The sequence below is a fragment of the Vigna angularis genome, chromosome 6 (genome assembly GCF_016808095.1).
Source record: "Vigna angularis cultivar LongXiaoDou No.4 chromosome 6, ASM1680809v1, whole genome shotgun sequence".
NCBI lineage: Eukaryota > Viridiplantae > Streptophyta > Magnoliopsida > Fabales > Fabaceae > Vigna > Vigna angularis.
In genome coordinates, this window is record NC_068975.1 from 19828448 (window position 1) to 19965931 (window position 137484).

General features: G+C 33.4%; 4 protein-coding genes and 1 long non-coding RNA gene across 5 annotated transcripts; 3 read left to right on the forward strand and 2 right to left on the reverse strand.

Annotated features, from left to right (window-relative positions):
- The first annotated feature begins 25461 nt into the window (after nt 1-25461).
- On the forward strand, nt 25462-27258 carry LOC108341913 (fasciclin-like arabinogalactan protein 1). The gene has a single exon (XM_017579593.2). It carries the CDS (start codon nt 25553-25555, stop codon nt 26807-26809), a length of 1257 nt encoding a protein of 418 aa, XP_017435082.2. The 5' UTR covers nt 25462-25552; the 3' UTR covers nt 26810-27258.
- A 20193-nt stretch (nt 27259-47451) lies between these two features.
- LOC128197345 (uncharacterized) lies at nt 47452-49605 on the forward strand. Its single transcript, XR_008249800.1, has 3 exons — nt 47452-47647; nt 47895-48720; nt 48860-49605. It is a non-coding gene; the product is annotated as an uncharacterized LOC128197345 (long non-coding RNA).
- A 3822-nt stretch (nt 49606-53427) lies between these two features.
- Nucleotides 53428-53841, reverse strand: LOC108341429 (extensin-3). The gene has a single exon (XM_017579115.1). It carries the CDS (start codon nt 53839-53841, stop codon nt 53428-53430), a length of 414 nt encoding a protein of 137 aa, XP_017434604.1.
- A 9876-nt stretch (nt 53842-63717) lies between these two features.
- On the reverse strand, nt 63718-67169 carry LOC108342360 (nudix hydrolase 2). Its single transcript, XM_052878789.1, has 9 exons — nt 67038-67169; nt 66043-66239; nt 65591-65656; nt 65110-65247; nt 64902-64979; nt 64760-64810; nt 64622-64656; nt 64430-64538; nt 63718-64083 (listed from the first exon to the last, which is right to left on the reverse strand). Exons 2-9 carry the CDS (start codon nt 66229-66231, stop codon nt 63889-63891), a joined length of 861 nt encoding a protein of 286 aa, XP_052734749.1. The 5' UTR covers nt 66232-66239; nt 67038-67169; the 3' UTR covers nt 63718-63888.
- A 13390-nt stretch (nt 67170-80559) lies between these two features.
- Nucleotides 80560-103572, forward strand: LOC108343079 (NAD-dependent protein deacetylase SRT1). Its single transcript, XM_017581129.2, has 14 exons — nt 80560-80827; nt 82204-82233; nt 82342-82434; nt 83371-83490; nt 83614-83714; nt 96982-97090; nt 98177-98256; nt 98897-98975; nt 99952-100005; nt 100664-100760; nt 101667-101749; nt 102225-102292; nt 102524-102626; nt 102892-103572. Exons 1-14 carry the CDS (start codon nt 80729-80731, stop codon nt 103213-103215), a joined length of 1440 nt encoding a protein of 479 aa, XP_017436618.1. The 5' UTR covers nt 80560-80728; the 3' UTR covers nt 103216-103572.
- Nucleotides 103573-137484: the final 33912 nt, after the last annotated feature.

The window sequence follows — 137484 nt, forward strand, 5'->3', positions numbered from 1 at the left end:
CAGAGGAAGAGAAAGTCACCCATGAGACATGTTTTAAATACTCAATCTTCTACTTTTGCCCAAATCTGCATGTCAACATCACATACAATAGACTAATAACTAGTAACAATTTTATAATATTATATTGCATTTGCCAAACATGCATTATGTTTGCAAAAGAAAACAAAAACTTTATTCGGAAAATAGCGATATGCAATATTTATAAAATGCGTAAAGAAGGAATAAAGTTTAATATGTTTTTAATGGATATAAATTTGAAATATATTTTTATTTTAAACATTAATATATTTTGATTCTAACATTTAAAGATAAATATATATAATTTTTTTAATCTGACAATTATAAGAACCTAAAAAAAATAAAGTATTATAATTTATAAGTGTTTTAAATTAAATGGATCATATTATTTTAATGTTAAAATAATTTGATTATATAAATAGAATTTTATAAGCATGTCTTGTAAAACACTTACTATCATTCTAGAATATTTTCTCTAGATTTTTTTTTAAGTTTTTTAACTCTTGATTTATCTCTTTGACAATTAAAATGTATCTAGACGATCACCACAGTGAGGTCTACAACTTCATTCAATCAGTTTCCCTAAAATAGTAAGTTAGTTTCTACTATTTTCTTTGGTCGGTTTTACCACTAGTGCAAAATAGGGATAAGAACACGGGTCATACGTCTCGGTTTTTAGAAAACCGAAGCATATGTAAAGGCGGTGGCATTTTCGCAATTTCGACGAACTTATACGTCTCGGTTGTAAAAAAACCGAAGCATAAAAATCGTTAATTTTTTAAAATTGCCCTACTACCTTGGTCCTCTAACCGAATCGAGGCATAAACGTTCTGAATACCTCGTGTAAGACCCTAGAACCTCAATAATTTACCAAGTTGTGAAAAGTTCAAGTTATAATGTAAAATGGAATGCTGTCAGGTTTGATATGGTTTACTATTTTAATTATAACTTTTTGTAGAAAATATCAATTGAGTTGATTCTTGTTTTATTGGAAACTAGACTCAAAGAGCTTCAATTTGACCACTCATACGCATATTTTGGACTTCGGGAAGGGGTCTAACCGAGCTGAGGAAAAGATGACAGTTTTGCTGTCCAGGGGCTAGCGTCCAACCTTAATTTTAGGTGTATTTTTACAAGTTGCGACTTTTTGGAGTGGGTAGGTTGTGTTCTGCACTAGGAGAACATTTTGGGACCCTTTGGAGACTTTCCTACCATGTTTTAGGGCTGGAAAATGGTTTAGGAAGGTCCATTGGTTGTTTATTATTGCTAAGTGCCAAGTGCATGGGTCTTTAGTTGTCTAAGGCATCTTCTTTTAATTCCAAATCAGATTTGGAGTTTTGGGGGAGAGTAGAGAGGTCCTTGGTGAGAGGTGAACTAAATCCTAAGTGTCCTAAGTGTGGAGGCTGACTTGGTCTAGCAAGGAGGAGAGGAGTTGCTCTCTTTGAAGAAGAGTTTAAGGTGTTTTAGTCTTCATGAGGTAAGGGGAGCTAACTCAACTTAATTTCTAGAATTTTGTGGTTAGAAATATGGTTCCAATTGCTTGATTTTGATGAAGGGGAGCTAATCCTTTCTTGTTATGATCATGAATATGAATATGAATATGTTAAAAATTTGGTAATGGTAGTTATCTATTGACTTGTGTAAAATTTGGTTTTCATGATTATAATTTCTTATTTTCGAGTTATTGTGGTGATAAATTTCTATTAATTGTTTTCACCGTTGGATTTAGCTAACATTTTAATCTGTGAATCCTAAGACATATTACTAAACTTTGACCGTTCGGATTTGAAACTAGAAGTCTATACTTGGAGAAATAAATCCTGTAAGTTTGAGTAAATTAGTTACCCCTGTAGTTCTGTTACTAAGTTGTCTCGGTAAAATATAGATTCTGATCTATTTGACCGTTAGATCAACCTAAAAATTTGATATATTATCCCTAAGACATATTAATACACTGTGACCGATCGGATTTGTAATTGAAGGTCTATGCTTAGAGAAAGAAATTTCGAAAGTTTGAAATATTTGATGAACACTGTAATTCTGTTCTTAAGTTATAATGGTAAAAATTTCATATATATTCCATTTACCGTTAGATTGAGCCCAAACTTTAGTATGGAGTTCATAAGACATATTAGGTTATCTTGGCCGTTCAGATTTGGAATTAGATGTCTGTGCTTAGAGGAATTCATTCCGTATTTTGAGTTTAACCGAGAACCACTTAAATTTCTGTCTCTGAGTTACCTCGGTAAAACCTTCATATCTACTTAGTTAACCCTTAGATTAACCTGAAACTTTAGTATGAAGTTCCTAACAGATAGGGACATACTTAGACCATTCGGATTTTAGATACCGATTTAGAGATATTAATTTCGTAACTTCTCAGGGATCTCAATATTGCTTAATTTATGTTTTTGGATCATTTATACAAAATTGATGATTTCTGCCTCATTAACCGTTGGATTGGACTGAAAAGCTTACCATATGATCTAAACATGTTGTTGATTAGTTTGATTGGTTCAGATCGTCGATAAATAATATGTTGAAAAAGGTAATTTGGTTAATTTGTGCTACTTTGGTAAGTAGGCAGAATTGAAACTGAGATATGTTGATTGGTTATTATGTGCTTGTTGAGCATGATTGGTTTGGGATTAGTGGTTGAGATGGCATGTGATTGGTTATGAATGATATGTTAGGAAAATTTAATTTGGTTAATTTATGCTACATTGGTAAGTAGATAGAAGGGAATTAAGAAAAGTTCACCGGTTCTCTTATGCTTGTTGAATATGATTAGTTTTGGATGAGTTGTGGTTGATTATGAATAATTTGTTGAAATAATGTAAATGATGTTGGTTTGCGCTACTTTGGTAAGTAGGCGAGTAGATGTTGGGTCTGCGTTACTTTGGTAAGTAAGCAGGGTGATTTGCGCTACTTTGATAAGTAGGCAGGATGAGATGATGAATGAAGAGATAAAGAGAATGATATAAATCGGGCTACTTTGATAAGTAGGCAGATTAACTATATTGTGCTACTTTGGTAAGTAGACAATATTATCTTGCTGCGCTACTTTGGTAAGTAGGCAGAAGATCTTGTTTTATGCTACTTTGGTAAGTAGGCGAATTAATTATACTGTACTGCTTTGGTAAGTAGACAATAATGTCTTGCGTGCTGCTTTGATAAGTAGACAGTATTGTCTTGCGGTGCTACTTTGATAAGTAGAGAGAATAACTTGGTTTGTACTACTTTGGTAAGTAGGTCGGATGAGGTGAAGTTGTAACACTTTGATAAGTGGAATAGTAAAATTGTTGAGCAATGATATTGTGATAATATGTTGAGTGGGTGTGCTTAACTGTATTGAATACTGTGGATGTATTATTAACAGATTGTGAATGGATTGTATGCTTGTTTCAGTTAGCTCACCCTATTGTTTGTGTTTGTGTATGTGAATGCAATGATCGTATAACGTGTGATATTATACGGGAGCAGAAACTATTTCAGATGAATTAGCAGATGGTTCTGGACTTGCTTAGAAGATGAGAGATCTGTGGGAAAAAAAAGAGACATGGGGAATTTCTAAATAAATATGTTTTGAAATTTCAAACTGTGTGAAATTTTAAATTTCAGAAGTTTATGAATTGTGTGAAATTTTATTTTAGAAGACTTGTGTTATAATAAAGCACTTAATATTTTGTTGGTGTTGAAAATTGTTAAAGAAAAGTTATATATGTATTTTTGTGGAAAAATAAATTGTAACGCCTAAATCGGGGTGTTACACCTCGGTCCTCTAACCCGAGGCATAAACGTTCCGAAATCCAAAAGGGGTCATTTACCCTAATTTCACTTTGAAGACTTGGGTATCCTCTGCTACTCCCGTCACTTGCAACATCCAGAGCACGCAGTGAAATCCTCTGCTACCCTAATTCCAAATTCACTTTCCCCTTGCCTATCCATCCATGCGAAATCCAGAAGCAGCTTAACGTTGGCGGCGAGTGCGGCGAGGCATGGCGAGGTGGCGGCGAGGCATGGTGAGGTCGCAGCAAGGTGGCGGCGAGATCTCTTCTTCCCTTCTTTCTTTTCAGGTTCAGACGCGATTTCGCGTAGGTAGGGGCGGCCGCTGCGACTTTGTCTCCGCCGCGTGACGGTCCTTGTTCGTGGAGGTGGTAGTAAGGGAGGTGCGATTCGATTTAGGGTTTCGATTTAGGGCTTGGCGACACTGTGGGAGGCACGACTCAGGCTTCGTTGGTGGCGGCTGACGGTTGACGGTGGATCTCGCCTTCGTAGGGGATGGACCGACAAGGGCAAGGTGATGGAAAACCAAAGGCGCGACGATGGACCGACAAGGGCGAGCTGATGGTGCAGCGGCGGTGGCGCGGCGAGGGTTTCGTTTTTGGCAGCGAGGGCTTATGCGTTTTTGGGTTCTCTGCCTTCAGTTTCAAAACTCATCATTCAATTTTATTTTTGTAGATTTTGCCTGCAATATGGAATGCATGCTGGAGTGATGAGAAGGGGCAAGAGAAGGCACCACGGAGGAAGCCATGGAAGCTTTGGAGATCCTACAGGAAGCACTGAAGGAGAAGAGGCTCTTTGAAGGAGAGAGCATAGGATTGGCAGATATTGCTGCCAATTTCATTGGATATTGGGTTGAAATATTGCAGGAAATTGTTTGCCAAGTTATTGCTGCCAGGAAATTGGGTTGAGATATTGCTGCCAAGTTGAGCCAAGAGATTGTGAATCGTCTGTCATCAAAGAGGGCCTGCCTCTAAGAGATGAATTGTTTGTTGTCTTCAAAGCTTGTGTAACCACTCTCTGGACGCACTTCTGCTTCCCCATGCTCCACAAGGTGTGGCAAAAAAATAAATAAATAAAAACCACTTTACTGCCTCGGTTCAGGTTTCAACTGAGACAATATAAGACAAGATACTAACTCGGTTTACAATCGAGGCATAAAAGGAAGACTTTTTACCTTGTCCGTATATGCCTCGGTTGAGAAACTGTTGCCTATGACCAAAAACAACCGATGTCATTTCCTTCCACTGTCTTTCGCTCATGTGAAGTCTGAGTCTTCTATAAGACTCTTTGTTAATCAGTGGTTCTAACGGTAGTGCCATCAAAATGGGTTGAAACCCGTGAGTCAACCCGACTCACCACGGGTTTGAGTCGGGTTGGGTTGGAAAAAAATGCAAAATATTTTATGCGAGCCAATTTTGACCCGGCTCACTAAGAACCCGACTCACACGGGTTGAACCCGTGGTGGGTTGGGTCGGCTCACCAATCCACTTATTTTTTTAATTAAATTAAATTAATTATTCAAATCCTATTTTTTTTATTGAAATCAAATTAATTATTCAAAATGCACAACCTTTACTTAACAATAGAGTCTTTCGCGCTTTTGTCTTTCCAAAAGTTCCCCTCTGCAAATAAAACCCTAAGATTATAGATTGGATAATATTATAGATGGAGATAAAGAAGAAGATGCTTCAAGAGAGCATAATACTGTGAATTTATCCATTCATGACTCCAATTTAATAGATGGATAAGATTGGATAATTCAGGAATATATCATTTGTTTTATCTTATTTTTAGACTTATCTACAAGCAAGCATGATAGTTTTATCTTGTGCTATATATTTTTGTTAACAACTATATGTAGTTTCTTGGTCAAACGGTTGTGTATATCTCATTAAACCAAATTGGCAAAATTTTATGCTTGATAGCTTATAATATATATATATATATATATAACAATATATTTCTTTTGTTTCATTTTCTTTTATATCAATTGGTCCAATTATTACTGTTTCAATTTGATTGATCAAAGTAACATGTTATAAGAAACTGAGAAGAAGAGGATGAAAAAAGGTTAATTAAGTCAGCCAATGAGCCAACCCATTTAACCCACCAATCCGTGGTGGGTCGGGTTCAAATTTTTTCAGCTCGCTAATAAATGAGTCGAGTTGAGTTGACTCACTAAGTGGCCAACCCATTATGAGTCGGGTCGGGTCGGGCCGGGTTACCCGTTTTGACAGCTTTATCTAACAGTATACCGTGATCATGTTTCTATGGATTGTAGGTGCATATAAAGTTCTTTGAGCCGATGGTCGTCTAAGCTCTTGTAGAGCAGTTTGGTCCTCTATAAGGTAAGGAAAGTTAATATTTGTTTTATTTTGTGCTAATAAGTATGTCTTTATGTTTGATCATGTTGTGAGACTGATGTTTGAGATAATAGGTGATTGTTTGAGATGATTATTTAGTAATAGTCTTGGTTTGATGTGTAAAATTGGGATTATTGTTGAATGGTTTATGTGAATGATTGTGAATTGGTACTTGTATGATCATTTGAATGTTGTTGTTTTAGAGTGTAAATTGTATAAAATTGATTTAATATTGGGAAGTAGAGAGTAGGCTAAGTTATAGGTTGGTTTTTTGGTTTAAAAAAAGGGTTTTGATAGGCGAAAAGTTGAGTTAATGGTCAAATTAGAGAAACTAAGTATTTGGGTTTGTTTTATAATCATTTGAAACTTGTTTAAGCTTTGAGTTAAGTGAAATATGATGTAGAATTGGTTGGTAGTTGATAGGTTAAGTTTTTTATGATTTTTAATTCATTTTGGGGTTTTGACTAGTGAAATTCTATGGTCGAGGGTTTATGTTAAAGTAGAGGCTTTGGGATCCGTTGTTGGGTTAATTCTGACTTGTTTAGATCCTTAGGTTTCCAAGTTCTGTGTTAGAAAGTGTGAAATTGAGTTTAGAAACTTTTGAGTTATTGAGTTGGTTTAGTGCACCTAGTTGTTGGTCTAATGAGTAAAGTGGTATTTCATTTTAACCATAAATATGTTTCAGCATCAATTCTAGTGATTAAGGAACCTATTTGATATGTTGGATGAGTCATAGGTGCAACCAAACTAGAAAAATCATGTTAAATGTCAAAACTGACAAGGATATTATCTTACTTGATAATCAATTATTTCAGTCAGAATATCATCTTTTGTTCAAAACTCTCTGGAATAATTGGTTATCACACATGATAATCAATTATTTCATTTAAAAGGTTGCCTTTGCATGATTTTTCTCTTTGAATGATTTAGAAGGTTGTCTTTGCTTTGGATTCCTTATTTGGTGAGTTAATTTATAAATTTGATATACTTAATTTATTTGATTAGATAAATATTTAAGGTTTGTGAACATGTTTATGTGTATGCTTATGGTTGATAGATATGATGTATGATATATGATGATGATGAGTATGTCTTGACCATGTCCATGGTAGATGGACGTAATTCATGACTCTTGTGGAAAGATTCAATGATGGTGCCCTGTAGTGTATGTATTATTGTAGGAGCTCAGTTTTGATTGTTATCATAACACTCTAATGGTCATCCATTCTCAAGTAGAGAGGGGGTCATGTGGTGAGAGTAGCAAGAGGTCCTAATATGGGGTCTTACCTTAAGCAAAGGGTTTTTTAACAGAATAATCTTGTGTGGTAGCTTGGGATGAGCTAGCTATTCCACCATTGCATGTGTACAAGTGTCATAGCTCGACAATAACACATGTATTCAGATTTTGAGTCTAGATGTCTTACTTGTTTAGGTGTTGTGTTTAGTTTGAACTGAAAATATAATATGTTACTTTGTGAATGTTAAGTATTAGTTTTTTGATATTAACTTACCCTTTCATTTTTGTTTGTTTGTGTATATTTGTTTTCTCTTTTGTAATGATCACCTTAAATAGTGTGAGCTTATAGAGACTTCTTCTAGTTGTTCCAAAGCAGAGAGTAGGCAAAACATCATTCTTAAGTTTTAATTCTCCATGTGTAAGTTTTTAACTTTAAAAATCTCAAATTTCTTGTCCATTATCATATTTGTAACACTTATTTTAATAGTTTTATATAAGTAAAAATGAGATGTTACAATAATTTTAATGTTTTTTTTATATATTGAACAACAATTCTAATTTAACATTTAAACTTAATCATGTATGATGAATAACGGTTTTAAATGTTATTTGACATATGTTAATATAATTTAATGTAATAGAATTAAAAAATTATATTTATTTAATTGTTAAGTTTGAGAAACAAACAATATCTTAAAAAATTAAGAAATTTTAATTTTGTATAAAAGTTTAAGATTAAAATCATATTTAATATTTTATAACAAATATGATTTTTGTAAAGAAAATTTATATAAATAATATGTATTAAATAAAATTTGAGTAAAATAATAAAAAAATTATATGAAACAAAATATATATTCCAAATACATCCTAATAGTAATAATATTAGTTTAGGTGAATGAAAAGAGATTCTTTTATGTGATGAAAAGAGAAAAGGACTAATTACCAACTAGATCTGAAATGCAATACGCAATGATTCCACAGTCATGCAATATTTTAGTTACATTATCATATTATTTTTAACACATGTGTAGCATCCACACACAATTGGATCGTATTATTTTTTTTATTAATAATAAAAAATATTTAAAATTAAAAAGTATTTGAAATATTCCGATCCTTTACACAGTTAAAAAAACAAGACAAAAACATAGCAGCAAATTTCTGCCTCAAAAGTTATTGCAGGACACAAGAGTCTAAAACATTCCAAATGTATTGAGTAACCAAAATTATCATGCTTAAGTACAACAATAAATATTATATATATATATATATATTATCTAGTTTTCTTAATACTTAGCCTCCTAAATTTAAGGTAAACATAGAAAGAAAACTTTATAGAAAAAATATTAGGGTAATAATATTATAATCAAAATTGTATTAATAAAAGAAACTTTTTTATTTCTGGAAACTTTACTTAATAAGCTCAAAAGTAAAAGCTCTACCTAATACTAGTAATATATAAAGTGTTGAATTTATTTTACATTTACTATAAACGAAGTTGAAATAGTACATATAAGTAAAACCTTTTTTTTTTAATTTTCAGATTTTGGAATTGAGTATGACTTAAAATATGTATATTGTATTATACAAGTTGTTGGATTTATGGAATAATTATGAGATAATTTAAAGACTTGAAAGTATATAAATTTGTTTCAAACTTGTAATCTTTAAAGTGGATATTTGTGAACTAAATGTAATTTTAGTGAATATCTAAATGAGAAATTATTCTTACTTTTATGGTTTTTTATTTTGTGTATCATTAGTATATAAAATAGGGTTTTACTTACATCAATGACTAAATTACGTCATACATGAACTAACATAAATATAACTCACATAAAATAAAACACCTTCTATGTGAATTTTTTACATGATTTAATTAATATAAAAATTTGTGTGTTTTTTAAGTTTGGTTTTTTTTAGCAATAAATTAAAAAATATACCCAAACAAAATTTCAATAAAATATTTATAACTTAAATAAAATATTTATACAGTGTAAAATAAAATATTTATAACTACAATTTCAATAAACTATATATATAATGTAACTTAAACTACTTAATATTACGAATAAGAACAAAATATTAAGTATTTAAATAATATTTAATAAAACTTAACTCTTATTTATATTAGAGAAGATAAGTTATTTATTGTTTTTTTTTATCGAGATGATATTCACTTGACATTGAAAAACTGAAACATTTGACTAGTCTTCACATTTTATTTTATAAATCTTAAATCCTAGCCTTAAATGCTAAATCGGGAATATACACTTAAATTATGACCTTTATATGCTGCATTCAGTGACCATATTAAAATCAATCCTATTGTCTATTACACAAATCTAACCGATGTATATAATAAAAGGTTCAGTTTTTGCTTCTTCTACTAAAGATATTTATACCAATCACAATTTTAATCAAATAAAATATACATATAAAGTAAAAATTATACTTTAAAATGTGTCTTGAGAAAATGTTAAACTTACTTTATAATCAACTTTACTTTTTTATTTTATTAATAAGTTTGTTGTACAATGAAGGGAATCTATTTTTATTAAAAAATAATTAATTAGGAATTTTTTTAAGTGGAATCGAGATTACGTGACTTTAACATCAAACTCTAAAAAATCTTTAAACTATTATAACAATTTAAAGTTACGAATTACTTACAAAAAATACTCAAATATTTTAAACCATTTATATATATTTGACCACCCAATCAATTTAAAGTTATGAAAAATTGACCACCCAATCAATTACTACACGACCATCATATATTTGATACCATTTAAACCATTTATTGAGTCTAAATTATAATTTTAGACAATTTATAACATTTACTCCTATGAACTAAATTAATTAAAATCATATAATTTTAAACCTTCGAACATAAATGAAACATTCTGCTTAATGACTAAACGTCAAATCAAAAGAGACATTTATCCATCGTTATCACAAAAATCCTGAAATCAACCATGAATTTAATTTAAACAACAAATAGGGGTATGAAAACATAAGCTTGAATAACATAATTAAACCATTTATATTTTTTAATAGAGCTAATTTTATTTATGCTATCCCATCACACGTTGAATTTCTTTTTCTTGACACAGAAGCCATGGTCCTTCTTTCCTCTGAACAAAAACAACACTTTGGAATTATTAAGAAGAAAGAACACATCCATGAATGAAACTACCAACACACAATAAGAAAAGGAGATTGTCGGTGGTGCATGTTTTTGCAACATCACATGCTCCACTCAATCCACCCTACACGTGGCATCTCCTGCACCGTTCGGCCAGCTATGTTTAGTACCACTTTCACCCCTCACTTTGATTTTCCAATATTGCCCTCCTCATTCGCTTTATCTACAGTCTCTGCCATTCCTTTTTCAACGACTGATATTCATCTATGCATGGTCGGGTTTTTGTTGGTCAAATATCAACGTGGCCTATGGTCATGATTATGCCATAAGCTAAGTACTAGTAGCCAATCATATTCACTTTACAAAATACTCCCAAAAAAAGTAAGAACTTTCAGCTTTACAGTGATTGATTTGTTGTCCTTTTCATTCAAATTTATATTCATTTTCACTTAATTATTTTCATTTTAAGTTTTAAATGCCAATTAAATCTATCAAATATTGTAAATATATATATTAGTTTCTCAATTTTAATGACAATAATTGATTAAAAATATCACAAATTCATAATTTTTTATTATTCATAAGTTAAAATTTATTCACATAATATTACATTATTTATATTAGTTTCACATAGTCTAAAAATCGAATAAGTAAATTAATTTAGATATTTTTTTCTTCTTTCACTATTTTATATAAATTTTAAAGAAAAAAATGATACAGAGTTTCAATATCTAAAATAAATAATATCTTAAAAATGTTCAAATCTTACAATAATTTAAATATTTTTATAATAAAATACTTTATAATAAAATGTTGAGTTTATAGCTATACCTTTGTAATAAAATGTTGGAATAATGCATGTTTTACATCAAAGTATTACTACTAATGGATATTTGCATTTCCATTTAAGTTGAGTGATTATAATGTTTTAATTATGATATCAATATGATGTGTAAGTTTAGTTGTATTTTATTTGAAAGTTATATTTTTATGTGATATAATTTAAGTAATTTTCTTAGCTAGTGAATTACAAATATAAATCACTCATTATTGTTTGAATAAATATAAAAGTAATTTATATTTTTATAATTACTACAATATAATATGTATAAGTGATATCAAATTTATTAAATAAAATCATCAAGAAATCATCGTATTCAAAGTATTATTTATTTTAGAATTGGAAATTTCATCATAAGTTTATTTCTTAAAAATATCTCAAAAGATTAATGAAGAAAAGTATATAATTAAATTAAATTATCTTTCTTAACTCTAAAATAATATGAGACTCTTAAACATGAAAAAGATAAAAACACACATAATAAATATATATATATATATATATATATATATATATATATATATATATATTTTAATATTAATGAGATTAATTCTTTATAAAGTGTGTACAAAGATAAACATGATCATTTATATATGACGTGACGAAAAATATTTATACATTTTGTATGAATTATCTAAGAAATAAGAAGACAAGGACAAATTTTTAAAGAAACTTTCTATGAAACATATATTACTTTTATTATGGGACATATTTAAAATAAATATTTAAAAAAATGTCATATATGATAAAATAAATAATTTTTTAAAATATAGTTCATATTTTTGCATTTTAATAACAATTATTCGATTATATTTTAAAATATATGATACGCTAAATGTAACATTCCAACTTAGTAGTATAAAACCACTAAAATAAGATATATAAAGATGGTAATTTACCAAAGAAACTTGAGATTTCTTAAAGAAGAAATATCTACACCTGAAGAATTACAGAAGCTATCTATACCGCTGCAACTCCCTCACTAAAGACATACAACACAAAAAGCAAGGGTAAGTTAGATTATAACAATTAATGATGTATTAATACAAGTTAACATTCACACAATAACTTATAGAACAACAAATCAAACAAACACTTTATGCATGACAACCCTTTGACTTGACCATCTAGATTAGTATGAATATCGAACTATGACAGTTCGTGCACTTGTTGTGGTGAAACAACTGGGCCACTCCAAGCTATCACACAAGATTAGTCCGTTACACTCGCCTTAGGCCAAGGCAAAGTCCCTAGACTAGGACCTCTTGCTATTCCTACGACATGCCTCATCCTTCTCTACTTGAGAATGAGTGACCATTAAAATGTCAAGATGAAATCCAAGATTGAGCTTCTCATATTCATACTTACAATACTTGAAACCATCATCGAGAAGTTTCTCATTGGAACTCTCTTCCATACCTTGAAACCATTGAGATCACTTCACATTCACATAGTACACCAATACATGAGACTATCAATCATACATTAAAGAAATAGAAACACCCATACAAGTCAATAAAAATCACACAATAACACAATTTCTTCATGGGATCTAAGTACTCATATTTAGGTAAGGAAAACATCTCTGAAACCCTCACCAACAGCTTTAAAAGCATCCAAAACCCCAAAAACGACCTAAAAAAACCAAATTCTGCTAAGTTACGCCCAACACTCCAAAAAGGGTGCCTGGGCACCAAATCCCTGGAACAAGGGCGCTTAGGGGGCGTCCAAGCGAATACTTCTCGCAAAAACGTCAAGAGGCCCCTTAGAAGGTGCCTAACGCTGCACTAGGTTCTAAAATTCACCTATTTTGACTTTGATTGTCGGAACAATCGGTACCGTTATAGAGTCGCGCAGCGGAATAAAATATTCGGAAAGCGTGTTACGGTCACAAATCAAGTTATGAAGGTCCGTTCTAGAAAAAACAATTTTCTTAGAGAAAATTTAACAAACACTTAATGTGCATAAAACAGTAACAAGTGTAAGGAATAGAAAAGTTGACACACTGGATTTTTATCCTGGTTCGATTCAAAAGAATCTACGTCCAGTTGTTAATCACTATAAAAAGTGATTAACGATTTCACTAAAATCAGTTTCAACAAAATACAATTAAGAGTGAATAACAAAAGCAGAAATATAAAACCTTCCTTCGACCAATGAAATGGAAGCAAGCAATCTACACTTTCCTTCGACTCCGGAACAGTACAGAACAGTTCTTCCTTCGACCAACGAACCGGAAGAACAGTAACGTTGCCAACTCGAAGAGAATCGCTCCGACCTTTGACCCACAAAGCGAGAGCTTCTCCTTTTCACGAGACTAGGTAGTGTAATGAACTAACTTATGGAACTTCCTCAGATCACACTGTATTCTCAAAAGCTCAGATTCTTTTCTAAGAGTTTTGGAACTCACCTATATAGCCCACTAGTCTAAGTTCGCAAAGATGAATTATAACTGCCGTAGATAATCGATTATTGTTAGTGATAATCGATTATTCGAGTCCGTTACAGGGTTTTCAAAAAGTGATAATCGATTATCCTGAGGAATAATCGATTATTCCAGAGACTTTGGCAGTTCTCATCAGAACTGGGATAATCGATTATTTGGAGTAATAATCGATTATTCCAGAGCAACGAGGTTTTTCAGAAGGGCTCAGGATAATCGATTATAGCTTCTAATAATCAATTAAATGCGTAGCAGTTCTAAAAATACGAATTTTTCTAAGTATTACATGTTTAAGGCTTTTCCTAATACATTTATAATCTACAAATTGCTTTTAAAACAACTATAACAATGTATCATCTTTCAGCATCATCAAAATTATTTATCTTCAAATTTACCAATGCTCTTCACTGGTAACAATCTCCCCCTTTTTGATGATGATCAAAAATCACTTTTTTTAAAAGCAACTTTGGGTTATCTGCAAAAGATACAAAGTGACAGACAACAGTAGGAGTTAGTAGTGTAAGTGCACATATTTCTCCCCCTTTTTGATCATAAGCAAAAAGAGTGATAATGCTCCCCCTTAATATGAGCTCCCCCTCAATTAAACAGTGTAAGTACTAAAACAAGAGATCATTTTATTCAGGAAAACATTAAAGATTACAAGGGCACATAAAGCAAGACATGAATATGATAAAACATTCTAGGAATTTAAAGCAAACAAACATGAAAGCACACTAATCATAAAATCTTAAATCTAAAATTCAGGACTTGGTGGTCTCTCTAGAGGTTGGAGATTAAAATGATTTTCAATGTTTCCAATGCGAGTATCAATGTCATTGAATTGGTCGATCACAAATTCTTCATGATTTTGTTGTCACTTATATATTTGTTCAAAGTGAGTTTGTTGAAATAGACGCATATCCTCCAGTTGTTTGGACAGGTTTGCAAAATGCTCCTCCATAGTTAGGGATGAATTTGAAGGCATGTGAGAAGGACCAGCATCAGCAGAGGTAGCAGCTGGGACGAGATCAACCATATGGGCGTCCATATCGTCATTGACATTTTCGTGGTGATCATCATCCTTGTGAAGGATCACACGGCCACGAGCAACAAAACCCATTTGGCGAAATGTTGTCTCACCAATTTCAGTGCCAATTGCTTGAATGGAGGTAGTGAGTTCGCCGTCCACACTTACACCTTTGTATTCTAAAATGCGAGAGATGAGAAGTGCATATGGAAAATGATAAGAAGAATATTTCTTGGCCTTTACCATTGTGTCGGAGATAAGGGCTGGCCAATCAATGTGGATGTGATTTAAAAGCCCATATAGTAGTAGAAGATCTTGCTCCGAGCATTGAGCATGGTTAGTGGCACGAGGACATAGAATCCATACAATTAAGTAATGAATCATCCTTTCTTCAACCTTGAATCCACCCACAAGCAATTGTCGACGATTGATTTGTTGTTCAGGATGGCGCAAAAAAGATTGAAAGGCTAGGAGACGATTGAAGTCCGGAACACCAAGATGGACTTTGACAGCATCATCCCATAGTGTGAGTTGTGCGACATTCGTCCATATGTCATCATCCAGAATTATAGGGACACCTTTCACTTTTGTTGTGATGATGCCGTCACGATAACGCATATTGAAGTAGAAGACACGGATAAGATCAGGGTAGATGCACCCCGTTTGCTCCACTAGATGAGTAAGACCTTGAGCATGAAACAAATCTGGAAATTGAAAGCCATAAAAACGATAAAATTCGAGACGGATGAACTTTACCGCCATGATTCGGTGTTCTTGCCAGAAATGGACATAGTCACCATGTTGCGCCTCATCTGAAATCCAACCTTCGATGGAAGCAGGACGAACATTGTGGGAGCGAGAGGAAGAAGCACCAGCAGTCCTCCTTCGGGTTCTTCTTGAATCAGCCATGAGAGAAGTGGGCAAAAAGAAATTTTGGAAGGAAAGAAGAAAAAAGGAAGAGATTTGGTTCAGATTTGGGTGCAGCAGGTTTCTGGGTGCAAAGAAGTGAGTAATAATCGATTATAGGGGGCTATTTATATGAAAAATGGAAAAATTAGCCGTTTATGACCGTTTCCAGCCATTAGGATTCACTGTAACGACTATATTTTTGAAACAAATCGCGTAATAATCGATTATTGTAAGTGATAATCGATTATCTGCTCATAAGTCACTTTCCAGAAATTGTGTAATAATCGATTATGTATGTAGATAATCGATTATCTTCGCATAAAAGTCCAGTTTTGGGTTTGAATATGAATAATCGATTATCGTAATTGATAATCGATTATCTGCGAATAGGGGTTTTTGCCAAAGCTAAAAATAATCGATTATTGTAAGTGATAATCGATTATCTGCGAATAAAGGTTTTTGCCAAAGCTAAAAATAATCGATTATTATCCTATGATAATCGATTAAAAGCGCTGATCTTACTAGAATTGAGAAAATTTTATAAATTTTGAATTTAGGACATATCTAACACCCCTAACTCTCTTCTAAGCTCATAGAATCTATCTTTAGGTAGTGCTTTAGTGAAGATATCAGCCAATTGATGTAAAGTGTCAATGTATTCAATTTGGCAATCTCCCTTTTGAATGTGGTCTCTCAAGAAATGATGTCTAATTTCAATGTACTTAGTTCTTGAGTGCATTATGAGGTTCTTAGTTAGGTTGATAGCACTAGTATTATCACATTTCAGAGGAATGTGATCAAGGAAGATATCAAAATCCTCCAGTTGTTGTTTCATCCATAAAATTTGGGCACAACAATTTCCAGCAGCAATGTATTCAGCTTCAGTGGTAGACAGGGCTACACAAGCTTGTTTCTTTGAATGCCAAGACACTAAAGAACAGCCCAGAAAATGACACGTTCCATTAGTACTTTTCCTATCAATTTTACAGCCACCATAATCTGCATCAGAATAACCTATCAAACTAGGGAAAGCATCAGAAGGATACCAAAGTCCAAAAGATGGGGTTCCTTTAAGGTATTTCAAAATCCGTTTGACAGCAATTAGATGAGATTCTTTAGGATTAGCTTGGTACCTAGCACACACACACTTACTTTGCATAATGTCTAGTCTACTAGTAGTTAGATAAAGTAAGGATCCTATCATTCCTCGAAACATGGTTTCATTTACTCCTTCACCAGATTCATCCTTATCTAAATAGCAAGACGTTGCCATAGCTGTGTTGGCTTCTTTACAAGTATCCATACCAAACTTCTTAAGCACTTCTCTACAATATTTAGTTTGGGAGACAAAAGTTCCCCCATCTATTTGCTTTATTTGCAGCCCTAAGAAGAAGGTAAGCTCACCCATCATAGACATCTCAAATTCACCTTGCATTATTTGTGCAAATCCCTCACATAATGAATCATTTGTAGACCCAAAAATAATATCATCTACGTATACTTGAATAATCAAGATATGTTTTCCTACTTTCTTAATAAACAAGGTGGAATCAACCTTTCCTCTAGAGAAATCATTTTCAATCAAGAATGTACTAAGTCTTTCATACCAAGACCTAGGTGCCTATTTAAGACCATACAAGGCCTTTTTCAACTTATAAACATGATTAGGATATTTAAAATCCTCAAAACCAGGAGGTTGACTAACATATACCTCTTCTTTAATAAAATCATTCAAAAATGCACTTTTCACATCCATTTGGTATAATTTAAACTTCATCAAAGAGGCATAAGCAAGTAACAATCTAATTGCTTCTAACCTGGCTACTGGAGCGTAAGTTTCATCATAGTCGATACCTTCCTCTTGACAGTAGCCCTTTGCAACTAACCTGGCTTTGTTCTTTGTGATGTTTCCATCTTCATCAAGCTTGTTTCTAAACACCCACTTTGTTCCAATGATTTGATAATCATCTTGTCTAGGAATGAGTTCCCAAACATCATTCCTTTCAAATTGATTAAGTTCTTCTTGCATAGCAACACACCATTTATCATCTTGAAGAGCTTCCTTTATGTTCTTAGGTTCTACCTGAGACACAAAAGCTACTGTTAAGTAGAAATTATTAAGATTGTGTCTAGTAGTTACCCCTTTTAATATATCTCCGATGATGTTTTCCAGAGAAAGTCCTCTTGGTTGTTGATAGCTTTTAGGATCAACTACTTGATGTTCATTTTGAGTTTCTGGAGGATAGTTTTCATTTAGATACATCTCTTCAAGAGCTTCCCTCAAATAATCCTCATCACCTGCAATTGGTTTATTTGACTCAAGAGGGTTCACCTCAAGGTCCACAATTTCATCAAAGACAACATGCATTGATTCTTCAATTTTCAAGGTTCTTCTATTAAACACCCTATATGCTTTGCTAGTTAAAGAATATCATAAGAAGATTGCCTCATCAGATTTAGCATCAAATTTGCCTAGATTATCTTTACCATTATTCAAAACAAAACATTTACATCCAAAGATTTTCAAATGAGATACATTTGGTTTTCTACCGTTAAACAGTTCATAGGGAGTTAGCTTAAGAATAAGCCTAATTAGCATTCTGTTCAACACGTAACAAGCAGTACTAACTGCATCAGCCCAAAAGTATTTTGGTACATTAGATTCATTTAAAAGAGTCCTAGCTAGTTCTTCTAATGACCTATTTTTCCTTTCAACAACACCATTTTGTTGGGTAGTTCTTGGAGCAGAAAAATTATGAGCAATTCCATGTTCTTCACAAAACTTTTCAAAAGATTCATTTTCAAACTCACCACCGTGATCACTTCTCAAGGTTTTGATTTTCAATTCCTTTTCATTTTGAACACGTTTTGCAAATGATTTGAATGCTTTAAAAGCTTCACTTTTCAAGGTTAAGAAAAATGTCCAAGTAAATCTAGTGTAGTCATCAACAATCACAAGAGCATAATAGTTTCCACCAAAACTTTTAATTCTAGATGGACCAAAAAAGTCCATATGCAAAAGTTCTAAAGGTTTTGATGTTGAAATCATGTTTTTAGACGAAAAAGAGGATTTGGTTTGCTTTCCCTTTTGACATGCAGAACATATTTTGTCTTTCTCAAATTTTAAATTAGGCAAACCAATTACAAGATCTTTTGAAATCAATTTATTTAAATGCTGCATATGAATATGCACAGCTCTTTTATGCCATAACCAAGGATTTTCCTCTTTAGCAACTAAACATGTTATACTATGACTAGATGCATTTTCAATATCAATCAAGTAAATGTTATTATGCCTAACACCTTGCAAAGCAATTTCAGTAGAATTTTTAAAATATATGGTACATCTATCACTTTCAAAGGTTACCTTGAGACCCTTGTCACATAATTGACTTATGCTTAGGAGATTGTGTTTGAGACCTTCAACACATAATACGTCCTTTATAGTCAATGTGTTTCCTCCTGCAATGTCTCCACTTCCAATGATTCTACCTTTGTTATTATCTCCATAGGTCACAAATCCTTGCTTCTTCTTCTCAAAAGAAATAAACCTTTTCTTGTCACCGGTCATGTGTCTTGAACAACCACTATCAAGATACGACAGTGACTTCTTTGACTTAGTAAGTTCCTACAAAACAAATTTGAGCAAGACTTTAGGTCCCCAATCTTATTATGGGTCCTTGGGGTTAGTTTATGCAAACATACATCATTTTACAGTTTTAACCCATGCATATTTACCATTTGGAACACCAAAATGTTTGATGCTGCATTTGTTTGAGGTGTGACCAAGTTTCATGCAGTAAAAACAACAAGCCTCATACACTTTATTTTTCACAAAGGTTCCTTTTTCTACCCAAACTCTACGAGTTCTTATCACTTTATATTTTTTGTGTAGATGTGTGTTTCCACTTCTAGCATTGCTTCTCTCAAAGTTTGTTTTGGCATGTGACTTAGACTTATTTGCCTTTGTAAGTAAATTCTCAAGAATGTCAATATCAAACATATGACTTTTACACGATAGACATTCAATAGGTTGTACAACAGTATCAAATTCAGATAATTTAGTTTCCAAATTACTAACTTTGTTTCTCAAAACAACTTCATCATCTAGTACTTTTTCATACCTCAAGTTTAATTCATTATGCTCTTTCTTTAGCTTTTTATGAGCAACATCAAGTTTTTTAGATTCATTTAACAAATCAAGAAATGCCTTTTGTAAGTCAAACTCATCACTTGACTCTAAGCTAGAATCACTTACTTGGCTTCCTGCATCTTCTAAGTCTGCCATTAAGCACAAATTTGCTTCTTCATCTGAATTGCTTGAACTTGAAGAACTAGAAGCATTCTCTTCCCAAGCTATGTAAGCTTTCTTCTTCTTTGAAAACTTTCTTTCTTTCTTTTCTTCACTTTTCCTATTCTTAGGACAGTCAGTCTTCACATGACCTCTTTCTCCATATCCATAACATTTAATGCTTGATGGAGATCCTCGATTTTCTTTCCTTTCTCCATGGTATTTGTCTTTTCCCTTTGCTTTCATAAATTTAGCAAACTTCTTAATCATAAGACTCATGTTTTCCTCATCGTTATCGGAATCATCATCCTCAATTCTCTTAGAACTTTTTCCTTTTGAGATTTCAGATTTGAAGGCAAGCGTCTTTCTTTTGCCTTGATCCTCTTCTGTAGTTAATCTTCTCAGCTCAAGCTCATGCTCACGAAGCTTTCCAAAGAGAATCACCGTTGACATCTGAGTGAGGTTTTGAGACTCCGAGATGGCAGTCACCTTTGGTTGCCAAGACCTGTCTAATGATTTCAAAATTTTCACATTCAATTCGTCAGTGTCAAAAGTCTTACCCAAACTTGTCAAGTGGTTCACAATGTGAGTGAAACGCTTCTGAACATCAGATATTGTTTCTCCAGATTGCATTCTGAACATCTCATATTCTTGAATGAGTGTATTCTTCCTTGCACGTTTCACGTCGTCTGTACCCTCATGTGTGACTTTGAGGACCTCCCACATTTCCTGTGCTGTCTTACACACTGGAATTCTATAAAATTCATCAAGTACTACAGCAGATGAAATAATATTACGAGCCTTAATGTCAAATTGGGCTCTTCTATTTTCCTCAGGGGTCCAGTTAAAGTACAGTTTTTCTTCTTCTACACCATCAACAGTTCTTTTAGGAATATAGGGACCATTTAGCACAACTTCCCAAATGCCTCTGTCAACAGACCCCATAAAAATTTCCATTCTGACTTTCCAGAATGCATAATTATCACCAGTAAAAAGAGGTGGTCTGTTGATGGATGCACCCTCAGCATATACTTGATTTTGATGACCGGCCATTTTCGCAAAAGTTTGAAGGAATATCAAAGCAAGCTCTGATACCAATTGTCGGAACAATCGGTACCGTTATAGAGTCACGCAGTGGAATAAAATATTCGGAAAGCGTGTTACAATCACAAATCAAGTTATGAAGGTCCGTTTTAGAAAAACAATTTTCTTAGAGAAAATTTAACAAACACTTAATGTGCATAAAACAGTAACAAGTGTAAGGAATAGAAAAGTTGACACACTGGATTTTTATCCTGGTTCGATTCAAAAGAATCTACGTCCAGTTGTTAATCACTATAAAAAGTGATTAACGATTTCACTAAAATCAGTTTCAACAAAATACAATTAAGAGTGAATAATAAAAACAGAAATATAAAACCTTCCTTCGACCAACGAAATGGAAGCAAGCAATCTACACTTTCCTTCGACTCCGGAACAGTGCAGAACAATTCTTCCTTCGACCAACGAACCGGAAGAACAGTAGCGTTGCCAACTCGAAGAGAATCGCTCCGATCTTTGACCCACAAAGCGAGAGCTTCTCCTTTTCATGAGACTAGGCAGTGTAATGAACTAGCTTATGGAACTTCCTCAGATCACACTGTATTCTCAAAAGCTCAGATTCTTTTCTAAGAGTTTTGGAACTCACCTATATAGCCCACTAGTCTAAGTTCGCAAAGATGAATTATAACTACCGTAGATAATCGATTATTGTTAGTGATAATCGATTATTCGAGTCCGTTACAGGGTTTTCAAAAAGTGATAATCGATTATCCTGAGGAATAATCGATTATTCCAGAGACTTTGGCAGTTCTCATCAGAACTGGGATAATCGATTATTTGGAGTAATAATCGATTATTCCAGAGCAACGAGGTTTTTCAGAAGGGCTCAGGATAATCGATTATAGCTTCTAATAATCAATTAAATGCGTAGCAGTTCTAAAAATACGAATTTTTCTAAGTATTACATGTTTAAGGCTTTTCCTAATACATTTATAATCTACAAATTGCTTTTAAAACAACTATAACAATGTATCATCTTTCAGCATCATCAAAATTATTTATCTTCAAATTTACCAATGCTCTTCATTGGTAACATTGATGACCCTACATACAAGTTTAAATGATTCCTAACTACTCTTAGACTTTGAGAAACATATAAAATCAGACCTCTAACTTGAATTGACCACTCCAAACCCAAATTGACTTATGAAAACCCAAATTCACTCCTATAAGCTACCGAAACTCAAATCTACTACTTTGAACACCTATTTTCTACAACTAACAACTGGAACAAGTTCTAATGGATTCAATAACTTACCATAAACCATCAAATTCAACACATACTCACTCCTTTAGAAATTCACTACTCAAAATCCCTTTAATTGTACTCAAAATCATGCAACACAACCTCACTAACTCTCTAATGCATTATACACAAGATTTTACTGGATTAGCCACTCTTACAAGTCCTAATAGAATTTAAACCAGTTTGTAAATCATCACTTATAGCACAAAACTTCTAATTTAGAATCTCACTTTTGTAAATCATCACTTATAGCCCAAAACTTCTAATTTAGAATCTCACTTTTGTAAATCATCACTTATAGCCCAAAACTTCTAATTTAGAATCTCACTTTTGTAAATCATCACTTATAGCCCAAAACTTCTAATTTAGAATCTTACTTGTAAAACTTCAATTTAGACCAAAAACACCTAAGAACTCACCCCAAGATGACACCAACTGTTACACACCAGATTTTTATCATTTCAATGCTTAAACAAGTCACAATACAACTAATACCAAACCCCAATGCCCCAAACCAGTTTACAACCCTTACCTCACAATTCCACTACTCAAAATCTCACTTTTACACTAAAAACACTACAAACTCACCGAAGAATTACCATTTTGTTTCCTAACGGATTTTAATCAAATAACACCTCTAACAAGACTTCAATTATATCATGACAACACCTAGACATTTACTTTCTTATCTCAGCCTCTCTTTCTCAAACTCACTCATCCAACCCCCTCCTCCCCTTTAGACTTAAAACTCAAGAATTTGATCAACCTTCACTTCAAACCACTTAAATTTAGTTTTAAACCATCAAACCACTTCACCATACACAATTATAACATCAAAAACATTATAATTACACAATGTCTATCATTCAAACTAGTCATATAATACTTTATCATCACCTATAGACCAAACATATTAGTACAAACATACAATTTTACTTAATTCATGTTATCATACACAAAAAAGTTTACTTTTGAAAATACAAATAGAATTCTAAGCATATGTGTAGCTTTCCTTACCTTTTTTTACATGCAAAGATAGATTTACATGTAAGACCAAAGAATGAGAAAAAAGGGTAAAAACTTACTTGCTCTATTACTGAAATTGATCGGTGGATAATGAAGACAATTTAGCGGTGATCATGTAGGAACTTCCTGATCGTCAAAGAAATAATTAGAGAGTAAGAAAGTGTAGAGAGAAGGTAGAGAGAGTTTAGAGATCTAGTTCTAGAGAGATGAAGCGTTTTTAAGTAATGAGACGACCATATAAAATTCTATTTATTTTATCGACTTATTTTAAAATAAAATAATCGGTCTCATTATAAAACATCTATCTACTCTAATACTTTAATTTTTAAGTTCTTACACTAAAATTATAATATATATATATATATATATATATATATATATATATATTTTGAAAATATTATATATTAAGTTAAAACAAAATAATTTAATTATATTTTTTAAAGTTGAATTTCAAAACAAATAATTGTCTTAATAATAATGTTATCTTTGAGGTTATATATATATATATATATATATATATATATATATATATATATATATATATATATATATATATATATATATATATATATATATAATATGAGATGTATGATAAATCTGATCACCTAAATTAATTTTAGGTATGATGTCACAAACTAAAAAATATTTACATTTGTTATTTAAGAAAACAAGGACAAAATTTTAAGAGATTATTTTGGATCATGTGTTACTTTTATAGGGGGACATAGTTATAATAAATTATAATATTTTGATAGAATTTCATACTCTTGTTTCTTAATGAACAATAATTCAATTCTAATTTAAGATATATGATATCCTAAAATCATTATAAGATTGATATGTATGTATATAGTATATATATATATTTTTAAAAAGTAAGACATCTATCTATATCTATATCTATATCTATATATATATATATATATCACTAGAAATATTAGTCTTTTTTTATGATATTAAGTATAATCTTTACATATTAGTGAACAATGATGTAATTTTAATTTATGATATATAATATACTAAAAATATTATTAGTTTGATACATTATTAAAGATGATTAATTTAAATTAAGTGGTAGGAGAGGAACTTAGAAGATGTGTATAATTTTATTTGAAACATTATTTATATATATATATATATATACACATATATATATATATATATATATATATATATATATATATTTGATATAAAAAAATGGTTAATTTTATATTATCACTATATATCGAAAAAATGGTTAATTCTTGTGCAATATGTTCCTATTTTAACCTTGTACATGCTTTTACGGTAATTAGATACAAAATATTAATAAACTTTGTGGAAGTAAATAATTTATTTTTAACTTTAATTACAATATGTTTATATATTAAAATATTAATTAAGATAAATAGAAATATAAATGACATAGCTAAAATGTTTTGTCTTTATAACAACACTGTTAAAATTATTAATTATGAAGAATAATAATTAAAATAAAACACAAAAAGTAAGAAATAGTTAATTTATTCTTTCTCCAGTGAATAAAGAACTGCTGAAGTCGCGTGACATGCTGCCACGGTTTGCTTTACTCCAATCCAACAGAATCTTCTAGAACCTCCCCACGCACACATACAAATACACCTTTTCTGCATATTAATTTAAAATTAAAATAAATAAAATTTAAAAAACTTTTAGAATATAACAATAAACACAAACAAATTGTGTAATATATATATTTTTTATTTCTCTTCAAATAAAAAATAGATCCTTCCCTATCTTTACTCCAGGCTTTCTCTTAATGAAAAAAATCAGAACCGTTTATTATGTTCCCCCTTCTTCATTTCCACTGTATATTAGACAATACAGGGATCAGATCTCACAGTGTTTTGACTGGAGAAAATACTTGCTGTAGAGAATCGTTATATTTATATTTTCTGAAAAAAAAAACATTGGTAAAATTAGACAGAGTTTATTATTACTGTGTCAAAGAATGGCACAAACCGTAATAATCTGACACTCCATGCCCTATTTTCTCCACTCTTCTTATTAGTACCTCTGTAACTCTCTTCTTCACACTTCACTCTTCACTCTGTTCTCTGACGCCGCCAGATCTCAGATTCTCACACTCTTCACAATGCACCATCACCTCCGTCCGGCCATGCTGCCGGTTCTCGCGGCGGCGTTCCTCCTCCTCGCCACCCTTTCCCAAGCGCACAACATCACGCGCATTCTCGCCCAGCACCCGGAGTTCTCCACCTTCAACCACTACCTCACCCTCACGCACCTCGCCCCCGAAATCAACGGAAGAACCACCATCACCGTCTGCGCCGTCGACAACTCCGCCATGGACGACCTCCTCTCCAAGCACCCCTCCATCTACACCGTCAAAAACATCCTCTCCCTCCACGTCCTCCTCGACTACTTCGGCGCCAAGAAGCTCCACCAGATCACGAACGGCACAGCGCTAGCTGCCACAATGTACCAGGCCACCGGCACCGCCCCGGGCTCAGCCGGCTTCGTCAACATCACCGACCTCCACGGCGGTAAGGTCGCATTCGGCGCCGAAAACAACGACGGAACCCTGACCTCCACCTTCGTGAAATCCGTGGAAGAAATCCCTTACAACATCTCCGTTATCCAGATCAGCAAAATTCTACCCTCGGCTGCAGCGGAAGCCCCTGCACCTGCGCCGGCGCAGCAAAACCTCACCAGCATTATGTCCAAACACGGTTGCAAAGTCTTTGCCGACACTCTTTCTAACTTTAGCGACGCACTTTCCACCTTCAACGACAACCTCGACGGTGGATTAACTGTTTTCTGCCCCCTCGACGACGCCTTCAAAGCGTTCCTCCCCAAATTCAAAAACCTAACCGCTTCTGGCAAACTCGCGCTTCTCGAATTCCATGGCGTGCCGGTGTACCAATCCCTTGCTACGCTGAAATCGAACAATGGACTTCAGAACACCTTGGCCACCGACGGAGCTAACAAATTCGATTTCACAGTACAAAACGACGGCGAAGATGTCACTCTCAAGACGAGGCTCACCACGGCGAAGATCACCGACACCATAATCGATGAACAGCCTCTCGCGGTTTTCGCCATCAGTAAGGTGCTTCTCCCTAAGGAGTTATTCAAGGGTGAGGCGCTTGCTCCGGCGCCTGCGCCGGAGCCTTCTGCTGCCGACGCTCCTGCGCCAGCGAAGAAGGGGAAGAAGAAGAAGAAGGCTGCTGATGCACCTGCTGCGGATGCGAATTCCGACGCGCCGGCGGATTCACCCGGGGACGCCGCCGATGACACCGCTGACGACAGTAACGGCGCCGTTAGCGGCGGGAGTTATGGTAATGTTGTTGTTGCCTTGGGTTTGGTTTTGGGGTTATCGTTAGTGCTGTGATGGGACCTTGTTTTAAAAAAAAAGGGGTTTTTAGGATTTTCTTTTTCTCTTTTGTTTTTGAAGGTAGGAAATAAGGGGATTCGAAGTGGTACCCCTTTTTTTCTATCCTTTTTTTTGTGTGTTTTAATATTTTTATTTGATTATTATTGTATTTCATATTGTTGTAATTTTGGTGATGAGAGAATGGAAAATTGATAGATTGTTATGAATGTTACAACATAAACATTCATTTACTTTTGTCCAAGGAGCATGATATATGGTGGCGTTATTCACGATAATGTAGATGTTCAATGTTCATCCTTATAGATTTAGGATGATAACGGAGGCTTTTTCTCATGATAAGTCAATGTTTGAACTGTTAACTTCTGTTTGTTCAAATAACATTTGGGATGTCGGTGTAAGTTAGTGTTTTCTTAATGAACGTTTCGGCTATTGATTCAGTTTTTTAATGTAAAGTAATTGAATTGTTGTTTAATTTGACCTTAAATTCTATTTTTTTAAACTAATTTGCTACCGTTGAGTGCTTTTTGGGTTTTTTTAATAAGATTAGATGAAATCATGTGATTGAGTGAACCAAAGAGTGAAACCGACACCAAACGTTGTATAGGTTTTTAATTGTAGTTGGATAGTGAGTAGAATTGAAGTGGTGTGGAGAAGGACAAAGGGTGGATCATTTGGCCATGCATATTTTTTTGTCTTTATTGTGTTTGGTGCGACATTTAAATTGGTTGTAGCAGTGGCTTGTGGTTATTGTATTTGAAATTTAAATTGGTTGTAAGAATAAGCCTCTCTACTATAGGAGTAGTAGTTTTCAGAAGTCACACTTTAAAATTCACGAGTTGTAGTTGAATTGGTAAGAAATTTCAGTGAATTTACTAGGACGTAGTACTGTGCAGAAAGTCGAATCTACGTGGTGCAATGCAATTTCTCTACCGAAAGTTGACACAGTGAAGTGATTGATAAATTGAATGGTAGATGTGTTTACTCGTGACTATTTATGGATTTAGACAATCTGCAACGCTAATTTGAAACACAGAAGTCATTCATAAAGTTGATGCTAAATTAAACATAGAGTTAGTGAATGTTTGGGTTCTGAAGCTTGTGTTGAAGAAACAAACAGAGCTTAATGTGAGTTAATAAAGTTGCTTTGTTTGGTAAGGAAGCACATGAGAGAGTGAGTGTGTGTTGGCCTGAAATGGGAAGTTAGAAGTGTACTTTACTCCTTTTGCAAGTTCTCCTTAAACATTCTGACTGGTCCTCACACATGAGAGCTACTATATATAAAAGAGAAGGGCTTTTCCAGTGCAAATGACGCGGCCACTCACTGACAGTAAGACCACAACGTGAATTGTTCCTTCGCTTCTTTTTTTTTTCTTTCCAATGAGTACAATGTGCAGTGTGCAGTAGCTTTTGAGGGCTTGTCTCTCAAGTGGCTCTTATTTCTTCATTTCTGAAGTTATTGTCTAATGATTAAAAAACATTGTATATTATAACCATCGATACACTTAACCTAAAATATTATACATTAATATTTACAATTTAAATTATTAATTCATGCTATAAGTGTAATAGAAAGCAGTAAAACAAGAAGAATTATAAAAGAGACAGCCATAGGGATGATGATGAGGGGTGCACTACACAATCCGACATCTATGTCCTTAAGAATTTTTTTACGAAACTGAATATTTTGGTTTATTGACTCGTCGGCATAATCTGCACATCAACAATTATGGGATAAGGCAAATGGACTCATATTTGATATTGTGTGAATTTGTCATTATTAATTAATGTATAATATTGGTGAGATAAATAAAATGGCACAGTCTTATAAAAAGAATAAGATTAGTTGCTTATTGGATGTACACTTAGATATGCATATATTACCACAAATAAGTATGGTAATAGGACTAGAGTTTGATCGAGTCATAAATAGATTAGTTGTAAGTAAAAATTCATTATAATTTGTATTAATAGGAGGTCCAACTAAGGTGACAGAGGACATTGATTGGTGTATTTAATATCGAATGATCAAATTCTTTTTGACTTAAGTATCATAGTACATTTTGTAAGTATCATCCAAGCTCACAGAACATAAAATTTAAGAACTGAGGAAAGAGAGAAGAAAGTTGGGAACCGAATCACTTTGGCAATGATCATGGTGTAGAAATGATTATGTTAATAAGGATAGCGCTGTAAATGACTGATTATTAAGTTGTGTCTACTTGCTATGTATATATTATATTGTTATTGGTTATGCTATGTTAGCTTATCCATATTTGTTTGTTTTGTGATTGTGTGTGTCTTGCGATGATCGTATGATCTTTGGTTATACAAGAGCAGGGGATGTTGCAGATGCATGATAGCGACACGAGAGTGGGGAATAATGTTGTTTATCTAAAGTTGTGTGCTTTAAATTTTAGAACCATTTTAACTAAGTTTATTTTATTAATTTCGGGATTTTGTAATTGGATAATTTATTTGGTAAAGTTAGAACCTTGTTTTAATTTTGCACGTTCTATATGTCAAATTTTTTAATTAATACTGTTTTTTGCATTCAAAAGGATTTTGAAACATTTTACTTTAAATACGATTCGTGATACCCTGAATTGTAGCGTTACATCCTTCGCCGACACATCAATTTTGACCCCAATGGTCGCACTCTAGGTAGACCTCTTCAACATTTGTTCCTTATTGTCGACATTCACTAGTGCAGAACGGGCTATAGACGTCCGTTCTGTGGGCCTTTTGACGTCCGACCTCCAACGGACGTCTATGCGGGTGATGTCTATGTAGACGTCCATTGTGCCAGGCCGGACGTTTATATAAACTTCTGTTGTGTCAGGTCGGACGTCTATATAAACGTCCGCTATGTCAGGCCGGACGTTTATATAGACGTCCGTTGTGTCAGGCCGGACGTCTATATAGACGTCCATATAGACGTCCGGCGCCTCGACCCTTGACGTCTACTTGGCTGTATTGTTAGTGGTAGGGGCTGGGGGGTTGGACGTCCGTTTGTGCACTGCCGGAACGACCTAAGAATGTAGCCCAAAAACAGTTAAAGGGAGGGAAATCGAGGAGGGAACGGCGTAAAACGTAGCCCAAAAATAGTCAAAGAATCCGCCCAAGAACAGGCAAGAGACTGCAAAAAAACGTACCGAAAACGATTTTTAATCGGTTCAAATCAAAGGTATTTCATCACAGAGCAATGTAATCAGATTGAAAGTCAATTTAAACGGTCCAAAAGAGAGAAAACGCACCTGGAAAATCAATGGCGCAGACAGCGTTCGCGGGGGGAAGACGAGCGTAACTGCTCGCAAGTTCGCGTTTACAATATTAATACTGTTATAGACGTCCGCGCCCTCCCAGGACGGACGTTCAAGTGGCTGACATGGGGAGTTGAAACGTTCAGTGTTCAGCCTAGTGAACGTCTGCGCCCCCTCCAACGGACGTCTATAATATTATAGACGTCCGCGCCCTCCCAGGATGGACGTTCAAGTGGCTGACATGGGGAAGTTGAAATGAGCCAATTCTGCACTAGTGAACGTCCGCCCCTATCCCACGGACGTCTATAATATTATAAACGTCCGCGCCCTCCCAGGACGGACGTTCAAGTGGCTGACATGGGGAGTTGAACCTGTCAGCCTCTTGAACGTCCGTCCTGGAGGGGTCCGGACGTTTACTATATATAGACGTCCGGCCCCCTCCAGGACGGACGTTCAAAAGGTTGACAGGTTCAACTCTTCAACTCCACCAGTCAGCCTCTTGAACGTCCGTCCTGGAGGGGGACGGACGTCTGCTATATATAGACATATGTCCCCCTCCAGGATGGACGTTCAAGTGGCTGACATGGGGAGTTGAACCTGTCAGCCTCTTGAACGTCCGTCCTGGAGGAGGCCGGACGTTTACTATATATAGACGTCCGTCCCCCTCCAGGACGGACGTTCAAGAGGCTGAATCAATCAACTCTTCAACTCCACCAGTCAGCCTCTTGAACGTCCGTCCTGGAGGGGGACGAACGTCTATATATAGTAAACGTCCGGCCCCCTCCAGGACGGACGTTCAAGAGGCTGACAAGTTCAACTCCCCATGTCAGCCACTTGAACGTCCGTCCTGGAGGGGGCCGGACGTTTACTATATATAGACGTCCGTCCGGACGTTCAAGAGGCTGACTGGTGGAGTTGAAGAGTTGATTGATTCAGCCTCTTGAACGTCCGTCCTGGCGGGGGACGGAGGTCTATATATAGTAAACGTCCGGCCCCCTCCAGGACGGACGTTCAAGTGGCTGACATGGGGAGTTGAACCTGTCAGCCTCTTGAACGTCCGTCCTGGAGGGGGTCGGACGTTTACTATATATAGACGTCCGTCCCCCTCTAGGACGGACGTTCAAAAGGCTGAATCTTCAACCCTCCCGTCAGCCTTTTGAACGTCCGTTAGAGGGGCCGGACGTCTACTATATTATAGACGTCCGGCCCCCTCCAGGACGGATGTCTCCACACTGAATTATTTACATTTATGCCACCGGTCAATTATTTACGTTGGGGTTTTGATGGACGGACGTCTATGGGGTGACGTTAAAGAGCAATTCTACAATAGTGATTATTTACATCTGTGGTGTTGATGTTAATTATGCATAGTTTGTCCCGTTGATCCTTGGCTCCTTAAAGATGACCCGAGTGGTTGACCCGACTAGAGGACTCTTCTGAAGAAGAAATACTCACAATAGACATTATTACCTTTTAAGATAAAAAGAACGTGAAGATCAATCAATATATGCAGATCCTCACGAGAAGCAGTGTGAAAATGACAGGTTGGGAGCCCTCTTATTTATAGAGGACGAAGGCCAATTGTCGCGTCATCTAGATTGTCATATATCTACACACCTAACGGCTGAGAACGTGTGACACTTCACATCTCATGTTAAAGTTGACAACACATGACACGAGGTGTCATAACTCTTCATGCCAACGATAAATTTTTCAAATGCATTCAATCAGAGGCTAATACCAAGCAATGATACCAAATTACTTCAATAAAGAATTCATCCCATCATAGCCATCATCGATCGCTCAGGCTTATGGGGTTTATGTATAGTACGACCCTGACCAATTCAATGTAGATCGGTCAAGTTAACCCAACATAGGGTTATCAAACCGATCAATAGAACAATTGGTGAGACAAATAAAATCGCATGTCTTCTTATAAAAAAATCTTACTAGTTGCTTGATTAACTGATCAAACATGTGCTTAGCATGATTAAGAGTATCTACAAATATTAGCATAAATATGCTTGGTAATTAAGATTAGGGTGTGATTCGGCCATAATTAGGCCAATGGTAAGTAAAAAGTCTATTACAATTTGAATAAATAAGAGATCCAACTAAGATAGTAGAGAACATTGATTTATGCATTTAATACCAATGTAATCAAACCCTTTTTGACTTAAGCATCAAAATACTTTTTGCAAGTTCCATCTGAGCAATTGTGGAGCGAATGGAAACTATATCAAACCGAAAGAAGCAAATAATTTAATAGGTGAAGAGAAAGAGAAAGAAGTTGAAAACCAAATCACTTTGAAATTATTAATACTCAATCGATTTAGCAGAAAGAATTAAATTTATTTTGAGGATGATCTTTTGTTAGTTCTATTGGACAACGTTAATTACTTGAAGTTTAATTTTCATTTTTATTTTAGTTAAATAAATATGTTGTGAAAAGAAACCCTATATGTTGTAAAAGAAGAGATGGTCGAAAAATTTTAAATGTAAAATTATAAAATTATAAAATTAAAATATTGTAAAATTATAAAATTGGGAAATTACAAAATTACCAAACTACAAAATTAAAAAAATACAAAATTATAAAATTACATGGACTAAAATTAAAAAAACGAAATATATATAATTCACCGATTAATAGTCACATGAAAAATCTAACATAAAAATTCAATTTAAAAATTTTAAAATTTTGAAGATTTGATATATAAAAAAATTTAAGAGTTAAATATGATTTTGGTCCTTAAACTATTATGCGATTTTGATTTTTGTCTCTCCTCAAAACTTTGATCCATTTTCATCCTTCAACTTTTAAAAAGTCTCGGATTTAGTCCTCCATGACCAATTACGTTAATATTTTTCTTAGGAGGTTAACAGTGTGCCACATCACTTTTTCTTTTTCTGAAACGTGTAAACCCTCTCTCCCTGCTATCTTCACGTGGGAGGCTCTCTCCTCATGATCCCCAACATCTTGCCATGCTCTGGCACGTGGCTAGGTGTTGTTTGCTTCAACATAGTCATCATGGGCCTACACCTCTCTGACTTGGACCTCTCAAGACCAATCGACATCGACGCCCTGACGAAGATTCACCCCTATTGAACTCCCTCATGAAACTTTGACTCTACGAAAACAGCTTCACCAGCCCCATCCCACAATCCTTAACCCAACTTGACCTCCTCAAAGAACCCCGCCTTAGGTACAATTCTTTCACGGGCTTAATACCTAACTTCATCCAATAGCTAAATTCACTGGTCGATGGTTTTTGATAACTAAAGCATCAAGGCTATCAGGAGAAAGACCACTGGAATTGTAAGGATGAGGTACATACGCCACATGCCTTGTAGATTCTAGAGCGATTTCAGGGAGGGTATAATTGATTGATTATTTGAGTGTTTAAATTTGGGCATTGGTTTAGGGTTTTGGCTAATGATGTGATTTTGAATCAAGTACCGAGGCTGCACCAAGGAAGAAAGGAATGACTACCACTGCCTAAGCTTTCGAAAATAGCATTTTTTCTGGATCATTGAATTGTAGGAGTTAAGGGTTCTATATTGTGCGAAACCTTGTGGGATATTTTTTCTTTCTATCGATTTGATCTCATATGATTTATATTGAATTTGTATTTTTTCTTTAAGCTTTAAAGTTTTTTAAAGTGGAGAATTTTGTTTTGGTTGGCAGTGATAATATATGTGGTTTAATGCAGTTTCAATAGTTATCATAATGTCTAAGTGTAACACCCCAAATTCTTACACGCTAGGCATTTCATAAATGATATAAATATCATACAATTTTACAATCATCCATTAAGTATAATAAAAGAGTTCACGCTAAAATACATTTTTCTTCCAAACCTCACATAAAACACTCAATTTTTTTTATAAAACTATTCTCTATTGATATGCTGCCTCTTGCTTCACTTGTATTGGTTCAGACGTCATTCCTTCATGTATTCCCGTATAACATATACGTTATACGATCATCACAAAATATGATTTTTCCGGTACAAACAAACAAGTAAGGGTGAGCTACCATGCAAAATTCTAAATGGAGGCATAACAATATTATTATACATAATGCATTCACTATAAATTCATGTAAGATGCAACTATTATAGTAAACTCTAATTTCCGGATATAACGTTGATGAAAATCTCGGGTGGTCATGCACTTGTGGTGACCTCTACTCCTCTCACAACATAATCTTGGCTAAATACAATCTACATATCACCCACAAGGTTAGTCCGTTAACATCTATCATCATAATTGAACATAGACTAGGACCTCCTACCACTCTCACCACATAACACATCCTTCTCTATTTGAGATTGGATAATTATTAGAGAATTAGGATAACCACCACCAATAGGACCCTCAACATCAACATATACACTAATACCATGCCATTATAGAGTCTCTCCACGAGACTCATACTATATTCAAATGCATACTTTCATATCCAACATCATAAAATGCATTCATCAGAGAAATCATATAAAATGAATATTTCACAAAATAAATTTACAATAATAAAATATCATTGTACCGTACGGTCTCCTAGCACCTTGTGTACCGTACGGTTTCCCGGCACCACCAGACTAGGCCGTCCTCAGTCTAGGCTAACCATCCAGGCCGATCAACCACCACGCCGACCATCTAGGCCAGCCGATGATAACGGTTGAATTTATTGTTATATGTGATGCAATTTTGATACTAAATTAACCCTTTTTGACTTTGAAGCTTGCTTAAACTCTTGTTTTAGTTGAATTTGGTGAATAAGTGAATAAAGGTTATACTTAATGATTTTTACACTAATTCCCTCAATTTTGTAGGATATTGGTATATTTTGGAAGAAGAGCAAAAGTATTATGGAAGTGGAACTCAAGAGGGACAACAAAAGCACTAGAGAAGAAGGATGAAGAAGGCGTAAGGCACCTGGTTGCCCATTTCTGGGGCCCTCAGCGCTACATGCAGGAAGCCTGCTTTCCCTCTTTAGGGGCCCTCAGCGCCAGGTAGCTCGCATCAGCGCCTGCTTGCCCTTTGAGGGGCGATGAGTGCCAGTTTCATACATTGTAGAACGCCTGGTTGCCCCTTCCAAGGCCCTGAGTGCCAGTCTCCTTGGAAGCTTGCCTATTTGCCCCTAGTCAGGGGGCTAAGCGCCAGCGACGTGGGCTTATGGGCCACTTTTGATCTATTTAAGGTTTTGCACGCATTAGGGTTCACATCTTTGGACGACTGAAGCACAGAAACACAATTTTTGACCCTTTGGAGGGAGATTGGGCATGCGGGAGCTTTTCTTCTCACTTTGTAGGGTTTCCATTCATTCTTTCTTTCATTGTACACCAACTTTCTCCATGACAATGGAGAACTAAACTCATTTGTTGTTGGGGATGATGTAACCTCTAAACTTTCATGTATTTGAACATGTTTTAAATATTTTATGCTTCTTTCATTGAATGTTAGTGATTTTCTCCTATTCTTAATGCTTGTCTTGTTTTTTCCATTCATGACTTGATGTTTGATTTGTTTGAGTATTGGGAAATATCTTATGAATCATGATATGGAGGATTTCACCCAAATGGAATATTGCCTAGGGATAAGAATAGGACGTTTGATTGTGTTAAGCTTATTTTCTTAATGTGGAATTGGTTATTAGGGATTCAAGGGATTGAGGTCTACTAATTGAGACTAGGCTTTTTACGCAGAGGGATCGAGTTCTAAGTAATTTTGAAGTGACATTAACATTCCAATGAAGAAGATGAGTTCTAATATGCATGAAAGTGAAGTAGGTGAAATCTAACCCCAACAACATCATAATCTCATATCATCAATATCACTCATTCATTCATTCTTGCTTTTAGTTCCAAAAGATCAAAATTTTACATTCAAGTTTAGGTTTTCTTTTATTGCATTTTACCCTTTATCATTGGAATCATTCTTAAGTCTTAATTGGTTAAGGTATTACACAAATGTTTAGTAACACGAGTCTCTTGAGAATAGATACTTGGTCTTACCATTTTATATTACTTAATACGATTTGGTACACTTGCCAATGAGTTAACAACCGACCATCCAGGACTATCAACCACTAGGCAGACCATCCAGGCGGACCACTCAGGCCGACCACAAGGTTAGATTATAAACGATAATAAGTCATTAAAACCCTAATGCAGATTAAGGTGTGATTAGGCCGTCATTAGGCCAGCGAAAGGTAAAGGCCCATCTAACTAGTATAAATAAAGGTCTTAGGTATGACTTTAAGATCACGATGCACAATATATGCATTACTTTTTGTGCCAACCACTCGGTTGCATTACTAGCTTGAGCATTGAAGTGCCTTTGACAGGTACCCGCCCACCTGGCTTGGACAAGGAGAAGAGAGAACAGACAACGTAACTTTAAGGACGAAAGACAACCAAGATTACTGAGCAACGAACTTCTGGTCTTCAAGACAACCTAGAGTGCTAACCAGCGAACATCTGGTCTTCATGACAACCAGTAGTGCTAAGCAGCGAAAGTTCGGTCTTCAAGACAACCTGGAGTGCTAAGTAGTGAACGTCCGGTCTTCAAGACAACCTAAAGTGCTAAGCAGCGAACATCCGGTCTTCAAAACAACTAGGGGTGCTTTGAGTAAGGGACTTTAACCCTATACCTGAAACAATCACTATAAATGGCACCGGAGAATAATCGAATGTTTGACAAATCAAACTCACCATAAACGCTATTACATATGACTAGTGACAACTTACTAGATCAGACCAGGGTTGCTCTATGATCAGGGATGTACCAACTCTGGTTTTTAAGATTCCTCTATCCTACCATCGGAAATAACCTTAACATAAATGTTCTGGGGAACTAAGAAGTTGAATATGGCATAGCCGGTTAGATATCTTCTTATTCTTCCAGAAATATGCAATAAAAAAAAGAAAAACAATAAATGTTCTGGGAAACTAAGAAGTTGAATCTGGCATAGCCGGTTAAACATCTTCTTATCCTGCCAGAAAGATGCAATAGAAAAAGACACACTAACACATAGACACAAACAATAATTCAATACATGAATAGTAATTAGATAATTAACACAAAATCTTAGGAAAGTTAGCTCCCCTTACCTCTATTCCAGAGGTTGTTTTCCGAAAACCTTCAAGAATTTCTACCCTCTTTGCAACCAGAATTTTCTCCTAACTCTCATAAAAATTCTCACTTCTTGGTGCAATTTCAGTCCTCCCCTTGCTTGCTATTTATAGACTAAGATTTGTCACTATTTAGTTTTTTTTATAATATTTATAAAAATAGTATTTTATTAAAAATAATATTTTAATTTCCATCACCACTGAAAGTGAATTTCTCCTCGTTCTACTTTCTGAAAGTTGTTTTGTTCTTCTTGTGAAATCATTTTTATTTTATTTTATTTTATATTATTTTATTTTATTTTATAATTTTTTTACAAAACCTTCTAAAATAAAATTTTCAAAATTTTGAATTCCTCCTTCTCAAATTACTATAATCATAAATTTTAAGTTTTTTCTTATCATAATTTTCTCATTAATTATATTTTCTACCTTTAAAATTATTACTACTACAAGGAAAAAATACTATGATTTATTAAAATGGTTAATTTTAATAGACTTTACATTCTCCCCAACAACAAAAATTTTTTACCTCGAAAATTCGACACTTCACAAAAACAAATGAGGGTAGGAACTCTTCACATCATCTTGTAGTTTCCAAGTAGAGTCACCTGTTTTCCTATCCCAAACCACTTTGACAAAGTTGATCGTTTTTCCTCTAAGTTGTTTTGTCTAACGATCTTCTATACTAACTGATTATACTTCTACTGAGAGATCCTCTTTGATTTTAATCTCATCTACTTTTAGAATGGGAGAAGGATCAGGTACATACTTTCTTAGTTGAGAAACGTGAAAAACTGAATGGAGATTGGCCAACTGAGGGGGCAAGGCAATCTCGTAAGTGACTGGCCCAAATCTTCCCAAAATTTTATATGGACCAATGAACTTAGGAGAAAGTTTCTTCGAATGAAGAGCCCTTCCCACGCTAGTGGTTGAAGTCACCCACAAGAAGACATGATCTCCGATTGCAAACTCCAACGGTCTTCTCCTTTTATCAGCATATGACTTTTGTCTACTTTGCGAAGCCTTCATTCTTTCTTGTATCAACTTTACTTTGTGTGTGGCTTGTTGTAGTAATTCAGATCCTACAAAAGCCCTTTCACCGTCCTGTTACTAACATAAAGGAGTTCGACATCGTCTTCCATATAGAGCCTCGTAAGGTGTCATTCCAATAATAGCATGAAAGTTGTTATTGTAGGTGAATTCCACTAGAGGAAGTATTTCATCCCAACTACTTAGATTATCCAATTCACATGTTCTCAGTAGATCTTCTAACGATTGGATGGTTCTTTCAGATTGTCCATCGGTTTAGGAATGATACGCGAAACTCATTCTTAACTTGCTGCCCATAGCTTCCTACAGGGTTTGCCAGAATCTAGAAGTAAATCTTGGGTCTCTATTTGACACAATGCTTGAAGGGACACCGTGCAATCTTACTATTTCTTTTATGTACAGTTGTGCCAACTTAGCCATCGACATTCTCAGATTTATTGCTAGGAAATGAGCACTCTTAGTCAATTGATCGATGATAACCTAGATAACATCGTGACCTTTCACCGTTCGTGGTAAATGAGTAACAAAATCTATAGCAATGCTATCCCACTTCCACTCTGGTATGTTCAATTACTGCAACATCCCTCCTGGTCATTGATGTTCCACTTTTTCTTTTTGACAAGTTAAACAAGCCGCTACAAACTGCGCTACTTTCTCTTCTTCATTCCAGGCCACCAAAAGGACTCCTTAAGATCTTGATACATTTAAGTCATATCGGGATGTATGCTAAAACGAATGTTTTGTCCTTCTTCGAGGATTAGTCTCTTTATCTCTACATTGTCTAGTACACATACTCTACTTTTTAACATTAATACACCATCAAATCCCAGCCTAAATTCTTTAGCCTGTTCTGTTTCGATCAATTTTGTTATCTTTTTCAGGCTAAGGAACAACAACTGCTTCTCCTTAATTAAGTATAGAAATTCACTAGATATAGTCAGACTACTACATATAATGAAATATACCCCATACTCCATCTGTAGTTTTAGATCTCTAAACTTCTCTACCAATTCTAATTCTTTGATCATCATTTGTGAAACATGCACTGTCTTCCTACTCAAAGCATCAACTACCACATTCGCCTTCCCTGATGATACAAGAGCTCAAAGTCATAATCCTTCAAATATTTCATCACCGTCTTTGCCTCATATTCAACTCCTTTTGATCAAATAAGTACTTCAAGCTTTTGTTATCGCTAAATACTTGAAATTGAGCACCATAAAGATAATGCCGCCAAATCTTCAAGGAAAACACTACCGCTGTCAATTCCAGATCATGGGTAGGATAGTTCGTCTCATGAACCTTTAGTTGTCTTGAAGCGTATGTCACCGCCTTTCATTCTTGCCTGAGCACACAACCTAATCCCTGATGAGAAGCGTCATAATAAACCTCAAAAGTTTTACTTGGGTCAGGAATTACCAAAATCGGTGCACTGGTCAACCTCTACTTCAGCTTCAGGAAACTCTTCTCACATTTATCCGTCCAGACAAATGGTATATCTTTGCGAGTTAGTTGTGTTGAAGGCTCTACTATTCTAGAGAAAACTTTCTATAAAACTTATATAGTAGCCAGCTAAACCCACAAAACTCCTTATTTTTGTTACAGTCTTTGGTCTTTCCCACTGCAGCACTGCTTCAACTTTGGCTGGATCCACCGCTATGCCTTGAGATTATATAACATGTCCTAATAATTTCACCTCTTGCATCCAAAACTCGTATTTTGACATCTTTGCATATAATTTCTTCTCCCTCAAGATCCCAAGTACGATCCTTAAGTGTTCAAAATGTTCTTCTCGAGTCTTGGAATAGATAAGTATGTCATCTATAAAGACTACGATAAACTTATCTAAGAAAGGTCGAAATATTCTATTCATGAAATCCATGAACAAAGCTGAAGCATTATTTATGCCAAATGACATAACTACATACTCGTAGTGCACATATCTTGATCTAAAAGCGGTCTTTTGTGCATCTTTCGCCTTAACCAAAATTTGATGATATCCGGACCTCAGATCTATCTTTGAAAATACTTGAGCTCCATGTAATTGGTCCAGCAAGTCATCAATCCTAGGTAAAGGGTATTTGTTCTTGATGGTTAGCTTGTTCAACTGTCTGTAGTCGACATACAATCTAGAACTATCATCCTTCTTCTTTACTAGCAGTACAGGTGTTCCCCACGGTGACACGCTTGGTTGAATGAATTGTTTCTTCAACAATTCTTCAATTTACTTTTTCAATTCAACCAACTCCGCCGGAGCCATTCGATATGGAGCTATTAATATTGGTCCAGTTCCATGTACTAAATCAATGGAGGATTCTACTTCTCGTTGAGGAGGCAATCCTGGTACTTCTTCTAGGAGCACATCACTAAACTCATTAACTACAGGAATATCAAGATTTTGTTCATTTTTCTCAACTTCGACATGATTCAAGATAATGAAACACAAAGATCTTTCTTTGACTTACTTTAACACTTGTTGTAATGACAACAACTTCGCTTCTCCAGGATCAGGAAAAATCAACTCCTTTTTGTTACAGTCTATAAGGATATAATTGGTAGATAACCAATCCATTCCTAAGATTACATCTAAACCTTGTATGGGTAAAGATATAAGATGTAATTTGAACATATGTCCTTCGACAACTATCGGACATTGAGGACATATCCTCGATGTTTTTATCAATTTAGAGGCTGGTGTAGATACCATGAGATCATACCTCAACTCTCTCACGGGTAGGTTCAACTCTTGAATAAGAGTTTCAGACAAAAAGGAATGTGTCACTCTGATCAAACAACACATTCAAGTGTCTAGTAGCTATCATACAACACTAAAGCAGAAAATTCCTTAATAGCTAAAGGACTCAGCTAATTGTAGTCTGCTCTCAATCCACTTTTGAATTTCCTACACTTCCATTCTTCATTCGCTGGTTGAGTGTAGAAATATCCCAAATTTTTGAATTTGTCTGCATACTCAGCTACCGACTTGTTACCTTGCACAAGCTGCAAGAAGTCCACCTCTTTTTCATATCTTACATTGTCTGGAAAGTATTAGCGTAAAATTTATTCTTAAAAAGTTCCCAAGTAATAATCTCACCACTTTCCTTTATTACTAGCTTCATGTTGTCCCACCAGTGTACTGCTTCCCCCAAATAGCTGATACACCGAGTATGCCAACCTAGTTTCTGATGAACACCTTTTCGCATAAAAATCTTTTCCATATTTCTTATTCATAGATCAGCCTCATTCGAACTTGTCCTCCCATTAAAAATAGTTGGACGATGTTGCAGATGTGTCATTCTCAACTAGTTGTCTTAAGGCTTCCACATGTTGTGTTTGGCTAGCTTCAGAATTCAGCCTGGCCGCTTCTAATTGTTGTAAAGTTGTTTTGTGCTATTGCATTAAAGCAGCGCCCTGTTGTTGAAGAGCAAATGCGATAGACTCTAAATTCCTTGCAAGGCTAGGCATATTAGAGGTTTCATAGTTGGATTGTATGCGAGCCATTTCTCTGCTCACATAGAGAATTATTGTTATTATGATTTATAATATGAGTTCGTAGGATAAATCCACAACTCTTAGGCCGTCTTAAGGACAAACCGCTCTGATACCACTAATGTAACACCTCAAATTCTCATACACTAGGCATTTCATAAATGATATAAATATCATACAATTTTACAATAATCAATTAAGGATAATAAAAGAGTTCACGCTGAAATTCATTTTTCTTCCAAACCTCACATAAAACACTCAATTTTTTTATAAAACTATCCTCTATTGATATGCTGCCTCCTGCTTCACTTGTATTGGTTCAGACGTCGTTCCTTCATCTACTCTCATATAACATATACGTTATACGAATATCACAAAATATGATTTTTCTGACACAAACAAACAAGTAAGAGTGAGCTACCATGCAAAATTCTAAATGGAGGCATAACAATATTATTATACATAATGCATTCACCATAAATTCATGTAAGATGCGACTATTATACTAGACTCTATTTTTCAAATATAACGTTGATGGAAGTCTCGGGTGGTCATGCACTTGTGGTGACCTCTACTCCTCTCACAACATAATCTTGGCCAAATATAATATATCATATCACCCACAAGGTTAGTCTGTTAACACATATGATCATAATTGAACATATACTACCTCATACCACTCTCACCACAACACATCCTTCTCTATTTGAGACTGGATAATTATTAGAGTACTAGGATAACCATCATTGATAGGACCCTCAACATCAACATATACACTAATACCATGTCATTATAGAGTCTCTCCCCGAGGCTCATACTATATTCAAATGCATACTTTCATATCCAACATCATAAAATACATTCATCACAAAAATCATATAAAATAAATATTTCACAAAAATAAATTTACAATAATAAAATATCACTATAAATGATCACCGGAGAAGAATCAAATGTTTGACAAATCAAACTCACCATAAACGCCAGTACATAGGACTAGTCACAACATACGAGATCAGACTAGGACTGCTTTATGATCAGGGATGTATCAACTCCGGTTTTTAAGATTCCTCTATCCTACCATCGAAAATAACCTTAACATAAACGTTCTAGGGAACTAAGAAGTTGAATCTGGCATAGCCAGTTATACATCTTCTTATCCTTCCAAAAAGATGCAATAAAAAAAGACACACTAACACAGACATAAACAATAATTCAATATATGAATAATTACATAATTGACACAAAAGCCTAGGAAAGTTAGCTCCCCTTACCTCTATTCCAAACTTAAATTCTTGATTAGAGGTTGTTTTCCGAAAACCTTCCCGAATCTCTACCCTCTCTACAACCATAATTTTCTCCTAAATCTCACAAAAATTCTCACTTCTTGGTGCAATTTCAGCCCTCCCCTTTGCTTTCTATTTATAGGTTAAGATTTGGCACTATTTAATTTTTTTATAATATTTTATAAAAATAGTATTTTATTAAAAATATTATTTTAATTTCCATCACCACCGAAAGTGAATTCCTCCTCGTTCTACTTTCTAAAAGTTGTTTTGTCCTTTTGCAATCATTTTCAGTTTTTGTTTTATTTTATTTTATTATTTTTTATTGGTTTAATCATTTCGAACATCCCTATTTCTGTAGGATCGTCTCAAGTAGGTCCTCGTATTGTAAATGTTCTCGATTAGGTTCCTTATTGTGAAAAATTGAATCAATTTAGACCTTACCGTTAGTTCCATACTAACACCGTTAAAGGAGGTGACACGTGTCAGTTCGTGATTTTTTTGAATTTTTTAATTATATTTTTATTACTTTTATTTTTTATTTTTAATTTTTTTAAAGTAAAATATAAAAATGCCACGTGTCAAACTGATAGTGTGCCATGTGGCAATGGCAGTGTGACATGGCACTGACATGGCACTGACAGTGCCACATGTCATTGTCAAGCCACGTATCATTGCATTAGTCTTAATTTGGTCCCTGTATTTTTATTATGTTGCAATTTGATCCCTGTATTTTTATTTTGTCTCAATTTAGTCTTAATTTTAAAAATTAAACAATTTTTCCCTCCTCAAATTCAAACAAAATTTAAATTGTATATAAATCTTAACAAATATTTTTATTAAAATTAATATTTTGAATAAATATTTTTAACAAGATTAAGTTTAATTATATTTATATTTACTTAATCATATAATTTTAATTATGTTATTTAAATATATCTATAAGGGTTTAAAAAAAAGAGTGACATAACATGCTGGTGTGAATTGTTGTAGTGAAAGTTTCCATGGAAAATCATGAAAGAAGAAACTACCTTTAATTACCGTTGTCACGAAAACTTTCTCCAATTTTTTATTGAAAAAAAAAGTGAAATTTCACATTAATAATTTCTTCAATGAGCTAACTCGTTTGAAAAATTCACACCACCATGTTATGTCACTGTTATATTAAACCCTTATAGGTATATTTAAATAACATAATTAACATTTATATGATTAAGTAAATATAAATATAATTAAACTTAATATTGTTAAAAATATTTATTAAAAATATCAATTTTAATAAAAATATTTGTTAAGATTTATATACAATTTAAACTTTGTTTGAATTCGAGGAGGGAAAAATTAAGACTAAATTGAGACAAAATAAAAATACATGGATCAAATTGAGACACAATAAAAATACAGGGACCAAATTGAGACTAATGCAATGACACTTGGCCTGACAATGACACGTGGCATTGTCAGTGCCATGTCACACTGTCATTGCCACGTGGTACACTATCAGTTTGACACGTGACATTTTTAAATTTTACTTTTTAAAAAAAATAAGAAATAAAATAAAAAATACTATTATTTATTAAAATAGATAATTTTAATGGACTTTACACTAAGTCTTAGGAATTTTTTTGGGTTGGATAAATTGATGCAACATTGTTTTTAAACCAAATGTTTAACATTGTTTTAGGCCTGATACAGGGGTTGTTTGCCTCTTTAATGGTACTAGAATAAATGTCCTTAAATATGGTAGCAGGGTGCAACTCATTCTACAGGGCACGAGGATAGTCAACACTGAAAACCACCTAATGCACTTCCATAACCACAATTTTTAGGTGGTAGGGTATGACAATTCTAGTACAAAAACAGCGTATAACGTCACGTGTTCAACGTCCAATCACTAAATAACCTTAAAAATGATCGGTGACATTTTTATAAATAAATGCAATTATTAGACGTCGTTTAGAATTGTAATTCAATGTCAATTTGTTATATTGGGTAAATTTTCCGAATATGTTTGGTGCGAAGGTGAAAATGTATTTACTTATGATGTCGAATTCCCTAGAATTAGACATCAAAAGGATATAAAAAATCGAATGCCCCACCGTAGAACGCTAAAAGGTTAGTGAAATCAATAACAATTTGAGCGGGAGATTGAAAATTCATTCACTTTATCTTAGCGCGCGATACCCGCTCTCTGCTCAAACTTTTTTGGAACAAAGTTTGACGACCATCACATGTAATCTTTCTTTCATTTGTTACAAATGCATGTTAATTAACTACTTTAGGTATGATTTTTGTTTGTTTTGACCGATTACTTTCGTGTTCTTATTCTTCATAGGCGCATTCTGCTTTCTCTCTCACTGGTGGCAATACTTTATTTCGACAAACCCAGTTTTGAAGATTAGTTTTCGTTTTCGTTTTGAAGAACTTATTTGTTGAACTTGTTTGTTTTTTTTTGAACTTGTTTGTTGTTTTTGTTTGGTTGAACTTGTTTGTTGTTGTTGTTGTTTGATTGAACTTGTTTGTTGTTTGATTGAACTTGTTTGTTGTTTTTTGTTTGTAATTGTTTGCTATTATTGTTTGTTGTTGATACTACACTATACGTTCATAGCTCATGCTTTATAAAATATCAAAAACTGAAATTTGTTATTTTCCTGCTTTTCAGATCTCGTAGAGGTGTAAAAAAGGATCACAATTAATTACAAAAAACAAAAAAAAATTGATTAACATCAAATATTGATAAAATTTGACGTTAATTTGATTAACATCGAATTGTTCCATGTTCGACGTCAATTTAATGCCTCCCGATATTACGTCGATCTCGAATTCGACGCGAAAGGCCGGAAAACAACAACATTATACGGTTTTTTTGTACTAGTGCAAGGACAAGTATAGTCCCTCTTGAGCGTGTCGCTCTACGGTTGACGCATGTGTTGTTGGCGCCAATGAAGGAGATGCAATCAAGAAATACATTTCAATTCCGGCAAACCCCAAGGCCACGCTTGATTTCAACATCATATCTGGTACTTCTATGGCTACCGCCATTGAAGCCCTGCCACCATTGATGACTATCGCCACTGTCCTCCATAACCGCAACCAGTTCATGTCCGATGAAGCCACTGAAATAGTTTCACTTCTTATCATTTGGACACTATGAAGGATGAAGGGAGAGAAGTCTCCTAGAGAGTTGACAAGTAAAAAGGTGATGTGGCACACTATTAGTCATCAAAGAAAAAAAATTAACGTTGTTAGTCGTGAAGAACTAAATCTGAGACTTTCTTAAAGAAGAAAGATGAAAATAGATCAAAGTTTCAAAGATGGACGAAAACAAAAATCGCGTTTGAGGACTAAAAACTTATTTAACTCAAAATTTAATAAATATTCAATTAAAGCAATTAAAACAAACCATTAAAACGTCTCAAATTTATTAATCACCCACAACTTCACACTTTTGAGTACAAGTATATGTTTCCACAGCAACTTAGTAAGGTTAGAGTTAGATATTATTTTATTATGTATTTCATTCTATTATTGTTATAATGTTATAAAACATCTCTATAATTATATTTTATTGTATAATTAGATAAACTTAAAAACTAATTAGTTAATGTTAATACATTCAAGAGAAATGTATCATGTTCAACCAACTTATACGAGTTTGGTGTTATTTTTCCATATTTTGTAGATTTCAAGAAACCATTTGAGGAATGAAAACTCTATTCCTTCTACATAAAAATTGGATTTAATTGACTAGAGATGTTAAATTAGCTTTTTCTATAGTTATTGTATGAGTCGTTACCTATGTTTTAAACAACAAGTAGGTAAATATATATATATATATATATATATATATATATATATATATATATGAAAATGAGTTTTAAACTCATCGGGATGAGTTTGAGTTATGTTAAATTAGAGAAAAAAATTATTATTCTTTTACAAGTTTTTTTATTATAATATTTTATTAATTTTAATTATATAGGTTGATAATTTGATTTTTTTAATTACGAAAATAATATTTGAATAATTTAAATATTTAATTAATTTGTTTGTTAAAGTGGTATAAATTGATACTTTAATTTTTAATTATTATTTTTAGGATTAAATATGTCTTTAGTCCCTCAACTATTAAGCGATTTTGTTTTCGTTCCTATTTCAAACTTTGTACGCCTTTGATCTCTCTCCTTGAGGAAACCATAATTTTTGATCCTCCAAAACAAACGGCGTTAAAAATCAGCTGAGGTGGCTAACGTCTAGCCACGCTGGAAACTTAGAAACTCTCTCTCTCTACAATGTTAGATATTTTTCAATGCAAAGTCAGAACAGGGGTTACACTCGAATGCCAACACACCTCCACTAACTTAGGCTGTCACCGACGACGTTTGTTGCCGCCGGGAGTTTCCCTTCCTTTTCTTCCTTCTTTTTCAATCTCTGCTCATCAAGAATGATAAAAGCACCATCACGGTCTACTCCAACCAGATTCGCCGCGGGTGGCATATGGAGCCATCGAGGTGTCACCAATGTCGGCATCTCCTTCTTCGATCGGCACCGGCCGCCGCAGCTTCAAACGTTGTGGCGCGTCACATCATACCAAGTAATCTGGCCAGCATGGTTGTATTTTTACAAGTTAGCAAGTTTGATAATTGGGTGGATTTTTTAATATTGATTATAACGTCTTAGTGGTGGTTCTAGTTATGCTAGATAAATTTGTTTTAGTTTCTTTTCACTCTGTATCATGATTTGAAGTCATTCAGGAGTGGGTGTTGTTACTTGTACTTCTTGTCCTTGGTTTTCTGTTTAACTTTATTTGGAAGCTTAATCTGCACTGGATCTCACTCAAGTTTTATGTTACTTTCAGGAGCAGGCAACCAAGGAAGCACTTGCAGCAGCTAATAAGAAAGCTTTTGAGAAAAAATTTGAAAACTGTTCAAAGGATTTACTTGCAGCAAGAGAGCTCGCTACATCTGCTTCTGAAGCTGTGGCAAAATCCAGAAAGTTAATTCTAATATTATCTTAATGATTATGCATATTTCTGTACTTCGACAGATCAGGTTCCTAGATGAGAAATACAACATTCAACCAGAACCTTTGCATGGATTTTCTCTCTGTTCAAAATTATATAAAAGTTGAATACTTGTTAAATGTCAACTTTTGAACTGAACATGGAAGAGAGGAGGACATTGCTTGATAATGCAGCTCTTCTCCAGACATTGCAATGTTAATGCTCTGAGATCTTGAATGGGCCATGCGAGTGTCAAACTCAAAAACTTTTGAGCTCTCGTCAAATCCATTCGATGGTGCCTTACACTATATGCATGCACTTCTATTGCCAGATTGATAATTTCTTGTTGCATCAAACTATTGCTGCCACGAGAGAAAAAATTGGCTTAAAAAATATGGCAATGTTGATGGAAAGAGATTGAACAGGACCATTTTTTTACCACAAATTATCTGGAAGGAGATTCTGGTGAAATTTGTTCTCCTTGTCCATGGATTGACGAGGTCGAACCGACCGAGCAACAACTTGAGCTCTTATCATTGCTTGCTCACTGTGAAGAGTTGCAACAACCATTTTTTGAACTAGATACCCTCTAACAAGAGCCTGTATCTTAACCAATCCTTTGAGTGCTCTAAGAGCTTTTCGCGCCTGAATGCAACACATTGTTAGAAGTTGAATTCAAGTGGTAAAGTAGCATGCTATGAATTGCAGAGTGTGTCAAATATGTCAATAGTTTAAGTTGCTTGCGGTTTACAACAACTGTTTTGAGCTTCATCAACAACTGTTTACAACAAATGATGACGTCATAATGTGTCTCTGTGCAGGGTGAAGAAATGATAGTGGTAATTCCTTGGGAAGAATGATGGGAATTGGCTCTTAAAGATAATTCCAATCCACAGATAGTCTTGCTTCCCCTACATCTACAAATACGTACAAAATTTAACACTGCTGCGTGGGATTATGCCCTGAGCATGTCTGGCAAGCCTTATGGTTATCACAATATGATATTTAAACCTTAAAATAGTGCTTATGGTTTTAGAGAGCAGCATGCCATACTAATAAGATGAATGGGATGGAATTATGGACAGACTATTATGCTGGTATCAACGATTTTAGTAAAGTTATACTTAGTGCTTTTGTTGTGATATATGGATGCTTGTTTTTTCTCTAACTAGAGGAAAGGTTCTTGCTTAACCAAGCAGTGAATGAGGCAATAAATATCTACTCTACCTCTGCCCCTGCGTTTTTCATAGAAAGGACGCATCAAATTAGCATGCCTTCTTTATTATTATTAAGCTTGTTAGTTCAGATTTGAGTGATAGGAAGTCAAATCCTGAATGGCATTTTCTCCTTGCAGGTAATTTTTGTCATGTCTATGTGGACTAGATTGCAGCCAACATATTATGCTAATATATGGAATGAAGCATTGAAGATATTATTAGTCATTTACTTTACAGAGCAGATGGATTCTCAAAATTGAAAGTCATTACTTCAACAAGAAAATCACCAATAACGATTTGGAGACTGTGTCTCTGCTATTAGGGTTCATAAATTGGGGGTGAACGAAGGCTTGGTTGAGCAAAGGAGAAGACACAATGGTGTGCAAAGAGTTCCTTTCAATGAAGCTTGCAATGGTGCTGCGATTTGCGTGGATGAGTTTATTCTCTGGAGCGCGATTTAGGGTTGCATTGGGTTCTGTCGCGTGGTTGCCGACGGCAGGTTGCGCGAGAGGTTGTTGACCGCTGCTTGCCTGCGACGGAGTTTAAGGGAGGAAACTTTTAATTTCAGAAAGAGGTCAAGGAGCAGAAGACGATGAAGGTATCGACATTGACATGGTGGAGGATGTTGGTGTTGGTGAAGATGGGAAGGTAGAAGACCAGGACGACGAAGAAGAATTTCTTTGCGGTGGGGATTCGTCTGAGACCACTATTCTGACTTTGCATTGAAAAATATATAATGATGGTGATGGAGAGTTTCTAAGTTTCCAGCATAGCATATTACCTATCTTACCTGATTTATAACGTACACAAATTATGATTTCTTCGAAGAGATAAAAACGTATAAAGTTTGAAATAGAATGAAAAATAAAATCGTTTAATAACTAAGAAACTAAAAACATATTTAACTCTTATTTTTATAATAATATTTGATAAAATAAGTGAATATTTTGAATGTAGTATTATAAAATAATAAGTTAAGTTAATTCTGTCTAATTAAATGGTAATAAATATATAAAATAATTTAAAAAATTAAAACATCTTTAAGTGAATGAAACCACAAATCCATCCACCCAGCCACGAGGGTGTTGTTATCTTTAAGCGAGTTGATTTACATTGAGGATCCTAAATATATCTAAAAGTTGTTAAGTTAAAAGAATATAATAGTAATTTAGTGATTTTGATTAATAAATGGTATTTTTGGATAGTGGTTGCTGAGAAAGAAGATAATGTCCCTTGAGAAACAGTGTTTCAGTTGCAGTAGTAGAGTTATGATAAGGTGAGTTTGTGATGTTATGGTCCATTCCAACATTAATTGCATTTGGTGGCCCAGCTCAAGGACAATCATGCTCTTCTTTCTTTTCCTTTCTCCCACAGACTACTCTCCTGTTCACCGGATTCACCAACATAGTTCCCTCAAACACTTATCACTCTTCAAGGATCCTCATGTCACTTTGGCTATTAGTTTGGAACCCCTTCTTCAATCTACTCACAAACACATCAAATACATATAATTAATTATAAACTTAAAACCCTTTCCATTCCATGGTGTTTTATGTATACATAATCTCAATTCGATTATTTTGTTTTAAGATATCTTAATTTGGATCTTTAATTTAAAAAATGTAATATAATTTGGTTATTTCTGTTAAAAAATATAATATAATTTGATTATTTCCGTTAATACATAATTGACAAAATATCATGTGTTTTTTAACTTTTTTTTTCTAATTTTTCTTAATTTTTTTTAAAATTATTACGTATTAAATGAAAATCCTACACATGATAGAGATAGTATGTTACTGTTGAAAAAGTATCCTGTGAAAAATTCTAATTTAGTATTTTTATTTATATTTAGTTTCATTTTAATCTTTTTTTTAAATTAGAACAAATTCAGTCGATCAAAATTAACTTTTATATAAATGTATAATGATATTTTCAATAAATTAATATTTTTATTAAATATTTTTAATAATATTAAATTTATATTTTACATTAAATTTTATTTAAATTTTATTTTAAATATTTATATATTAATAATTTTCATACAAATGTTAGAATTGGTTTAAAAATAACAATATTATAAATTCAAATATAAAATTTTCAAATAATTTTATAATAATTTAAAATAAATATTATAATAATATTTTTGTTAAATGATATTTTTATAATAAATAAATATTATAATTATTATAGTGATATTTTTATTAAAATTTGTATTTTAATTATAATTTATAATAAGATTAAGTTTATTTAAATTAATATTTAATTTTTTAAAAATTTTATTCTTAAATTTTAAATATTTTAAAATTTATGTTTTTAAATAAGTTCAATGTAAAATTTATATTTTACATTGAACTTCATTTAAAAATAACAGTATTATAAATTTATATATAAAATTTTAAAATAGTTTTATAATAATTTAAAATAAATATTATAATGATATTTTTATCAAAATTTTACAAAATTAAATAAAGTTTAATGGAAAATATAAATTTTAAAATATGAAAATATCATGTATATAAAAATTAAATTTGTTCTTAATTTGGATGGGATAAAATTACTTCAATTTAAAAAAAATTAGAATTAAAATAAAATAAAAAGACTAAATTAAGAATTTTTACATGATATTTTTTCAATAATAACATGTGTTATTGTTACTATTATATTACATTATTTTTTGTTAAAGCAGTAGAATTCTCATTTATTCTCATTTAACACATGGCAAAAAAGTTTCTTAAAAAAAACATATATTGACATGTGTCATTAAGTCAAGATCATTATTATTAAGAGAAATAATCAAATTATATCACATTTTTAAAATTAAGAGTTTAATTGAGGTGACCATATATTGACATGTTAAGTTAAGATAATCAATATTAACAGAAATAATCAAATTATATCACATTTTCAAAATTAAGAGTTTAATTGAGACGATGACATGTGTCATTAAATTAAAATAATTAATATTAACATAAACAATCAAATTATATCACATTTTTAAACTTAATAACATAATTGAAGCGAGATAACTGAATTAAAATTTATGTCCTGAGGACATAACAGAGTTTTAACCTAATTAAAATCTTTTATCTATTCACAAATACATCATATATATACATATAATTAAATTGAATTTACACCCAATTATAAATTTTATTTACAAATCAATTTTTTAAAATTGAACTAAATATAAAATTCACTTTTTTAGAATAATATTAAAATCATATTAAATCTAATCTTATATATTATTTAATAAATTTATCGTATCATATTATTTATTAAGTTTATTATATTATATTATTTATTAAATAATTATTGTACACATATTACTATTTAGTTTCATTCGAGATATGTATAATAAAAAAATTATTAAAAATCTTACATAAACTAAAAATTAAAATATATATAATAAAAAAGTTATTAAAAATCTCACATAAATTAAAAATAAATAAAAATATATAATAAAAAATTATTAAAAATCTGGACTAGAACTAAAAATAAAATAAATCTATAACATATAAACAGATATACATTCCACCGTACCACATTAAACTTAAATCTACCTCTAAAAAACCTTACCACCATTAGACTTAAATCTACCTCTAAAAAGTATTTTCGAGATATTTCAATGTAAAAAAGTCTGTTAAAAATTCTACATCAATTATAAACAAGACAAACTATGTAATATATATATAAGTAAATACAACTACGCCTTACACGATTTAGATTTAAAACTTGTGAAATACATAAAAGTTCATTCCAAGAGAAAAAAAAGTTAAAGTTTGTGGGTATTAGTCAGTATCAAGCCTCTAAAATCATTGAGCAGATCACATTTATCAGTAATCTCTCAACGCATGAAAAAACACAACTCTCAATAGCCACAACTTCTGTCACAACATTGAAGTTCATCAAAGATTTTATTTATTTGCGTTAATGTATCCCAATCAACCAGAATTTAAATAAAACTAGATGGTTATTGAACTTGAAAAGAGAGCAGAATGTTGAAAAAACACTCAACCAATCTGGAGCTGCACCAAAACATGGAATATTACAGCAGAATTTATATAGCAATTGACATATATGATATTACTGCATATAAATGATATGGAATTCGAAGTGATGACTGGTTGTCCCAGACTTGACCATGATAAAGAAATGAACAGCAAGCAAATTCAGAAGAGAAAAATAAAGGAGGAAAACAGCATCATGATGAGTGGCAGAAACATTGAAGAAGAGCGTTGGCCTTCACCATAGGGCACAGGAATGTAGGGATATGGAGGAGGAAAAGTATCAGGAGTTGCAGGAGTGCAACACTCAACATCTGCAGGAGGAGGAGGAGGGCACTTGTTAGGGTTTTTCTCTTTTGGAGGAGGTGGTGCTCCATATATAGGGTAACCATAAGGTGGTGGTGGTGGTGGTGGAGGAGCACCATAAACAAGTGGTGGTGAGGGCTGTTCTTGACAAGGTTCTTCACATTTGGAGCAATTCAAACATGTTGTTGGGAATTGAGTAACATCATCCCCTGAAGCTTTGGATAGATATACCCAAAGGGTAATAACAATTGAAACAAACTTTGTTGAAAACATATGGTTTCCCTTTTAACTAGAGAAAGGTTTAGAAGATTTTCAACAGCTATGAGTTTTTTCTTCATTCATTTTCTGTTGATACCAAGTTCAGATATACATAAGGTCTGTAATGGCTTCTAGATTTGTCACCCTTTTGCATATCAGATTGATGCCACATAGCAGAACATTTGTCATTATGATATTCAAGTAGTAAACAAATTCGAATAGGCTTCCATCACTCTCAATGCAGACAAATTATTAAATTGTTCTCTTTTCCTTCTCAACTGTTTCAAGTTTTCCTTTATTTCCACTGTTGCACAAATTATTTTAACATCGGTTATTTTTTATATTATAATTTAATTTCTAAACTAAAATATATCAAGATAAAAAATGATGTTTTCTTTGGCTTCCGTTATGAAATAAGCATAGTTTTAATTATTTTTAAAACTAAAAAAATTTAAAATAAAAAAAAAACTTTCGTTTTTGTTAAATATTATTTTTATTTTATCTTTAGTTAATTTATTTTTATTTTTTATTTGTATTTGGAGCTTAATCTAAATTTCTTTAATTATAAATAGAGAATCCTTACGTGTATATTCAACATAAGAAAGATTAATCTCATACATAATTTTCATTATATTCAACGTGGTATTTAGAATCGAGTTCTTTTAAGAATTTTTTTTTGTTACTTTTGCTACTACACTCGTCGCTACCGGCAGTGGGGTGATCTATCGTTGTCGACGGGCCATCATCTCCTACTACCACTACCAAAATTTCAGTTTTTATCGATGATTACACGGTTTTGATAGTCTCGGCCAAGTGACCACCATGCCGTCAATAATGTCTTCGTCGGAGCTCCTACGCACTTTCAACAGCTTTGAAGTTGTGGATCTACTTCATTTTTCATCTTAGACAGTGATTTAGAGCATCGAGGTCGCTATTTTTCTTTTTTTGTATGTGGTCGCACGTCCTGTCTCCTCTTAGGCAGCTATTCAAAGTATCGATATTACTCTTTTTCCTTTTTCAAGTGCCTTGATTGGGGAATCTTGAATTTTTAAGGTTTCTCTCTTGTTCATCCATGGCTTCTTCCAATATTGTTTCTTCTGACCTCCCTTTTGTCACCATTGTGTTTGACTCATCCATATATATTTTTTCTCCTGTAACAAAGATGATTTGCAAAAAGAAATTTATATAGATTAATCTCCCTGATTTGTTGTTCAGGGACAGTCTTCTGGGTTGATATTTCGTATTCTATGTCATTTTCATAAATCATTAACAATTTAGTGTCATTTAACTGCAGAAGCAGGTATTTTCACTAAGTCTTTATTTATTATAGGCTTAATAGCCTCTTTTGTCCCCAGTTTTGCTCGATTATGTCAATTTGGTTCCTGGTTTTAAAAAAGTATCAACTTGGTACTCATTTAGTAAATTTTGCGTCAACTTCGTCCCTTCCGTTAAATAGAAACAAACGGAGTAAGTATTGATGATCTGGCAAAAACTTTTTATTCTCTTTCCTCTGCTTTTATGAACACATCAATTTTTTTATCAGTGTTTTCAGCATTTGGTGATTAGTGATGCAACTGACACCTAACTTAATTTAATACATACATCTTTTATTTCTATTTATTTAATTAATGCTTTAACACCATAACTACTCACTTCCCACTACAAAAAAATAGATTTTTACCGGGGGTTATTTTTTCCGTTTCCGACGGTTTTAACCCCCGGAAAATACGTTACCCGCGGTTAGGAAAACCGGTGGGAAAACCTGCGTCGCTAAGTAATTACTGACGGTTTTTTAAAAAACTGCCGCAATTAACGGGGGTTTTGAAAAACCGCCGGTAGTAGTAGGGGTTTTTACTAAAACCGTCGGTAGTAGTGGGGGTTTTACTAAAACCGCCGGAAATAACCAGGGTTAAAACCGCCGGTACTAATGGGGTTTCTAAAACCGCCCCTATTTATAGGATTTGTCTATCCGAGGTTCTAAAACCGCCGGAAATGTGTACAATTTATTTTTTTTGGTTTTTTACTGTAATAAAATAGGATTGTGATCTAACATATTTTATTAATGAAAAGATAATGAAATAATATGAACTAAAAGTGAATATTATATATAAAATAAACTACATTGTTATATGTTCATACAACTAATTGTATTGTTCATGTATTAAAAAGAAAGATGTTCAATAATAAATTAAAATACTAAAAATATAACTAAGATGTTCATTACATTACTAAAAAAGAAACAATATATAATTTCTCAGAGGTCTCTTCAGTTGCCCACTTCCCTCAAACTCCTCCAACTAATTGTCTCAGTTCCATTTGTTTGGGAAGAAAACCCAAGAAAACCTCTTTCTAATTTCTCAGATGTATCAGTTCATCCTATGGTTCCCAAACCCGAGAAAATACTCATTCATGTAGCATCATCTTCAGGTTTTTCTATTGCATGCAACTTTGGCCACGATGGCAAAGAAAAAGGAACCTGCAATTATGACAGTGAAAGTATAACTAGTTTAGACCTTGAAGCTTTTACATTTGATGCAAAACAGTCATTTGGTTCGGTTCCCTCAATACTTCCAAACTGTGTTCAGCCATCAGAAAAAGCTTCCACTTCCTCTTCAGCCTCCTTTGAGACAGATAGTAGCATAAACAACTATGCAACTGGCAGGTCAAGCCCAATTGGTGCTACTTTCCTTGAGACCCTTTTTTCTTTGTATGCAAGGGATCACAACCTGAAAAAAGAAGTAGGACCCAAAGATTTATATGATGAATATATCATTTCTCAGCTTCAACATATTCATTTACGACCTACACAACATTAAAAAGAAATCAATTTCAAATTTATTCACAAACATTCAAAGAAGCGAGAGAAAGAAAGTTTGAGAAGTCATTACCTTTTGTTTCTCGTTAATGTCAATGTAATCAAATTTGGGGTCCTTCGAATTTGTAACCTAGCTATGCTAAGACATTTCATTGCTCATTTGGTATGCCTAACCTTACAGAACATTAATAAGATCCAAAACAAAGTTAAACACAAATCAATAGATTAAAATGAACTCAAATCAAATTTAGCTAACACAGTAGATATTCATAATATGTAAAATAAAACAATTTAAAGTAATATAATTATTCAATAATATATACCCTTTACAGACATCATTTACTGCTACTTTCACCATCTATTCTGTTGACAGTAACTACATGAAATTTCTTTGTTTTCAAAAAGTCATAACCCTAACATTCAATATGGATCTGAAAAATAAGAGAATGTGATCTATGATGAATATCAATTTTACACCAAAAATTCAAATCTTAGTTAAAAAATGTATTTAAACAGATAAATAATAGAAAATTTAAACTATAAAGAACTATTTATATTTTAGAAAAAATATTATCTCTTTCAAATTAGATTTTCTTTTTAAATTTCTTTTAAAATTAAACTATAATCAGGGTACTATTGTAATGATAGAATAATATAATTTGAAAAGGTACAAGGTGAAGAATACTAAGTCATCAATATTTTTATTAGAGTATAAGTGATTAATTTTCTATTATGATTATTTTTTCTTCTTTTTCTATTGCAGTTATTAATTTAAAGGTATTTATATTCTTGTGAGGTTTGATATATTAAACTTATTATAAGCTTATTTTTAAAAGCGTAAAGAAAAAATTTGAGATGCTGCATGCATTCTTTCAAAATAGAAAAAAATAAGACAAAGGGCAAAAACCAAATGAATCGGATTAACCTGTGGAGTGAGATTTAAGATGAAAGTTTGAGATGTTGCATGCATTCTTTCTTTCAATTGCAACCATAGTACTCTGATTAGAATCCAGTCTTTTCCTTTGTCCAAGAGGGAAGCCTCTTTTGGTTTCTACATACGACAACCACTCCCAAAAGAGAGGGTGTGCCGGAAAGAATATTAAATATGCCCCACAGTTCTTGGAACCTGTAAGATTTTTTTCCCTCTTTAAGGATAAAAAATGCACATTGAAAGAATAAAACGTCAGGTAATCATACTGATATTGCTCCTACAAAATCATCCATTAAAAAATTTGACAACTCTATATTCACATAATGATCCATTTTGAAACATTGAGAAACCTGAAACCTAGTGGAACCAAACCCATGTTTGACAAAGGAAGCATACATTAAATTACATAAGGAAGCATTAACTATTGCTAGATTATCTTTTGAACACATTTCTTCTTGTTGGGTAAATTTTTTTAGTATTCTCACTGATAAAAAGTGAACCCAAATGATGATTTAGTGGAGCCCATAAAAAATTTAACCAAACAATAACAATTTTTAAAACAATGTGTTGTCTCTCTTCCTTAAAACATAATTTAAATCCCAATACAGAGTATGCAAATATAAAATCCATGAACAGAACCCAAAAAGAGAGGTGTCTGCTTGCTGCGAGAATACCACAGGAATATGAATACATATCAGATAAATATATATTAAGAACATATTACTATGGTGGCAACAAGTATTGTACAACAATTAAATAACTATGTCAAGAAAAAGAAAAGGACGAAACATCAGGAATGAAGGCTTATTTTGGTCCAGCAAGTTCAGGGAAAATGCTAAAATGCAAAGATTTTCACTCCTACAAGGACGAAAAACTCTTGAAATTGAAGATGATAATTTTCTTTTTCTTTCTAGCAGTGAGAAACCACAACAAAATTACTAGATAGCATGAAGATAAAAAGTTAGGTTAGATTGTGGATTACCATTGTTGTCATAATTACCCTTTGGTTTTTCTAAAAATTGAATGATGCGGCCTCTATCATCTACTTTAACCAATCCATAATCTGAAGCAGGGTTGTAAAGCAGATAAATAAATATGTAAATTTTGTTACAAGGAAATTAGTCGTTTCTATTTACTCACCCTGGAAAAACAACTATAATACTTGCTTCGATCCTTTTTATAAGAAAAACTATAATTTCTTCTTTATATAAAAGAGGGTACTATCAAGCAATAGAAAAGAAACATATCTGCATGAACACACCTGTTACCCACAACAGCACATGAAACAGTGATATCAACATTTCTATCAATGTGACTCTGTTCATTTGTAACCAAAGTAAATCAGAAAAGTTTTGATGAATAAAAATAATATCCATTATACAAAACAATTACAAGCCAATCCTTGCTAAGTTGCAAAATCAATTCAAGTTGAACAAAATTCTAAAAGTCAAATTTACAACAGAAAAGTGAAGAAAAACACTTGGCTCAAGCGGACGCGCGTAACCTAGAATCTGATACCACATGATGACCCCTGGTCATGGCGGATTGGTGAGAAACCATGAATCTGGTGAAAATCGAGTGGAAGCCGCGGAAGAAGGGGAAACGAACTACGAACCCTAGGTTCGAAGGATTCATGGAAGAGAACAATTTAAACAGTGGAAAAGATGAATTAGTCAGTGGAAATGAAGAAATTAAAGTTACGAAGGATTTTAAACGATACAAACCTCTAGATGAAAAGGAACAAAGACGAATCGGTAGAAAATGGTAGAAAACCCTACCTATTGAACTGAGGGTGGATTTGAGCAAATTTAACCGGTGAGAAAGTGAGACAAAGTGAGAAGAAAGTGACAGATTTGTTTCCAAGTTTACTTGCTTGATTGACAGAGTGAGATCAAGCCCCCAAGAACTTCATACCTTGAAGATGAACAAACGGCATAAGAAAGGGATACGATTGAAAGAAAATGAGACCACTAAGACGAGAAGCGAGAAGGAAGGCGTGCGGGAAGAAAACTAGGGTTAATAGAAAATATCTAGTGATTACCCTGAAAAATTATTTAAAAAAAGAAATAGATGTTAGGGACGGTTTAGCTTATAAACCGCCGGAATTATTTGGAGTTTCAAAAACCGCCGAAAAATAACCCCTCTTAAAATATATTATTTTTGTAGTGTCCCCATTCGAAAATGATTTAATATACTAAATTTAGTTTAATTCAAGTTTTCTCTCAAATAAAAAAATATATTAATTATACGTAAGAAGAATGATAAAAAACAATGAATTATATTTCACAGAAATCAAAATTATTGTACTTTTCCCAGTAAAATTTAATATACTTCACTGAGTATTGAAGTCAGAAAAATTAGAGTTATAAATAAAAATTAGAGTTATACTTCACTGAATTATATTTACACTCTTATTTTTTTAATTATATTACATTATAATTAAAATAAATTGAAAGTCTTGCTAATTAAAAGAAATTTTTTGAAAAATTGATTAAAAATAAATCTAAATATATTTTTTTAATTCCTTTATAATAAGTGAGTTTATAATTTTTTTAAAAGGTATTTATTTCTTAATTACTTTAAAGTTAAAAATTAAAAATTTAATTTTTTAATAATTTTATTGTTTTTGTTTAAATTTTATGATCAATATAATTAAGCATGCATTTAGTAAGTGAGTTTATTAAAAAATAATCATTATTAACATATTAATAATTAGTTAATTTTGAAACAATCACTAATTATTTTAAATTTATAAAATAAAAAATACATTTTAAAAATTAATTATATATTAATAGTAATTTTACCTTTAATAAATATATATTTTTTGGCTTTAATAATATATGTAACAATTCAATTAGATCAATAGAATTCAAACAAAATTAATAAAAATAAAATTACTAAAACTTTAATTATAATTATTTATTACATTAAAAATAAAATATATTAATGTTGATGGTACTAAATCGATTATTTATCTAAAAAAATTATAATTACCATAATCAAATTTAAGTAACTTAAAGAAATTAAAATAAAATTATATTTAAATTTTAAAAACATAATCAAAAATACACTACTATATATGTAGTCTTTCCAGTATAACCACTTCTTCTTCCCATCTTAAGCTTCTTTTCAGGAAAAAAAAAAACACTAACATGGATTAGGAACTACCCCTCCAACCCTTTTTTCCAATTTATTCTCCAAAATTAAATTTAAATTTTGTCACGATTGAATTTCCAACATGTACATGAACTACAAAATTAATTTGAAAGAGATAGCACTGCATGTTACCATTTGCTTTTCCAAGTTGGATTATTTTAAAAAGGAGACATGTGAACTTCAAATCACCAAATAACATTCATGGTTTTTGCTTTTCTCAACTTTCTTTTCTTTAAGATTTTTGTTTTGTATGCTGTATAAAAAAGAAATCACTTTTTAAATATATTTATTCAATTTTTTAAGTAATAAATATGATATTACATAGTTAAAAAAGTCTTGATCATGTTTCTGAACATAATCCAAAGACAAAAAGAAAAGGACCTGAATATAGGCTTGACAAATACTGTTGTTTGCACAGAGGAGCAGAGGAGAGAGAAAAAAAGTTAACGATGTTTCTATGTACTGAAGGGAAGGGACTTGATTGAGGCAAATTTTACTAAGTAGGAATACAATTGACACTTTGTTAAAAGAAGAGACTTAATTGACACAACTTACCAAGAATGTGGACAAAATAAACTATTAAACGTTTATTATATTAGTAAAAGGCTTGATACATATAATGTGCATGCACAAGCTTAAGGAGAATGTTAGATATATTATTTTTATCTATCTTTATCTTTTATCTTTAGTTAGTTTGTTAATATTTTTTTTTCTTAACTCAGATTTTTTCTATTATCATACATAATTTTCACTATATTCAACAGGTTTTAAATAGCAATCAAAGTCTATTTTGAAAACAACTAAAGCCTGTTATGGTACTTAAAAAAAATTATTTTCATTCAATAACTCCCGATGAACCAGAACAAGCAACAAGAAACAAACAATATAAATTTTCATGTGATTTTCATGTTTTTACGAGATATATATATATATATATATATATATATATATATATATATATATATATATATATATATATATATAAACCATATTATCGTATCAATTTTAGAATTTAGAATGAAACCTGGGAACATAATCTTGAATAATATCTGAGTTCAACAACAGTGATTCAAACCTAAACAAATAATAAACAACTAATGAGAATCTGCAAATAAAGAAAACAAACGAGAGATAAAAAGCAAGAAAAGAAATCAAAAGAAAAGAAAAAACCTAGAAATGAAGTTTGCAGGAAACAATGTTACACTAAAAAAAGTAACTTTTCTAAAAACTAACCATAAGCAGAAGAATAGGCTTAAATAGAACTAAAGTTATAATTGTGTAAATATTTTCAAAAATATCACTAACATTTTTTAAATTATTTATAAAATTATACGTTTTGATTTTTTAAATAACTCATGTGTGAAATTGTTTACAAAAGTGTCTAGTGTAGATTTTAGTTATTTTAAAACCAAAACCTATAATTATATAAATAATTTCAAGAATGTCATTGTATTTTAAGATGCTTTATTTTTTTTAAATTGAAACGATTTCAAATGCATTTTCTAGTGTTAGTTTCCTGGTGTTTATAAAACTCATATTTCAATGTAGTAGCTCGTGCCCTACTGAAAATAATGTAGTTTCCTACCACATGTAATAAAAGAATTGGACAGATAGATGAGTAAACAAGCATTACTCTTTCAATTATGATAATTGCTCTATCAAGTTATCAAATAATCAGTGTATCTAAATACATATAAATTGTAAAATTACGACATAGTTATTCTCATATTAGGTATTATTCTAAAAATTAACAATGATGCTTCCAAAATAGTTTGATATGCATATCAAATAGTATAACATACAAAAAAAAGCACACAAAGGCTAATGATTCAAATACAAAAAGCATACAAAATTAATTTTCTACAAAATTATCCTCATAAAGAATATTAGAGGAAAACATTTTAATTCTTGAAATTATACAAAAATAGTTGTAATATATAGCCATTAAAATTAAAAAATGTCAAATAAACTCTTGATAGTAAAATTTAAAGGGGTCTAAAATAAAATCTTAAAAGATTTATTTGATATCTTGCTAATTTCAAACGTTATAATGTCAACATATCATAAATTCGAGGACCACAATGGTAATTTACTTACGAAATATTCACAATTAAATAAATACTAAATATTCAAGATTTTTTGCAAAATGTTTTAGAAAAAAAGTACATAAAATCCAAGAATCAACCTATTAAAGTTCATTTCTTCTTGTATCTCCATTTTTTTTATTGCAGGAAAATTTTACTTTGTTCTTAAAACTGATTTGTCAATCATGTAATTTGAAGGTGTTTTTGATTGTCAGATTATGCAATTAGGGAACTGTTTTATTTCTGAACTTTGAATTTGAAAGTCAATTTTAAAACTTTTGAATTATATAAATTGAAAATTATTTTTTTCATAAAAAAGCTTCTTGATTGTATTCCACAATTCAAAAGTTTTGTCTGATTTACACATAGCAGAAACTTGTTATTTTCAAAAATAAAAAATGATTTTTAGATTTTACAATCTAAAATATTTTCTTAATCTATAACGCACAAGGATAGCAACAACGGAAGAAGGTGAATGATAACAGAAACGGAGAAGTTGGTCTTTAAAGCACTCAATGGGGGCGCATATGAAAACGGTAGGGGTGCAGAAAGAAATGATCTATGTTAAATTGCTTGGCCCGACAATTAACCACAGAGGGCCCAAATTGAGTCCACAAGTGCCTACACTCTCTCGTTCACAAGCAAGAAGAAAAATAGATCGTGAAAACGGGTTATATAAACCACATAATTTGACCTAAGCAAAACCTGAAGATTTGCAACTCGAAAACTAGTAGAAATAAAACCTATTCCATTCGCTTGAATTGTTCATAGAGTTGCTAGAATTATAGATTGAAGAACGAAACATAGGTTCGAAAAAGTTCAGAAAATTCTATGACATTACCTTGATTAAATCACAAAATTAATATTCTAAGAAAAATTTAATAATCATCACACAAGAACAGATGAAACACATTCAAGTGCAAACAACTAATATTCAACGGTCAAATACCATTAATCTTAATAATTAAAATTTAATTCAATAATCAGAAAATGCTAATGCAGGAATTCCAACATGTTCTCCAAGAAAGAAACATGAAAATCAACTTTTATGAATGAGAAACGTTGACTTGGAAAACTCAAGAAGTCTTGTCGAGGTCATGGCCGTTCAAATACAGACAATTCAACTCCTCCACGAAATATGACGAGACAGGCCTCGGAGAGAATCCATCATACACATTTTCCACCTTTGCCATGCATAATTCTATCATGTACTTGAAGGGTTCGTGCATCTGATTGAATGGTTGCTCAGCAAATTCCTCGAACGGCATCCACTTTGGCACAAAATTCAAAACACAGCAAAGAAAATTTTACCACCAGCTATGCACATTCAAATATGCTCCTAAATGAATGCTTGAACAAGTAAAGTGGTTGGTCAAAAGTTTTTTCTTTTCTTGTAACGTATGATGTGTTTTCTGTTAATATTTTGGTCTTTGTTGACTCAAGGTGAACTGTGATAAGGTTGATAAAGTGATATGCATGGTAAGGTTGAGGAGGGAAGAGGATTATCCATTGATTTTATGTCACCTTTTTATTTTCTGCATCTATCTTTCTAGGGTATCATCTAAGGGTAAAAGTAGTAGAAAAAAGACATGATTTGACACAGTAAAACAAAAGTACCTGAGCTGCTTCAATTTCCAGATCTTGCTTTTTGATGTCAAAAGAAAGAGGACGCAGCATGCAAACAAAAGATAGATCTGATTTTCCAAAGAATGAATTGTGTGTGTGTCTGAAAATGATAAACATGAGAATTAACAACACTAAACAAGTATTAACAAGACTTTTCTTTCCAAATTAGAACAAGTTTCATACCTGAATGCTAGTACTTCTGTAAATTCTGTATCAATCTGAACAACAATGAAACAGACCAAAATAAAGGACATGACTAAAATACAATGATACTAACATTATACAACATGTAGGAATGCCATTTTGTTCTCTGATACTTACTCCTGTCTCTTCTTTCACTTCTCTGATAGCTGCTTCAAAAATCTCCTCACCCTGCAGGAACGAATCCAAATTTCAATTTTGCTGACAAAATAGTACAATATTTTGAAGAATAGATGGAATTTGTCTTTAAAAGTGTGCATACTGCATCAACCACTCCAGTAGGTATTTTCCAAACACCAATGCCATGGAATCCACCTCTTTTTTCCTGGACCACAAGCACCTACAACCCCACCACACCCCAAAACAAAGCTATCAAACAAAGAAAAAGGAATACAATGCTAGCATGAAACAAGGTTGATTGTTTGTAACAAAAAAGATGATCTACATAATTTTTTGATCTCGTTTCAGACCTCTTTCTTATCATTCAAGACAATTGCGCCAACTCCTACACAATGGGAAGCATTTGGAGGTATTGTGCAGCCAGTTTTGGGAATCCAGTAAACTAGCATTAGATAGTTTGGCTCTGCATGGTGGTACCAAAAACCTTCCTGCACGTAGCACAACACAAAGCAAATCTATGACCAAATTATTATCAATCACCAGTATCAAGATTTCAATCAATTTCCTTAGGTTAAACCATATATAATTTGATGTGGTAATCTAACACTTTAGTCTACTAGCTACCCCAAATGACAAACTTTGACACAAGATGCATTACAGATAAGAGACAATATTAGATCATAGCTATAATTTTGTTATTAAGGGTTTGTTCTATTTTACATTATTATCACAAGTTTTTCTTGGTACTGAACCTGAGCTGTTGTATGCATGATGCAGAACCATGCTAAAAATAGTTTACAACAAAACTTTAAGAAAATAGGGGGAAATTACCTTAACAGCAGTTTCAACAAGATTAACAAGCTCGATAGGTAACTTGATCCAAACGCCATCTTTACCCTGAAATGCATACCAAACTTTAGATAAGAACTTTGAAAAGTGTAGCATTAATGAGTACTTTGAAAAGTGTGGTTTGCTTTTGTCTTTTTTTGGATAAAAGTATTCATCCAAAGAGAAGATCCATCTTGAGTTCAAGCGTGTGTTTGCACATTATTTAATGGTCGGTTTTGAGGTGTCTGGTCAACAGAATCCCTTAGAAGAACTACATTGGCTTCAAATTTTGACTCGTGTAAAGGGGTGCTCTTTTGTCAAACACATGATATCACACAACCATGTGCATTAAACTACCTATTGCACCTAAAGAGAGAAAGCGGCCAACTATTGCAAGTGGGATGAGAGCTCAATGCAAGAAAGTACCATTGTAGGCTCTAGATCTTAATTTTCACCTGTTTTTTCCAATGTAAAAGTGAAGATCTAAGCAAAGTAGCAAAAACTTCAGAGTCCATAGCCTCTTTTAAGTCCACAATGACTCCTCCATGTGCATCATTGGTGGCTGGGAGAATTTTAACACATTCATATCCATTCTCACAAAGTTGATCCCCTAATAGTGGCGCTGGACTGGCTGAGACTGACATGGACTAAACTGCACAATACATAAAAAAATTGTAAAAGTCCAAAAGGAAGTTCTGATAAAATAAAATATTTGAAAAGTTGAACACTTATGCAGCGTCTAGATTCTGGATATAGCTCCAAAATTGTTGAATCACAAAGTTGTACATTGTCTAAAGTTCACAAACTTCACAACTGCATAAGGGGCTCCACCTAAGCTTAACAAGGAAACTTTTGGTGGAGATTTTCTATAGAGTGGCAAGATTGTGAATCCATGAATCATATACAATTAACTATAGACCCACTCTTTATTCAAATCAGTGCTTACAATTGGTTTCAAGATGTTCAACCGAGTCTGCTAATTCTAAAAATCCATCACAGAATCTGTATACTTCATGTTACAAAATACCATTTCAAAATCATTTTACATTAGTTTACTGTAGAAGTTCTCACTAAAATAAAACAAAAGAAAAGGCAGATTCTAGAAAACTCTCAAGTCTAAACTAAATCATATTCAGTCTAAGACAACACAACACCACACCAAAGCCAAGATGGCCTGGCACAAACAAGTTCCACAGATAACTAGAATCAGCTAGCACACAGCAGTGTGACCAAGAAGAACCGCACCAAAGAAGATTACCTTGCGAACAAACTCAAAAAAGAGAAGGAGATTAACTGAAAACTTGAGGATTCAAAAGGCTAAAAAGTTTGGAAGTGAATAAAAGGGGACCACAGCCACAGTGAACAAACACAGAGAGAGAGAGAGCGCACTAGGTAGTGCAACTTGGAGAGTTACAAGTAATGAGGTAGCAATTTATAACAACACGCTTACTCTGAGTTTCATTAGTGCGTGGTGACGTGTTTCCACTGCACCCTTTTGTGATCCAAGGTTTTGCCATGTTTTGAATTCATTATTAGCCGCCTACATCGTAAACTTGGTCACTGGTCAGAGTAGTAGTAGCTGCGATTGGAAATTCAAGTATGAATCTGAGTCTCACGTTTAGATAAAAATGAGAAAATAAAGTATCGTGTAAAGATGAAATATGAAATACTCGTTAATTTATTGTCTTTAAGGTTTTAAGGAAAAAATGATGTAAATTTTTTTTTATATGATTAGGCTTATTTCTATCTCCTCGTGAACCTCCTGCCCAACCAGCTGTTGGGTAGTCATCAGCAACTCCTTGCTGCAGTATGAACAAGACTATTCCAGAAGCACGTAATTTTGAAAATGTTATATCCCTCTCTGTTCATATATATTTTTCAACAAGTCCGAGTTCCTAGTTCAAATCTGAAGACCATTGACCCTATGTGAACTCTTTCACCAGATTACCCTTTTCTTAGACATGTGATTTTGAAAATGTTATCACTCTGTACACTTTTTCTAGCAAGATTGCTTTCAGATTTGAAACCTTAGAAGAATGGTTGACCCTCCAAATACTGTTCCAGCAATTACTTATATGGGCAAGAACATACCCTCAAAACACAGCAGGTGAAGGTGGAAAATTAACAAACTCTATGATCGTGTAAGCATATTATAAAATGGTAGTTCCTTGAACAGAAGAGAATGGTGAGAATGAGAGCAAAAGAGTCAATTGAAAGTAACCCACAAGTAGGTCTATGGAATGGGTAATATGGCACCACTAAGTCAAGAGATGGTAACACACCATCCCCACCCATAGTCAAGAAAAGGAAAGGTAGTCAACCACTACAAACTCTAACACATCATAACTCCACCACCTCTTTCGTATTCAACATCCTAAAATTACAACTGTACAACATTCAATCAAAAATTACAACTTTAAACTCCCATCAACATGTTTGGATTTCATTCGATCAAAGTATTCTTACAAAAGAAATGATACTTTGATACTAACAATTCTTTTTATTCATTTGATACTATTCTTTTTTATTTTTTTAAATATAAAATTTTACTTTTTTTATAATTATCTCGAATCAATATAAATATATGTTATTTCACTTAGTCTTTTTACAAAAGACATTGATAGTGTTATTCAGATTTCTTTACGCCGACTCATGTTTTTCATTCTAATGCCATATATACATCAAACTACATTTACTAAACTAAGATTAATCTTGTACTTGAGAATAGTTGGAGTAATTTGTACAACTCACTATATTATAATTTTGTTTTTCTCATTATACACAAAAAATAATAATAATTTACAAATAATAAACTTATTTGAATATATATTATAAAATTACTTAGAACTTAAATAATTAAACTTATATCTGGTCGATCATATATATATATATATATATATATATATATATATATATATATATATATATATATATATATATATATATATATATATATATATATTATATACTCATCAATTGATGTATTGACTTTCAAGTTAAGAATATTCTTCCAACTGCCCCTAATAAGCTATTAGATAATATGTTATTATCTCCAATTATCTCAGATGGATATATCATCCTCAGATTATAGATATATGGTTCGATATCAAACCAAACAGTATCATAATCATTATGTATTCTATCCTTTCTTTTTTTTAATATTCTCAAATTGACAACTCAATCTCAAAGTTTAGAATTAATACTACACAAAGCACTTTTTTTTCCCAGTATAATACAGAGGAGGAGTATTTTTATGTATGAATATACCTTATTAACGACAGAGGTTTCTTTAAATTTTGATATTATTGTTGGGTTTTTAGTAGATTTATCGCAGAGTTTTAATAAAAGTAAAACATGGTTATATCGACATTAATTCTAACACTTGAATTGAAAATGATATATTTGTGAATTTTTTTTATAGTATTCAACTTATTTATCTTAATCTTGCACTTAAATAATAATATTCAGTACAAAATATAAATTTATATATTACACATTCACAGTTTTCCAAAAATTTAAATGATTTTTATTAAAAAAGGTATTTTTATAAATTAAGAAATACACGAGTACATAATGTCTACGTCAATTTCTATTTAAACATTACATTGACGATTCTCATTTTTACATGTAAAATGTCTATTCTTATATACATAAACACACATACATGATTACGTGGAAACCACAACGATAATCAATGACAATGAATCATAATATATATATATATATATATATATATATATATATATATATATAATTTTATTATCATCAACTTAATTTAAATAACAATATACCAAAAATTCTAGATAAATTCATTGATTTCATTTTATAATACTTTTATAAAAATTTAAATAAATTTTCTGGTAATGACTGGTCAAGATAAGTTGATAATCCACTCATTTAAATTCCCAATATTACACCTCCAATTACAATTAAGTCAAATTATTTAATAATGACTAGTCCATATAAATAAGTTAATATCTACTGATTTAAATCTCTAAAATTATACCTCCAACTACAATAAATCAATTCATTATTTATCATCATCATATATATATATATATATATATATATATATATATATTACAACAATTAATAAATAATAAAACTAATTAGTCAGAAGCATTAGGTATTAAATGACCTTACTAAATTAATTAAATAATAAATAATAAATAAAAATGAAGTTATGAACAATTCACTTAAATAAATTACATATCAAAATAATAAATAAAAAAAGGAAGTTATGAACACTCACCAAATAAATTAAATAAAAATAATAATAAATATAAATAAAACTAAGGTTATAAACACCTTACTGAATAATTAAATAAATTGAACAAGAAATATAACTATAAATAAAGTTATAAATATCTCACTAAATAAATTAAATAAATAAAAATAATAAATAAAAAATTAAAATTATGAATAACTTAAAATAAACAAAATAATAAATATAAATAGAATAAGAATAGAACATATAATTAAGATAATGACAAGTGTAGAAAATGTCTTTAACGTCACCGTTTAGACGTCTAACTCCCAAATATCTAACGTACAAAATGATTGGTGGCATTTTTATAATTAAAAAGAGTATTTAGATGTCCGATATAGGGGGTATGACATCTATAATCTATTTAGACGTCAGACAGCTCCATTGGACGCCAAAAAGATACATAAAAGTAAAAAAACGAATTTTTTATTCCTATTAGAAGTCCGGGTTGGGGGGTCTGACGTCTATAGTCTATTTAGATGTCAAACATCTCCATTGGACGCCAAAATGGTCGTGCCAGAATCTCAAAAGTCATTTTTTTTCGTCATTTAGACATCCGACCCCGTCACTCGGACATCTAAATACGAATTAGACGTCTGAGCCCCTATGTTGGATGCCAAATGGCCTGTAGAAGTAGGTAAAAAGTGATTGTTCCATTGCCCTTAAACATCGGCTAGACATCCTTGACTTCTAAATGGACCTTAGACGTCGAGGGCCCTTATGTTGGACGCCTAAAGGCTCCTTCAAATTTAAATTTTTAAATGCTTTAAACGTCGGCTTGGGAGGGGCCCCGACGTCTAAATGCATTTTATTATCGCAACACGAACTCGCGGGCAATTACGTGCACTGTTCATCATCTTCCTCCTCTCATTTTCTCTCCTTGGTTTGCATTTTGCAGGTGTGTTTTCTCTCTTTTGGATCGTTTAAACTTCGTTTTGCTCCAATTAAATTAGTCTTTGATGAATTATCTTCCATTTGAACTGATTAAAATGCGTTTTCGTTGTGTTTTGGTGTAGTTTTGCTCGTGTCCTTGGGCGGCGATTTCTTGCGTTCTTGGGCGGCGATTTCTTGTGTTTTCCTCTCCTCCATTTCCCTCCACTAAGTGTTTAATTTGCTAAGAAGGTTAGCATTCTTGTTTAAAAGTTTTTGTCTATGCATGTTATTGGTTTTTCGGTATACATGTTTGTGGCATTTGGACATGTTATTGGCTTTTGGATTTGCATGTTGTTGGCTTTTGGATATATACATGTTATTGACTTTTTGTGTATGCATGTTATTGGCTTTTGCGTATGCATGTTATTGTCTTTTGAATATGCATGTGATAAAGTTTTGTTGTGTTATTATGATTGGTATGTTAGATTATTAGTATCAAATTGAGTGAAACTTAGTTCTCGTTTGAAATTTAACACAAACGATTAATCTTTTAATCGTTTGTATTAAATTTTGAATTGTCCGATTGAACAGTTTGAGAAATTTATTTTTCATAATTTGCTATAACATGTACGTTGGAGTTTGTGGATAAGATTGATAAAATTTCGGTTCAGATTAACTTTTGATAGTTTAGGTTTTGGATTGTGTTTTAGATTATTTAGAACTTTGTTTAGTTGAAACCCATATATATATATATATATATATAATTATATTATACTGTTTTAGGACAATTTTTTGTTTTTCAAGTGTGGTTTTATTGTAAAAATAAATAATTAAAAAAAACACTCAGCATACGTCTGTTAATGTCATGTTGGACGTCTATATACATCTATCAGTGCACACACAGACGTCCAATGGATTGCAGAGGTTGAGCTCGCGCCAGGGTCTTAGACGTCTACTGCCACCGCTAGTCAGACGTCTATATAGATGTCTGACTTGTACAGATCGGACGTCTATATAAACGTCTGACTTGTACAGATCGGACATCTATATAAACGTCTGACTTGTAAAGGTCAGACGTCTATATAGACGTCAGTCTGAGGTCCGATGTCCCATCAACGTCATCCGAATAGACATCAGGTCGGAATCAGACGTAAAAAATCCAAAATAATAGACTTTAAAAGTCTTTTATGCACTAATGGACCAAACTCTCATCTTGACCTTCGTCATGTTCTGAAGCCTCCTTTCTAAAGATTTCCCAAAAATTTTGGTTTATCTACTGCAAAATGGTTAAACTAGAAAATACCTTCAAGGACATGATACCATGCTCAAGCAAACTATATTAAACTAGCCTAAAGCCAATTCGAAAAATGTGTCTGCAAACAATTTACATCAAATCGCGTTCGTCCGCCTCATATCAACATTTGAGCTCTAAACATTTTATTATGGCTCAGGGGTCTTGATGGCATGTGAACATGTTCATCTTTGGAAAAACATACTGAGGTGAAATGGCCTTCTGTAATATTTCTTCTATAAATGATTGGAAGTCCGTTACAAACTCTATTAAAAGTTATACAATTATTAAAAGAAATAGTATAATTTCAAGATGTAGTCATTATTTGCATGTTGCGGAGTAATGAAAAACTGAAATAAAAAAGAAAAAACACAAAGTTATGCAAGTTATAGATAGTTCATATAATAAATGTGTAAGATAAAAAAAATGGAAGAGAAAGTGGGTGTATGATAATATATTTCCATGTATAATTCGTACTTTTACTTTTTATTTTTATCTTTATCTTATTTGACATTTTATCCAGTAATGAGTCCAGTACATTACACCACATGTACGAAAATAAATTTAAAAGAAATATTTTAATCATAAATAAAAAAATTTATAAAACGTTTCATTATTTTAAAACAATTTATCTTTTTATAAACTTTTTTCTAACAGTTTTTTTCTATGTTTTATTATAATTTGTTTATATTACTAAAGATCACATAAGTTTGATTTCTTCTTAGGATAAGCTTGTCAAGATCAACTAATCAATTTTTTTTAGGGAAAGTTAGTTTTCAATCATTTTTTCCTATCTTTTATGTTTCAGTTAAATGCGGGATTTTTCTGTTTGCATGTGTCTTTGTGTTGTTTCTTGAATCTTTGTTAATCACTTGTCTTTATAGGCATAGTTAGATCATTTTGATGTTAACTTTAGGTGTATAAAGGGATACCTTGCGAGTTAGGAAGCATTTGACTTTTAGAGTTGTTGAGCAACTTTGTCAAAATAAGGAAAGCTAGCTTTTAATTCTTTTTGAGTGTTTTTGTAAATTAATGAATGCAAGTTCGTGATTGATTTCATGTTGGAAATGAACTTTATCTGTTTTGATGAATTGGATTTACAGTGAGCATGATTGATTTTGTATGGTTTGAATGTTTGATTCATGATTTTTTGTTGGTTTGTGTTTGGGTTTGTGCGACTGTGAGAATTTAGAATTTGAGCAATTGAGCAAACAGGTTTTTAGAAATGGCACACTTCAAAAGAGGAGAGCCTCGAGAAGCTCTCTATTTGCAAGAAAGAAAGGCGCGCCATGGAGGAACAAAGGCAAAGAAAAAGTTTGGGATAATCCGGTAAGAAAAGGAAAACTAAAACCCTTTATTGTATCTGTGTGTTAATACTTATGTGTTACATTTGGGGAACGAGAATGGAAACCCTATATATTAATTGATTATTGCATTTAGGCAATAATCTTAACTGATTCTAACATTTCTAATAGCCTCCCCTCAAGCTGGATGATGTATACTCACTAATCCAAGCTTGGGGATGATGGATCGAAACCTCACACGATGGGAAAGCTTGGTAAAATTGTCAACTAACTGTTCATCCGAGCGAATAGGGAGAAGATATAAGAGATTAGCCTGAATCTTCTCACGAACAACATGGCAATCTAGCTCTATGTGTTTCGTTTTCTCGTGAAAGCTCTGGTTATAAGTTATATGCCTTACAGACTTGTTGTCGAAGTAGAGAGCAGGAGTGCTAGTAGCCTGAACTTGAAGGTATTGAAGAAGAATATATTGTATCTTACACACAACAGCTGCTAGGGCATGGTATTCTGCTTTAGTGGAAGATCTGGAAACGGTGCTTTGCTTTTTGGATTTCCATGAGATGAGGGATGAGCCAAGGAAGATGCAGAAACCCGTAGTAGATCTTCTAGTGTTAGGGTAGGTTGCCTAATCTGAGTCATTGAATGGCTTCATTTGTATTTATGAATTAGCTGCAAAAAAAGAGTCCCTCCAAAGGCTTGGATTTGATGTACCTAAGAATATGTTGCACAACCTGATAATGGTAGTTAGTGGGTGATTGCATAAATTAACTTAACAAATTAACAGGAAAACATAAATCAGGTCTAGTATTGGTGAGATAGAGCAACTTCCCTATCAATCTTCGATAGGAGTTAGGATTATCTAAGTAACTTTCTGCTTTATATAGTGAACTTGTATCACTCAAAAATGGTGTAGAACATGGTTTTGCATCTTAGCATTCTCGTTTCTTCAAGGATATTTAGAGCATATTTTCTTTGACATAGATGAATCCCTTTCTTAGATCTGGCCATTCAAAGCCTAGAAAGTACTTAAGTTCTCCCAGATTTTTTGATTTAAAATTTGTTATGCAAAAGAGCCTTTATATAATTGATCTCTGTCATGGAAGTCCCTAGAAGTATGATACCACCTACATAGACAAGTAAAGCTGTGAAGTTTGTAGGTGCCTTCTTAATAAAAGTTGAGTGGTTAGATTTAGATTGGATATAATTGACAGAAATAAGGAAAGAGGATAATCTTTTAAACCATTGTCTATTGGCTTGTTTCAGTCCATATAGAGACTTAGTAAGTCTGCAAACCTGACCTTTTTCATGGACATTTAGACCAGGTGGTGGTTCCGTGTAAACTTCTTCATTTAGGTCCCCATGTAGAGATGAATTGTCCACATCAAGCTGGTGTAGAAACCAGTTATTTGAAGCTTCAAGATCAATTAGTAACCTAATAGTAATGAGCTTAGCAACAGGAAAGAAGGTGTCTATATAATTTATCCCTTCTTGTTGGGTATAGCCTTTAGCTACTAGGTGAGCCTTATATCTTTCTATGGAGCCATCAGCTTTGTATTTAGTCTTGTACACCCATCTACAACCAATGAGAGTTTTTCCTAGAAGTAGTTGTGTTAAATACCAGGTATTATTATCCTGTAAAGCCTTGATCTCTTTCTGCATAGCTTCTGCCCATTCTCATGTGTTTTTTGCCTCATCATAGGAGTGTGGTTCGTTATTGGCTGTGATGGCCAGAGTATATTTCAAGTGTTTCTCTGACAAAGAATCATAAGATAACAGGTCAAAAATGGGATAAGGGTTTTTAAATTTGTTTTTCATAGATAAGGATTGATTAAATTGATGCACATAGTCATTTAGTTACCCGAGAGCCCTTCTAACTCTAGTGGATCTTTTGTGACTAGATAACAGGGGAGAAGGTGTCTAGATAATTTATCCCTTCTTGTTGGGTATAACCTTTAGCTATTAGGTGAGCCTTATATCTTTCTATGGCGCCATCAACTTTGTATTTAGTCTTATATACCCATCTACAGCCAATGGGAGTTTTTCCTAGAGGTAGTTGTGTTAAATACCAGATATTATTATCCTATAAAGCCTTTATCTCTTTCTACATAGCTTCTATCCATTCACGTGTGTTTTTGGCCTCATCATAGGAGTGTGATTCATTATTGGCAGTGATGGCCGGAGTATATTTCAAGTGTTTATCTGACAAAGAATCATAAGATAACAGGTCAAAAATGGGATAAGGGGTTTTAAATTTGTTTTTCATAAATAAGAATTGATTAATCTTATGCACATAGTCATTTAGGTACATGAGAGCCCTTCTAACTCTGGTGGATCTTTTGTGACTGTGATTTTCTTCACTTTCAACAGAGTTGTTATTGCTATTATTGTCAGTATTAGCCTGTTCTGTATGCCTCAAATCATTGGTGTCCATTTCAGCAGATCTTTCAACATTAATAGAACTGTAGCTGCATAGAAGGTCATTAAGAAAAGTAGTTTTGTTTGCCTCCTTATTGTTGGCTTCTCTATTGTTTTGCTGGTCTTTAAAGGGAAAAATATCATCGTAGAAGATAACATTTCTACTTATGAAGATTTCCCTAGTGTTGATGTAAAGAACAATATATCCTTTGACATCATTCTTATAACCAAGGAAGATTCCCTTCCTAGCTCTAGGATCAAGTTTACTTATGTTGTTTTCAAGAGTGGAAGCAAAGCATAGACACCTAAAAGTTTTTAAATTCAAATAACTAGGAAGAGCATCATACATTAGATCATGGGGTGTTTTGTTATTGAGAATAGCGGAAGGTAGCCTATTTATCAGGTAAACAACATGACTGACAGTAAAAGACCAATAAGCATTAGACATATTAAATTGAAAAAGAAGACTACGAGTTATGTTAAGTATGTGTTGATGTTTACGCTCCACAACAGAGTCTATTGATGAGTTTCAACATGACTCTTTTGATGGTTGATGCCATGGGAATCATATAAATTAACACAATTAAATTTAGGTCCATTATCAGATATAATAGTTTTAACAGTCTTATTAAACTGATTTTTAATCCTAACAATAAAATTTTGTAGCAAATCTCTAGTTTGACCTTTATTTTGCATTAAAAAGGCTAATTTATGTCTGCTATAATAATCAACTAGAGTAAGGTAATAATTATGACCATGAATAGAAGAAATGGAAAGAGGACCCATATATCACAGTGAATTATTTTAAAATATTCAGTGGACAAAGAAGCACTTTTAGGAAAAGGTAGTTTGTGTTGTTTAGCATAGTGGCAAGTATCACAAACAATATCAGAAGTCATTTGTACATAAGGAAATTTTTTTACATATTTGTTCTACAATTTCATGTCCTAGATGACCCAATCTATAGTACCACAAATTTACATCAACGCATTCATAAGAGAAAACAGACTTGGGAATGAAATCTTTGTCAAGAATAGGAAAAGTCTGTAAGTAATAAAGACCCTTGCAAACACCAGCACACCCAATCGTCTTCAATGGGAGTTCTCCTTTATGTGAGCAAATCTCAGAAGAAAAAGTTAGACTACGGTCGAAGTCTTTGGTAAGACTTTGGACAAAAATTAGATCAAAAGAAAAATCAGGAATATATAATACATTAAAGATAATGAAATCTTTAGAAAATTGAACAATTCTTGATTGTTCAGCAGTAATAGTAGAGTTATTTGAGAGTTTGACAAATATGGGTTTACTTTTATAAAAGGTGACAAAATGCCCTTTCTCATGGGTCACATGATCAGTGACCCCATTGTCTATAATCCAAGAAAGGGTACCTTATTTGTCTTCTGTTGTATTTCTCTACACTTAATTGACCTTATGTGAAGAATTATCAACTTTTTCTATCATTCTAAGTAGTTTTTGCATCTGCTCTAGGGTAAAAGAATTGAAGGCAACATTGGTGCTGACTTGGTGAGTAGGTTGAATATCCTATGGGGCAAAATTACTCTGGTAGAAGTTTGCAGAATTCTAGTCAGTTTGTCCCCTTTTGTCCTGATTGTTGTCTATTCTTTTGTAGGAGCATTGTTTTCCATAATTGGGATTGCACCCTCTTCCTCTTCCTTGTCCACGTGACCCAACACCACGTCCTTGGTTCCTCCAAGTCTGGTCTGGTTTCCAGTTGTTGTTTTTATCAACAATATTGACCATAATTTTGGTTTCAACACTCTGGTTGATTGTCCTAGTGTCTTGTCTTTCTTGTCTCTCTTGTTGCATGATAAGGGAAAAATACGATTGATGTTGGGAAGATGATCCATTAAGAGGATTTGAGTTCTCACAATGTTATATGTATCATTCAGCCCCTTTAGGAAACATTTAATATGCTCTATTTCTTTGTATTTGAGAGAAATCCTTGACAAATCACAATTACAGGGGATGTCACATGTATAACATGGTATGGGTCGGGATTTTAATTCTTCCCAAACAATCTTTAAATCTGTAAAAAATTGGCTTACTTTTCTTTCTCCTTTATTAATTGAATGAATGTCTTGGAGTAAATAAAAAATCTTGAAATAATCACTTTCTACAATTTGTGAAGAAAGTATTTTTATGATCCAAGAAAGTACGATCATATTGCATCTTTCCCAAGCATCAACGATCCATCAATGAACTTGATTTTGTTTATGGACAGGAGGGTCCTTCTCATGCTTCTGCTCCAAGAAGAGTAATTAGTCTCATTTAAGACTTGGGAGATGAGAGTGAGGCCTAGATTCTCACAGGATGTAGATAAAAAGGGCTGATATGATTGAATGATCGATCCATCTGGTCCATCACAACAAGAAGGAGCCAAGAATGAAACAAGATGTCTGATTGAAGGAGTTCTGGCACAACGAAAGTAGAGCAGGCATTAAACCTGCTCTGATACCATTTTAGAAATGACATGCTTCAAAAGAGTATAGCCTCAAGACGTTCTCTGTTCATAAGAAAGAAGGGCGCGCCATGCAGGAACAAAGGCAAAGGGAAAGGTTGGGGTAATCAGGTAAAAAAATGAAAACTAAAACCCTTTACTGTATCTATGTGTCAATACTTCTGTGTTACATTTGGGGAATGAGAATGGAAAAACTATATACAAGGTTCTTGGTAAAAAGGGGAAAAACAAAAAAATTAAAAACCCTAACTAACAACATTAATTGATTACTGCATTTAGGTAGTACTCTTAACCGATTCTAACATTTCTAATATAGGTACAAGTTTTCATGTTTAAAATTATTTTGAATCAATGCATTGATAAAAGAGTACCAATTTGAGCAATTGATCAAGTTAAAGTTCACTTAAAATCACAAAATATATTTGTTGTCAATTGAGACAATGTAGTACCAATTTATGATGCAGGTCTGAGAGTATTTTAACTCAGGACGCTGAGCGACAAACTGTACCGTTGAGCACCACTTTTTGCGAATGCTTTGGCATTGAGCGATAGTAGTGCACCACTAAGCACTATCTTTGCACTAAAAGTATGGATTAATTTAGCTATAGGACATTGAGTGCTAGAATGTGTTGCTGAGTGCAACGTTTTGCGAGAAGAATGACACTGAGCGCCAGAATTGTAATTTTACTTTATATGAAAGGTTTGGTGCTGAGTGCCATCTCTGAGCATCAATTTGTATGTTGGATTTGTTTTCTTTTTTCGATGTTTGAGATAGCTTTATAATAGGCTTTATGTATATTTATGATTATTTTAGTGTTTGATTAAAGTGATAATATGATTAAGGACATGTATTGTAATGATGTTGAAAGAATTTCAAGGGAAAATTCTCTCTGGTGATAATCTTACTGTATGCATTGACATATTTCCATAAAGAGATATCATGAACTCTAATAACTAGAGTAAACTGAGTTATATGGTGAGAGTCACAAAAGGTCATAAACATTAGGTTTTAGGGATGAAGGGAAGTAACCTTATGAGTATTAGGGTAATAATCTCTTTATTTATGACTCTACAAAGCATAAATACTGCTATAAGTGCACGCATACAGTGAATTTTAATGTAAAAAATATGTATTCAGATGATTGAGTCAACTGTTTGTGTAAATATACATGATTTATTATATTTTATATATGCTTAGTTTATAATTAATATAATTTAAATAATTTAGAATAATAGTAAAAGACGAAAATGTTACATAATAATTTTATACTTTCCTAGTAATTCTTTTGTATAAGAATTTTTTCTTTTTGAAAAAAATAATAATGTAATCTATAATTGATTTATATATATATATACATATATATATATATATATATTATTATAGTTATTATTATAATTATTATTTTGGATTGTTGTATTAATATTATATGTGTTTCTAACTATCTTTTGCGATTTATCAATGTTTTATTTAGTAGTTTTATTTTAAAGTTAAATTTTTTTTATAATGTTGTATTAATATTATTCACATAATATCAATTTATAATTTTATAATATGCTGTATTAATATTATAAATTTTATAATTAACTTTTTTATAAACCGAACCATAAAAAAATGTTTGGATTGTAAAGGAAAACTGGAAGAGTGAGGAAGAAAAGTAAAGTTAAAAAATGGATACCTTAAATCCTTTCAAAAATACATATTTCAAACCTTGAGAAATAACAAATTATTCACATAAGAGTGAAGATTTATTCGAAAATAAAGACCTAGCTTTGTATGTTATATTCTAAAATATAATTGATTATGTTTTCAACCCAATCTATTATGTTGTTAATTTTTTTATTAATATTTATGTTTTTTATTATAATAAAATAACTAATTTATATAATATTTTTAAAATAAAATAAAATAAATATATTAACTTCCTTTTAACTTTTGTTGCATTTTCTCAGTTCCAACAATTCATTTTTTTCTCTGTTTTTTTTCACTCTCACCTCAATTCAATTAAAGATAAGAAAATAACCCTTAATTTTGTTAAAAAAATACATTTGTGGTATAAAACTGATAAAATGTATTTTAATTTGAATTTGAATAAAACACCCAACTAAAGTAGATTGACTTGGCTTATAAAGTCTTACATATTTTATCATAAAAACAAATTGAAGAAACACTGTTTTGATAAATCTTTGCCTGTATTCGATTTTTCTAATGAATTTTTTTTTTTAAAACATCCTCGTTGGGTCACTATTTACAGTAATGAATTTTAAGAAATATTAGAAAAGATTTTATAATTAAATGTTGTAATGTGCTTTATAACGTTGCAGGGAATGATACATTGTGTATGAGAGTACATTGGCCTTTTGGGGTCTCCTTAAAAGAAACAATGCTTCTCTTTCTCTCTCTGTATTTGAAGAACAAAAACATATTTCTTCTCAAATTCCTCTGAGAGGGAAAGAAAGTGAGGGACTTGTACTGAATTTCTGGCAGCACAGCACATTGGGTCACCAAACAACTATGTCTCTTGGGTATGCCGAGAAGCTTTCCTACATAGAAGATGTGGGCAACGTTGGAATGGTCGAATACTTCGACCCATCTCACGTTTTGCGAGAGAAAGTGTGTTCCTTGTCTCCATTATCCTTCTAGAATATTCTATTCATTGTAATTGTTCTCACTATTGCTTGCCCTTGTGCCCTTGTTGCATGTGATAACTTCGTTGGGTGATGTTGATCTCTCTTATGCAGCTTGTGTCTGCAGGGTGCTACTTGGAGAGGCCCTTCTTTGCCTTGAATTTATGCTTGTGTTTGTTGTTGTTATGTGCTGCTAAAAAGAATGGCCTTAATTTAGTTGTGCTTGGTGATTAGGCTGAAATGATGGAATTTAGAGTTGTTTATGTGATTACATGCATGATTGAGTGTTTGTAATACTGTATTAGGGTGTCAAATAATTTGGAACAAAAGTTTAAATTGTGGATGCGGATGCGATTTTGTTGCGATCCTTCACATTGCATGAAATTGCAGGTAAATGCGGCTGCAATTGGGGTTGCGGTGAGCCCAAAAACCTTGATGTTGCGGCTGAGATCGCCGTTGTAGATCAATTCTTAAAACCGTGCTTTAGAATAGGTGAACTGTATGAGGGGTTTGATGTAGTGAATATGCTTTGAAACATTGAAATGTTTATCAGGACGGTGCTTAGGTATTTTTCGGATTGTGTTTCACCTCAATGTGGGAAAGCTTTATGATAGACATTAGTCGATTATGCTGAAGATGATTAATAATGGTTTTCATCAGAAAGGGGGGTGCCATTTGGGTTGTCTGGCCAGGGGATTTCAATTTTAAATCACCTACTTAGGGATTGAATTTCATTGAAATTTTGCCATTGAGGATATTGCTGGGGGGTTGTTTAGGCTTTTCATTTCTGTTTGCATCTTTCCTCTCTTTTTTTTTTGAACAACTATGGCCTGGTAGATACCAGGGTTGTCATCATAGTTTTCACCAGCTGGGCCATTACAATATATAGTTTCATTATCAGGTGGTTTTAGTACCATAATCATTAGAATTGTTAAGCATGAGTACTTGTTTTGATGGGTGATGTTCCCATTCCTAGTGGATTTTCTATGGTATTTATCCACATGTGTGCAGTGCTTTGTCCATGCAGATATGTGTTTTCGTACATTTGAGTCATTTTTTCATTATTGGTTTCTTTTATTATGCTGGATAGCCATTAAATCTTATGGCATGATTCCTTTATCTTGTTTCTTTCAACCATTTCACTTTATTTATTTTTTCATCTGCTAGGTTAACTTTCGCTCAAATTTTCAATTGTTTTCTTATTTTAAGTTTAAATTAGAATATAGCATACCAATTTATCACCTAGTGAGAAGTTTTCATATTAAGACTAAAGAGTCTACATTGGGTAAAAAAAGGAGTCATTGCCTACCCTCAACCAAAGTTGACTCTTCATTTGCTAACATAACTTTTCTTTCTTGGCAGATAGATCAACTTGCTATTATGATAAAAAAGGTATTGCTTGCAGCTACTAACTAATATTGATATTAGCGAGTTTCCTTTCTGTACTAAGGTTTTTATATAATCCTTGCTTTTTAATTCGTTTTCTTTTTCTGCTTGCAGAGTAAGCATCTAGTGGTGTTTACAGGTGCAGGAATATCAACTTCATGTGGTATACCTGATTTTCGAGGGCCCAAGGGAATATGGACGCTTCAGGTGATCATTTTGAAGCTAGGAAATGCTTCTACCATAATCAAAATTAAAATTTTATTTCTGGTGATTCACATAGTGTGAATGAATGTTTGACTATCTCAGCAATTTCTATCAGATTTTGAATGTAAATACTAGTAAGAACAATGTTGTTAATTTTTTATAGTTGCAATATATTTACTATGAATATTTTTCTCCAATTCTTAAATTTAGGATTATAAACTCTCATATTATTAGTAGAGAAGTGGCTTAACCAGTTGGAAGTATACATATTTTTTTGTAGTGATGTGAACAGAATAATAAAGTGCATTTGTCTAGAAGTCACCAATTCTTTTATTCCAATACGTAAAAGACCACAGTATATTCTAACAATTTCAGCTTGATTTGAATAGTATTTTCTAGTCAAGAACATAATGTCGCCAAGTTTATATGGATTAAAATAAATGTGCAAGAACGTATCCCATCAGGATAGGAAGTTCTGTACAACTTAAAATCTTGTTGGGAATTGGGATATGAGAAATTTTTACTTATGTGCCCCTTATGCTCATGCTTGCTTGAATTAACGTTCAAAGCAGTAAATGTAAGTATTTATTGTTGTAGCTGCAGTCGTGCTTGATTATCCTCTTCACAGTTTACATGAATTTGTCAACTACCCTAACAATTAGTGACGACCATGTCGTCTTCTATGGTGTCTGTAAGGAATTTGTTCTCCAACAGAAACAAAGACGCTGGTGTGTTTGAACTTTGAATTTATATATTTATACCACAGCAAGAGGCACAAAATAATATAATAACTGATAATTGTGGCGAGCTATTAAAAAGAAAGTCAATTTCTATTCTTCTTTGCTAGTACTCATTATTTCAGCAATCAGAATCTTCTTTTCTTTTTGTTTATGAATTTCACATGGAGATCTGCTCATCCAATTCTCCTTGTTGCTGCAGCGAGAAGGTAAAGCCTTGCCTGAAGCATCATTGCCATTTCACCGTGCAGCACCAAGTTTGACACACATGGCTTTGGTTGAATTAGAAAAGACTGGCATTTTGAAGTTCGTCATCAGTCAGGTAGAGAGTCATTGTGTTTTCTTTTTTCCTATGTATATCTCACTTTCTTTAGATTTGTAAAACCTTTAGGTAATAATATTTTGAATTGTTTGTTTTAGTGATCTTTTTATTTTCTTATGATAGAATGTTGATGGTCTCCATCTTCGATCCGGAATACCAAGGGAGAAACTAGCTGAATTGCATGGGAACTCCTTCATGGAGGTGTGCCCTTCTTGTGGAGAAGAGTAAGTTTTGATTGCACATTAAATCCTACTTTTGCATAATCTTCTTCTCAGTGGGATTTAGTTGCTCATGCATATTCAATCATATTTTGTCCATGAAGCTATGAGTATTTATAATGCAGATGCAAGTACTAGAGAAAATTATTCAAGAAAAGATACTTGAGAGATCCTTTTGAAGATCTCTCTTCAGATTCATATATGTTTGTGTGTGTGTGTATAGATGTGTATCTTGCAATGGAAGTACATAGAGAAAAGGAAAAAAAATAAAGTTCACCCCTAGGCCTCTATATGACATACTGGTATAACACAAAACAACTTTTATACTACCTCAAGTTGGTACATATAGATCGTATGTACCAAGCTTGAAATATATAAATTGAATATAAGTTTCGATTAAGGATTTTGTCAAAATATCTTTAAGTTGATTATTGAAACTAACAAACTCAGTACAAATTTTCTTGAACAACAATTTTTCCTGTGAACAAAATGATAATTTGTTTTTGGTCCTCTCATGAAATACAAAGTTGGAAACAATGTGAAGAACTGCTTGATTATGATACACCTTCATTTACTGAATTTCGTAAAATGTTAGTTTTTGATGAAATTGTATTTTCTATATAAGTTCAAAAGGTTGTATGTCATTGCCCTCTATTCAACTTTAGCACTTGACTGGACAACTGCATTTTATTTCTTGCTTTTCCAACAAATAATAGCCCCTCCAATGAAAATACTATATCCAAGAGTGGAACATTTATCTATAAGAGATCCTGCCTAATCATCATCACAATACCCAGAGATTTGGACGTTTCCTTTATCTGTATATAACAGACCATTTCCTAGAGGTTTTTTTATGTATTGGAGGATGCAAATGATGTGGTGATTAATACAAGGAGTCTACATAAAACTGACTAATTACACTAGCGGTAAAAGACAGGTCAGGTTTAATAATAGTGAGATAAATAAGTTTTTCAAGAAGTCTTCGATATCTCTCTGGATGTGCAAAATATTCACTTTGTTCAGCTTTAATTTTTCATTTGGATCCATATAACTATCCATGGGTGTATAGTCAATCTTGTGTGCTTGTAGGAAATTTAAAGAATATTTTCTTTGAGAAATTGCTATACCTTCCTCTGATTGAGTCACTTTAATGCCCAAAAAGTATTTGAAACGTCCAAAGCCTTTGGGTTGAAAGTGATTACAAAATTGCTTCCTTAGTTGGCAACATCATTATCTGTGATGACTATGTTATTAACATGCACAATTAGGTACAAAAAAACATGGCTAAATTTTCCAAACAAAGCATGTGGAGATTGTTTAAGACCATAGATATACAAATGCAATCTACAAGCTAACCTAGACTGCCCCCAAGTAGCAAACCTGGAAGGCTATTCCATGTAGATTTCCTCCATATCACAACGAAGAAAAATATTCTTGATATTTAATTGATGGGTATACCAATGGCAAATAACTACCATGGCAAAGAAGAGTTGTGCCATAGTTATATTTACATTGCAGCAAAGGTATCGTCACCATGATCAAGGCCATTTATCTAAGTGTATCTTTTGGCCACTAGTCTAGCTTTAAGATGATCTATTTCACAATACGACCCAACTTTAATGGCATAAAACTATTGACATCCTACTGGCTTCTTCCCAAGTGGAAGAGGAACTAATTCTTGTGTGCTATTATGGTTAAGAGCTTGCATTTTAACAATCATTTTAACAATCGTGACTTGTGACCATCTAGGATGATCAAGTACTTCATTCACGTTTTTTAGGAATCACATAGAAGACACAAATAAGATAACCGACAAATGGAATAAGCCAACTTATGATAGCTTAGAAAATTGTAAATAGGATGATGATTGTAGGTAAAATGAATACCTTGAGCAATGAGCTAACCTAAATCTTCATTATTGGGAACCATGGTATTGAGAGATGACGGTGAAGGACATAGTGAAGAAGATTTACCATGTAAAATTGGATTGGCACTTGTGTCCTATGATGGTAGGTGATAATGGGTGGGAATGGTGGTTCAATGGAGATGGAACTTTGAGCATTGCTTTGAATTAGGATTTTGTGAGGGGAGGTGATTGCAAAAGATTCAACTAATGGAATTCGTAAGACTTGTCAGAGTGGCTGTAGCAGAATAGTTAGCGTGGGATAACAAACCAAGAGGGGGGTGAATTGGTTTTTAATACGAACGTGTGTCTTTTAAAATTTCTACTCAATTTAACTTACTAAGCAAATAATAATGATAAATAGAAAGAGTAAGGTTGAGAGAAATTTGCACAGATGATTTTATCATTGTTCGGATCTTACCAATCCTACATCTAGTTGCTTATCTCAAATCAAGATAAACAATTCAATACTCACAAAACAATTTCAAATTACAATCACAAAGAAACAATTCGTAAAAGTTTAGAAACCACCTCTCTTGATACCACAAGAGATGAACCTGCACCTCCTTTGAGTCTTCACAAAGGATGAAACACTTCCTTCGAATACTTCACGAAGGATGACTTTCTCTTTTGTGCACTTCCTCAGACGCACCAAGGATGAACCAGCTATTCCTTTGTCACCGCAGTAGCACTTCTACAGCTCCACAGAAAAGAGTTTCTTTATCTGAACCAGATCACACAATTCTCAATGATTTCTGAGTTCTAGAGCACAAGGGAAGAGTTGTTGTTGAAGGAAAAGGAGAGCCTATTTATAGACTCAAGCAAATACTCTTCCGTTCTTCGTTTCGAGCCATTTAACACTTTTAATCGATTAATATTCTTGTTAATCGATTAAAATGAGTACAATGGCTAGTTCAACGGTTAGAAAACTCTGGCGGTCACCTTTAATCGATTAAACAGTGGATTAATCGATTAAAAGGTATTTTAATCTATTAATCCAGAGACAGTTTGAGTTTTCAACTTTTACTTTGCTTAATCGATTAATACTAGTTTTAATTGATTAAAGCAATTCGATTTTGACTCTGAACATCAACTACATAATATGAAAGTACATGGAATCAAAACCATTGAAAATCTAAGTCCTAGACATTGAACTACAATTATTACAAAAGCTTTCTATTGCAATACAAGTCTTCATAAGATCTTCTTGAATCTTGATTTTTCTTAACTTGATTTGGACATCATCAAAACTTCATCTTCATCATTTTGCTGACATTCTCCCCCTTTTTAATGATGATAAAAAACTCCTTTGATTTAAAGCTTTTAGTAATAATCTGGATAAAAACACAACTTATGGAAGAAAAGAGCATTAGTGAATAAGCACAGATAAATTATAAGCTTTAAATAATTTATAAACATTTTCTCCCCCTTTTTGATCATAATTAAAATGTTGTGTTAATAAATCTCCCCCTAAAATTATGCTCCCCCTTAAGAAAAGCAAGTATGCATAAGATTTTGGAAAATATATGACATATATTATTGAATTTTAAACAAACATGCAAACACACAATATTTAAAGCATACAACATAAATCATAAAGCATCTTAAGACAAGAGAACCTAAAACTCATCACTACCTCTTTATCTGATTCATCTTTATCTAAATAGCAAGAGGTTTCCATAGGAGTATATGCTTCCTTTCCTTTGTCCATTTCAAATTTCTTAAGAATTTCTCTACAATACTTAGTTTGAGAAATGAACGTACCTTCTTTCATTTGCTTAATTTGAAGACTTAGGAAGAATGTTAATTCTTCCATCATAGACATTTCAAATTCACCCTGCATAGTCTTAGCAAATTTCTCACAAAAATATTTATTAGATAATCCAAAAATAATATCATCAACATATACTTGAATGATCAAAATATGTTTTCCTCTATTAAAATCATTTACTTAAATTTTGTTTACCATTGTTTATGAAAAAAGTTAAAAAAAAAACATTTCTTAAATGTTAAACATTAGGTACCCAACTACTTTGTATGGGTCCTTTGGGTTAGATTGAAAAATTGAAATCATTTTACAACCCAAACATATCTACCACTTGGAACACCATAATGCTTAATTTTACATTTATTTGAAGTATGACCCTTTTTCATACAATAAAAGCATGATACAACATTTGTGTTCTTATAAGTTTTTCCTTTTTTTGCCCAAGTTCTATGGGTTCTATTATTATGTTTATTTTTAATTTTAGGAACATACTTATTTTTATCAACCTTTTTACTTTCTACATTATTTTTGCTACATTCACCTAAGGTTGTTTGTTCTAGTAGTTTCTTAAAATTTTCACAAGATGCACATTCATCACTACTAGTAAATTTATCTTTTTTCATAAAATAAAATTTTATTTTTTAAATCTTTATTTTCTTCAAAAATATTTTCAAAATTTAATTTTAAATTTTTATTTTCTTCAAGAATATTTTCAAAATTTAATTTTAAATCTTTGAAATCCTTTTTCAATTTCTTATGAGCTTTATCAAATTTTTTAGATTCTAATATTAAAGCAGCATGAGTTTCATGCAATTCATCTTCACTATATTGACTATAATTATCATAATCGCTAGATGTACTTACTTGGCTTCTAGCAGTATCGTTGTCCGTCATTAAACAGATGTTTGCTTCTTCATCAGAATTGCTCAAGTCAGAAATTGTTTCGTGTCATCGTCCCATGCGATGTAGGCTTTCTTTTTCTTGAAGAATTTCTTTTCTTTCATTTCTTCACCCTTCTTTTGGTTTGGGCAATCAGCTTTTAAGTGCCCCTTTTCTCTGCAACTGTAACATCTGTAGTTTGACGAAGATCCTTGGTTTCTCTCTTTTCATATCTAAATCTTCCTTTGCCTTTTGACTTCATGAACCTGTTCTGTCTTTTGATTACTGTTAGATATATTATCTTTTATCTTTTAGTTGGTTTGTTATTATTTCTCATTTGTATTTTGGGCTTAGCCCATATTTCTTCTATTATAAATAGAGAACACTATGTGTGTATTTTACACAAGAGAGATTAATCTAAATATAGTTTTTCACTATATTCAACATGGTATCAGAGCAAGTTCTCTGATCCTCTTCTGGTGGTCTCTGCCGGCGGCCGGCCGCCATGGCCGCCGGCAGCCCCTAAAATCTCAGTGGGCAGTCCATTTTTCTTCTTAAATCTTTGCCACAGTCAGCACCAGTCCAGACCCAGTGTGCCACTGCTGTCGCCGCCACTTTCCGCTGCCGTCACTGCTAACTCCGGCCACCGTCGCCGCCGCTACCGCCGGCCACCGTCACAGATTCAACGGGTGACCTGCGGATCTGGACTGTCTCTTCGAGCGACGGCCAACCACGCCGGTTTTGAGAGCCACCTATCAGTCACGCGCCGCCACGCAGCGCTTCTTTCCGGCCAGTCTGCCGCCGCCTTGTCGCCGGCCACCGTCACAGTTCCGTCCGGCGACCACTGCATCTGGTTTGCCTCTTCACGCGACGACCAACCCCACCGGTGCCGGCGTCTGACTCTTTCCCACGCTCCGTCACGCGCCGCCTTCCCAGCATCGGCATCAAACCGCGACGCTTCCGGTTGTCTCGCCGGACCTCCCTCTCTCTGTTCAGACCTTCCAGAGCAGCCATTGCTGCCATCTTCGTCTGTCTTCAAAGCATCTTCATCTCGCCGCACGTTCCGCATTGTCGGACCTTCCTTTCTGCGTTGTGTGCTTCGTCTCAGCTGCTGATGCTGTTCCAGCACCGTTTTCCGTTGTACAGGCATCGTTTGCCGCTGTCCGACGCTGTTTGTCGTTGTCCCGCGCCGTTTGCCGCTGTCCCGCGCCGTTTCCCGCTGTCCCGCACCGTTTTCCGCTGTCCCGCGCCGTTTTCCGCTGTCCCGTGCCGTTTCCCGCTGTCCCGCGCCGTTTGCCGCTGTCCAGGCGCCGTTTGCCGCTGTCCAGGCACCGTATGCTTCCAACCACGGTAGGCCCCCATCACCTCGTCAGTTAGTGATGGCAGTCCCTGTAGTTTTGTCGCTTCCTGCCACTACAGGCCCCATCAGTCAGTGATGGCAATTTAGTCCCTACAGTTTTATAGCAGTCAACCGCCGCTACAGTCGCTACCGCCTCAGACAGACGCAACTGCGTCAGTTCTTCTTGGGCTAGAGTTTAGCCCGATCTTCTTGTGATACACGGCTAAGTATCACCACTTGGGAGTTGTCCAGCAAAGAATTTTGGACCTCCAACGTATCTTTGGATCTTTGATGTCTTTGTTTCAGCATTGTAGCTTAATATTTTGTTTTGTTTTAGTGGTCCAGCAACTGTGATATTCCACATTTCCGCCGTCACACTGAGGGGGAGTACGTTTCCAAGACACTGCAAGTCAAGTCACATATATATGGGTGTAGTCCCTGCAGTTTTGTAGATTTCAGCTACTACTGTTGATCCCGTCACCCATCCATCATTGATGAGAATTTAGTGTAGTCCCTGCAGTTTTGTAGCTCTTAGCTTTCAGCTACCACTGTTGATCCCGTCACTCATTCATCATTGATTGGGAATCAGTCCTTGCAGATTGTCGTTGTCCATCACTGCTTTCCTTCATCCACTTTTGAAGTTGAAGTTTCACAAGCTGCTGTTAGTTCATCTATGTTTGCCTCACACTCTTGAAGACAAATCATCTAGTTTAACACTGAGTTCATCTATTCCAAGCTTAGTTCATACAATTTGTATGCTCCAGCTTGAGGGGGAGTGTTAGATATATTATCTTTTATCTTTTAGTTGGTTTGTTATTATTTCTCATTTGTATTTTGGGCTTAGCCCATATTTCTTCTATTATAAATAGAGAACCCTATGTGTGTATTTTACACAAGAGAGATTAATCTAAATATAGTTTTTCACTATATTCCCTATGTGGTTTGTCGGTCAAGGACATTATGACCACCTTGAGCAGGATGGAAGCCAAGTACCTTTTGAAAAAGCTGAACAATGGAAATAAGCAGATTTCCAATTGTGTGCCCTATTGTGGCAATCTGTGGAACCCCGACTTTTGATATCTCTTAGAGCCTTCAAAACATGTCACTCTTTTTTGAAGAAAGCTCAAAGCATTTATGGTAATGATATTCAACGTCTTTATGATACAACAAACAAGCTTGCATGTCTCAAAATGACAGACCATGATATGGTCTCCTTCATGACTGAAGCCCAAGCAGCTGTGGAAGAGTTGAGAATGTTCTTGGAAGTGGAATCTTCGGAAGACATCAAGAAGAAGCTTGACAAGTATTATATGGTGATGATCGTCCGTGCTTTACACCCTGATTTGAATCATATCAGAGATCAACTTCTGACAAGTCATGAGGTCCATTCCTTGGAAGCCTTGACCACACGTCTTCTTCGTGTTCCAATGCCTCAATCTCAGGAAGCTCCTGAAATAATGGAACCATTTGTCATGGTTGCTACGCGGGGAAGAGGAGGACGGGGCACTAGAGGAGGAGGACATGGAGGTAGGGGATGTCCACAGTGCACTTACTGTAAGAGGATAGGTCACACTCAAGAAAACTGCTACTCCTTGCATGGTTTTCCTTCAAAAACAACCAATATCTCTAAGACTGAAACTCTTACTTCCAACTTCAAGTTCACTGAGGAAGAGTATCAAGAGTATCTGCGATTAAAGTCTAACAGCTTGGCACAATCATCTCAATCCCCAAGTACATCCACAACTTGCATTTCTCAATCCATGGAAGGTCAAAATTCATGGGTAATTGACTCGGGTGCTTCTGATCACATCTTTGGTAATCCCTCATTGTTCTCAACCCTTTCCCTCCAAGAAAAACCCCATTTCATTACTCTTGCAAATGGCTCTAAAACTTGTTCAAAGGGAGTCGGTCAAGTCTCCCTGTCTCCCTCTCTAACTCTGAAATCTGTTCTTTTTGTCCATAATTGTCCATTCAATTTAATTTCCTTAAGTCAGTTAACCAAAATGTTACATTGTTCAATAACTTTCAATTCAAAATCTTTTGTTATACAGGAGCGTGGCTCGGAGAGACAGATTGGAGAAGGATATGAAGCTGGAGGTTTATACCATTTTGGATCTCGTCCACGGGTATCCTGTGTTGCAGCTCTTCCCCCTAAAGTGTTACATGACCGATTTGGCCACCCTCACTTGTCAAAGTTAAAAAAGATGTGTCCTGAACTTAGTGGTCTTCAGACTTTAGAATGTGAGTCTTGTCAACTAGGAAAACATGTTAGATTTGTTTTTCCTAAAAAGTCTCAATCAATGTGTAATTCTAGTTTTTGTATTATTCATTCTGATGTCTGGGGACCTAGTCGCGTCTCTTCTTTTGGTTTTAGGTACTTTGTTACCTTTATTGATGAGTATTCTAGATGTACTTGGGTTTATCTAATGAAAGATTGCTCTGAATTGTTACCCATCTTCACATCCTTTTTGAATGAAATCAAGAACCAATTTGGTCAAGTGATTAAAATCTTAAGAAGTGATAATGCTAAAGAGTATTTCTCATCCAATTTTTCTGCAATCCTTAGGTCCCATGGTATTTTGCATCAGTCCACTTGTCCTCATACACCCCAACAAAATGGTATAGCCGAAAGAAAAAATAGACACTTAGTTGAAATTGCTCGTACCCTTTTGCTTGGTGTCCATATACCTGTCCATCACTGGGGGATGCCATCTTAACCGCCTGTTTTCTTATTAATAGGATGCCCTCCTCCTCTCTCAATAATAAAGTCCCTTTCTCCATTCTCTTTCCCAATGATCCTCTCTTTCACACCCCTCCTCGAGTTTTTGGTTGTGTATGTTTTGTTCACGACATGTCTCCGGGGCTAGACAAACTCTCCGCTCGTGCGATCAAATGTGTCTTTTTGGGCTATTCTCGGCTTCAAAACGGGTACCGGTGTTACTCTCCTGAAACCAAGAAGTACTACATGTCTGCCAATGTTACATTCTTTGAACAGACACCTTTCTTCTCTCCATCTGTTCAAGATGTCCATATCCTCCAACAGGTCCTTCCTCTTCCAGTAGTTGAGTCCAATATCTCTAATGTCACTGTCAATCCAAGTCATGCTCAAGGTCCTCCCGAACCTTCCTCTCCACATATTGATATCTTCCGACATAGTACCCCAATGGGTAATCCTCTTCTAGAAAATGGTGGATCTCCTCCTTCAGATTCTTCTCCCTCATCGCCTCCTGCCACGCCTACTGGTGAAGATGATTCTGGTTGGCCCATTGCTCTCCGAAAAGGTACTCGTTCCACTCAAAACCCTCATCTCATTTATAATTTTCTTAGCTATCACAGATTGTCGCCCTCCTTTTATTCCCTTTTATCCTCAATGTCCTCTGTGGTTATACCCAAAAATGTGAAAGAAGCACTTGATCATCCTGGGTGGCGACAAGCCATGATTGCTGAAATGTAGGCTCTTGACCACAGTAATACTTGGGAGCTTGTGCCACTTCCCCCAGGCAAAAAGGCTGTTGGTTGTCAATGGGTCTTTGCAATTAAAGTAGGTCCTAATGGTGACATTGATAGGCTCAAAGCCCGGCTAGTTGCAAAAGGGTACACTCAGGTGTATGGCCTTGATTATTGTGACACATTTTCTCCCGTGGCCAAGATGACTACCATTCGTCTGTTCTTTGCAATGGTAGCAATTCGTCATTGGCCACTTCATCAGTTGGATATCAAGAATGTCTTTCTCCATGGTGATCTTGAGGAGGAAGTTTATATGGAGCAACCTCTTGGGTTTGTTGCTCAGGGGAAGCCTGGTATGGTTTGCAAATTGCACCGATCTCTATATGGGCTCAAGCAATCACCACGTGCTTGGTTTGGAAAATTCAGCTCCATTGTTCAGAAATTTGGGCTAAAATGCAGTGAAGCAGATCATTCAGTCTTTTATTATCACTCGTCTCTCGGGAAATGTGTTTACTTAATTGTATATGTTGATGATATCATTATTACAGGGAATGATACTGCTGGAATATCTCAATTGAAGGAGTACTTGTGTAGACATTTCCAAACCAAGGATCTTCGAAGCCTCAAATACTTCTTAGGCATTGAAGTAGCTCAGTCAAAAGATGGAGTTATAATCTCCCAAAGGAAGTATGCTCTGGATATTTTGTAAGAAACAGACATGATTGATTGTAGACCGGTTGAGAGTCCCATGGACCCAAATCAAAAATTAACAACAGAAGAAGGTGAGTTATTCTCCGACCCGAAGAGATATAGGAGGCTAGTTGGAAAACTAATCTATCTCACTATTACAAGGCCATATCTATCTTTTGCTGTTGGGGTGGTTAGTCAGTTTATGCAAGCTCCATGTGTTGGCCATTGGAATGCTATCATTCGCATTCTAAGGTATCTGAAAAAGGCTCTCGGGCAAGGGCTGTTATATGAAGAAAAAGGAAGCCTTCAGGTATCAGGATATTGTGATGCTAATTGGGCAGGTTCTCCTATTGATAGACGATCTACTACTGGATATTGTGTTTTCCTTGGAGGAAATATTATCTCATGGAAAAGTAAGAAACAGAATGTAGTGGCTCGATCAACAGTGGAAGCTGAATATAGGGCAATGGCGTCACTAACATGTGAACTTATATGGGTAAAACAGTTCCTTCAAGAGCTTAGCTTCTGTGACATCCAGAGTATGAAGATGTATTGTGATAACCAAGCTGCTCTTCACATTGCATCAAATCCAGTGTTTCACGAGAGGACTAAGCATATAGAAATTGATTGTCATTTTGTTCGGGAAAAGTTATTGTCAAAAGAAATATGTACCGAGTTTGTTGGATCAAATGACCAACTCGCAGATGTGTTGACTAAGTCATTAAGGGGACCTCGGATCGAGTTTATTTGTTCCAAGCTTGGTACATACAATCTGTATGCTCCAGCTTGAAGGGGAGTGTTAGAATAATTACTAAGTCTACTTGTTAGTGTAGTCAGTAGGACTAAAATAGGGTGTAGTGTGTTGGGTTATCTCTAATCATTGTACCTAGCAGTCTAGGACAGTGACTTGACCTTCTATCTCTCTATTGTATCAACTCTTTATCTATATAAATAATAGAACATGAGAGGTGTCTTTCAATCCCTCAAGAACATATTTTTATCTCAAGTAGTAGGAACAAAAGGGCCAAATGCAATAGCTTCCCAAATATCAACATCAATAGACTCAATAAATATATGCATTCTAACCTTCTAGAATGCATAATTTTCACCTGTGAATAGGGGTGGTCTATTGATAGAAGCACCCTTTGCAAAAGTTTGATATGATCCTGCCATTTGAATAGCTATCAAACCAGGCTCTGATACCACTTGTCAGAGTGGCTGCAGCGGAATAGTTAGCATGAGATAACAAACCAAGAGGGGGGGTGAATTGGTTTTTAATACGAACGTGTGCCTTTTAAAATTTCTACTCAATTTAACTTACTAAGCAAATAATAATGATAAATAGAAAGAGTAAGGTTGAGAGAAATTTGGACTGATGATTTTATCCTGGTTCGGATATTACCAATCTTACATCCAGTCGCTTATCTCAAATCAAGATAAACAGTTCACTACTCACAAAACAATTACAAATTACGTAAAAGTTTAGAAACCACGTCTCTTGATACCACAAGAGATGAACCTACACCTCCTTTGAGTCTTCACAAAGGATGAAACACTTCCTCCAAATACTTCACAAGGGATGACTTTCTCTTCTAAACACTTCCTCAAATGCACCAAGGATGAACCATCCATTCCTCTGTCACTGCAGTAGCACTTCTACAGCTCCACAGACAAGAGTTTCTTTAGTTGAACCAGATCACACAATTCTCAATGATTTTTGAGTTCTAGAGCACAAGGGAAGAGTTGTTGTTGAAGGAAAATGAGAGCCTATTTATAGACTCAAGCAAATACTCTTCCGTTCTTTGTTTCGAGCCATTTAACGCTTTTAATTGATTAATATTCTTGTTAATCGATTAAAATGAGTACAACGGCTAGTTCAACGGTTAGAAAACTCCAATGGTCACCTTTAATCGATTAGTCCACTGTTTAATCGATTATCTAATCGATTAAAAGGTATTTTAATCTATTAATCCAGAGACAGTTTGAGTTTTCAGCTTTTACTCTGTTTAATCGATTAATACTAGTTTTAATTGATTAAAACAGTGCGATTTTGACTTTGAACATCAACTACATAATATGAGATCTTCTTGAATCTTGATTTTTCTTGACTTGATTTGGACATCATCAAAACTTCATCTTCATCATTTTGCTAACAAGACTTACTGGAAAATGTCATCATCTTGTATGAAAGAAGAAAATAAAAGAGTCTTTTCATAAAGGGTGACACTAGTGGACATGTAATACCTTTTTGTTTTTAGAGAATAATCCCCTTTTCGGAGACTAAAATATCCTACGAAGATACATCTGATGGCTCTTGTCGAGAGTTTGGCCAAACTTGGAAAAACGTCATGTACAAACACAACCAAAAACATGGGGAGAAATGTGAAAAGTGATTCATTTGGAAATAGAATAAAATAAAGAATATTATTTTCATGAAAAAAGGAGAGAAGTTTTATTTTTATATGAAAGCAAGTAGTAAGAATAGCATTTTCCTTGACTGATTGGATTTTGTGTTAGAGAGATGCTCCAGATCTGGTGTTGCCAACGAAGATGGTGGCTGCTGGCAGCGAAAGGCATTTTCCTTGACGGACAATGACAGTCAAAGTATGATAACCCTGTTTTGATACCAACTTGAGAGAAATGTGAGAAAAGATACTTGAGAGATCTTTCTTAGATCTCTCTTTAGATTCATATACATATATATACTTGAGAGAGGGAGAGAGAGATCTGTATCTTGCAACAAAAGTACAAAGAGAAAGAGAAAAGGAAACAAAAATTGAGAATATAAACTATTCTAATACCAGTATTTATCAACAAAAAAAGACAACTAAATTTCTTTCATCATTTAAGTTCTATCCCAGTTTCTAATTTTTAAGATTATTGATTATTTATTCTATTTTTGTAGCGACTGCTACATACTTGGCATGGTTTTTGTCTATTTCTGTTGTTAAGTCAATCATGTGAAAACTTTGGTTCATATCTATTTTAGCCATTACTATTACGCATACTTTTCTTCAATATTTAGTTTTTCACTCAAAAAGTTCTATCTATCAAGAATATCCAGCTTGCTCTTGATGTACAGATGCTACACGGCAACCCATTCTGGGTGACCTTTTATATTATGCTTTTCTCTAGGTTTGCTTTTTTGTTGTTTATTTTATGTAACAGACTAACAGTATCACAGTCATTTTCTAAACATTATATCTTGAAAGAACTGTAATCTAATTTTACAATTATACTCTTTAAGGTACTTTCGTGATTTTGAGGTAGAAACTATTGGTTTAAAGGAGACGTCAAGGCGTTGTACAGTATCCAAATGTGGGACAAGACTTAAGGATACTGTCCTTGACTGGGAGGTACTAGACTGTTCATTTTCTTGATTGCAATTTGGTTGATTCCCAACATTATAATTTTGGCTCCAATTTGTCACATGGGTTTTATTGTTTTCTCTGGTATTGGAATAGAATTTCAAACCAATGGAATTGTCATAAACTGTACTGCAACATAGTTTGATGGAAGGCTTTTCTTTAAATGGATATTTGGCTGCAAAATCAAGACTTCATAAGTAATGCACTTTGTTAGAAACACGAGTAAGTGTTTTTGTATATTTATTGTGTCCTTGCTTCATCTATAGGCAATGGAAGAGAATATTATAACTTGTTTTTCCTTCAAGATATTGAACTGGAGACAAATGCTTTTCTGCTGTTTTTTGCTGAGACTAGATACAATTATGTCTCCCCCATTTGATCTGCCTTGAACTCAAAGATGAATAGAAACATGTATGTGGGTCAAGTGTTGATCATGCTGGTGCAAGGAATATTGATTTGCTAACTGTTGTAATATTTTTGAAAACTTCGATATAAACGAAAACTGGTTTCTGTTTAACATCAACCAACTATGAAACAATCTGTCTTTTCTCCACTTTTCATGTTGCCACTGTTGTCCTTTTTCTGGGCTTCTTTTAAATTTAGATTCATGGCATAACGTTTCAGTATTTTGGCTTAATTTTTAATTCATTGGTGGCTGATTGGTGGACATCATAAAAAATAATGAGTGACTGGTAGTTGTCAAAGTTTTGTGAACTTGCTCGTTGAGGTTCTTAGTCTTCCCCCTACTATCATTCTAGTTTTTATTGGTTTATCATGAATGCTAGTCTTTCACCACCAGGTCTCAATTATATAATAATATATGATAAACGATATAGTGGACACATAGCTCAGTCTGTTGCTGAAAAGTGGAATAGTTTTATTTTGGGGGTCTGGTTGAAGTTGTACATTGATTCTATTGTCCTTAGCCAAGCGGAACTGACCAGCTGTTGATTCAGTTGTCAACGTTTTTGAAAGTTATTGTGTCCAGGGAGATGATAATGGACACATTGACCTACTTTTTCAGCTGCACAGCGATGTTTCCCTTTAAACAAGTCTGTGTCTGTGTACGTGCAGGATGCATTGCCTCCAAAGGAGATGAATCCTGCTGAGAAGCACTGTAAACAGGCAGATATAGTGTTATGTTTGGGTACAAGGTAATAAATGACTTTTTTTTCTTATCACTGCAACAGTTTTGTGTTCTCTTCATCTATTATTTTCAGTACTTTGCCATCATTATGCCTACTTATCTTTCCTCACTTGTTTGTCCACACTTATAGGAGCTCAATTGTTCATTACTAAATGGATAAAAGTAGAACAAGTCTTTATTTCTTAACATATAACCATTGGCTTTAGTTTTGTGGCAAAAGCTTTGCTGCTCTATAATTCCAGAGTGTAGTGAGAAACTTAGTTCTTGCATTAGAGTGGTAAGTGAAAAGGACCCTCAGGTTTTGCTTTGTCTTTTCCTAAACGAACAGCCCTGGATACCCTTCTTTAACATAGTTATCTGTAGAATCCCAATTGGTATGTCTGGTTAAGTTCAATGGGTATCTTACTACTTTGGAGGGCCATTTTGCAGCACAATTGGTACTGAAGTGGATTTGTATTGTTAGTTTTATAACCACCGAGTGGCCAGATTATGATAGCAATATGTTTAACAAGCTCAAAATAAATCTGTGGGTATATTTCATGTCTTTGAATAAAAGAGTCGTGCATGATCATTTTCCATACCTTACAAAAATGTATTGCTTTGCTATATTTTTCACGTGGCATAACATGGCTAAAATCTCAATGCAGCTTACAAATAACTCCAGCATGCAACTTGCCTCTGAAAGCACTTCGTGGTGGGGGTAAAGTTGTTATTGTAAATCTCCAGGTATGTTGCTCCTTTTTTTCTTAGTTTGCTTGTACGTGTTAATTGATTTTGATACCATCTCCTAACTTCTACTGTGAAATTTTCTTTGCTGTTTAATGAGATTAAGAGCTCTTACTTTTCTACCCTTTTCTTTGCAAATATGAAATTATTATTAAATTGCCTTTTGAAATCTCGAGGTAGAACATGTAAATTGGTATTTAGTTCATTCTATTTCGACCAAAAATGAGTCTTTGGATACAAAGGATCAGCTACTACATCAGTTGACACATAGGTTCAAGGTTTGGAGAGTTTACACTAGGAATAATAGAGAGAGGAAAGGCAGAATGTTAAGTTGGCAGAGAAAGAGAGAGAGAGAAATAAAGGAAGAAGGTTCTTACTGATTTGTGGTTTACACTAGTATGTGGGTATGAATGTGGGGTAATAGGGTATTACATTATAGTTATGAATGGAGAGAAATAGCTCTCTGTAGCAGCTTGGCTCTGTGCACTAGAAGAATTATTCCGCTGTATTATATTTACTAATTCTCAGACTTACTACGTACTCATTTCTTCGGGTTAAGTTAATTGCTGTTGAATCTAGTTGTGTGGTTCTAGTTTGCATCATCCTCTGTACAATATTTTACTCTATTTTATATTTGATCCTTATGATTGTCTCATCTGTCATTGCGATTGTAGTCCTTGGTTGTACAATGTAATAGATCTTTGGCTTGGCTGTTACGATAAGCTTATGCATGTTGCAAAAGTAATCAAGAGTGCCCAAATTTACTGGCAATTTCACTAATTCAAAATCAACTATGGCCAGTGGTCAAGATATGCTGCCTTAAAATTCTGGGATGTTTATGGTTGTTAGAGCTATGATGGTATCAAACTTTAAGTATGAGTCTGGATTCCAAGTTTCAGAGCTTTTTCTATCATACTTATATGATTGTTTGTCCACTCTTCTTTTCATTTAAACTATAAATGCATGGACTCTACAGAAAACTCCAAAGGATAAAAAAGCCAGCTTAGTCATACATGGGTTTGCAGATAAGGTATTTGTTCTGAATCCTTTTATTATAGGTGTTTTCTTTTCCATTATTTTGTATTAAAGTCTTCACTAATTTTAAGGTTGCAAAAAAGCACTGGTAGACACATGTACATGTAATAAAGTTGCCTGCACTTTGACTTGTATTGTCAAGCACTCAGACTACAATTCAATTCATTTTAGTCTTTTAGAGTTCGATGGAGTTGTATGTTGTGGGCTTTTTTATTAAATTAAACTAACACAGACATGTAGACACTTAGCAATAGTTTATCCTGTACTAAACTTCTATCGATATAACTTGTAATCCTTTTATAAGAATGCTACAGAAGTTATTATCTAGTGACATTACTAACATTCCACGAGAATAACATCAACAATACAATCATGGAGCTCTGTTTTCCTTTAAAAAAAAAGAAATTAAGTAATCATTCAGCTCCTTTTCACCATGTTTCTGAATTCCTTTGTGGTCCAATTTCTTAATGTACATGACATGTCAAGTTATCAATCCTTATCTATTTTCTTTACTTAAGAAATTTCTTTTGTTTTCATATCCTAAGATTTTCATGTTAAGGTAGATAAGTTGTTTGGTTTTTTAAATTGCCATGAAGAATAAATGCAGATTTGCTTTAATGCATTTTGACATGCATTAATTCTAACCGGAGCAGGTAATTGCGGGTGTCATGGACCAGCTTAATATGCAGATTCCTCCATTTGTCAGGATTGATCTTTTCCAGATTGTTCTAGTGCAAGCTTTGAGCAATGGTAACTGATATTTTATTTTTACTGTTAGATATATTAAATTATTAGATATCTTATTTTTATCTTTTATCTTTAGTTACTTTGTTATTATTCTTTATTTGTATTTTGAACATAGTTCATATTTTCTTTATTATAAATACAGTATCTTATGTATATTTTCTATACAAGGGAGATTAATCCCATATAGTTTTTACTATATTCAATAGTTACTTTTAAGTTACATCTCTGCATGTTATCATATTCAAATGCATTCAACATGTTAATTCACATTCACACTCTTGATTCATCAATGCTCCATGGTGCTATAAAGCTGTGAAAATCATAAATTGTATTCTTGGATCTTTCTAGCAAACTCTTGGATAAGTTTCAATTAATGTCGTATTATGATGGGAGAATACTCAAGTTGTTAATAAAGCTTTCAAGCTTCAATAAGAAATGTTCTATTGTTTTTTATGTAATTAGCCTTAGTTCTTCTAAACTAAAACCAACAACCTCCGGATTTCTTAGTTGTGTTGAAATTACTGAACAAAGCTTCCTTTTGACATAATATTATCAATGATCTTATTTGGGATATTTTTTGTCGACTCATTTGATGCTATATAAAAATTGGTTTCCTTGTTCACATTCTCCCAATTCATGGCTGAGCACTGCACACAAAAATACTAAGATACTGGAATGACTAGTTATTACATGAGGAATTTGTTAGATATATTAATTTTATTTTACATTTATTTTTTATCTTTAGTTAATTTGTTATTATTTTTTATTTGTATTTTTGGCTTAGCCCATATTTCTTTTATTATAAATAGAGATCATATATTCAACGGAAAATTAATGTCATATATAATTTTCACTATATTTAACTGAATTGATACATATCATTACATAGTCTGTAAACTTGCATGGCAGATAAAAGATATGTGAACTGGACTCTCCAGATTGCCAGTGTTCATGGACAAAGAGCCGCATTGCCTTTCATTGAGTCTGTTGAGGTGAATCAACATGTTCATTCCCTTTTTACTCGAATTTTGGAATTTCTTTAGAGATGTGATAGAAACATTCATTTTGCCTTCACCCAACAACTTAAATTTTGGGGAAAACTTTTTTTTTTTTGCAGAGAGGGTGGGTGGGTTATTATTTCAGGATCTTTTCACTATGAAAGTGGTTTTGCCTACTACATTAAGGAGGGCCTTGTACTGAGTTTAAGACTTAACTTGATTTGGAAATTGAAATTTATTCTAAAGTTCTGTTGATCCCTTTTCTACTCTCCTTTGTATTTCTATTGCTCAACCCTTCCTGTTTCCTTTTAAGAGAGAGTAAGAATGGAGCTTTCTAGTTCATTCTTCCTGAACTCGTTGTGACTGGCATAGCTTCCTTCCCTTCACCAGTCTCATGTTTTTGTGAAAAAAAGAAAAAAAAAAAAACTCGAGCTAGATTTTGATGAGTGTATCTGTCCTTGTGCTGCAGGTCTCCTTCTTGGACAGGGAAGATTACAAAGCAGCCATTCTAGATAAGCAACCATTTCGGCTTAAAAGGTTTCCACCGACTATACAATTCCTTGCGGCATTAATCAAATTTTACCCAATTTATTTATTGGTTCTTCCGAACTAGATATGATAAAACCTGATTTGAAAGAATTGTGAAAATCTTGAGATGAAGTCTAGAATTCTGGAAAAGAACTCTTCATTTCTTTGTGTTGCTTAATTTTTAGATACTTTCAATTGGGCTTGCACCTCCTCCTTACATTTTATTGACTGATACCTCAGGAGAACAGCATATAACAAAGCATTTGAAATGGTTCTGAAACTCAACTTCAGTGATGGCTGTGGTTGCTCATCCCTTGAAATTGATGTCCCAGTTGATTTTAAAGTGAGATATGTTACTTAACTTTTACCTATCTTCTCTTATGGTGTCTCATTTCCATAGCTAACTTAAAAGTGTCAATGCTAGCTTGTGAAACACCATTTATTATTTAAAAGTCCCACTCTTTACAAGTATGGAGGTTGAATCAACATTTTCCTTTTCTCATTGTTTCTTTGATGTCCAAAGCTATTTTCTTTCATCCAAGAATGATTTTATAAATAAAATTTGTTTCTTTCTAGCAAATGCCTTACCAGAAAATTCATGGTGGCAGGTTTCGACTGACTGCTTTGTCTTTGATAAGGACTACATATTCCAAAAGCTGAGAGACAAGGCAGTTCTTGAATCAAGATGTGGTCAGAACGGTGTTATTGAGAGAAAGACCATTTTGACAGCTAGAAGTGATGTCACTACCTATGCCATTGTGACCAATGTTGTTCAGTACAGCAAAACATGTAAAGCAGCCCTTGATTCTCTAAGTAATGGTGATCTTAAAAAAAGAAAAGCTAGTGTGACAGGTACAGGATCATCTAGGAAGCGTTCAAAAGGGTCTTCCAAGTGTAAATCCAGATCAGGTAATATTAGGGATCATATGTAGGTTTTTTTTAAGAAAAGAATTAGAAACTCACCAGAGACTGAGTGAATTTTGTTAGATGTTACACTCAGTTTCCCCTAAATGGTGTTGCTGATACTAAAAGGCTTTTGATACCATATCACTAATATAGCAGGTGTTCTTGGTGTGGCTATTGGAATGTTTCTATTATGAAAATTCCAGACAACTTGATGTGAATGATAGGTGTACAAGGAAATTTAGTTTGAGAAATGCTCAACTTCTGTAAAAATGTTCTTTTTGTCCTTTATCCAATAGGGTGTTCTTTTTTACCTTGAATTTTTTCTAAACTTCAAATTGATCTTATTTGGAGTTTGAAATGCAAGTGGAAATTGCTGCTTTGTAGATGCTGAAATTTGTCAATATTTTGTCAGGCAAATGTTAACCATTGTCTTAAAGGTTAACTGGTTAAAAAATTAAATGTGCTTTTTTTTATTGAGACGTTTAAATTTATTTAAAACAAATTATTTTAAAAATTTTAACCAGTTTCTAAAGGTAGTGGTTAATTTATTTAAAAGTTCCACTAAAGACGCTTAAAAACAAATTATTTTAAAGGTAGTTTCTAAAATTTTTAACCAGTTTCTAAAACAAATTATTTATTTAAAACAAATTATTTTAAAATTTTTAACAGGTTTCTAAAGGTAGTGGTTAATTTGACCCATTTTATTAACAGGTTAAGTACTCAAACTCTACCATGTTCTTAGTGGTGAATAATCATGCTTATGTTCTTCCTTATACTCATTATGTGGAACTTTTTCCTCCATTTTTGGGTACTCTCTTGTCTATATCTATATTTGTCTAAAAACTAAACAAATAATAATAAAATGATGATGATGATCATGAAGTAATTATATAAAAAAAAAGTGTAGATGCTTTAAACGTCAAGGGTTAGCAATTGAAAAAAAATTATCTGATTAAATATAGAGAAATCAAGAAAAGAAATTAAGCAAGAACAGATAATTTAAAAAGATGAACATCATTCTAATACGTATTAAATATGTTTTCGATCCTTGCATTCATACATTAGGCACTAATTCCTTTTGGAACCATCAAGTTTCCTTAAAATTTTCAATTAATTAAGGATAAATGTTAGTTAATTATTTTTATTAGTGGCGAAGGATGATCAAGTGAGATGACTCTTACAAAAAAAAAATTGAAATTAACTTTTAAATAACTACCTCCTTCCTTTTGTTACTAGTATTATACTGTATTTTTGGTCAGAACAAGAAAAGAAAAAGTTAATAAAGATGAAGAATATAATGTAGAATATTTAAATATAGAATAAAGTGTTTGATTAGGTAAGAGCCGATAGTCCCATTTGATTTATCAAAATAAAATAATCAATATTTAAAAGCAGATTAGACGTCCAACGACTCAATTCTAGTTAAAAGTTTAATGTTTCAAACATATGTTTGAACTAGTATTAATAAATAATGCATAATAATTAGTTATCTAACTGTAAGCCAATAAATATAGAAATAAAACATCATTTTGTAAAAGTTACTAATCTTCAAAATATACACAAAAAGTCTATAACAAACAAGTAATAACCTGGAGGAGGGATTTCAGCAATTCCAAAAAAATTAAAATATATAATATTTAAATTATTTATAATTAAATTTTTTTATTTTTTAAATAATTTGTTTGAATGGAGTAATTGAAATATTTTAAATTTTAATTTTTTTATTTAAATAAAGCAATTTATTTTTTATTTTAAGACATTTAATTTATATTAAGTTCGAGTTCAGTCGACTTTCGATTCGAGACAATTCGTTTCGATTTTTGATCAAGATTGACTTTAGAAAATTCAACTGAGGTCAATTAGGCTCAATCTTTAGTTTAGGTTGATTCATCTCGATCTTCAATTAAGATCCATTGATTTCAACCTTTAGTCCAAACCGACTTTGGTTCGACCTTCAGGACAAGCTCACTCGACTAAGACTTTGACATAAACCAACTTAGTTCGACCTTTGACCCAAGTTGACTCAACTCAATCTTTGTTCTAAACCAACTTAACTCGACCTTCAACCAGAATTGACTCAACTCGACCTTTGGCATGACTCAACTCGGCTCATCCTTTGGCCTAAGTCGACTCAACTAGTCCTTCCTCCTGGACCAACTCGGCTAGTCCTTTATCCATGGCTTACTCGACTTGACCTTTAGCCACGCCTAGCTCGACCTAACCTTCGGCCGACCCGGCTCCATCCTATTTTGCTCAACTTTCAGCCCATTGGTACGACTGTCGCGGTCATACAAATTTGATACAAAAATTTATGCAGTATATTTTACTAGGAAGTGACTCCTAGATCGTCTCTCAAGGACCAATTTGGGTTCAGTCTCAGATTTTTTTACACGAAGCGGGGGGGTTTGTGATATTTGGTGCGGTAAAATAAATTAAAATTGGAATTTAAACAAAACAGCTGAATTTACAAGACATTGAAATAAATTTTAATGATGGTAAAAACTGAACGGTAAAAGACGGTAAAAATTAGAAAACATCTGAAAATAAAACAAACGGTAAAACGCAATGACAGAATTTACTCTATGGAAAACAAAAATCATTTACTATATGAAAAACAAAAGAACGGTCAAATAAAAGAAACAGTAAAAATAAAAGCACTTAATTGAAAATGGAATTGACTGAAAATTCTAACACTTAAAATAAAATGTCTGGTAAAATGAGCAAACGGTGAAAACTTCTGCTGAACTACATACACACTTCAGAACTACAAACTACATTTGTGCACTGTTTGGGAAAATGGAAAATCAGAGAGAGAATTGAAAGAGGAAGAGGCGAGCGCCTCTTCCAGGGCTGTCCTAAACTACCCCTCTGGAACTCTACTGAAAACTCCCCCCCCCTCTCGTCTGGAATGTCTACTCTTCTTATAGCCACGACACCTCTCTTCCCGTGAGTTTCCCACTAGTACATTTTTTTTTAATTAATTCTTCCTATGCTTTCACGACGTGCCAAAGTGAATAAGGTGGGAGGCCCTCCATTGTCGTGTGCTTATCTACTTGATGCCAAATTCCTTTGAAGTGTGGTACCCATTTCATGCAGCTGGACTTCATTTGCTACTGGTCCGTGGATTTCTTCCTCTCAAGGTGGCTTGCTGGATGTTCTTCCAAGGTGAAACCGTGACACCTCCCAAGCTGGACCGTTGCTTGACATATACTGGACGTTGGTGTTGCTGCTGAACCGCTGCACCACCGCGCTGGACAAGCTTGTTGGACGGCTGACTGTGAGCTGCGTTCTTGCTTACTCTAGGTGGTTTCCGGACCGTGTGTTATCTCTGCAACGCTGGATGTGCGCCTGCTTCCTAAGTGCTTCCAGCTATGTGTTGTGTGCATACACGCTTCAAACAACTCACTCCTGTGCAGACCATGACAACATCTCCAAACTCTTGCTGGAGCTTGGCTGCCTCCGTGACAAGCTACTGGACCATGGTGACTCTTCAGGAGTGCTGGACGGCGTGAAGATGGTGGCTGGAAGCTTTCTCGTTCTTGCCGTGAGTGTGGAGCTGAGGCATGAATCCAAGCTAAATCGACCGAGACTCCTCTTCTCCACGTGAGCTGTTGAAGGTCCGGTGCTGCTGCTGGGTTGCTTCTCTTCCTCTCTGGACCAGGAGCTTTGCTGGTGGTGGACGGTAATGGCTGGAACGCTTCTCCTCTCTCAAGTGCAGCAATGAGTAAGCTCTATTGGACATGCATCTCTGCTGTCAACGTGAGTTTCCTTCCAGCCAGCCGTGGTTCTTCACTTAGCTGGAACGTAACTCTGGTCCGTGTCTTCCTTTAATGTGTGCCACCTCTGCTTGTGTTCCTCCCCAACGTGTGTCCGAGAGTTGCGTGGCCTCCCACTTCCATTTCAACAAAAATGTATTTTGTTCCATTTGCCAAAATAAAGTGTGCGACAATACTAAATCAATAAAACTTTCTCGAGACTTTGAACCAAGTGGTGCCCCTACTTCTATTATTTCATTTCAAGTCTAGCTTGGTGTTTGCCAAAACCGTGACCTTCCAAATGTGGTAGATCCCACTTTAATTCTAAAACATGCTTTTCCAAATTCTCTTTTCCATGTGTCTAAGCCATATCCGTGAACTCTATTCCTTGAATGGATGGGACTAAATGTCCCTTCAAATAATGAATCCCACCAATTTCTGATTTGTCCATGGGTCCCGCTCTTATTTCACGTGGCAGCTTCTTTTAAGGACATAGAATGTGTGTTATTTCTTCATAATTGAATGTACTCCTCTTAATAGGCCGAAAATTAATCCAGCCATGACTAACACCGTGTGGATGTTGCCTCTGAAGAAAAAATCTCAGTATATTTTCCAAAATAAATTCTTGTGTTTGCACCTCAGTAAATCTCCATCCTTAGATCCAATTACCATTTCTTATTAACCCTTCAAATGTCCCAAAATATTATCCAACAATTTTCCTGCAATTAATAATACAAATAATTAGTCTCAAATAATTCAAATTAATTAAAATAAGAATTATTGGTCAATTTAAGCACAATTAGTAAAAACAGGAAAATACCGGACAATTAAGCACAATTCCCCGATTAATTCTAGCACAGTAAACTAAGTGAAGTGTAGAAAATAATGATTCATCACCCATACCAACTCAACTCAAACATTGACCTGCGTGCTTTCGGCTCAAAAATTTGTCCATGATCTCTCAATTCGACCTTTTGTCCGAGTTGACTCGGCTCGACCTTCATTTCAAGTCGACTTAACTTAATTTCAGCATGATTGAATCATCTTTACATTCAGCCCGACTGACTCATCTTGACCTTTGGCTTGACCGATTTGGCTCAACCTTCCGTTTGTGCCAAATGATTTAACCTTCAGTTTATGTCAAATCAACTTGACCTTTCAGTCCATACCAAATTGGCTGAACTTTCGACCTCTGTCAACTTAACTTGAGTTACAGTCCTTTCAACCCGACTCAACATTTATCTCCAACTAACTTGGCTTCGGCCTTCAGCTCAGGTTGTCTCAATTTAGCCTATAGTTAAGTGACTCGTTCATGAGTGAAGTGATAGTGAAGTGAAAATAAATAAATTTTAAAATTTTTTATAGTTTTGAAACTATTTAAAACTCTTATATTTTATTTATTTGAAATATCTTTCAAATTATTTTAAATTAATATTTTTTTATCTAAACAAGTCATTTTAATATACAAAATTTTTAAATTTTCAAATAAATGAATTACTTTCTAATTTATTTCATCCAAATACAACATTAGATTAAAAATTTTCAAATAAATGAATTACTTTCTAATTTATTTCATCCAAATACAACATTAGATTAGTAATGTCGCATAAATCTAATATAAAAACATCCGTACATATATGGGATTACATATTGTCGCAACCGAAATCGCGACGGGACGACGATCCACAAAAAAAAGAAACGACGTTTTTGAAAAAGAGATTTTGGAGTCGCCACCATAGTTTATTCTAGAAAACTTCGGAAAAACCATAAAATGATAAAGCATGGTCTGCGAAAATGAGATTCTTGGTTCGGGAGTCGGTTACGCGTAGGGAAGGTATTAGCACCCTACAACCCACCTTTAATTAAACGTGCAAAGTCGATGTGGTTTACAAAATGATTATTATTCCCCGAATATAAGATTACAAGACGATGCAAAGAAAAATAAATTTTTTATTTTTTAGGAAGCCCGACAAGGATTGACCTTGCTCCTACGTATTCTCATGTGAGAAATCAGGGGTACGTAGTTCTTTTAGAAAACTGCTTGAAATTTTGTTTAGGAAATTGTTTGAGAATTTTGTTTGGAAATGATTTTGGATAAATTTGGATTTTTGGGAAAGTGAACCTGACAAGGACTAGCCTTGCTCCTACGTATCTCCACTTTTGATGGAGAATCAAGGATCACGTAGTTCTGGCTGATAAATTGTTTGTTGTTTGAAAGAGAAATTTATAGTTTTAGTTTTTTTTAAATATTTTATATTTTTTTGGTATTTTGATGTAATATTTAGATTTTGCGAAATGAGCACTAGACTGATGCGTATGATTGCACGAGCACTCACATGACTTTTTTTCTTATTTTTTTATTTTTTGCGTAATGAGCACTAGGCTGATGCGTACGATCGCACGAGTACTCATACGGCTTTTTTTGTTTATTTTATATTTTGGGTAATGAGTACTAGGCTGATGCGTACGATCGCACAAGTACCCATACTGATATTTATATTATTACATGTTTTTTAAAGTTTCATATTTTTTATTAAGAAGGATAGATGAGTTGAAATATATATGACACAAAAATGTGAAAAGCATAAAGAAAAATTGTGATAGAAAACAAGATAAATTTGTAAACTAAAAAAATGATCAAAATGCATATATAAATGGAATGAAGAGAAAATGTGTACCTTGTTGAAGATTTGTGTGATGAAATAAAACCTTACTTGTAATAAGTTGTGAGAAAGATAGATGGAAGATGAAGAAGATGACTTTATAGTAGAAATGTGGTATGGGATTTACTATGTATAGAGAGATTAGGAAATAGTAAAATGTGAGAGAAAAATGAAGTAGAGTTTTGGAATGGAATGAAGAGATTTTGAGAGAGAAGAGATGGATATTATGTAATTGTGTGTGTGAAGTGAAGAGAATGTAGGTATTTATAGAGTTAAGGATGAAGAAAGTTGATGAATAAAAATAATATAATAAGTTGGTGGAAAATTTAGATGAAATAAAATATAATAAAAAAAGATGAATAGAAAAAGTTAATGTGAAAAATAAGTGAAAGAAATAATATAAAAAGTTGGTGGAAAAATTAGGTGAAATAAAATATGGTGAATAGTAAAAGTTAATGTGGAAAATAAGTGAAAGAAAAAATAAAAAAAGTTGGTGGAGAAATTAGGTGAAATAAAATATAGTGAATAGTAAAAGTTAATGTGAAAATTAAGTGAAAGAAATAAAATCAAAAGTTGGTGGAGAAATTAGGTGAAATAAAATATGGTGAATAGTAAAAGTTAATGTGGAAAATAAGTGAAAGAAATAATATAAAAAGTTGGTGGAGAAATGAGGTGAAATAAAATATAGTGAATAGTAAAAGTTAATGTGGAAAATAAGTGAAAGAAATAATATAAAAAGTTGGTGGAGAAATTAGGTGAAATAAAATATAGTGAATAGTAAAAGTTAATGTGAAAATTAAGTAAAAGAAATAATATAAAAAGTTGGTGGAGAAATTAGGTGAAATAAAATATAGTGAATAGTAAAAGTTAATGTGGAAAATAAGTGAAAGAAATAATATAAAAAGTGGGTGGAAAAATAAGGTGGAGAAAAATGGATAATAAAAATGTTGATGGAGAAGATATAATTAAAAAATATAAGTGGAATAATTAGAAAAGTTGGTATATAAAAATTAATATGGAAATGAGGTGGAAAAAGTAAATGAAAAAGGTAGATGATATGGAATGTGATATGGATGGTGATGTGGATGGTGATGTGGAGAGTGGGGTGTGGTAAGAGAAAAGGGGTGTTGAGGAAGTAAAAAAAAAGTGGGATTACTTTGGGCCATTGGATTAAGTGTTTAAAAGAAAATTTGGGGGTGCAAAAAGTAAAATAAATAGTATTTTTTCATTTTCGTTTTTTATGTTTTTTTTATTTAGTTTTGTGAAATCTTATTTACCCGGACAAAATTGGGTGTTGACAGTTGCCCCTCTTTACTTAGATTTTACTAGATGATATGGAAATTTATTATTTACATATTATCGTAGTAAAAGATAAGTAAAGATAGAAACACTAATTTTGTTCGGGTTTCAAAATGAACAATAAATTTTAAATGAGGGGTGCAAACCTTGTGGAGGGGTGACGTAACCCTATAGATGAATTTGTTGAGGTGTTGCAACCTCGTGGAGGGTGTAATAACCCTATGGATAAGTGAAGTGAGGTGTAACAACCTCACGGAGGGTGTAATAACCCTATGGATGAAGTGAAGTAGTGTAACAACCTCGTGGAGGGTGTAACAACCCTATGGATGAAGTGAATTGAGGTGTAACAACCTCGTGGAGGGTGTAACAACCCTATGGATAAGTGAATGAGGTGTAATAACCTCGTGGAGGGTGTAATAACCCTATGGAAGTGAATGAGGTGTAACAACCTCGTGGAGGGTGTACCAACCCTATGGATGAAGTTAATGAGGTGTAACAACCTCATGGAGGGTGTAATAACCCTATGGAAGTGAATGAGGTATAATAACCTCGTGGAGGGTGTAATAACCCTATGGATGAAGTTAATGAGGTGTAACAACCTCGTCGAGGGTGTAATAACCCTATGGATAAGTGAATGAGGTGTAATAACCTCGTGGAGGGTGTAATAACCCTATGGAGAGTGAATGAGGTGTAACAACCTCGTGGAGGGTGTAACAACCCTATGGAAGTGAATGAGGTGTAATAACCTCGTGGAGGGTGTAATAACGCTATGGATGAAGTGAATGAGGTGTAACAACCTCGTGGAGGGTGTAACAACCCTATGGAAGTGAATGAGGTGTAATAACCTCGTGGAGGGTGTAATAACCCTATGGATGAAGTGAATGAGGTGTAACAACCTCGTGGAGGGTGTAACAACCCTATGGAAGTGAATGAGGTGTAATAACCTCGTGGAGGGTGTAATAACCCTATGGATGAAGTGAATGAGGTGTAACAACCTCGTGAAGGGTGTAACAACCCTATGGATAAGTGAATGAGGTGTAATAACCTCGTGGAGGGTGTACCAACCCTATGGATGAAGTTTATGAGGTGTAAAAACCTCGTGGAGGGTGTACCAACCCTATGGATAAGTGAATGATTTAAGTTTGATTATTGGGTTCGACCATTGCCATGCAGAGGGCCGAGATACCAATGATAGAAAGTAAAATTGGGCTCGACCATTGCCTTGCAGAGGGTCGAGATACCAATGACAGAAAGTAAAATTGGGCTCGACCATTGCCTTGGAGAGGGCCGAGATACCAATGACAGAAAGTAAAATTGGGCTCGACCATTGTCTTACAGAGGGTCGAGATATACCAATGACAGAAAGTAAAATTGGGCTCGACCATTGCCTTGCAGAGGGTCGAGATACCAATGGCAGAAAGTAAAATTTGGCTCGACCATTGTCTTACAGAGGGCCGAGATACCAATGAAAGAAAGTAAAATTGGGCCCGACCATTGCCTTGTAGAGGGCCGAGATACCAATGACAGAAAGTAAAATTGTTTGAGTGTTTTGAGTTTGGAATTTGTTGAAATTTTGAGATGTTGAATTTTTTGATTCATTTTTTTTTATTTTTTTATTTTTTTTAGTTTTGGAACGTTGAAATGTTTTGATTTTTTTTTTTGAGATAGAAATGAGTATCCATTGTATTTATGAAATGAGGAACAAGGTTTTAAAACTTTTGCTTAAGGTGACTTAAAATCAATAAACAAGGTGTTGCATTTTTGTACAAGGATTTGAAATCTCGATATGCAAGAAAAACATGGTTGATGTAAATTTTGAAATTGGAGGAGAAAACTTTGATGCATGTTGATTTTTTTTGTCTTTTTGAAGGAAGAAGATTTGACAAACATTCATGAAAACAAATTCAAAGTTTATGAAGATATGTACATGATGCTGACTTGTGATTTTTTTGTCCATAATGGAAGATTATAAAACTATGACACACTTTTTTTTTACTGAGTCAATTTGTTTTCTTTGAAATCATCAAATTTATGAACATTTAGACATTCATTTTCCTTTTTTACAATGGATGTCAAATTCTAAAGTCAAATGTTCAAAATGAAGCTTGTGTGCTAGACATTTTCTGATGAAATACTAGTGTATACATGCTTGATCTAAGAGGTTGGTTAAAATGGTAAGAAAGATTTTTCGAAGGGTTTAGAGGAGACTGAGATGGCTTTTTGGACACATCATTCCTCATACAATCATCAATGAAGATGTAATATGCGAATGTCAATGTGAAATATGATATACCCAAAGGTTACCCTAGTTTGGGTTTTGGGAAAAGGAATGTGAGGGAATAAGTTATGAATCAGGGAGTGAGAATATCATGTGAGATTCAAAAATTGACCTAATTTTGGTGGTAATAGATTTATGAAATTCAGGGCGAACCAAAATCATGCAAGGCCCAACAAGGGATGCCCCAGTCTTGGTATGAGCTTTGAATATACAAATGAAAAAAATTTGAGATTAACAAAGTTGTCCAATATTTTGAATGGGCCAAAACACATGAAACTCACAAAGTTGCCCTAGTTTTGGAGAACGGGCGAAAAGGTTATGTAAAACCTACAAAGTTGCCCCTAGTTTGGGAATCGGGGGAAAAGTTTGAATGGGAAATGAATTTGTTCAAAAATTTGTGATGGATATGGAAATGATTGGCTTAAAAGGATTGCCCCAATTGGCTTGATTTTCTTTTAGTAATAGGGAATTCCCTTCTTCCGAGGACATTTTTATATTTTCATCATTTTTTTACAACTGCAATGTTAGTCATTTTGTCTTGTCTCAAAATTAAGCTTTACGAAAATTTAAGCAACCATTATTCAATCTGTGTGAACTTTTATTGAGCTTGTAATGTGGCTTGGGCTGAAGGGTATTGAAAGAAAAGATATAAAGGCTCAAATAAATGTTTGTGGGTTATTTGAAACAAGAGTTACCATCTACACCTTGTATCAACTATTCGTCAAATCTGTTTTGATTATTTTGCTTCTTTTTTCCTGAAATTTCATTCTTTTTGGTCATCACTTTGTGATTCCTTTTATTTTTGCTTTACTTTTGATGAATTCTCTTCATTTGATCACTAAGTGTGTGTTTCATTGTTTGCAATTTGAGTTGACTTCTATTGTAATGGTAACCCTTGTTTAGGTAAATTTGAAATGAAATTTCTTATTGGCTCAAATTTGGTATCAATGGATATATCTTTTTTTTTGGATGAAGAAAGATGGCCACACATCATTTCAAATTTTGATTGTTTTATTTTCAAAAGATTAATTAGGAGACAAGACTTAATGATCTCAACAAGTGTCATTTTTTTTGTCCCAACGGATTCAAGGATCTTCCGGATGAACACGAAAAATCTGCCCCAGTGTAAAGCTTTGGGTTTATTAGGGCTCAAGAACATGATTGGGGTCAATCTTTGGTTTAGTGGAGGTTGAAGGATGATGTTTTCAAGAAATGCACACACAAATATTTCTTAAGAATACGTGATTTAATCATTTGACTATAGGAGATTCTGACATCCATTACATTTTTTATGAAATGTCATAAAGTGGATGATTTGCATCGAAAATAATTGACTCAACATTTGATGCGATATGCATATTTTTTTATTTTATGAATGAAGAAATGTAATATGAAGTGAAAATGATGTACGTTACTAAGGGAAATCTATGTTTTTTTATTTATTTTGAAGACATGTACATTAAGGAAAGACGATGCAACTAACTCGAAATTTTTTTTTTTGTATTTTTCCCATTTATATCTTTTTTTTATGAAGAAATGTGATGTGAAATAAAATGATGATACTAGCTGGAAGAAAGATTTTTTTTACTAGAGAAAATTGGGTTTAAGGGCTAGACAAAACTAGGCTTAGGGGCCAAGTGAAAATTGAGCTTTATGGACAGTATGAGAACTGAGCTTAGTGGGCCAGTGGGAAACACTAGGCTCTGTGAGCTAGTGGGAAACATTGGACTTTGAAAACAATGCAAAAACTGATATGAGAAAGCTTGACTTAGAAAACTGTTTAAAAAACAAAATGTTTTTTTTAAATTTATTTATTTACAATAAACTGTGAAAAATATTAAATATATTAGAAGAAAAACTTTTTGTGTTTTCAATTTTTAGAAAATTTAATGAAAATCATGTATGTAACTAGGCTAAAATGAGCTCAAAAATTGTTCGAACATTTTTTAATTTTTTTTTTATTTTGAAGTTTTGATTTTATTTTTAGACATTTTGATTGATTTTTATTCCTTCCAAGATTGCAAAAACTATATTGAATCAAATTTGAAGGGAATTAGGTTGGAATAAATTTGGGCTTGAATGTTAGATGAATTGGACTCGATGAAAATCATAATGACAATTGGGCCAAATGGGCTCAAGAAAAAAAAAATTATATTCATTTTTTTTTATTTTCTTTCAAAGATTTTTCATGACCCAAAAATTATTTTTAAGAAAATCTAAGTTTTTCGTTTTTTAGAATGATTCCCAGAATTTAATAGTAAACAAAATTAAATTTTATTTATTTATTTCCATATTTTCTTTTTTTTTATATTTTATTTTTTTTATCAAAAGAACTATGACGCATTTATTGTAAAATAGAAAGAAGAAGAATGACAGACGAACTCAACACATAATCTCCCTTATGTGCCTTATCAAAGGTTGAATGACTAAAGTTTTAAGGCCAAATATATGCACTCACAAGGATAGCTCCCTAATGCTTAAATCAAGGCAACCAGAGCTATGGCTCTTTTCATGGTACCTCCACAACAGTCAGAGTAATCAACTAGATGCGGAGACACAAATGAAGAGAACAGACTCTAGTTGGAGTTCTCACGATAGCCAAACAGGAAGTATGTCCTAGAGTGACACCGCTACACAACCCCTCTATTTCTAAGTTACACTCAGACCCGGGTATAGGGCCCCACTCATGATATGCATAAAATGTGTAGAGTGAAATTATAATGCAAAACAATACTTGCAAAATAAACACAAATAAGTAGATATATCAAACATAGATAAGGAACAATTATTTCAAACATAAAGAACAAGTAAAAGAAACTCCATGCAATTATTCCAAATATCAAACATAGATAGGAAAAAGGGAATAAAAACATAAAGTAAAAACCACATCGAATTCGCTTATATAATTAAATGGCCTGACTCTCTAGGTCCCCAGTGGAGTCGCCATCTGTCGCAACCGAAATCGCGACGGGACGACGATCCACAAAAAAAAAGAGACGATGTTTTTGAAAAAGAGATTTTGGAGTCGCCACCATAGTTTATTCTGGAAAACTACGGAAAAACCATAAAATGATAAAGCATGGTCTGCGAAAATGAGATTCTTGGTTCGGGAGTCGGTTACGCGTAGGGAAGGTATTAGCACCCTACAACGCCTGCCTGAAGGCAGTACCTTTAATTAAACGTGCAAAGTCGATGTGGTTTTCAAAATGATTATTATTCCCCGAATATAAGATTACAAGACGATGCAAAGAAAAATATATTTTTTATTTTTTAGGAAGCCCGACAAGGATTGACCTTGCTCCTACGTATTCTCATGTGAGAAATCAGGGGTACGTAGTTCTTTTAGAAAACTGCTTGAAATTTTGTTTAGGAAATTGTTTGAGAATTTTGTTTGGAAATGATTTTGGATAAATTTGGATTTTTGGGAAAGTGAACCTGACAAGGACTAGCCTTGCTCCTACGTATCTCCACTTTTGATGGAGAATCAAGGATCACGTAGTTCTGGTTGATAAATTATTTGTTGTTTGAAAGAGAAATTTATATTTTTAGTTTTTTTTATACTGATATTTATATTATTACATGTTTTTTAAAGTTTCATATTTTTTATTAAGAAGGATAGATGAGTTGAAAAATATATGACACAAAAATGTGAAAAGCATAAAGAAAATTGTGATAGAAAACAAGATAAATTTGTAAACTAAAAAAAATGATCAAAATGCATATATAAATAGAATGAAGAGAAAATGTGTACCTTGTTGAAGATTTGTATGATGAAATAAAACCTTACTTGTAATAAGTTGTGAGAAAGATAGATGGAAGATGAAGAAGATGGATTTATAGTAGAAATGTGGTATGGGATTTACTATGTATAGAGAGATTAGGAAATAGTAAAATGTGAGAGAAAAATGAAGTAGAGTTTTGGGATGGAATGAAGAGATTTTGAGAGAGAAGAGATGGATATTATGTAATTGTGTGTGTGTGAAGTGAAGAGAATGTAGGTATTTATAGAGTTAAGGATGAAGAAAGTTGATGAATAAAAATAATATAATAAGTTGGTGGAAAATTTAGATGAAATAAAATATAATAAAAAAAGATGAATAGAAAAAGTTAATGTGAAAAATAAGTGAAAGAAATAATATAAAAAGTTGGTGGAAAAATTTGGTGAAATAAAATATAGTGAATAGTAAAAGTTAATGTGAAAAATAAGTGAAAGAAAAAATATAAAAAGTTGGTGGAGAAATTAGGTGAAATAAAATATAGTGAATAGTAAAAGTTAATGTGGAAATTAAGTGAAAGAAATAATATAAAAAGTTGGTGGAGAAATTAGGTGAAATAAAATATGGTGAATAGTAAAAGTTAATGTGGAAAATAAGTGAAAGAAATAATATAAAAAGTGGGTGGAAAAATAAGGTGGAGAAAAATGGATAATAAAAATGTTGATGGAGAAGATATAATTAAAAAATGTAAGTGGAATAATTAGAAAAGTGATAAGTGTGAAAAAGAGTTGTTTTTATACTTATAAATGAGCTCAATCTTGTAATTATTCATGTTGTTCCTCATTGAAAAGTTGTAATAAGTAGTAGATTATTATGTAAAATATTGTGCAGGAAATGATATATTATTTACACTCTGTCAGCCAATTTTCGCAAATCAAAAGCCAAAATTCGCACTGCCAGAAAAGTAAATTCGCATAGCGCACCAGTACCTGTGCGCTGAGCGAATAACATCAGTTAAAGTGCAGTAGTTAAGAAAATTCGCATAGCGCACCAGTACATGTGCGCTGAGCGAATTAATGAATTTAAGTGGCTTTAAAAGACGTGACAGAGCGACAGAAACATTCCCTTCTAGAGAGAAGTTCCAGACAAAAGAAAGAAACGAAAACATCTCAGGAACTTCTGGAGACTACTTCAAGGCATCAAGACACCATTGTTGCAAGGGATTGCTTCAAATTTGTATGTTTTAGATGACTAGGAGTAGTTAAATTTCTCTTTCGTTGGGATTGAATGTAATGAACTCACTATAATTTTCCTACTCAATATATCGTTGTTCGTTCATATGCTCTTTCTTGAATTTATTATCATTGTATGAAAATATAGTGTTATTTGAATGTCTTTGATTACTGGAAAGTAACTTTGAACATGAACGAACGTAGATAGAGCACTTAAGTGATTTGGGATCTAGGGATAGACTCAATAACTTGATCATTCTTAACATCGGACTTAATGCAAATTGTATATTAAATTGACTAAGGGATTATCATTTTAATATATTAATTTATAACTAGTTGCTAAGGAATTAGGACTAGTATGCCTTGATGTGAATGTTTGAATGAAGTAATGAAATATTGAACAGAGTTTTATATTCATATGATTCATGAAACCCAATTCCAACGAAGTTTCTTTTAAATATAATTCCTTGCACACCAACTGTTTGATAAAAATACCAAAAAGAGTTTCTTGTGTTTTTTTGTACACTTTGATGTCTAATTGAGTTATAAAAGGAAGAATTGTCATGTGTTGCACAAGTCCCTTGGGAGAACGATACTTTGAACTTACTCTATATTACTTGGAACGATTTGGTATACTTGCCAAAAAGTTAAAAAGTTGGTATATAAAAATTAGGGTTAAATATGTTTTTGATCCCTTAACTTTTAGTGAAAATTGGAATTAGTCCCTCTTCAAAACTTTGGACTAATTTAGTCCCCAAACTTTAGAAATGTGTGAATTTAGTCCTTTTAACCAAATTTTGTTAACTTTATTTGATGTTTCAAACGTATTTCTCAGTTAACCTTGAAGCAAAAATATGTCAAATGGTATAAACAACTAAAATGCTATATGAAAGGCACTTGAAAGATCAAATAAACCTAACAAAATTTAGTTAAAAGGACTAAATTCACACATTTTTAAAGTTTGGGGACTAAATTAGGCCAAAGTTTTGAAGAGGGACTAATTTCAAATTTCACTAAAAGTTAAGGGATCAAAAACATATTTAACCCTTAAAATTAATATGGAAATGAGGTGGAAAAAGTAAATGAAAAAGGTAGATGATGTGGAATGTGATATGGATGGTGAGGTGGATGGTGATGTGGAGAGTGGGGTGTGGTAAGAGAAAAGGGGTGTTGAGGAAGTAAAAAAAAAAGTGGGATTACTTTGGGCCATTGGATTAAGTGTTTAAAAGAAAATTTGGGGGTGCAAAAAGTAAAATAAATAGTATTTTTTCATTTTCGTTTTTTATGTTTTTTTATTTAGTTTTGTGAAATCTTATTTACCCGGACAAAATTGGGTGTTGACAGTTGCCCCTCTTTACTTAGACTTTACTAGATGATATGGAAATTTATTATTTACATATTATCGTAGTAAAAGATAAGTAAAGATAGAAACACTAATTTTGTTTGGGTTTCAAAATGAACAATAAATTTTAAATGAGGGGTGCAAACCTTGTGGAGGGGTGTCGTAACCCTATGGATGAATTTGTTGAGGTGTTGCAACCTCTTGGAGGGTGTAATAACCCTATGGATAAGTGAAGTGAGGTGTAACAACCTCACGGAGGGTGTAATAACCCTATGGATGAAGTGAAGTAGTTTAACAACCTCGTGAAGGGTGTAACAACCCTATGAATGAAGTGAATTGAGGTGTAACAACCTCGTGGAGGGTGTAACAACCCTATGGATGAAGTTGATGAATGAGGTGTAACAACCTCTTGGAGGGTGTACTAACCCTATGGATAAGTGAATGAGGTGTAATAACCTCGTGGAGGGTGTAACAACCCTATGGATGAAGTTAATAAGGTGTAACAACGTCGTGGAGGGTGTAATAACCCTATGGAAGTGAATGAGGTGTAATAACCTCGTGGAGGGTGTAACAACCCTAGAGCTGTCAACTGAACCCCAACTCCATGGGTTGGCCCTAGCCCCATTTAAAATTAAGTCCATTTTCTTTGGCCCATTTAATGGGGGGCTTTTCAGAAGCCCCAGCCCCCAAAGCCCCTAAGAGGAGGGTTGGGTTTGGGATAGGGTAGGGCTGGCCCTCAATCCGAAATTTTATCTTTTCACTCAACATCTTTCGCGAATTGTTCTCTTCCACGACTCAGTTTCTTCGTTCTCTCCCTTCCGTAAGGCCAAGGGGCTCACTTACTCCATCATTTTCTAGGGCATTAACAACTAAAGAATTGATTCGCGGCCATTGCGAACTCCCTTCCGTCCTTCAACGTTCTTTCACTGTGTTCTTCATTGTTGCAATAGGTTGGTCCTTTACCCTTGTTTTATTTTTCCTCTGAAAGTTTATATACCACTTTCTGATTTTGTATATACATTTATGCAAATTTTTGGACATTATTTTGTATATACAACCTGTAAAAGTGCTTTGTCTATGCTAGTTGATGGGTAGAGTGGAAAACAGTGTTATTCAATACCATAATGTTTCTGTCTTCTGTTTATGCTAGTTGATGAGAATGAATATAGTGCACAAACCGCCCCATCAAAATCCTTACAAATTTCCTAATTTCTTCACAAGAATATATAAGTTGTTGAGGTCATTGGTTTAATAATTGGATACGTAGCTGAACCTCCAAGGCCATTCATTGCTGATGGTGCTCCTCTTCCTGTGGTTCGATTCACTTTTCACAATCATATTAATTAATGTCATTTCCATTCAGACAAAAAACATTTATATCACTCTCTCTTTATGTTAAATGTTTCCAATGATTCTTATTTTTCACACTCTACCACCAATTCCTTCTATCACCTTCATTGTTATTGGGGCAAATATTCTTTTTAAAGGTAACCACTTCAGTGATTTTTCTATTTATTTTCTTCATTTTCTTCGGCTTTTATATCATACATCCTGAAATTTTAACTTATATGTTATATATGATCTATATAAAAATAAATGGAAGATTTAAGACTTATTTTTTTCGTAATTTCACCTTTAACAAATACCTTTCTAGACTCTTTAGTTATGAGTAGGGGAAGAAGGAGCAAAAGATAGTTTTATTCTCTTGCTTTTTTTTCTTATTTTCTTCTCTGTTTTCCAATATATGGTTTGGGACAATTATGGTATTAAAAATGAAAAACGAGGTGATAAAAATAAGTGAGAAAATATAATTGTATTTGAAAATGTCTTTGAAAGACAGACAAATACTGTTGTAGTTGTTTGGGTGTGTGCTATTTTGTTGTATAAATGTTGTGGGAAGTTGAAACAATATATTGGCCACACTGATTTGTGATGACAAATAAAGATTAGGATAGTATGAAAGATGTGGAGATCAGAGTATAGATGAAGATATGCTCTTTATTAATCTTAGAACATGGGTAATCAAACTAGTGGCATACTTTTTCTTTTATAAAAAAAGGTGGCAGATTCATTTTGAAAGAGGATCCTTTCAGCTTGCTTAAATGTGCAAAAGACGTATCTTAATTTATCTTGTTTTTAAAAAATTCATCCTTTTTTAAAGCCGAAATTTATTAAATATGATAAATCCTGCTTTAGGTTCAGCAATTATTTAACTTGTTGTGCTATGGTAATTGTCATACGTATGTTTGACTAATTATAAGCTTTGGATTGTTTGGTGTAATTTAATGAAATCATTAGTGTCATATTTGTTTATAGGTGACTCATGCAAAGATCTCTTACATAACTAGTTTGTCTTAACTGTTTTAACTTTGATATCCCTAGATTCTATGTATAAGAACCTGTTATATTTTTGAACTTGTCCAAAACCAATACTTAAAGTAGCTACCAATAGATATACACACCTCCAATAGCTGCTGAAATAAGAGCATATACATATTGGACAAACTGAAGAATAGTTTTATAGTTTGGGGGGAAATGCCCTTTCTCATCCAAGCTATGGTTAATCGGTTTTAAGTTTAACAGGTTGTTTTCTGGGTCACGTCTTTCCCTTTTCAAAAGCAGTTTTCCTGACCCAACAATATCTTTATTGAAGACCTACTAAAAATATTGTTCATTTATATAGGCAGCTGTATGCAATAGCTTTTAAATATGGACCACCATAAGAGTAACCCTTTGATTTTGGTTGATGATCTTGCATCTGAAACTCCTGGTCCATCTGAGAGTGCTACCACCAATAAAAAGGAAATCTCAAATGTTTGGAATTTTTTCACAAAAATAGGAAAAGATGAGGATGGCATTGAAAAGGCTGCATGTAAGTATTGTGGTAATACCTACAAAGTTGGAAAAAACCCAGTTACTAAAAACAATTATGGAACTTCACATTTAAGTCGACATGTCCATGTATGTAGAAGTATTGCAAACTTAGGTGTGGATTTGAATCAAGAAGGAAAGTTTGGGACTCGAAAAATCAATCAAAAGATTCATCGGAAGTTACTTACGAGAGCCATAATTAAACATAACCTTCCTTATAATTTTGTTGAATATGAAGGAATCAGAGAGTGGATAAAATACATTAATCCTAATGTTGACATGAAATGTAGGAACACTACTGTATCAGATGTGGAAAAGGAATACATTGAACAAAAGGATAAAGTTAAGCAAATCATGTATAGGATTCCTAATAGAATTTGTTTAACCTCTGATGTTTGGACTGCAGTTACTTCTGAGGGATATATTTGCCTAACTGCACACTTTGTTGATGAAAACTGGAAATTGACAAGTAAGATTCTTAACTTCTGTCGAATGAAACCACCACATACAGGTGTTGAACTAGAAAGTGTTGTGTTTGATTGCCTAAAGCAATGAGGTATTGATAAGAAAATTTTCTCAATTACCCTGGACAATGCTTCTGCCAATACTAATTTGCAAGACATTCTGAAAAGCCATCTTTGTGTTCATAGAAATTTATTATGTGATGGTGAGTTTTTCCATGTACGATGTTGTGCTCATACTCTTAATTTGATAGTTCAAGATGGTTTAAAGGTGATTGACAAAGCACTCCATAGTATTAGAGAGAGTATTAAGTATGTTAAATCATCAGATGGAAGAACTCTCAAATTCAAAGAATGTGTTAGTGATGCTGGCAAAAATATGAGCATGGGTTTGAGATTAGATCTGACTACAAGATGGAATTCAACCTATTTAATGCTTGAAAGTGCAATCAAATATAAGGAAGCTTTTGAAATTCTCAAAGTGGTTGATAGAAATTATAAAAATTTTCTATCTTTTGAGGAATGGGATAGGGGAGAGAAAATATGTCAATTCTTAGAACCATTTTATGAGATTACAAACATGATGTCTGGTTCATCTTATCCCACTTCAAACTTGTATTTTATGCAAATTTGGAAAATTCAGCTCATCATTGAAGAAAATTTGTTGAATGAAGATGTCATCTTAAAGGACATGGCTTGTAATATGAAAGAAAAGTTTCAAAAGTATTGGAAGGAGTATAGTATTGGGTTAGCTTTTGGAGCTATTCTTGATCCACGACTAAAGGTTGATTTTATAACATATTGTTATAAAAAATTGGATCCTCTAACCTATGCAGAGAAAACAAAGAAAGTGTTAGAGAAGTTCAAGAGGTTATTTAAAGAATATGTAAAGAACTTTTCTACCTCTAGTGTTTCTTTTCCCAATCACCTACTGAATCCATCTTGATGTCTCAATCCAATACTGAAGGGAAAAAGTTTAAGAGATCAAGGATTATTTTGGTAAGCGTTTTATATCTAGTGTTCAATTTTTTTTCAAATTTTTCTAGTTTTGTTTTGATAATTAATATGTAATTAATTATTGGAATGAGTCAAAATCTATCATTGGAAAGAACGAGATAGATGTTTATTTAGATGAACCAACAATAGATGATGATGAAGACAGTGAAGATTTTGATGTGCTCAAATATTGGAAGATTAATGAGAAAAAGTTTGCCATATTGTCTATAATGGCTCGAGATGTGTTTAGTATTCCCATTACTACAGTGGCATCAGAGTCAGCTTTTAGTAAAGGTGGACGTGTACTTTCGAAATATAGAAGCTCCATTCTTCCTGAGCATGTGCAAATGTTGATTTGTACTCAAAATTGGCTATATGGATTTTCTGAAAATCCTAGTGGTAAGTGTATATGTTATTATTTTAAAAATTACTTTACATTAAATTATTGATTCTAAACTAGTTGTTTGATTGTATTTCAATTGCTTGTGATAGATGAAATTGTTGAAGATATTTTTGGTCATGAGGGAATTGATGAGTCTAAACTTTTAGAAGATGTTGAAAGTCTTCAACATTGTGGGCAGTGAAAGTGATCAGAGGTAGACTCGGTGACACCATAACTTTAATTTACTTTCTAATTATTAATTATTTTAATTATTGTTTATAATTTTTGTAGAATGCTAGTCGTTTAGATTTCAATATGATTTGTAATGTCAAATTTCATTAAGGGAATGCTTTTTCACCAAGTAATTAAGCGCTATGTAATTCAGGCTTTTCATAACAAAGGGCCCGGAGTTACTGAAGATTGGAACTTGTTAGGAAAGAAATATGCGAGGTTTATTTTTTTCTACCTATTAGTTTTTTTCATACCTATTAGTTTTTTTCAGAGCATGAAATTTTGTCTTATACGTTGTTGGTTGAAACACTCTTTTGTGTTTTTCCTCATTCCTATTGGTCCTCCTGTCCAGTTAGTTTAGTACTATTGTATAAACGTCTTTTTGGTTCTTCAGCGGTCTTATAATTACATATCTTATAACATTGCAGATTCTTGACATTTTATGAAGATCTTTAGTCTTTGCTCTTTCTTGAAGAAAGCAAAATTTGATTGCTTGTATACATGAATGTTTGAAGACATGAGGCTCGCTCATTTCTTCGAATATTCTGGGAGTGCTCACTAGTTAGTGCTGCAAAAAAAATACTGATTTTTTATTACTATTTTGGATGTGTAGATTTCATTCTAGGTTACATCTTTTATTGCATGTTTAAAATTTGAACTCAGAAATTTGGTAGAAATGACAAACTTTTTAATCTTCTCTTTTCTTGGAGATATAATTGTAATATATAATTTAATATTATAAAACTGGTATTTGAGGGGAGGAAGCAGTTGAGACTCATTTTTCTCTCCATCTCTCTCTCGGAAAGATGAATGGAAATAACTTTTGTGGTTATATCTTCTGGAGAAATTTAAGAATGAATGGAAATAACCTGAAATTTTACAGTGCCATTTATGTGCTTAGTTTTTGCCAAAAATAAGAGGCCTTTTATAGCATAAAAGTGTCTAAAATATAGGCCTTGTATTTGTGCTGACCATTGCTTGGGAAAACACTGCAGCAATAGAAACACAGACAGATTCAAGAAGTGTGCTAATACTGTGTACATTAAATTTTGTAAAAAGGGAAGCCCATGGGCTAGCCCTGGCCTATAGGGCTTTAGGGGTTTTTAGCCCTGTGGGCTTTTTTAATGAAGGGTTTTTTTTGGCCCTGTGGGCTTTTTTGGCCCCAACCCACATGGGTTAGGGCCAAATCTTATTAAAAGGGCTTATTTGACAGCTCTAAACAACCCTATGGATGAAGTTAATGAGGTGTAACAACTTCGTGGAGGGTGTAATAACCCTATGGAAGTGAATGAGGTGTAATAACCTCGTGGAGGGTGTAATAACCCTATGGATGAAGTTAATGAGGTGTAACAACCTCGTGGAGGGTGTAATAACCCTATGGATAAGTGAATGAGGTGTAATAACCTCATGGAGGGTGTAATAACCCTATGGAGAGTGAATGAGGTGTAACAACCTCGTGAAGGGTGTAACAACCCTATGGAAGTGAATGAGGTGTAATAACCTCGTGGTGAGGAAGGTAGATTAGGGTTAGGCGAGTGTTTCTGATTTTTTCAATTGAGACTAGCGTAGTGATAACAAAGAAAATGTTAGAGTGAGAGAGATGAAAGAGAAAGGGTTGAGAGGAACGAGAGAGGTTATTGGGAGTTTTTTTTTTTAGTTTTGAGAATGAAAATTATTAAAATATCATTAACCTTAAAACTTAGAATCTATGATATATTACTAAAACTCGGTACACATTGCTAAAATGTATCAACTGAAAAACAGACGTACGTAAGTTAGCAAACCTCTCTCTCTCTCTCTATATATATATATATATATATATATATATATATATATATATATATATATATATATATATATATATATAATTTAATGAGAAACATCTTTATATTGATATTCCTTTGCCATATTATAACTATTTAAATACTTAAAATTATTTGCTGACGTGTAAAACATTATTAACGCGATTAATATAATCATAAATTTAAGAAATGATCAAGAATAAGTCGCTCACAGCGTAAAATATAATTATTATAATTATGTAAAATTGACCAACGATCAAGAATATAAGTTGATATAACATTACACAATAATTCATCATCCATCATGTTACAAATCTTTCTATTAAGTATATTTTATATTCACTGAAATTCTTATAGATAGATTGAATTACAACTAGACTTGTAACTCAACCACTTCTAAAAAAATATGTATTAAACATATTTACATAAGATTAATATAGGACATAAGACAAAGATATGCTTGTTGATAGATAGTTCACACAAAATTAAGGTTGCTTTTACCCTTACAAATCAAAAGCTATATTTACATCTATTTTTAATATTGTCATCTATATATGACTTTAAAATTAATGAAGTTTGAATATCTTCTTTACTCAATAGTTGAGGTGTGGAGTACACATTACATATCTTACACAACTCAACTACCACTTAAATATTTTTATCTTTTATTGATCATATTCAATGTAATCACTAGTACAAAAACACCTTTTTAAGTCTCTACATTTAAGTATGTTTTCAAAATAATAGACTCAAAAAATGTGCAGTGACATTTTGGTAAATAAGAGCTCATATTTTAAATCTGGTAATATCATAACCTGTCTAAAGATTTTGTGACTCAGAAATTGCAGTCACTTTTGGTTGCCAAGACCTGTCTAAAGATTTCAGAATTTTTATATTAAGCTCATCAGTATCGAAAGACTTACCTAGTCCAATAAGATGATTTACGATGTTGGTGAAGCGTTTCTGAACATCTATTATTGTTTCCCCTTGCTTCATCCTGAACATTTCGTATTCCTGGATTAAGGTATTCTTTCTAGCTCTCTTAACATCATCTGTACCTTCATGGGTTACTTTCAGTACTTCCCACATTTCTTGTGCAGTTTTACAAACAGAAATCCTGTAAAACTCATCAACAGTTAAAGCAGATGAAATAATATTACGAGCTTTTACATCATTACCAAATTTTTTCTTATCTTGAGCAGTCCATTGGTCACGGGGCTTTGGTTCCTGCATATTGTTAGTTGGAACAAAAGGACCAAATGCAACAGCATTCCAAATATCTATATCAATAGATTCCATAAATATTTGCATTCTGACCTTCCAAAATGCGTAATTTTCACCTGTGAATAGTGGTGGTCTATTGATAGAAGCACCCTCTGCGAAGGTTTGATGTGATCCTGCCATTTGAATGACTATCAAAGCAAGCTCTGATACCAATTGTCAGAAGCGGCTGCAGCGGAATGGTTAGCGTGGAATAACAAATCAAGAGGGTTTTTAATACTAACTTATGCCTTTTAATTTCTACTCAGTTAAACTTACTTAGCAATTAATATTGACAAACAAAGAGAGTAAGGTTGAGAGAAATTTGCACAGATGATTTTATCCTGGTTCGGATCTTACCAATCCTACGTCCAGTCGCTTATCTCAAAACAAGATAAACAGTTTCACTAACACAAAACAATTACAAACTACAATCACAAAGATACAATTTGTAAAAGTTTAGAAACCACCTCTCTTGATGCCACAAGAGATGAGACAACACCACCTTTGAATCTTCACAAAGGATGAAACACTTCCTCCGAATACTTCACGAAGGATGAACACCTCCTCCGAATACTTCACGAAGGATGAACTTCCTCTTCCAGACACCTCCTTAGACACACCAAGGATGAACCAGCTATTCCTCTATCACCGTAGCAGTATATCACCAACTCTACAGACAGAGTTTCCTTAGCTGAGCAAGAGCACACAATTCTCAAGAGTTTCTGAGTATTTGAGCACAAGGGAAGAGTTTCTCAAGTTATAGTTGAGAGGAAATGAGAGTCTATTTATAGACTCATCCAAAGACTCTTCCATTTTTCGTTTTCAGCCTTTCACACTGTGTTAATCGATTAGCTACAGTGGTTAATCGATTAACAACCCAACGGATAGTTCAACGGCTCTAAAAACGGCTAGTTTTTCAAACGGTCCCTGTGTTAATCGATTAACAGCCCTTGTTAATCGATTAACGTTAATCGATTAACACCCTCTGTTAATCGATTAACACTGCAATGCTGGGCTTCTCCATGGCGCACTGGAACAATCGATTAACACCCTCTGTTAATCGATTAGCACTGCACAGTTTTGGCTTTTTGGTTTATTTTTACATCACTTTTGAATGCATACATAAAACTACTAATTTTCCTATGTTTAAACAATTATTACAAAAGGTTACAAGTCTTCAAAGATCATTCTTCATGAGTCTTGTTTGTTCTTGACTTGATTTGGACATCATCAAAATTTCATCTTCATCATTTTGCTAACAATCTCCCCCTTTTTGATGATGATCAAAACCTTCTTTTTGATTTAAAGCTTTTGGTAATAATCTGTATATAAAACACAACTTAAGGAAGAAAAAATTGTTAGTGTACTTAGAAATAAGTTTAAGGCTTTAAATATTTCTCCCCCTTTTTTATCATTATTAAAAAGTGATGTATAATTGCTCCCCCTAAATTTATTTAGAAATTGTACTCCCCCTCATTAAAAGCATGTATGCATAGAAATATTAAGGAAAAAACAACATACATTTTATTGAATTTTAAAGAGGCAAGCATACAAAGAAGTTAAATATATATCACACATACTACAAAAAGCATAGAAGCATAAAATACCCCTTTAGATATGCCTCCAATTTCGTAATGATAATCCTCTAGGTTGTTTCCATATTTTGTTTAGATCTTCATCTTGAGGATTGTCATCATTCTTCACTTCATTTGTTGTCTTATACAAATCTTCATTATTGCCTGCATGTAATTCAAATGACTCAAGAGGTTTTGCCTCAAGGTCTACAATTTCATCAAAGACAACATGCACACATTTTTCTATTTTTCCGTTTGAAAACTATATATGCTTTGTATATTAAAAAATTGTTCCATATTCTTTGAAATAAAAATTTCTTAATTCTTCTTTTCAAATATTTAAAACAAAAACAATTTTAAAAAATTTTCTTAAATATTGTTTTAAAGAAATTCTAAATTTTAAACAATAGGTACCCAACTATTTTGTATGGGTCCTTTGGGTTAGTTTGAAAATTTGAAATCATTTTACAACCCAAATATATCTACCACTTGGAACACCATAATTCTTAATTTTACATTTATTTGATGTATGACCCTTTTTCATACAATAAAAGCATGATATAACATTTGTGTTCCTATAAGTTGTTCCTTTTTCTACCAAAGTTCTATGGGTTCTATGATTATGTTTATTTTTAATTCTAGGAACATACTTATTTTTAACAACCTTATTTTCATTATTTTTACTACATTCTCCTGAGGTTGTTTCATCTAGTAGTTTCTTATAATTAGCACAAGATGTACATTCATCACTACTAGTAAATTTACCCTTTTCAAGAAATAAAACTCTATTTTTCAAAGTTTTATTTTCATCAATAATAGTTTCAAAATTTGTTTTTAAATTTTGATTTTCTTCAAGAGTATTTTCAAAATTCAATTTTAACTCTTTGAAATCCTTTTTCAATTTCTGATGGGCTTTATCTAATTTTTCAGATTCTACTATTAAAGCAGCATAAATTTCATGCAATTCATTTTCACTAATTTGACTAGAATTATCAGAATCGCTAGATGTACTTACTTGGCTTCCAGCGTCGTCATTTACCACTAAACAGATGTTTGCTTCTTCATCTGAGTAGCTTGAATCTGAAATGGTCTCATTGTCGTCTTCCCATGCGATGTACGCTCTCTTTTTCTTGAAGAATTTCTTTTCTTCACCTTTCTTTTGATTTGGGCAGTCTGCTTTTAGATGCCCCTTTTCTCCGCAACCATAGCATCGGTAATTTGAGGAAGATACTGGATTATCTTTCTTTTCGTATCTAAATTTTCCTTTACCTTTAGACTTCATGAACCTGTTGAGCCTTTTTATCATGAGTCTCAATTCTTCTTCTTCGTCTGAGTCTTCATCTTCCGATTTACCTTTGCTTCTTTCAACCTCCGACTTTAACGCCAAACTCTTCTTGTTGTTTTTGGCTTTTGCTTCTTCTACATTAAGTCTTCCGAGGTCAAGTTCATGCTCTCTCAACTTTCCAAATAATGCCGCCATAGTCATTGTGTTGAGATTTTGTGACTCAGAAATTGCAGTCACTTTTGGTTGCCAAGACCTGTCTAAAGATTTCAGAATTTTTATATTAAGCTCATCAGTATCGAAAGACTTACCTAGTCCAATAAGATGATTTACGATGTTGGTGAAGCGTTTCTGAACATATACTATTGTTTCCCCTTGCTTCATCCTGAACATTTCGTATTCCTGGATTAAGGTATTCTTTCTAGCTCTCTTAACATCATCTGTACCTTCATGGGTTACTTTCAGTACTTCCCACATTTCTTGTGCAGTTTTACAAACAGAAATCCTGTAAAACTCATCAACAATTAAAGCAGATGAAATAATATTACGAGCTTTTACATCATTACCAAATTTTTTCTTATCTTGAGCAGTCCATTGGTCACGGGGCTTTGGTTCCTGCATATTGTTAGTTGGAACAAAAGGACCAAATGAAACAGCATTCCAAATATCTATATCAATAGATTCCATAAATATTTGCATTCTGACCTTCCAAAATGCGTAATTTTCACCTGTGAATAGTGGTGGTCTATTGATAGAAGCACCCTCTGCGAAGGTTTGATGTGATCCTGCCATTTGAATGACTATCAAAGCAAGCTCTGATACCAATTGTCAGAAGCGGCTGCAGCGGAATGGTTAGCATGGAATAACAAACCAAGAGGGTTTTTAATACTAACTTGTGCCTTTTAATTTCTACTCAGTTAAACTTACTTAGTAATTAATATTGACAAACAAAGAGAGTAAGGTTGAGAGAAATTTGCACAGATGATTTTATCCTGGTTCGGATCTTACCAATCCTACGTCCAGTCGCTTATCTCAAAACAAGATAAACAGTTTCACTAACACAAAACAATTACAAACTACAATCACAAAGATACAATTTGTAAAAGTTTAGAAACCACCTCTCTTGATGCCACAAGAGATGAGACAACACCACCTTTGAATCTTCACAAAGGATGAAACACTTCCTCCGAATACTTCACGAAGGATGAACACCTCCTCCGAATACTTCACGAAGGATGAACTTCCTCTTCCAGACACCTCCTTAGACACACCAAGGATGAACCAGCTATTCCTCTATCACCGTAGCAGTATATCACCAACTCTACAGACAGAGTTTCCTTAGCTGAGCAAGAGCACACAATTCTCAAGAGTTTCTGAGTATTTGAGCACAAGGGAAGAGTTTCTCAAGTTATAGTTGAGAGGAAATGAGAGTCTATTTATAGACTCATCCAAAGACTCTTCCATTTTTCGTTTTCAGCCTTTCACACTGTGTTAATCGATTAGCTACAGTGGTTAATCGATTAACAACCCAACGGATAGTTCAACGGCTCTAAAAACGGCTAGTTTTTCAAACGGTCCCTGTGTTAATCGATTAACAGCCCTTGTTAATCGATTAACGTTAATCGATTAACACCCTCTGTTAATCGATTAACACTGCAATGCTGGGCTTCTCCATGGCGCACTGGAACAATCGATTAACACCCTCTGTTAATCGATTAGCACTGCACAGTTTTGGCTTTTTGGTTTATTTTTACATCACTTTTGAATGCATACATAAAACTACTAATTTTCCTATGTTCAAACAATTATTACAAAAGGTTACAAGTCTTCAAAGATCATTCTTCATGAGTCTTGTTTGTTCTTGACTTGATTTGGACATCATCAAAATTTCATCTTCATCATTTTGCTAACAAATTCTTTAACCTAATTCCAAACTATTCTTAACATTGGTTCTCTTTCTTCTACTCAAAGCACAATATTTTTCTTTCTTCATTTTCATCCACCGTTAGAAATTTCTTTCTCTCTTCTTTTTTGCTCATGTCCAACCCCAACAAGTTGTGTCGTAGCCTCTGCGTGCGAGATCTCCCCTTGCTAGATCTCCCACCTTTGCGTCAAGGGTGTGGGTGTTGTAGCCACCGCCTCGCAGGTCGTGTCTTACCATCCCTTCCCACACTACCATTGTCGCGGCTTGCCACTACTGCTGTCGCAATCACGTCTTGCCGCTACCGCCATCGTCTCTTGTCGCTGTTGCCGTCACGTCTTGTCGTTGTTGTCATCGCGTCTTGCCACTACCGCCGTCGCGTCTTGCCCCTACCGCCGTCGTGTCTTGCTGCTACCGCCGTCGCGTCTTGCCGCGATTGTCGTTGTGTCTTGCCATTGTCGCCGTCGCATCTTACCGCTGTGTTCCATGACATCCTGGTCACCCTTGGAGTCCCTAATTTTGAATGCAATTTCTTTTAGATTTTTAGGATTAAGAAATTTTAGGGTTTTAGCGTTTCTTATGATTTTAATCTCACTTCTCAGTATTTGATTTGTTTATGTTGTGTAAAGATGAATCAGAAGAGAGATTGGTTATTAATATGTATTTATGTTATATTATATTTAATATTATTTTTATTGCGTATGAGAACTTATGAAAGATTAATTTTGTGTTGATTAATTATGATTTGTTAATATCTTGGAGAGGTGCCAATGGATTATATGGTTGAATTTGTAATTTTGGATGGAAAATCTAAGTCTGTTAATTCACAACAGATCTAAAATTTAAGTCTGTTACTTAATAACAGACTTAAAATTTAAGTATGCCGAATCTAAGTCTGTTCTAAAACAGATTTAAGAAGTCTAAAATAACAGACTTAAAAAGTCTATTTTGTACTAGTGAATCCAACACTTCACGATACCACATATAAATCGTTATCAATACTTATATATATATATATATATATGTGTGTGTGTGTGTGTATTTGTATGTATAAGAAAACAAGTTAAGATTATTGGTTATATAATTCAAGCCTTTAGTTTTACGTCAGTTAGTTAATTCTGTTATTCAACTTTTACTGTTGCACTCGTGTATAAAACATTGATCTTCTATTATCATTTTCAAAAAAACATTATAGCAACACTATATGTATCATCCCAATTAAATGGTTTAAAATACTATTCAGAATTATCACAAGTCTAATATGATAGACAAATGAACAAGGTAGGACATATAAGTTTTAAATACAGTTATCTAAACCTAATTATAAAATCAAACTTTATATACAAAATCCTAATACAAAATTATGTACAAAAGGATCCTGAAATACAACCAGAAGAAAAATAAATAAGTACTACAATATTTATACATTTGCATTATCTTCACTTAAGGCTTGTTCCAGAGACACATCATCACCATCTACTCACACCCACCAGATGATCATCGTCCTAGTAAACAAGGACACAAGAATAACCAAACCAAAAACAAGCAAACAGGATAAGCTAGTGATAAAAGGATCAATCATAGTACATTAACATCTCAAGCATACATCATATTTCACACAAGTAAATCAAATATCTTAATCATGTCAAAGACCTAGACTAGACTATCTGGATATGGTAGGAATATCGAACTATGGTAAGTTATGCACTTGTGGTGGCCTCTACTACTCTATGGAGCCATTTCTAATGGGTTTCACCCTATCACACTCAAAAGGTTAGTCTGTATCGCGTCTTAGGTCATACTGGAAGCACCTAGACTAAGACTTCATGCTACTTTCACCACATGTACGACTCTTCTCTAATTAAGAATGAATGATCATTAGAGTGTCAAAAAAACTCCCAAGACTAAGCTTCATACATTCATACCAACAACAGTTGCTACCTAATTAAAAGTTCTACTTAGAAACTTTTAATCCATCACACTTTCAAACATACTTCAATTCTCATTCAATTATTGATAACACACATATAAAACATACCAAAGCCATAGACTTGCAAAATAAAGGGAAAAAAACCCAGTAGAGTGGCATTGAGCGACACTCTCCTGTCGTTGAGCGTCATTCTTCCCGCATTCCTGGCTCCTAAGCACCACCTCCTATAGTTGGGCACTAAACCTCTCATATTTCTAGCACTCAGGCCTTGTTGAGAGCCGCTGAGCGCCACACCAAAACACTCTCAACCCCTCTTTTCTAACCTTGGGTGCATTCTATACCTATTCAAATGGTGTATACGTTATCCTAGACCTAGAGAACACTTTAAGAACATATTTGTAACTTAAAATGACACCCTACTCTCTAATTGAGTCCAAACCTTCTACATCAGAATCTCACTACCCAAAAGCTCTAAAATAGGACTTAAAACCTTTCAAAATCGCCCTATTCCTCCTATCTCTTTCTCTATCACCTTTTTACCAACTCAAGGTACCAATAAGCTTCTAATGATCTTTCAACACATCCCAAATCATTATTCCTACTCTTAGAACCTTACTTTTAAAACTCATCAATCAAAACCTCCATTTTGGACTTACAAAGACCTATGACTTTGATAAGTCGCTTCTCCTCAAACATTTCAATCAATTTCAACATCAACAAACTTCATAGCATACCATTCATTACAATAATCACATCTGAAATACATCATACCATTAATCAATCATCATATAACTAATTACACTCATTTCAATTAAACTTAACGCTAACATATATATTGTAATTATAATTAAATCAACCTAACGTACATATAATCACCAACTTCCATAGTTTGTAGCACATTAGTTGGTTTGTATGGTTTTTTTCCTTCTCTTGTTTACATATGTGCTTTATTTTTAGGTTTAACTAAATTTCTTTTCTCTCATAAATTTAAATATTTTCTAAGTTCTTATTAAAATTTTATGGTCTAATAAGCATTAAACTTTTTTATATTTTTCAATTGAATTTTTCTTGTTTAATTGTTTCACGAAGTGAGTAACATGATTGTTTTCTTATCCTAAAATTATACTTGTCTCCATGCATTAACGTGATTGTTATATTATCATAACATTATACTTACTTGTATCCATGCATGTAAGATTTTCTGGTTAATATAAATCAATATTGTGGTTGATATAAAGTGACCATTATTTTAATATTAAATGATTTTAATATAAATAATTTCGTTATAAACGAGTTTCATTATTTTAAAACATACAATCTCTTTATAAACAACTTTTTTAGACTTCTATAACTTTTATCTAGGAGTTCTTCTCCTGCGTTCATTTGTTTAAAGATCAAAGACCGTCTGAGTAATCATAGCGGTGAGATCTTCAAGTCTACTTGATGAGTTTCTCCAAAAGAGTAAATTAGTTTCTACTCTTTTTCTTTGGTTTGTCTTGTTTCCTTTGCATGTGAGCCTTAATATTTTTGCATGTGAAGTTTGAGTCTTCTATAAGACTCTCGATTGATCAATGGTTCTAATGGCATATCATGATCATGTTTTCATTGTTCGTAGGTACAAATAATGTCCTTTGATTTGATATGTTGAAGTTGTTTGGGGTTCTATAAAGTTGTTTAATAGTTAGGGAGAGCTAGTTACTTTGACTTTATCTTATAGACATGTCTTAATTGATGTTTGTATGATGGTATGGTAGTTGATTTATGAAATTGAATTGATTCGTGAAATTTGATATGTTGGGTTGCATGATGAAGTTGGTATGTTGAGTGGAATTTGATGTATTTTTGTGTGTAGATGATTTGTTGCTTTTATGCTTTATTCTTGAGGATTTGGAAATGTTATATTGGTTGTCATCTTGATTTGATTAAATGTTTTTGAACTTTGGTCTTATAATAGGTTAAAGAAAATGGTGGGTTTTGGTCTAGAATAGAGGTTTTGACAAGTGATTTTCTAGCGGAGTTTTTTTTTGGGAAAGGTTTGAAGTTTAGGGTCTATTTTTAGGCCATTTAAGACTTGGTTGACCACTTAGTTCACAAAAAATATGATTATAAATGTGTAAAATCTGGTATGTGAATTTCAAAGTGTTGATTTGATTTGGTGCACCTGATTCCTAACCAAAAAAGCAAAATGGTATTCAATTGTGGTCATAAACATGTTTTTGGATCAATTCTAATGTAAAGGATACCAATTTGATCATTTGGACGGGTATTAGGTGCAACTAAATTAGAAAATCATGTTGTTGTCAAAAACTGATATAAATAATCGATTATTAAATCTGATAATCAATTATCAAATTTGATAATCTATTATCAAACCAGATAATTGATTATTTTAATAGGTATTGCATCTTTGTTGATAAACTCTCTGAAATAATCAATTATCAAACCTTGTAATCGATTATTGCATTAGGTATGGTTGTCTTTGCTTAAAATTCTCTGGAATAATCGATTATTAGGTTAAATAATCAATTATCTCATAACAAAATGGATATTTATGGTTTATGGACATGTTTATGTATATGTTTCTGGTAGATGAATATAGTGGTATGTAATGATGCTTCATGAAGTACAAATTTGAATATTAATATGTATGGTAGTTGTTCACACATGATATGGTGGTTATGTTTATATTTATTAATGCTTATTGGATGGTATATATGTGATTGTGAGAATGCATTATATGTAATGTGAAAAAAATCTCAAAGAGAGGTTTTGTGTTTGAGACAATTGTTGTGAATGTTTGACAAACAAATTTCTGAAAGGGGGTATCCTGATATTCTACCAACCATTCAACTCACGGAGATGAACGAGGTGATGGAGAGAATGACATGAGGTTTTTAGTCTAGACTTTTGAGTCTTAGTGGAAGATTAACCTCATGAGTAGTAGGTTGAGTTACCCTTGTTTATAACTTTGCAGAATATAAATACTACCATAGGTACTTGTATGTCAAAGCATTGTATCTGGATAATTGAGTCTAAAGTCAAATGATTATATGTTTATGAGTTATAGAATGTTTCAATGTTGAACTAATATGTGATATATTAAATTTTTTATAAAGTTTTCTTTTGAACATTAGCTCACCCTGTTGTTTCTTTTGTTGTTCTTGGTGTGTTGTTTGTTCTTCTATGATAATCACCTTATTGGTAAGAGCAAATGAGACATAATTGTTTAAGTATTTATGATGGAGGACAATGATGGTGCAAAACGTCTTCTTGATTATCTAGTGGTTGAGTTTAGTT

Bases quoted from the DNA above. Each gene is read 5' to 3' on its own strand.
- LOC108341913 (XM_017579593.2), top strand. From the start codon at position 25,553: ATGCACCATCACCTCCGTCCGGCCATGCTGCCGGTTCTCGCGGCGGCG.
- LOC108341429 (XM_017579115.1), bottom strand. From the start codon at position 53,841: ATGTTTTCAACAAAGTTTGTTTCAATTGTTATTACCCTTTGGGTATAT.
- LOC108342360 (XM_052878789.1), bottom strand. From the start codon at position 66,231: ATGTCAGTCTCAGCCAGTCCAGCGCCACTATTAGGGGATCAACTTTGT. The intron at 65,248-65,590 runs GTAATTTCCCCC...TGCTACGTGCAG, and splicing joins TTGTTGAAACTGCTGTTAAG to GAAGGTTTTTGGTACCACCA. The intron at 64,980-65,109 runs GTCTGAAACGAG...GTGGGGTTGTAG, and splicing joins TCTTGAATGATAAGAAAGAG to GTGCTTGTGGTCCAGGAAAA.
- LOC108343079 (XM_017581129.2), top strand. From the start codon at position 80,729: ATGTCTCTTGGGTATGCCGAGAAGCTTTCCTACATAGAAGATGTGGGC. The intron at 83,715-96,981 runs GTAAGTTTTGAT...ATACTCTTTAAG, and splicing joins TGCCCTTCTTGTGGAGAAGA to GTACTTTCGTGATTTTGAGG. The intron at 100,006-100,663 runs GTATTTGTTCTG...TAACCGGAGCAG, and splicing joins TACATGGGTTTGCAGATAAG to GTAATTGCGGGTGTCATGGA.